The sequence below is a fragment of the Scatophagus argus genome, chromosome 13 (genome assembly GCF_020382885.2).
Source record: "Scatophagus argus isolate fScaArg1 chromosome 13, fScaArg1.pri, whole genome shotgun sequence".
Taxonomy (NCBI): domain Eukaryota; kingdom Metazoa; phylum Chordata; class Actinopteri; family Scatophagidae; genus Scatophagus; species Scatophagus argus.
The window spans coordinates 16252347-16374242 of record NC_058505.1 but is presented as its reverse complement, the minus strand read 5'-3'; the positions used below and the strand labels follow the sequence as shown (position 1 = coordinate 16374242).

General features: G+C 40.5%; 9 protein-coding genes across 19 annotated transcripts; 3 read left to right on the top strand and 6 right to left on the bottom strand.

Moving 5' to 3' along the window:
- Positions 1 to 10247: 10247 nt before the first annotated feature.
- Positions 10248 to 29174, top strand: sgip1b (SH3GL interacting endocytic adaptor 1b). Its single transcript, XM_046409375.1, has 23 exons — positions 10248 to 10596; positions 15394 to 15457; positions 15855 to 15900; positions 16991 to 17047; positions 17386 to 17443; positions 18389 to 18564; positions 18705 to 18716; positions 19260 to 19271; positions 19743 to 19767; positions 20271 to 20334; positions 20489 to 20559; positions 20664 to 20738; positions 20860 to 20928; positions 21020 to 21781; positions 23087 to 23208; positions 23345 to 23495; positions 24018 to 24129; positions 24314 to 24469; positions 24619 to 24751; positions 24850 to 25052; positions 25435 to 25499; positions 25671 to 25835; positions 25957 to 29174. Exons 1-23 carry the CDS (start codon positions 10587 to 10589, stop codon positions 25977 to 25979), a joined length of 2631 nt encoding a protein of 876 aa, XP_046265331.1. The 5' UTR covers positions 10248 to 10586; the 3' UTR covers positions 25980 to 29174.
- Positions 29175 to 29613: 439 nt separating this feature from the next.
- On the top strand, positions 29614 to 32017 carry dynlt5 (dynein light chain Tctex-type family member 5). Of its 5 annotated transcripts, none has more exons than XM_046409648.1 (5): positions 29614 to 29716; positions 30122 to 30272; positions 30566 to 30657; positions 31352 to 31476; positions 31547 to 32017. In XM_046409648.1, exons 2-5 carry the CDS (start codon positions 30160 to 30162, stop codon positions 31775 to 31777), a joined length of 561 nt encoding a protein of 186 aa, XP_046265604.1. In that variant the 5' UTR covers positions 29614 to 29716; positions 30122 to 30159; the 3' UTR covers positions 31778 to 32017. The 5 variants fall into 5 exon arrangements, with proteins under 5 accessions (XP_046265604.1, XP_046265607.1, XP_046265603.1 ...); XM_046409651.1 differs by having other exon boundaries at positions 29625 to 29728; positions 31574 to 32017; XM_046409647.1 differs by having other exon boundaries at positions 29625 to 29728.
- Positions 32018 to 33597: 1580 nt separating this feature from the next.
- On the top strand, positions 33598 to 42077 carry mier1b (mesoderm induction early response 1b, transcriptional regulator). Of its 3 annotated transcripts, none has more exons than XM_046409720.1 (13): positions 33598 to 33712; positions 34510 to 34534; positions 35152 to 35300; positions 35555 to 35740; positions 35843 to 35972; positions 36089 to 36156; positions 36655 to 36727; positions 36844 to 36995; positions 37145 to 37226; positions 37381 to 37475; positions 37916 to 37962; positions 38706 to 38833; positions 40158 to 42077. In XM_046409720.1, the coding sequence occupies exons 1-13, from the start codon at positions 33704 to 33706 to the stop codon at positions 40478 to 40480; spliced, it is 1467 nt and encodes a 488-aa protein (XP_046265676.1). In that variant the 5' UTR covers positions 33598 to 33703; the 3' UTR covers positions 40481 to 42077. The 3 variants fall into 3 exon arrangements, with proteins under 3 accessions (XP_046265676.1, XP_046265675.1, XP_046265677.1); XM_046409719.1 differs by having other exon boundaries at positions 37835 to 37962; XM_046409721.1 differs by lacking the exon at positions 33598 to 33712 and adding an exon at positions 33726 to 33791 and having other exon boundaries at positions 37835 to 37962.
- Positions 42029 to 46056, bottom strand: LOC124070084 (UDP-N-acetylglucosamine/UDP-glucose/GDP-mannose transporter-like). Its single transcript, XM_046409724.1, has 13 exons — positions 45790 to 46056; positions 44604 to 44637; positions 44432 to 44518; positions 44249 to 44316; positions 44078 to 44149; positions 43913 to 43981; positions 43707 to 43809; positions 43517 to 43609; positions 43349 to 43416; positions 43187 to 43265; positions 43012 to 43094; positions 42873 to 42925; positions 42029 to 42725 (listed from the first exon to the last, which is right to left on the bottom strand). Exons 1-13 carry the CDS (start codon positions 46026 to 46028, stop codon positions 42715 to 42717), a joined length of 1059 nt encoding a protein of 352 aa, XP_046265680.1. The 5' UTR covers positions 46029 to 46056; the 3' UTR covers positions 42029 to 42714.
- Positions 46057 to 46703: 647 nt separating this feature from the next.
- Positions 46704 to 53690, bottom strand: serbp1b (SERPINE1 mRNA binding protein 1b). Of its 2 annotated transcripts, none has more exons than XM_046409723.1 (9): positions 52862 to 53690; positions 52020 to 52200; positions 51590 to 51730; positions 51157 to 51228; positions 50780 to 50854; positions 50348 to 50525; positions 49828 to 49893; positions 49335 to 49520; positions 46704 to 48414 (listed from the first exon to the last, which is right to left on the bottom strand). In XM_046409723.1, exons 1-9 carry the CDS (start codon positions 53115 to 53117, stop codon positions 48355 to 48357), a joined length of 1215 nt encoding a protein of 404 aa, XP_046265679.1. In that variant the 5' UTR covers positions 53118 to 53690; the 3' UTR covers positions 46704 to 48354. The 2 variants fall into 2 exon arrangements, with proteins under 2 accessions (XP_046265679.1, XP_046265678.1); XM_046409722.1 differs by having other exon boundaries at positions 49335 to 49523; positions 52862 to 53676.
- Positions 53691 to 54220: 530 nt separating this feature from the next.
- LOC124070086 (3-keto-steroid reductase/17-beta-hydroxysteroid dehydrogenase 7-like) lies at positions 54221 to 59251 on the bottom strand. 3 transcript variants are annotated; one of them, XM_046409725.1, is made up of 11 exons: positions 59076 to 59250; positions 57939 to 58142; positions 57724 to 57816; positions 57502 to 57616; positions 56309 to 56503; positions 55339 to 55443; positions 55207 to 55263; positions 55000 to 55098; positions 54729 to 54857; positions 54554 to 54573; positions 54221 to 54435 (listed from the first exon to the last, which is right to left on the bottom strand). In XM_046409725.1, the coding sequence occupies exons 1-9, from the start codon at positions 59108 to 59110 to the stop codon at positions 54741 to 54743; spliced, it is 1020 nt and encodes a 339-aa protein (XP_046265681.1). In that variant the 5' UTR covers positions 59111 to 59250; the 3' UTR covers positions 54221 to 54435; positions 54554 to 54573; positions 54729 to 54740. The 3 variants fall into 3 exon arrangements, 2 of the variants coding, with proteins under 2 accessions (XP_046265681.1, XP_046265682.1); XM_046409726.1 differs by having other exon boundaries at positions 54221 to 54432; XR_006845138.1 differs by lacking the exons at positions 54221 to 54435; positions 54554 to 54573; positions 54729 to 54857; positions 55000 to 55098 and having other exon boundaries at positions 55222 to 55263; positions 55339 to 55415; positions 59076 to 59251.
- Positions 59252 to 59436: 185 nt separating this feature from the next.
- Positions 59437 to 69504, bottom strand: LOC124070080 (discoidin domain-containing receptor 2-like). 2 transcript variants are annotated; one of them, XM_046409717.1, is made up of 17 exons: positions 69398 to 69504; positions 68458 to 68557; positions 67223 to 67325; positions 66411 to 66648; positions 65064 to 65211; positions 64819 to 64921; positions 64477 to 64660; positions 63746 to 63986; positions 63552 to 63608; positions 62890 to 63026; positions 62149 to 62359; positions 61862 to 62067; positions 61449 to 61576; positions 61129 to 61347; positions 60794 to 61028; positions 60361 to 60510; positions 59437 to 60141 (listed from the first exon to the last, which is right to left on the bottom strand). In XM_046409717.1, exons 2-17 carry the CDS (start codon positions 68540 to 68542, stop codon positions 60007 to 60009), a joined length of 2580 nt encoding a protein of 859 aa, XP_046265673.1. In that variant the 5' UTR covers positions 68543 to 68557; positions 69398 to 69504; the 3' UTR covers positions 59437 to 60006. The 2 variants fall into 2 exon arrangements, with proteins under 2 accessions (XP_046265673.1, XP_046265671.1); XM_046409715.1 differs by having other exon boundaries at positions 61862 to 62359.
- A 2282-nt stretch (positions 69505 to 71786) lies between these two features.
- On the bottom strand, positions 71787 to 88427 carry LOC124070081 (carboxyl-terminal PDZ ligand of neuronal nitric oxide synthase protein-like). The gene is made up of 10 exons (XM_046409718.1): positions 88093 to 88427; positions 87294 to 87365; positions 85353 to 85442; positions 85201 to 85259; positions 85002 to 85110; positions 81537 to 81666; positions 80913 to 81040; positions 77656 to 77817; positions 75367 to 75535; positions 71787 to 74892 (listed from the first exon to the last, which is right to left on the bottom strand). Exons 1-10 carry the CDS (start codon positions 88195 to 88197, stop codon positions 74360 to 74362), a joined length of 1557 nt encoding a protein of 518 aa, XP_046265674.1. The 5' UTR covers positions 88198 to 88427; the 3' UTR covers positions 71787 to 74359.
- Positions 88428 to 98117: 9690 nt separating this feature from the next.
- rgs5b (regulator of G protein signaling 5b) lies at positions 98118 to 99754 on the bottom strand. Its single transcript, XM_046409607.1, has 5 exons — positions 99593 to 99754; positions 99371 to 99460; positions 99207 to 99268; positions 98952 to 99115; positions 98118 to 98823 (listed from the first exon to the last, which is right to left on the bottom strand). Exons 1-5 carry the CDS (start codon positions 99634 to 99636, stop codon positions 98647 to 98649), a joined length of 537 nt encoding a protein of 178 aa, XP_046265563.1. The 5' UTR covers positions 99637 to 99754; the 3' UTR covers positions 98118 to 98646.
- Positions 99755 to 121896: the final 22142 nt, after the last annotated feature.

Below are 121896 nucleotides of genomic sequence, written 5' to 3'. Positions count from 1 at the left end.
AATGCTGAGAACCACTGAAGAAACAGTCAAAATGAAAATCTCTGTTGTTGCACATTGGCACAGTTTAATGAAGAAAGTAATTAGAGGCAGAATTAGGCTTAGAAAGTCCAATTTTCTTACCATTTTTAACAGCCTACTTTGTGTTATGGCCTGTGGTACATATGTGGGACAGCTGTGTTTGTCTGTGTAGACCCAGTGACGATGTTTCCCCTATAGAGTGGATAGTTTGCCTGGAATTTGAACAGAGTTATTAAAAGGGTTACAGAGCGTGTGAGATGCGATGTAGCATGTTGCTTTTTCATAAAGTTCACGGAGTCACAAGAGACAGATTCAACAAGAGAAGGATTTAGGCACAGTGGCAATGCTTTTAGCTAAAGGCTAACACCAGAATTCTAACATGCTCACAATCACAATGCTAATAACAGATACAAAGTAAGTATTATGTTTGCCATGTTAAACATCTCAGTCAAGAATGTTAGCATACTAACATTTGCTAATTAGAACTTAAATCATGCAGCAGAAACTGATGAGAGTGTAACCTATGAAAAATCATTATAATTTATCCATAGGGGGACATCAATGTCTGCATATTTCATAGCAACACATCCAAAAGTTATCAAGCTAAAAGCCAAAAATGTCACCCTGAAGGTTGAGGAAAAGTCCAAGAATCCTGAATGTCTGAGGGATTCTTCCTCTGGGGACTATCAATGTCTGTTTCTAATTTCAGGTCAAACTGAATAATTGTTACCATGAAAACTGCTGAAGGCATTCATGTTCCCTTCAGGATGAGTTATGACAACTTGGTGATCCCTTGGCTTTTCGTATACTGTCATCACGTCAAAAACTAACATTCCCACCAGTCTCAGTTGTACTTGTTTGTGCTTAATGTTAGTCATGTTACCACGTACATAGAAAGCATACACATCCACATCTTAAACATCTGCATTTTATCATTGTCACTGTGAGCATGTTAGCACACGGATCTTGAAATATCTAGAACTCAGCATTCACTCACGGTATTGAGTGCATAAATTGAAATAAAAAATATCTGCTAATAAATGAGCTTATTAGTTTAGTTAATTACATTGTTAAGATTACTCGTTAAGTTAAAAATATCATAATGAAATTTGATGGGATATCAGGCAGCCTGAATGCGCTCATCAAGACTAAAATGAGCTTAGTGAGTGGATTCAATCCTGTTTGATCATCTAACGAGGATAGAACGCCGTGCCTGAAGGTCGGGTGACTCTTAAGCTTGTATGACCACTTTTCTTTGGCAGTAATGCCTGTCAGAGACAGTTAGCTTTTCTCAACCCTGAAAATGTCAGAAGGTAAACAGGCCACTAACATCAGAGATGTAGTAGTGTAATAGCATGTGGGACATGGAGAGAGACGGCCAGATAAACAAACAGACTGGTAGGCAGGCAGGGAGGCAAACACACAGTTGTGACAAAGGAATCTTTATCATCACATGGTCATGAAGTTTATGTCTAACCCTTCTCAGTTTGATTACACTCATCATGCTTGAATTTATGTTAGCCACAGAGATTCTTACTTGGGCTATTTTTGTTAAAGGCCATTGCTTGGGCTTGTCTCTGGCAGTCCAGCTCTCTCCAGCTCTCTTTTGTCCACACACACACACACACACACACACACACACACACACACACACACTCCTCTCCCTTTCTCTGTCCTTCCCTCCACACTGCACTACCCACATTGCGACACTCAGTTTTCCATGGCTTCTCATTCCCGAGTGCTCTGCAAACTAAGTAAATGAACGACACAATCCGGAAATAGTGTTCCAGCCGGAGATGGTGGGAAGGAAAATCCCTTGACTAATGCTGGCAGGAGGGTGGGAGAGAGAGAGAGAGAGAGAGAGAGAGAGAGAGAGGGAAAAAGTACTGGGGCCATTCACACTTGATTCGAAGCTTGCTCCTCTCGCCTAAACTCTAAAGAATCTTGACTCCTTATGTAATTTTACTGTTTGTAAACTGAACCGGTCAGGAGAAACACAGCTCTGTTTGGTTTTCTTCAGGGAGATAGTGCACATGTGCGCTGCCATAACAACATTACGAGAGAGCATGTTGGTAGTTTCATGACGTGGTAGTAGAGGTTAACTTGTCTTTAGCATGAGAGGTCAAAGGTTAGTATTAAAAAGTGCCAGATGTCTCTGAGAAGGCTGGTGTGCAGCAGAGGTGCACAAGGCGCTGGGTAAATGTTGTCAGGACTGGCTCAGAGTTTGGTAGAGAAGGTTAGTGGAGGGGGCAGCAGGTTAAAAGTAGGCTCAACTCTATAACCGGGGGTGTTATCTGGTTATCTCCACAGCTGCCAATCACAATCACACCACAGCGAGACCAATGACAGGGATTAGACAGTGGTTCAGTCACTGAAGTCAGACATGCTCCAGAAATGTTCCAGTTCTCTTGAAAACCTGCAATGGCCTCTCAGTCAGGGTGGTAAAATTTTCCTCCTGCATTTGTCAGAGGATGTGGTTAAATCTCAGCCGACAAGCCTGGGGCTGCATTTGTGAAGCAACAGTGTAACATTGGCCATTATAGATCTGTATAATTAAGCCCTGGTATGATTTTAAAAGAGGTACATGTGCTTTGGTTGAATAAGCAAATAAAGTCTTGTCATGGGTCTTTAATTGTGTTTAACTTGGTTCCTGCTCAGTGCCTTGCTGACATCTTATAAGGGGAGGATAGCCTGCGTGAGTACATCTCACTATAACAGTCTGTAACATGAGATGGGGAACCACACAACCGCTAAATCAGTAAAATGGAAACCCAGAGTGGCTGTAATTTGGGAGAGAGCTGGTTAACCACTCCTCATAATGCGTGGTGTTTCTGTTTAGCCTAAGGCGTTGGAGCTGAGGTCAAATGCAAACAAGGCAGATCCTATGCCTCGGCTTTTACACAATGCAAATGTTTTGCTCCATTTATTTGATCACCTCATTTATCTTACAGGTATTAAACAAGTATGTTCTTGTCTCGCTTAGACAAGGCTCTACAATCGAAAACGTTTAATATTTTCCCTTTTTTTTCCTCCTCCTATTCACCTTCATTAAATATGATGCTGCTATAGCTAAAATAATCATGCAAATTCACATCACACAACACCATAACTCCCACATCTTGTATCCATTTGGCAAAGCTGGTGAAGGTGATCCCTGGAAACACCACAGCTTGAATGAGAAATACTTTTGTTCATCATCCCAATGTATTGGTGAAGGTCCTTTTCTATTCCAGCATGACTGTGTCCCAGTGCACAAAGCAAAGTCTATAAAGACACGTTGGATGAGTTTGGTGTGGAAGAACTTGACTGGCCCACACAGAGTCCTGACCTCAACCCCATCCAACACCTTTGGGATAAACTGGAACAAGATTACGAGCCAGGCCTTTTAGTCCAACATCAGTGTGACTGAATGGGCAGAAATTCCCACAGGAACACTCCAAAATCATGTGAAAAACCTTCCCAGAGGAGTGGAAGCTGTTACAGCTGCAAAGCTGTCTGTGTATTTAGAATGTGGTGTCATTTAAGTCCCTGTTGGTGTTATGGTCAGGTATAGTGTGCATACTTGAGCCTGTACACACACACACTTACACTAACGAACACATATTATTATAGAGTTGAAACAGTACTCTCTCTACTCAAAGAGACCAATCTATCAGTGTTGAGTCAGCTGATATGAGATTAATCAGCGACCGTTTTGTTACTGGAGTAATCGTTTAAATCATTTATTAAGCAAACATGCCAAACACCAGCTGGTTTCAGCTTCTCAAATGTGAGGGCTTCCTGCCTTTCTGTCTTTCATATAATTGTCTGAATGTCTTTTGAACTGCATGTCAGATGAAACCAGCAGATTGAAGATAAAATGTGATGAGTATTTGGCATTTTTACTGATTATGAAATGAATTGTCCAATCAGACATTTAGATATGATGTGGTCATTTCAGCTCAGCACTACAGTCTTTGTTAACATATTTTAGTGTTTGTCAATGTCCCTTTAAAGGATTACATCATTCTCTTTGCTCTTTTTTTCCCTCGCCACATTTCTCAGTGTTCAGCCTTTTCTGCCCAGAGACAATTGGTTAATTCACCAGTGTATAACACTGCCACCTCCTGATCCACTCTACCATCGCTGTCTGTGGAGCTGACACACCTTTCCGTGCCATGTTTAGCCTGTCATGATATTTCACTCGTCACACCTTGCTGATCAGACCACAGTGCTGAGATAAACTGCACTGCACTGACTGCTGTTTTCATTATCACATGACACTCAGGCTAAACTGTCATTAGTGGTAAGAAAACAGATGCAAGTGCTTTATGTTCATTAATCCAGTCTGAGCTGACTGGATGCTTTTAGTGTGTGCTGCTGTGTGTGTTTGTTGACTGTGCTGTTGTGCCATCTAGTGACAAAAAGCAAGAAAGAAGATCTTACTGCAGGCTACAGTCACATTATCCATGGATACTGTGAGATTCTCGGCATAAATATTCACATCTTTGCTCAAGTTAAGTGTAAAACTTTAAAGGAGTATTTTCATGGAATGTCACATGAGCAGTGTGATGTTTCAGTGGGTCTTTGTGTTGTCGACTGGCTCAGCTGACATCCACGAGGCTAAGACTGTAAGAGACGGTCATAACACCACTGTGCAGCTTCCACGAGCACTTAATGTCGCTTTGTTATCTGCTCCATGAAAGAAGAAAAAAAAAAACAGGTGCTGGAGGGGAAGATTCTTTAGCACAGAGAGATTTTGTTCGGCAAAACACAGTTTATCTCTTCTTTTTGCTCACTTTCTGTCTTTCTGTGCTGTGTGTTTGTGTTTAGGCTGTTACAGATTTACTGAAACTTTCACCAAACTGAGTTCAAGCAATTAGACAGCAATGAGAGGACTCACAAGAGAGATTCATGGGAGAAAGCAGACTGCACTGACCCACGAGGTCTCAGAGTTTGTCAGCGATAACATAACATTAATAGTTTTGGAGTGGCAATTAAGAACATCTGTGTGAAGTGAATTTATGGTGATAATCACACTTGACACATCTTGTCTGCTGATATTTTTCCTGCGCGCTGGCACTTGATTTCAGCTTCACCAAGTCAGGAAATAAACTTCTTCTTTGTCGTGTGAGTGACAGAACTGAAAGAGGGCCTCTTACTATGAAATAAAATGCAAAGCAAAGTGACAGGATCTCGCTTCTCCTGATTGCACTTCTCCTTTTGACACGATCTTGTCACTTTCACAGTTAATTCACAAAGCAGCTTCTAATATCACTGAATCCTTGATGAAACACTTTTACTAACACAAACATATCTGATGTCCTTCAGCTGGTCTGATTCAGGAAGCTGTTGGTTGTTTTTGCAGTAGCGGGAAAACACTTTACTGACAATTCTGTGGCTTGAAATCTGACATTGTGCTCGCACTTCCAATGGTAGCAGAGAAGACACACACAAAGTCTGCCATGTTATTCCACATGGAAAAAGAAAGGAAAAAAAAGTAATAGTTCAAAGTGCACTACAGAGATTTTATTTTTTATTGTGTTATGTCAGTATAGCAAGATGGGGTCGTGCTGAAATTCACAAGAACAATGCTGAGGTGTTTTACTTATAACAGCCCTGGAACAACCTGGTGAGTTCTAATGGTCACACTGTATAAATAAGAATAGCAGATATGGAAAATGGATGGATGGATAGGATTAATGTATGCGGTCATAGGAGTAACTGATGACTCATGTAGTAACTATTTTTTAATGTATTTATATTTCTCTTTACAGAAACATCAGGAGGAGTTGGAAATCATCAAAAGTCCCTTCTTGCCTTTGTTAGATGTGAAGCTGTGGAGATTTAGAGCTTAAGAGTAATTAGCTATCATCTGTCAAGGCTGACCAAGCTTCTCCGTCCTCTAGTGGGAGAGCTGCTGGCAGGGCACAGAGTGGATGCAAGGTTACTTCAGCTCACACTGACGAACAGCGCCAAAATGACCTACAGTGCTGCTGTCACTCTGTCAGCCCCTGACCAGTCATGTTGCTTTTACACCAACCCCCAGGATGGACACAAGGACACAAAGAGTCTCTGTCTGTGACATTATGTGAACATAAGTGCGATAATGCTGAAGAAAGATACTACGTGTGTGTATTAAAGGTATTCAATGCTTAGGACAATGTGCACACAGGGATGTTATTCTTGCTGTTCTCTGAGTTTTCTGGATTCAGTGCAATCATGTAATTTGGCCAACTCTTTCTGATTTTCTGAATGATGCAATTTATTCTCACAAGTTTTAACCAGTTGTGAAAGCTGTGCTGAACCCATTAAGATACACTGATGTGGATGTCTGCTAGAATAATGGCTTCAAACCACAGGTTAGTGTATGCCAATATGATGTGAAGTGTGTCAGAGGCAACAAACAAGGAAGATAAAAGGCAGCCACACACTGAATAAACTCTCCACTATATCAATATGATGTCTATACAGTGTGAAGATTATTTTGGGGTAAAGCACTAGGTGTAAAATTCAGAGTTCAGCCTATTATGATGATAATGATGACCAGGACACCTGATACTGTAGAGTGATTCCTGAAAGAATATAGCTCATGTATTCAGCAGGTGGCAGTATTGAGCCACACAGAGCAAAAAGATTTCCAGTAAACTTGTCACTGTGTCTCAGAGAAGACCGTCATGTCATGCACTGTTTTTGTTGTCATGTTTAATTATTAATAAATAATTTAAGTTAGACAAATATAGTGTAGCTTGGATTAAATGTGTAAAATTAAATGCAGCCTAATGCACCTGGGATTATTTATTTATTTTTACCCCTGTGTATCTGGCATACAGCACTGCTAAACACAAGTTTTCAGTATCCGTCTCATCTCATGGCTCTTTGTCCATGTGTTTTGGTCTGTCCAGCTCTCCTTTGCTAATCTCGGTCGCTGTGACCTCTGACCCCTGCCTGGATGTCACCTTATGTAAGAAGCTGGTTAAGGAAAGCACGCGGGGGCAGCTGGTGACCTGTTGTACCATGTTAGGTAAGCTCATTAAGAGTTACTCCAGGATGCCTAAGCTAACAACAAATAAACGCAAGTAGTGGAAAAATAAACCAAAGAAAAGTGATGACATTTGGTAAAGGCTTCCAGTTTTCTAAATATTCTCAATTTCTGGGTGTGGAACAAATTTAACTTGGATATCTCAGTGGTACTAAAACATACATGTACTGTACATTAAACAAACAGTGTAAAGTAGGCTAAAGACTTTGTGCGTCTGCGTCCGAATACACTCAGATGTTGTCACTGAAGTGCAGCAGTCTCATAACATGGGAGAAAAAAAAATTGTGCAAGGTCCAATTTACGTCATTTTTTGTTTGCTTGTTTTTTAAAATTACATGACCTCCTCAGCAAAAACCTCTCTGCACCCAACACACACAGACACATGCACACACACAAACACACACAGTCGTGTTTCCATCACTTTTGGGGACAATACATAGACTTACATTCATTTCCTGAAGTCTTAATCACCACCTAACACTAACACTAACAATAAACATTACTTGTCCAATCCTAACCCTTACCTTAACCTAATGCTAACCTCAGCCTCACCTTAAAGCAAGTCTTCACCCTAATATTTAATGATTTACATTGAAGGGACTTGTGTTTTGTCCCCATAAGTAAGGCAGGTCCTCACAACATGACTGTGTAAACATATTTTTGTCCCCATAACTACACACACACACACGCACAGGCAGACAGGCCACAACACTGTTCTCTAACTGCCTTCCCCCATCTATCCTTTCCCTATCAGTGAGGATGAGTCACTCTGCTCCAGTAGTTGAATACAAAGCTATTAAAGCAGCTGAACATCATACCATTGCTTTCAGTAAAGTGTTACTGTTTTTTAGCAGTGTAACACAGGCATAATAGTATGAGGAATAATTTGTCCTTTGCCACTCTCTCTTTCTTCCAGGCTAAAATTCCAGGCTAAAAACTCCTCCTCCCAGTGTGTTATGATTACAGCTGACAGCGTGTACTCTGCGGTGGTCGACACACTGTTGTCTTCCAGGGTTGTCTTCCAATTTTAACAACAGAAACAATCTTGCAGCTTGCAGTTGTGTGTGGTTCACATGTTCCTCTTTTGTTTCCAACACACAAGAGAAAGTGGTTTTGTCCAACTGCTTCTTGAAAAAACCCAAAAGCCCTATCTGTCTCGTTTTTTGGACAGATCAAAATCCATCCTCCTAAAATTGGACAAATAATCTTATCTTGGCATCCTCTTGTTCTTAGGTCTAACTGTAGCCTTTGCAGCGCAGGCCATATTATTCCAACCCATCAACTCCAGCACAAATGTTTCTCTGGTTCTGCTTTGGACTGGGTTACCTCATATTTATCCAATATAAAACTTCACAGTTCCTCTAGGAATTCCCATCTTCCATTTCCTGTATGCTACACTAAGGCTCAACTTTCAGTCCAGTCCTCTTTTGCATTTATTTTCCATTTAGCCATGAAAATGGCGTGGTGGTACAGTGGTTAGCACTGTTGCCTCACAGCAAGAGGGTTCCAGGTTCAAATCCCAGTCTGGGCCCTTCTGTGTGCTGTTTGCATGTTCTTTCTCTGGGTACTCCGGCTTCCTCCCACAGCACCAAAAACTTGCACATTAGGTTCATTGGCTACTCTGCATTGTGAGTGTGTGGTTGTCTGTCTTTGTGTGTTGGCGATTAACTGGCAACCAGTCCAGGGTGAACCCTGCCTCTTGCCCCCTTGTCAACCCTGATGGAATTTAGTCTATCTTTAAAGCCCTTGAAAACATTATTAAGATAACATTTTAAGAAATCTTAAGGTTTCTCAATAACAGCAAATATTTATGCGGAAATAATCAGACATAAGCAAAAACCATACAGCTGTCACTGCATTTAGATTTAGTTTTTAATATCATCATGATTGGTCCAAGGAAGTACAAGACCTCCCCTTGTTTCAGCTGAGCCCCGTCCACTTCAGACCAATGAGAAAAAACACTAATACTGCAATCTCATATGTGAAATAGCCTAAACTGTAAGAGATTACTAAGATGCAGACAGAAAATGAATTTTCAGGGCCTTTGAAGGCCAACAACACAAATAGTTGATCATAGTTCAGTAACTGCCAGTAACTGTGAAATAGTGGCAGTAATATAAAATGTGTCTAGTGTTTTCCATTAATTACCTAGACTGCAGGGCCTGCCAGTCTGTCCCACCAGAGTTTCATAGTGAAAAGATTTTAACACCTCTCGTAATAGCATTAAAAATGTGCAACATTGTGTTTTGACTGTGGTTTCAGCAAAGCATCTCTGAATTGCAGGACAGTAATCAGATGTACTTCTGTTCTCACTTTTTCAAGTTTGATGTCAGCAACGTTCAAGGAATAATATCCAGAACATTTTGCTGTTTGTAAAAGAAGTTCGTCAGTGCTGGGTCTGTGGCTTTGTATAGCCAGAGCCACTGTTTAACCACCATATAGCCTCTGCATGATCATTAATTACCAGTCAGCAGAGCTGAAGCTCAGTGTTATTTTTTATTATTTACTATATTTTTCATTCCTGTCTCAAAAACACTGACATTATATTTTGGTATCACTTCTCTGACTTCAGGAGACTCTTTTCCTCATTCGCTTCTTACTTCTTCTTCTTCTTACTACTTCTAATTGGCCTGAGCTCTTCTTTTCATGCTGTATTTGTCTGCATGTGTGAGGGTGAATTATGTATTTGACACATCTTTTGGAGTCATGTCTTTTATGTCTTATGATTTATGTCCTCACTGTCCTGTAAATATCAAGTGCCCAATAACGATAAATATAAATTGAATCACCTTTAAATCATGCAAAAATGCCCACTAAAATGGCAATTGTACAGTTATTCCAAAGCAAAACAAAACACAAAAATCCAAAACATCAAAGTATGCAATTAGACACACTCTGATTTCAGTTTGGGGAAATATTTTGCCAATGGTATATTATGTGAGACCTTGTATAATATGTATGCAGTTGGCTGTGGCTGGTCTGCTCAAGGCAAGCCAGGAGGTGCTAAGGCATCAGGGGACAGCAGCCATGTGACCATGGTTTCAGGGATTGGTTTAGTGCAGATGTGACATCAGCAAACCTCCCACTCCCTCCCTCCTCCTCTCTCTCCCAGTCACTCTCTGCCTGTCTCTCTCTCTCTCTGTGTACCGCTCAGCTTTTTTTTCTTCTGTGCCTTCTTTCCTCAGCACCCCCCCTCCTCCTCCTCCTCCTCTCAGAGATGGCGTGTGTCGGTGCTGCTCAGGCGTCCAAGGCCTAACGTGTACACAGAGAAGACCCCCATCCCCCGATTTCCTGCATATTCCTCGGGTGTCTCTTCTCACTGTGTCCTCCACCGCTGCGGCTATCTCCCAGCTCTCCCCCCGGCCCATTTCGCTGTGTGGGTGTCTGGGAGTTGAGTCCTTGGGGGTGGAGGGAATCAACATCGTGCTTCGCTGGGGAGCTGTGCAGAATTAGCTATGCCCTGCCCAGGCATCCTTTGACCTGCTGGATTTCTCCATTTCTGTCCATCTGCGCACCAGGGGACAACATAGGATGAGAATCTGCAGTCATGATGCAAGGTAAATGATCTGTGCACCCCTTCTCCTTCTTTATTTTCCATGTTTTCCCCCTGTGTCCTCCTCCTGTCCTCTTGTGTCCTGCTGGGCCATTAAAGCTATTGAATCTGGTGATGAGCTGAACTGAGCTGAATGCATGACCAGGTTGACAATGTGGCTATTGTGTGTGTGTGTGTGTGTGTGTGTGTGTGTGAGAGAGAGAGAGAGAGAGAGAGAGTTTGTCTCAGATTCACATGTATGTGAGATGAAAGCAAAGGTGTGTGATGTGGATCTGGAAAGGAAGAGCTGATGCACACAGCTGTGTAGTTCCATACCTGCAGAGTCCATCCTGTTGTTTGTGTGTGTTAACACATGTGGCTGTGCATGTCCCTGTTAACACGTATAGCTAGTAGTTAGCTGTACACTCCTCAGTCTGTGTCATAGAAAAGGCGTGTTTGAGGAGAGATCTGAGCAGACCAGAAAGCTAAACTCAAACCTCTGCTGTCAGGGTTAGGGTTAGGTGTTATACCTGCCAATGGGAAGAGTAGTGCTTAAACCATGAAGTGATGTAAAGGATACTGTACCAAAGTTAACAATGGTGGTAAAGTAAATAATAAACCATGATGAAGGAGCTAAATCATGAATCTGACCCTGCATGGCAGATGCTGGGCCTTTCATCCGTTAATGCCAACATAGTAATGAAAGGTGGCTATTATTAGCAAAAGGCCTGCAGTCAGCCTGCCGTGATATTGTACTTAGTTCATGAGCTACACAACACAGATGTCACATGCTTATCATAGCCTTTGTTAGCTACACGTGCATTGCTAATTACACAGTTTAGACTGTGAGGTGCAATCAGTGACACTGAATACATGTTATGTGGACTCAAACATGGCTCTTTTAACAGCCTTCTTGTTGATGCAGCATGTAGCTTTCTCATCTCTACAACAAAATGAATAAATGCAGTATGGATTATAATCTTGGACTACTTTCACTATCTGGCTCAGTGTGAAATGAGCCTTTTAGCATTTGATACAAATATGTCTCTTATATATATATATATATATATATATATATATATGACCTCTTTCTGAAGTTTATACTCGCCTGTCCACTGTGGCCTGACATTGACTCCAAAATCTATAATGGTGGTTTTTGCATGTTTCAGGACAGTGGCTACAAATCATACAATTTCAGTTAGAAAGTGAGAATCTACACATCACAGAAAGAGGTGTAAATACAGTATAATATGAATTTACTTGGGAGCTAAACAATGTTGAAGTTCTTCCACAGTTTCAAACTGTCAAAATAAAAATTGAATAACGGTCAGGACAATAATACAGAAAATAAAATACTGTACTTACAGGTAGCACAGAGGCACCTCATGTCCTGCTGTGCCTTAAAATGTGTAGTTTACGTGTGACTGGATTGCATGCAAAGTCTAATAGCACTGAGCAGATCTGTCCAGGACAACGTTCAGAACAGTTGGTCCGAAGCACCTCTATATCACTGGTAACTGAGGCATGGTGCTGTTAAACAGCCCGCATCGTGGAGATATGCAGAACTGACTGACAAGCAGCATGGAAAACAGAAACTATGTCGATTTGCCTTCTCCCTGGTTTGTTCAGATTTTTATCGGAAGCTCCATCATCAGAGATTTTAGAGTCACCTGCCGAAAAGAGTGACCTTGGTCAGCTGTGTTTTCGGAAAACTAAACCCAAAGGACAAACAGTCAAAACAATGTACTTGAATAGTTTGACAGAAAACTTCTTAAGTCAAGGCTCACACACAACATTGGTTTGTGAGCATTCAGTCACACCTGGTGGCCTTCATCTGCAGATGTAGTGTGCCCTGTGGCAAAGGCCATCTGCTACATTAATGAAGGACACAAGATGTAGCTGAAAGAAATCTAGTCGTTGGGCCTTGAGTTAAGAAGTTTTTCTCGAAGTAGGAAAGCTGAACACTTATTATATATATATATATATATATATATATATATTATATACATATTTGCATTAAAGGTACATGCAAGGCTATTGAGAAACAAACGTGGTTTGGAGTCTGTGTGCAGGCGTAACTTTTTATGAAGTTACTTGGATTTTAAAAGTTGTTTCATTACCAGATCTCATGTGTCAGACATTTGAGACCTACAGAATTATTTGAAAATTCCCTAAAAAAATGTTTGTCCTTGTATTAGTCAAGTTGGATATCATACTCCAGTGAACTGGATTTAGACAAATGTGTGCCTAGAAATTTGGGTTGGTCTAAATTTTTTTTTTTACATTTGTGTCAGGCACTAAAAATCATATTTTGAAAGTTGGATGATGATGCCATAGTAAAGAACAAAGGTGCATCACGTTATGCTACACTGAAAATGGCCAACATTAATGTAAAGTATATGTCATTTGCAGTTAGCAGGGTGAAACATTTGGAATCACCACTATGGTACTAACAAAAGGTTGAACAGAGATGAGTCCAAACATCTTGACTATATTTACAGCTAATATCATTAATTATAATCATCCCTCTCTTTAATGAGTGTCGAAGGGCTCTCCTCAGGCAAACTTTTTAAATGGGTTACAAAAGCAGCAGTCCTCCACTGATGCACAACGTGAGCTAAAAATCTGACCGCACTGCTGGCGCTCCCATTATATTGTTCAGCAGATTCATTTCATATTAATGTCAGAATCAGTTCTTTATTGTCACTCCTTATCTCACAAGGCGCAGGTTAAGACCAAACAGAAGACTGAAGCTCATGAAGAGCCACGATGCAGGGATAATCTGTGCTACTGAGCAGCCCATTTAGCTACAAATACATCACAGGCCCTGACGTGTCCTTCAGTACCCAGAGAGTTTTCTCCAGGGTGAATGGCACTGAGCACCAGTGCAGCGCCTTCACATTTGTGGTATTCACTGGTCTTATTATCAGGATGAACATCACCAAATCAGTGACTCAGTGCTTATTTTGAAGTCAGTGCGATTTTCAGGAGAACGATTTCAAAATGAAATACTGAAAATTTAATCTTGGCATAAAACAAATAAGCCATCAACAATGCAAACATCACTTTAGGACAGACAACATGTTTCTGTTTAAAATACAGCCTTCACATTGTAAAAAGACTTGCTGTACAAGGAACACAAACTTGGCTGAAGACCACAGAATGTTAGTCCACCCAGCTGTCCATCACGTGTGTCCCCGTCGCTCTTGTATGGATGTGAGAAACAAACCTGTCTGTAAACCTGTCAGTTATCTGTTTTGAGGGGGAAAAAAACACAACCAGTGCAGGAAAAAAAAAACCCAGTTCAGTTTGGGTATAAGAGTGTTTGCGCTGTGGTTATCTAGTCAGGCATCAGAATCAGAATTCCTTTATTTATCCCCGAGGGGAAATTCTTTTTTTCCAAAAGTAACAGAAAGTAGAAAGAGTAGCTTAATATAATAAAACAGTATAAATATAAATATTACTATTATATTATTATTATATATATATATAATATATATAATTATATATAAATATTATAAAAACAGTGGAAAACGGTAATGAAAGTCGAGAGCGTCTGTAACAGGCTGCACACGTATCAACACATGTGCACTGAGTCTGTAATTATGAGTCTGTTTTCAATGATCGAAATCAAATACTAATCATATTCTGTTGCTAACTAAGCTAGAGGCAAGGTTGGATGGATGGAAATGTCTGAAAGGTCCAGACTGAAATAAGTGTTCCCAACAGTGTTCGGAAAGATTGCTGTGAACTTGTCTCCATGATTCCCAGAAGATGACTCTACTGACTCAAGGTTTTAATCCAGGAGATATCTCTCAGCTCAGTTATGCTTTTTGTTTAGTGCTAATTAGCAAATGTTAGCTTGCTACCATGCTAAACCAATGGTTCTCACACCTTTTCTGGCTAGCCTTCCTTCAGAAGCTGAAGAAAGTTCACACTCCTGACTCCACATTTTTTAGGACCATCTAGCAAAAATAGAGAAACCAACAAAAACAGATGTGAGTTGAATTTTAGTGAAATAAAGGTCGGCACAAAAGCATCAGCAGGCTTTTCTTCTCACTCTTCTTTTTTTTCCCGAAGTCATATTCATTCAACTTTCAGATATTCTTTCCCAGTGATTATCAGAAGTTTTTATGGCATGTGTTTTTTTTTCATTAAAATCATCAAATTCATTATACCACATAGTTTTTCCGTCGTTTGTCAGTTTGACTTGTGCTGTTATTAGGCGACCCTGCCAACAGAAATGAAAACACAGGTGAAGCAATACACTAAACTTCCACTTAGTTTGCTTATTCAGAAACCTTTAGCCATTGCACACAATGAATTGGATGTCTTTGTTAATTTTCCCAGTCTTCCTAATCTGAGCGCTGCACGATGCCAACCGTCAGTGCTGCAGGGGTTTTGGCATCCAGTTTGGCAGACACGCTGCTGTAGTAGATCTTTCCCCACCCTCTCTTGAATCTCGCTGATGAAATGGATTGATCAGCCGTTGCACATGTTTTCTTTCAGTCTTATAAAGTCAGGGAGGGGACACTTAAGGGGATTGCATCTGTGCTGTTTCATTTTCTGTGGAGGCTTTCTCCAGATGGCAGGATGTTTGTGTCCTGAATCGATACATAATTTGTATCAGCTTATTGGGGTTACTATATTTCCTGTGCGTCCGCAACAACAGGTTCATCCTCAGCCTGTTACTCTTCTGTGTTTGTTGCTTTTAAGTGCATTTTAATGACATGACAGTTCACTTTATATTAGGCTCTGAAACTTGAAATTAATTCTTCATGATGTTGTTCTTGCGCTCACTCACTCCCTCTCTCTGCATTAGGACTGAAAAATCGAACAAGGAAAGTCCTGGGCTTACGAAAGAAAGACAAGGATGCAGAAACAACGTGAGTTAACTCAGGCTCACACATGTTTTACAACCAGCTTGACAGTGTGAATGTATCGGGCTGCACATCAAACCTGAATACACTTATGGCACTGACTGAACTGTGTCTATAGTGCTGAGTCAAAAGCTGTTGCCACTGCATGGTCAGATATTTAATCTTTTTTGACCAATTCTCTGATGAGATAATTCCTGATTTAAGTTATAGTTTTGCTGCTTTTAGATTGTTTTATAGAATTTTGTACTTTCACTATTAGTTTTTTGTAATTTTTGAACTTTCGGAAAATGAAAGAAAAGAGGACTGGACCAAACCTGGACAGTATTGAATAATTTCAGAGGATCTGTTTGAAGATTGTGACTCACATTGTAACTTTTTATGCCTCTCGTCTTACTTCAAACAGGACTTCACCTGACAAAGAAGGAGGTGGAAGCGGAAAGAAAGGAAGCGTATGTTCATTTTAGACTTTCACTTTTAAACTTGTGTGGCTGCTGTGCCTTTAAAGAATAATTTGTGTTTGTCACAACTTGGGTCCTATTTTTTGTAGTTTTGGCAATCATGCCTTCTTTGTTATGATCACTTACTACTTGCCACAGGACCCACTAAGATCTGCAAACATATCGACATCATTACCATCCAAACCAGACAAATTGACAGGTTGTAAAACAGCCAACAGTTTATGTTAGGTAATAAACAAACGTGAGCCCACCTAAATTGTTGATAATTAGAAATGGTAATAATGTCTCACTGCACAGAACTATTCTATATATACAAAAGCCTTGGATCACCTGACCATAACACCAACAGGAACATCACATTCTAAATACACAGACAGCTTTGCAGCTGTAACAGCTTCCACTCCTCTGGGAAGGCTTTTCACAAGATTTTGAAGTGTTTCTGTGGGAATTTTTGCCCATTCATGCGGTAGAGCATTTGTGAGGTCAGATGTTGGACCAAAAGGCCTGGTTCACAATCTCTGTTCCAATTCATCCCAAAGGTGTTGGATGGGGTTGAGGTCAGGACTCTGTGTGGACCAGTCAAGTTCTTCCACACCAAACTCATCCAACATGTCTTTATGGACTTTGCTTTGTGCACTGGGACACAGTCATGCTGGAATAGAAAAGGACCTTCACCAAACTGTTGCCACAAAGTTGGAAGCATAGCATTGTTCACAATGTCTTGGTATGCTGAAGCATTAAGATTTTCCTTCAAGATCTTCCTTCTTGAAAGTCAGGAGCGGAGCCCAGTCCCTGAATATCAGCCCCATAAAGCGGTGTGTCTGGATACTTACTCTGGGCAGTCATCTGACCACTCAACAGTTTTGCCACAGTTCACTTGAGTGAGCAACATTATTTTTACTGACAGGAATAATGATAAAACCTAGAAAATCAAAACCCAAATTGTGGTCAATGGGAAAATTAAGGGAATTCTGACATTTGTCGTTTAGTTATACAAATTAACGATGGCCACTCACATTTTACAACTGACTTTATGATGTTGTTGTTGCATTATTCTGCCTTCTCTCCATTTTGTTGCTAGAAAAAGGCCAATGGAGCACCGAATGGTTTCTATGGGGAGATTGACTGGGACAGATATGTAAGTGGGTGCTTGTTTTATCTGTACTCCTTCTTTTTAATGTGTCTGGCAAAGCATCAGCTTTGCAGCTTTGGAGTGCGATGCTTGTACTGTGCTGTGGCAATCAGTGTCATGTAATGCTAGGTTTAAAATTACTGAGTAAATGCTGTGAATAGTGCTGCATATTCTGTGAGTCAGCAGGAGCTTCAGCCAGGAAGCTGACCGTCTCAGGCAAGCCATCTGTGAAATCTGATCCACAGTTATATGCAGAACTGTTTGCAGGGAAGTTTAGCAGCGCCTCTGTTACAGCATGTGATGGACTGGAAATGGCTGTCACCTTTCTCCTCTCTCTTTTCCAGGCATCTCCTGACGTGGATGAAGAGGGCTTCAGCCTCCGGCCCGGTGACGAGGTGGATGATATCCTCTTGGAGTGAAGAGCAGAAGTAGCAGCAGTGGTAGTCTTGGGTCTTTTCCCCTACAAAACCATTGACCTATTTGGCTGTGTGACTCATTGGATGAGTGCTCCTCATCATTAAATAGGCCAAATCAATAGTCCCTCCCTCTCTTGCCACATCACATGTATACATCCTTGCTGTGACAAAAAAGGAACAGCAGGGATGACTGGAAGAGTCACATTACTTTCAGACTAGCTTTCCAGTTGTCACTGAGCCACCATTCTCATTAAAAACTGACCCCTAGTTCACTTGTATTTTAGGTTCCTGCTCCTGCAGGTGTCAGCAGCTGTATGGTTGAAATAAGTTCATAGAGAGCTGGTACTTTCCCTAATCAGGATGATTTAGTTGAGACAAAGCAGAAGTGTCAGTTACAGCAGGTGTAATATTGTTGGCCTAACTGGGACACAGCAGACAGAGACACATAGTGGAAGTGGAAGAAATACTCAGATCTTAAGTCAGGCATTCAAAATTTCAGCTAAGTACAAAAGTATTAGAATCAAAATATACCAAATTACCAAGAGCAAAAGTATGTGGAGTGGTTCATTTCATAAAGATGTAGATTTTATTATTGATTATAATTATTGTGGCTGGTAAAGCTGGATCTAATCCCAGCTACATTCTGTACTTTATCCACTACTTTTCATATGTTGCGAATCTCCCAGGGGATCATTAAGTTTTATTTTATTCTATCACCAGATTAGTAGCAGAAAAAGATAATACTACCTCAAACCTTGTCTCAGGTACAGTACTGTAGACAATGTGACTTTTCACTGCTGGCTGCAGTGGTGTTCTGTGTGTGCACAGTGTGTATTCGAGACAAAATGTACTTCTATTTAATGCTGTAAATATTCTCCATCTTTCACACTGTGTACTCATTCTCCGTACTTTGTCCTTGACGGACATTCACCAACTTCCAAAGGAAAGCAGTTTTTATCCTCCAGTGACTCCGAGGACGATGAGGAGAGCAAGAAAAAGTTCAAAATTAAGATCAAGCCACTGGTGTCGGACAGCGCCAAGTGTGTCCCTCCATCTATGGACGAGCTAAAAGCCTCAGTGGGAGGCCTGGCGCTTTCTCCATCTTTGGTGAGCACTGCGGATCAGCACTCTTGTACGAATCATACACAGACACATGCTGCTGTTTTTATGTTTTTTTAATTACTGTTGAACTCTCTTTCCATCTTACATCCTTTCTGTGTATGTCTTTGTCGTTTATCGTCTCGTAGAGGAGAAGTCCGGTAAGCCCGTCAGTCATTTTCACATCTGTATCACCTCTGACAGGGATTGCATGGCATGAGTTCACTTAGAAATGTTCATCGCTTCCTGTGATTGTTCACTTATAAATTGTCCTTATGGTTTCACCCGTTTTTGTTTTTGTTTTTTTTTCCCCCTGCATGCAGTTGCTGTCTCACCCTCAGTGTTTGCTGACTTTTTTTGTTCTGTTTAGCTACAGCTTTACTTGAACCTGTCTGGCAAAGCATCTGTGTTACTTAATGCACAGTAAATGTAACACACTCGCAAAGCTGCAAAACTGTACATTTTGGTCGCAGCGGAGTTTACAGTGACCTGTGACATTCAGCGTGCGGCTCTGTTTGTGTTAGTTGTATTCTGGTATTGTCCTCATAATCTGAAAGGTGTTATGGCTCATGTTGCATTATTAAGGCTTTGCGGTGCAAGTAAAGAGGTGCAGTGTGTGCAGTTTTTAGTTTGTGTCCATTTGACTGATTTGTCACTCACTCTCTGACCCAGGTCTGTTCTCTCTTCCTTTTTGCTGGTCTCAGAGACGCAGCCCGGTGAGTTTCTTACACCATCTGCTGGCTGTTTCAAAGCCGGCAGTCTGAAACTCAGCTTTCTAATCTCTGCTGCTTGACCCTATTTTTTTTTAAAAAGTGCAGTGCAGAAAGTTTACTCTGCTGTTTTATTCTCAAAATGAAGAATGACTCAATTGTGATTTAGTATTACGTTTCTAAATGTTAATTTTCTTATGAGAATATGAGGACCAGAGTTTTCATCAGCATTTCATATCAGCTTGTTTGGATGAATATTTTCATGGTGTGGCTGAAGTGAATTTTACTTATATCTGTAATAATTTATTGTATTACATCTTCAATTTTTTTTACATTTATTCGTACTGCTGCGTTACTTGCTTTAAGAATAAACATTTTAAAATTGAATAGAACAATGAAATGTTTTGTTTGTGTTGTTGAAGTTCACAATAGTTTGTCTATAATCTCAATTTAATTTTTTAATTTTGCCTTTTCCAGGGACAGATGAAAAGGAATTTGTCCTGTAAGTGCAAATATTATTATATAATATATATACAAATATTCAGAAATAGTTTTTTCACATCAGTCCTCTTTTCCTGGTCTGAGGCACAGACGTAGTTTGGTTTAAATGCTAACATGCTTGTGGAAAAGCTAACCTGCTGATGCTTAGCATGTATAATGTTTGCATTGTCTATTTTAGTTTAGTGTATTAGCATGCTAAAATTCACCAATTAGCACTAAATTCAAAGTACAACTGGGGCTGATGGGAATGTCATTAGTTTTGCATGTTTTGGTCAAATTTGGTCAAGAATAAAAGTATTGGATTGTTTGATGAAACATAAATGGATCACCAAAGAAAATCACAGGTCACCCTGAGAGGGACCTCAATATGTATATAAAACTTGTGGACATTACTGTCCCAAGAGTCACAGCACTAGGAAGGCTGAAAATCCATGTTTTGTGATGAGAATTTGCTCAAACAGAAGTGTAACAGACAAACAGTTGAGTTTTTGTTGTTTCCCACAGGTGAAGAGATCGCGAGACCCAGACGCTCCACCCCCACACCGAGTCCTGCCCCTGAGACACCAAGGTCTGTCATTCTTTTTCACAGTACTGACCACTGACCTACCTGAATCTCCATCTCTGTGTTACTGGTAGTGCGACAGGTGCGCCTTGAATGACAGGAGAGCTGGAAGTTAAAAAACGGGAAGTTGTTACTGATTGTTGTGTGTCTCCTCTTGCAGTGACAGGCTATCACAGAATGTTCCTACCTTTTTTGGGCTGCCTTCAGAGACCAAATATGCCAGATATGATGGTCCGTCCCACATCAATAGTACATCATATGAATTGATACTAAGCATGCCATGCATGGGGTGCAGTTCACAGAGGTGACAATTATTGTTTCTTTGTCAATCACAGTGGTCCGTACTGACATGTGGGGAGAGTCAAGGCCACGCTCAGAATCACATCTAGGCAGAAATTTCCCAACAGGAGGTGAGCTGCAATGAATCGACCTCACTTTGTCTTTGTTGTAGGAGTAGCATCAGTATATACAATATTTGAAATGCTGTAATCTGTAGTGCTGAACTGGCCTCAGCTGTCATCTTTGTTGCAGCTCCTCCTCCGCTTCCTCCAAAAAATATTCCATCAAGAAGTCATTACGGCTATCCTTTGGACTCTGCGGGTAAATTTAGCAATGAAAGCAACTGTATATCAGTCACACGGTTAAATCCCATGGCAGCCTCCGTCTAAATGCATCCTCAAATTGTTTGCAGTTGATCTACCCAATGGAAGGGCAGCTCGCAGCTCGGCCCCCATCTACCTGAATGTCCTGTCCCCCGCCTCTTACCGAGGCTCCCCCGCCCCTGACCTGGACGACGTGTTCGGACCCATGGACAGCCCCCGTACCAGTGAAGACACCGTGTCTCCCAGATGGGTTACTTTCATTGAGGACAGACCCCCTCCACCTGATGAACCTGCTCCCCCTCCTCCACCGGACTCTCCTCCCCCAGACACGCCCTCATCCACCCCCTCCACCCCCTGCCTCTCTCCAGGACCGCCGCCAAACGAGCCCCCACCTTCTCCTCCACCATTTTCTCCCAGCTCTCCTCCTCCTTTCTCGCCGCCAGACTCACCCCCTTCCATCGTGCTTGGACATCCTCCTCCGGATGAACCAGCACCTCCCCTGCCTCCTGATTTCTCCCCGTGTAATACGCCTCCTCTATGCCTTGACGATGATGCAGTGGATGAGGAGGTGCTTCGGTTTGCAGAATACTCTTCGTCTCCTGCACCCATTAGCCCCGTGCCCCCTCTGCCAGCAGAGCGGAGGTCTCCTCGAGCAGGAGTCATATCTCCCCTGGTCCTGGGGGGCATTGGGGGAAAGAGGACTCCAGAGGGAGCATACCTGAGAGATGATATCCCAGATTTTGTGGGTTCACCTAGAGAGCTGACGCCTAGCTTCAGGGGCACGCCGCCTCCTCTCCCTCCCACCACCTACAGGTCTATTATGTCATCCCCAGGGCCCTACTCTGGCAGCAGTGAGTACTCAGTCTCTTTCACTTCATACAAGGTATGATCAGAGCAGTGCATTTAAACTCTGAAGTGAGAAAGACGCTGTCATCAGTGCCACCAAAAAATGGAACAGAGAGGCCCTCTTGCCTCTTTGTTTAGTGTTGAATGTTATCTAAATTAGCTACAGAGTGCTCTCATTAGGTTTTCAGTATTTTTATTTTTAAAATACTTGTAATACTTGTAAATATTTGTAATGTAAACAGTGGTTGTACATGGCCATGATTTTGTACCTGCCAAAAGTATGGCCCATTTTCACTAAGACAGTTGTCTTAAGACACTGAACAGTAACTAATCTATCCAATATATTTCTTTACAGAGAAGAAGTGGAAATGCTTTAACTGTGTGTCATATTTAACTAAACATGTCTGTATCATCCTAAATGGGTTTTCTACTGGTATCTAGTGATTGTGAGGCCTCTGTATTCATGATCCTCAGCAATATTTCCCTGATGTACCTACTTCTCCCTCCATTAACTTTACAGTAGGGGAAGATTCTTTATCTAATAATACACAAGACATGATGGCTCTAACAGATAAGATGTGAAATATGTTAAAATATCACAGCTCTTCAGGCAGACAAACAGAACTTTGCTGAGCTGATAAAAATCTTTTCTCTGGAAAACTCTGTGAAGGTACACTTTGTAGACAAAGTATAGGAGTACCTGAAATGTTGGTAATCACAAATGGTTATAATTCCTCACTGCACACAACTACACTATATAGACAAAAGTATTGGTGCACCTGACCATTACACCAACAGAGACTTTCTAAATACATGGACAGCTTTGCCACTATAACAGCTTCCACACTACTGGCAAGGCTTTCCATGAGATTTTGTGTTTCTGTGGGAATTTTTGTCCATTCATGCAGTAGAGCATTTGTGAGTTCAGCCACTGATGTTGGACTGGAAGGCATGGCTCACATTCTCTGTTCCAGTTCATCCCAAAGGTGTTTGATGGGGTTGAGGTCAGGACATGTCTTTATGGACTTTGCTTTGTGCACTGGGGCACAGTCATACTGGAATAGAAAAGTTCCTTCTCCAAACTGTTGCCACAAAGTTGGAATCATAGAATTGTCTTGGTATGTTGAAGCATGACTGGAAGTAAGGGGCTGAGCCCAGTCCCTGAACAGCGGCCCCATAAAGCGGTGTGTCTGGATACTTTTGTCTATATAGTGTAAGCGAGTTAGAGTATCGGAGCTGATGTTGAATGAAAGTCCTTCTCACTGTGATCTGAAAACAGTGCTAACCACAGATACTGGTATGTGCCACAGGCCCCTCATCTCCAGCTCGTCCTGCCACGCCTCAGTCTCGAGGCAGTCCAATCCCTCCACCCCCTCCTCCTCGACCATCCTCCCGACCGAAGCTGCCCCCGGGGAAACCAATCACAGACCTGGTACATGTGAAGCGTCCTTTCATGTCTCTGACTGTTCACCATAACTTTATGATTTGATATGTAACTAAAACAGATTACTAATTTTGCATGTTCTTTTGTCATTTTCATTATTGTGTTGATTCCTTTGTGTCTCCAGTCTCGACCCTTCAGTCCGCCGGTTTCAGGCAGCCCCCCACCTTTTGCCCCACTGGCCCGTGCAGAGAGCTCTTCTTCCATCTCCTCCATTACCTTGCAGAGTGCAGCATCTACTCCAACCTTAGGAAAGGACCTTAACATGTCTACTGCAGGTACACTACCAGCAAGTCATCTTGTTCCTCTGATTTCTCTTTAACCTCACATCTCAGTGTCTGTGTTGTTGCTCATCATCGTGTCCTTGCCTCACAGTCTTGTCCGTCTCCATAATTCTCTCGTCCTCATGTCTCTTCTCACTCAGAAGCCTCACAGCCTCTGGTATGGTTTGACCATGGCAGGTTTTATTTAGCTTTTGAAGGTGAGTCAAACCAGAGTGCCACTGTGGTCCCGCTAGTGCATGGACTGAAAGCACCTACCTTCCTTTCACCTGCAGTCTTGTCCAGGCTGAGCCAGAACATCGCTGTCCATCCGATCCCATGTGCTGCTCCCTCTCTTAGAATATCCAGATGGATTTCTATGTTTTAATTTTATCTTTTTTACTTTGGCTTGTTTAGACATCCCTGTCCTCTGTGCAAGGTCATTTGCTGAACATTTGAGCATATAGGTGACAAATCCAAGAGAACAGATAATAGTCTAATAATAGATTTTAAAGGTGGATTTTGGCTTGTTTTTAACAGGATGCTCCAGAGGACCCAGTCCACTAACCATGGGACCCCAGGACACTTTGCCAGTGGCAGCTGCCTTCACAGAAACCATCAATGCCTACTTCAAAGGCGCAGACCCCAGCAAGTAGGCCTACATTTCACTGTTTTGTACAATTCAAAGACCAGCATGCATTTTAATCAACTAATAAAATTAATATATTTCTGGCAGATGTAAACTGAAGTTGTACTTGGGTTTGGACACTAAAGGGACTGTACTTTTGGAGTGTACTTTTTTGTTCAGCAAGATCTCTCCTCCAAATCTGTCCCAGATGTGTTGTGAAGATCACAGGGGAGATGGTGCTGTCCTTCCCTGCAGGGATAACCAGGCATTTTTCCAGCCACCCAACTCAACCCGTCCTTACCTTTAGCATCAGCAACTATAACCGACTGGAGCAGGTCCTCCCCAATCCACAGCTGCTGTGCTGGTAAGAATAATGTTACAAACACACACAGTAGCAGCTCTGCCCTTTACATCCATGACAGAACTATCTAATGTAATGTATCTCGTTTCTGGTTCATGGAGTACCTTCCTGTTGAGATTGTCTGAACTGAATACGTACCTCTCATCCCTCAGTGATCCCACAACAGCCAATGTAGACACAAAGGAGTTCTCTGTGAATATGCCAAATTTGATGAGCCATCTGAAAAAAGTGGCTGAACAGAAGCCTCAGGCAACATACTACAATGTGGACATGATCAAATATCAGGTATCATATATCTGTTTGTCCTTATATTTACTCTGTGTCAATCTAACTAAAGTATGTGTCCATGTAACTCACTGTAATTGTGTTTCTGTGTGACTCAGGTGTCAGCTGCCGGGATCCAGTCCACTCCTCTGAACCTGGCAGTGAGCTGGCGAGGTGATGCCACCAACACAGACCTTAGAATAGACTACAAATACAACACAGAGGCCATGGCTGTTCCTGTGCCACTACACGACATCCACTTCCTGGTGCCTGTAGATGGAGGCACGGCCAAACTCCAGGCTATGATCCCGCCTGCCACCTGGTAAGGACTCTTCGCTTTCAGGGCCAGCTTTCGGGGCTCAGGCAGAGGAGCCAAGCTAGCACCAGTTCCTACCTTTAGATGCTATGTTTTAAGTTTGAAATTAAAGCAAGAATTGCATTATCTCATATTGGTTTACCACTTCTCCATTTGTAGGAGCCAAATATATACAGTGAAAATTGTGTATAGCTGCTGGCTCAGTGCCCAGGCTTTCCCAATAAAAAAATAATAAATAACATACGCATTTTTATATTGTCTTTGGGCTTCAGTGTGAGCATTTGATGGAGTTTTTCTGTAGATATAGACCTAGCCCAAATTTGCTTCATATGGCTTCCTGTCAAACAGTAACATGTCTACTGTAACATAGAATTGTTTTCTCATAAAGGAATCCAGAGCAGCAGACAATACAGTGGAAAATCCCCAGCCTCTCTCATAGATCTGAAAATGGAGGTAAACATTTTACATAATCTAACGAGTCTCATTATATTCTTCTCGTGTCACTGGACCTCACTGACATGTCAGAGTGCCACTTTTTGTCTTGATGTACTGCAATGTACTGCAACTGAAACAAGTATAAAAAAAAAACCCCTTCAAACTATCAACACTGTATCTGTCCCACAGGAGTAGGGGCTCTTCTGGGCCGGTTCCAGATGATAGAAGGTCCCTGTAGACCCTCGCAGCTGGCAGTCCAGTTCACCAGTGAGGGGAGCACCCTGTCAGGCTGCGACATCCAGCTGGTTGGGACTGGCTACCGGCTATCGCTGATCAAGAAGAGATTTGCTGCAGGTCAGTTGAGTATCATAAGTGTTCATTTTTCAAGTTACTCTTTGGTATAGTCACAGCAATGCTCACATGCGCTCAAGGCTGAACGTCTCCGCTCTCTGACTTGTTTCGTTTTGCTTCACAGGGAAATATTTGGCGGATAATTAGTGGACCTGTTTATGAACGGAAACCAAACGAATCAATGGCTTTTTGACTGTGAAGACTATGGACCCATCAAAAGTTCAGTGCATTTGAAACTTTATCTTTAGCAACCATTAGAAATAATGGTCGACATTTGACAGAATAACGGACCATAACACACACACATACACACAGAAGATATTTGACTTCACCACATCATATTGAGTAGACTGACTGCTGCTAAGTTTATGCAAGTAAATACAAATCATTAGTTTTGTGCACTTGAAACACGTATGGGCTTATATGGAGTAAAACATAGGAAAACCCTGATTCTTTGTTCCTGTTAATATAGTTGGGGATTGATACAGTGATCCAGCCTTATTCATTGCCATTTCTTTTGCCTAACTGGTTGTAATTGTAAATGCACTGTTAAAGATAATGTGAATAAGTTATATAACATTAAAACAATCTTAAACAAGGTGGGTAAGAATGGAAAATGCAAAAACGTGTAGCATAGGGTTGCTTTGCGGTTAATTTCCAGTAAGCTATAGGTTATGTGGTAATTTCTGATTTACACTGCCACCTCAAATCAGATGTTTTTTCCCCACCATGTGTGACTTATCTTTATCGCTGTTTTAGCAGAATTTATGTTTCTGTGTAGACAACATTTGAAACATCACAGCCCATTTTATCAGCCTTGTGATTAAAGTTGATTGGTCAGCTTACAGTTCAAAGCGACCCACAGCCCTGGAATAACATCAGCACTCTTAATCTGAAGGTGCTTTTTATATGGAATTGTATTTGTGCCTCAGTCCCTTGACATGATGGGGAGTAAAAATTTTTGGTTGCAAGCACAAAAATTATTTTTAGTAGGTGAGTTATCATCATGCAAATAATGCTCTAATTTGAGCTGAAAGAAATCTATTTTAATCTCACTAAATGTGTTGGTTTGCAATTGTCTTTCATTTACTCGTTTTCCTTATCTCAAATTTAAATACAAGTTTTTAATTTAAGTGTAAAGTGGAATATGTCAATGAATAATCAATGTTTTTATATTAACAGTGGATCACATCATCCATTTTGCTGATATAAATCCAGAGTTTTCTCTTAGGAGTTGGTAGAGTCTTATGTTGTATTCACAACTGGTTTCTGAGGTGTCCAAGAGGCCAAACAAATTGCAGACATAAGTTCAGTTTCTTTAAAGCTAAAATTGGTCTCCCTGCATCTTAACATTAGAACAATAGCTGTTTGTTTTTGACCTGTTTCCCAGCATTAAGTTTCAGCTTTGGCTCTTTTAAGGGAAAAAGGTTTTGGCACCCCTGCTTTAAAGGGACCACATAATGCCTTGGCTTATCTGACAGTTATCAAGTGAGCCACCAAGCTTAGTTTGCTACTGCATTACTGGCAAACGCTCTACCAAGATGGCTACTGCAAAGTAATCAGGTACAGATTCACTTTCAAACAGAATTTCATATTTCATGTTTTCATGTTTCAGGTTTCATGATAATTGTATAATGTATTTATACTGTACAGATCACCTTGTACCCACTTGCCATTGTAGTACCTCATACCAGTTACCAGAGAGGGTTATTGTGTTCATATGGATAATGATATGTAATTATAATAAATAATTAGATTGTTTTTTAAGTGCTAATAATTTCTCTACAAAATCTAATTTATGTGCTTGCAAAAAACCCAAAACAAAACAAAAAAAAAATAAAAAAATAAAATGTTCTGTGCTCCAAATGTCCCATCCTGCAATCAGGACTGAAGCACATATATGTAATGCTATATTTTGTACACATGCAGCCTTTACTTTGATGGCACGTTAACATTGACGGGTCACGTGTACAGAGAGTTGAAACTGTCAGAAAATCAGTTACAGCAGAAAAAAAGTTGTTTGTGGTGGTGTGTGCATGGTCAACTTTTGTGACGACGAGGTGAAGGTGATACTTGTATGACTAACAAAAGCTGCCACTTCAGTTAGTCTGTTCTGTTACAGAAGTTATGTTTGAAAAGGCCTTAAGATGTAAGACGCATACAGAGGCGGATGTGAGTGCCATACAGTGGGGAAAAGGAACTTAATGTTTCAGGAGACATGTAGAGGGGACCTGGGTGCAGGAGATGCATTTAACGCTGCTTAAAAACTTGGCCAATTCCTTTGACCACGCTCTTTGATAGAGGTCTTCGGACATCACAGAGTAATGAAGAGAAATGTTTATCAGGAAGACAGCACTAATCCCTGTGTCCTGTTTTATTTTCTTCATTTTCCACCATGTTGAATAAATGTTTTAGCATTTTCTAATAGCAATATTTAAAAAAAACTTAAGTGTAAAAAGTGTACATAAAAAGCTATGTTTTAAATATTTCTCTGGGCATATGGACGTGTGTGTCTGTGATTGTCTCTCGGGTTATTGATGTCAGCACTCATAATGCATTAGGTTCTGTGTAAGGACACCACCACTCTTCGTCTATTGTTTTACATGTGGGTTTCTTGTGAAAAAAAAAAAGTTTACTGTTGATGAATAACTCCAAACGGTGCCGCATGAAATCTGCATTTGTCCATCACCAGTCTAATCAATGCAATACCACTTTATCCATTTTAATAAGGTCATGATCGTGTGTTGTTGTATAATTGTACTATGACAGGAAACTTTCTGCCTTCACTTACACCTCCAATCTCTGTTTTGCTGTCGTTGCACCTTCAGAACCCCATTGTCTATTAATGCGGCATGTATTCGTATTTCATGCATCTGATAGGTGTTTGACATTCTCCTGTGTTTGACTTGCACACAAAACATTAACTTAACTTACATTAATAAAAATATCCATGGCTTCATGTCACATTTTATAGGTTGTTTTATTGTGTTGACTCACAGATTGAGCTTGGGTGTAATATAAATTTGAGTTTTTAGAAAAAGAAAAAAGAAAGTGTTTTTTTTTTCAGTTAGTTAAGAACAACAGTTCAGAGTTTCTGCTGATAATGCTTGTGTTTTTCTTTGCCTTATTTTTGATCCCCCAGTATTGGGTGAGTTTCTCCAAGTTCTTTTTTTGTTTTTTTTTTATAACTTTTTGGCTGTACTCCTTACACTCCATTAGACACAGAATATGCAAATATTTCATGTAAATTTCCCATCCAAAGATTTTCAAAGTAAATATATGAACAAATAAATATAATGTAACATCTGTTTTACATGGTAATAAAGAAGAGGAACTATGAAACATGTATCTCCCTCTCATTTGTTCAAAGATGCAAAGGTATGCTTTGCAGATACTAGTCAGATTTTAAAATGACACATGTTCCTGTCAAGGTAATGAATAACACCGTGATGTGCACTGTTTAAGAATAGTCATTACTGATAATAAAACCATTAACATAAGCAGAAAGCAAAAATAACCCAGTTACGGGCGACGAATAAGTGCAATGAGTGCAAATAACCCCCACAAAATACCCAAAGGTCCAGTCCAAGATCAAACACAGAAAACTCCTGTCCAAACAGTCCAAAAAACAAACCAGGATCTTGCACAATTTCACAATCTCAATTTTGACAGAAGACATAAACCTTCAACCTCCAGCCTTCCGATTTGCTTGGACAGCACCGTCTCTGTTCTGTTACGCAGGTTATGTAGCGCGTCTTCGACTGTGCTCAGCAGGAAGCTCTCGTGCATGGAAACGCCTCCCACTGACGGCTCATAGTTGCCATGACAACAGCAAACTCTACTGGGTTGCCTCGAATTGCGCGGTCCAAGAGGTTCTGAAAACGGTAAAAATTACGGTAACTTGACCCCAGTAATGTTTCTTTGTGATCCATTTGACACGACATAATCTGGCACATAACAAAATGATCCAAGATCAGCCAAAAATAATCGGGGATTTACAAATGAGCCAGCTTCAAACTGCTGACTTTGCTATGTGTTAACCAACCTAGAGAAGCTAGCTTTACAGTGTTTATTTAACAATAGTTTTGACTTTGCCCTCTCCGTGTTGATGTATTTTCATTTCAAAACTTTCCTTGTGAGTTCGACAATAGGCTATGTTTTCTGTTACACAATTTCCTCAATTATTGAAGTAACCCACTGTACTACCACTATAGTACTACCGTGCTATACTAACTGTATATGTTTAACTAACACTAGATACTGAGGTAATTAAGATAACTTCAATTTAGGATAGAATCCTGACAAGTTAAAGGTTGGGGAAGCTGTCATGTGTGACCTGCCCAAAGACAAATCTCAGAGAAGAGACAAGAGGACAGTCAAGACGTCCTCAGAGGGAAGCCATGGACTCAGGGGTGAAGAAACTACTGGCAGGACTAAGGAGTGAGTAGACTATCCAAACCTTGTATTTTTATTGAGAATCTCCTCACTGTGGGACTAATAAAGGCCCATCTTTATCATCTTTATTAACCATACCTGGGTGTTTTAAGCTTTTTGAATATCAGCTATAATATTATAACTGATATTCAAAAAGCATTCCCAGTACAGTATGATTGGTTGAGAAATTTTAGTTAGCTCATCTTAAATTATTTCTTGTGTTGCAATTAGTCAACCACAGTATGCACATATCATGGGCCTTTAACTGGCAGCTTCTTCAATCTGAACATGTCTTTCAGCTCTTTAAGCACTGCGTCCTGCTTAGATGAACTAGGGCACCAGGATGACAACGCTCGGATGGCCATAACAATGGAGAACACCTACCAGCTGGGTGAGATAATATTTACCTGTATGGCAAACATGCTCCAACACTGCACTGACTACAGGTGCACTTTAACAGCCTGGGGGTTGGAGAAGCGGCTTGTGATCGGAAGGTTGCTGGTTCAATTCCCCCACCGGACGGGCAGGAAAAATTTGAGTGTGGTGGAGTGATAATGTCCCCACCCCCATTAGCCGGCCGATGTGCCCTTGAGCAAGGCATTTAACCCCCAATATATGCTCCCCGGGCGCTTTATGCTGCCCACTGCTCCTGTGTGTTTCACTGCATGTTGCACGTGTGTGTGTTTCAATCAGTGATGGGTTAAATGCAGAGAAGTAATTTCCCAGCTGGGATTAATAAAGTAAATTAAATAAATAATAAAATAAAAAATAAACAGTTAAGTATGACAAGAATTTTGGTTCTTAAAGATGATTTGTTTAATTTCAGTACTTCAACCTCACAATTCAATTTTCAGGAGCAGGTTTAGCCTTAGAAATGATGTTGAATGAGATCAGGAACCTATCAAAACAGTGATAAATTTTAGTGATAAAATTTTAACTGATTTTAGCCCATCATAGCTTTTGATTGATATGCTTTGCTTTCCATGTTTAAATCCATACACCACAATATTTTTTAATTGAACCAATTGCAAAACAAGTAAAACTTATTTACCATAGTTTTGTTGTCTTTGTGTTTTGGACCACAGGACCTTACAGACGTTTCCCAGTTCCTGCTGTCACAGATATACTGAGGGATGTACTTACCAGTTACCTCCAAGAGGAGAAATATGAAGTAGAATGGTCTCAAAAAATGACAAAAACTATATGTGAGGTAAAAAAGAAAAATCTTAAAAGCCTACTTGTGCAGCACCTTCCGAATACCTTTTAATTTCTATTTTCAGTTTAATTCTTTTGATTTTCCCTCCCAGGTGATAAAAGCCCGTGTGAAGGACCTCATGATTCCACGATATAAGATTGTAGTCCTGGTCCACATTGGTCAGCTCACTGGGCAGGGCATGCAAATCAGCAGCCGCTGTCTGTGGGATGCATCTAATGACACCTTCGCCTCTTACTCCTTCAAGAACAGCTCTCTGTTTGGTGTGGCAACTGTATATGCTGTTTACTTTGAGTGAATCACATAGGCATTTGAATGGACTCTGGTAAGAACACAAGACTCATTTTAGTCATGCATTTCTCACAGGAACAGATAGACAGAGTTCTTTATGTTGTACATTTTCTAATGTATAAATTGATGAAACGTTTGTAGCCAAAGTTCATGGTGGTTTTTATTTTTGCTAGCATGTAAAATGAAATTACATTATCTTAATAAAGTTGTGAAGTCATTAAACTGAATAAATGACAAATTGATGATGACCACTTTGGGATGTTCCCTTCTAGCAGAGCATGGAGAGGTCGCTCCTTCGACAGCCTAGTTCACAGCACATTGATATTAGTGCCTGGTTTTGGTCTCGCCAGTGTCGGTGCATCGCTGGCACAATCGTCTCACCTGCCAAGAGATATCAGCCTTTGTTAACCAGAAGTAAAAGCTATTACTTCTGTAACTTGCTTCAGAGTTGTGAAATTATTCCAAAAGACGAATTCACATGGTTCTGTACTTACCATCTTGCAAAGTCACCTCTTCTCCCACCAGTCTCCTCCACCTGGATCCTCCACAGGCGTACACCACTGCCCGCAGAAGTGCCCGGCCACACAGCTTCAGTGTGTTAGAGTTATCCTGTGTCTGAACCTGAGCTACACACAACATGCACAACAGCATGGCAAGCAGGAGTAGGGATCTCATGTTGTTTACTCTAATGGAAACATCTGCCCGGGTCAGCCTTTTTATTTCGAGTCTCCAGTGATGTCACATACGTTCCACAGTCTTCCCCAGATGATTCTTGTGTAAATGGTGTATGTTATCTTTGGTAATCATCATGTGCTTTTAACAACGGATGTCAATCTGGCCTTTCGGATATGTGTGGGAATCTAGGCCATTGTTATGATCGTTGTCTCAACTACATTTTCGTAAATGTTAATGAGAAAGAATTGTCCGTTTATGTCCCAACAGCTGGGTTTTTATTGCTATGGATTTAGTAAAGTGTTGCCTAATGGATCGCTTGAGATACCTGTCCTACAACAAACTGAGGAGATGGCTCTCTACATAGCAACATAGTGGAGTGTGTGCCCACTATCAGGAACATAAATCTGTGAAATGGTACACTTGTTGTCAATTTGAACTGTGTCACGGAATAGCACAATCAAAAAGGTAATTCCTATTATAGATGTATTGTTTGCCAAGAAGAGTGAATGGTGCTATACAAAGCTCAATCAGATGATGGTTAACATATAAGAGGTATTTTGAAGTCAAGACTGTCAGATCTTTTGGGATATTACATAATACTTTAAACAGTTGATAGATTGTAAAATGAGATTGTATTGTGAGCTGGTGGACAAAAACATTTGTTACTTCTTACTTTACAATCCAATCTGATTTGATTGTACAATAAATACAATATGGGATTCCAAGAAAACTTTGGAAAAACCAAGTTTTCTTGGAATCCCATATTGTTAAGAACTTAACATCTTTCATTAGACTTTTTGAAAGAGATCTTATCAGAATTTGCAGGATGAGCTTCTCTAGCTTGATGGATCAGTATATTACAAATGCTGCTGATGGTGAGGGGAAAATAATACTGAAAGGATGAAACAGCTTATGCCTCTTTTTTGTTTGATGCAAGTCTTTTCATAGACTTATCAATGTCTAGGGAGCGTGATCAACAAAGGTTATATTTCGATTTGCATTGCATTTAGACATCTTGAAACAAAAACATCAACATTTCACATATATCTGTTTCTTACCGTTTTTTGTCTGATTTTAGAGCATGTCCATACATTTTACGTATTTGATTTAAATGTTGCAGAATATTATAACTACTCGCTATACACTGAAAGTATTCTGTTATGTATGCCTCAGCAATGGGCTTGATACTGCAGGTGGGCGGGGCTCTACATCCGGGTACTACGACTGACCCCTGACGTGACCCTGCAGGATTGCAAACATGGCGGAGGTAGGAAAGTGAAATAAATATTAGGAAAAATTATTTTATACCGCAGGATAGTTGGTTCAGTCGAACATGTACATTATTTGTACGTTGTAGTTTTCATACACGAAATTAAGAATCCCCTGTTTGCGTTGCTAGATACTAGCCAATTCTAGACACAAGTATGTTTGGTAAACTTCGGATTTAGCTAATGTTAGCTGCGCTAGCCCTGACGGAGGGTAGCTGCGGCGTTAGCGATGTTACTTGGCGGTTTTGTTTAAGAATACTTAACTCTACGTGACGTTTTTAATTAGATATGTAGCGTAAGTTTTGTCGTTAGATTGTTTAGTGTGTTGTTTGTAGCATTATTTGCCGGTGGTTGATACCAAGTTTAACTTGGACGCTTTAGCTAAATATATAAAGGGGTTTTAGCTCCTGATTTGTAGTGTAACGCTAGTAGTAAGTTGGGCAGTTGAGTACATCAACCCAGTAAGCACTTGCCTGTTGTAGCAAACTGCAGTTGAATGTTGGCGGTAAACACCATTGCACTTAATGGTATCCTCGACTTGAGCTGCAGCCTAAATTTTCCCACAGGAAGTGGTGACACTTTTCTTTGTTTCTTTTTTGTTTAAGTGCAGTCAGCCTTTAGGGCACAGGGTCGGGCGCGCTTTTTCTAGACTTTTAAAAATGTTTGCCTGTCAGAGCAACTTAAATATGTTTAAATGTATGCAGACCGGACCGTTTCTGATTTTACAGATTATGAGATCTTTGCATCTGAAGCTATTCTTATAACTGTATTTATATCCCTCTTTTCCATTTTCCAGCCCTCCCTCGGAAATTCGAGCCCAGGTACAAAACTCTGTTCCTTTTTGTTGTTTGGGTCTTTGGCTTGTATTTGAATTCTGTCGCCCAAACCTATGTGTAACATACAAGTTATAAAAATTACAAATGCGAAAAAAGGGAAGCACCTCCACCTAAATCCAAAGCGATTGATTGTTGTTATGTTATAAACAGCGACTTTAATAACAGTAAAAGTAAATCTAAAACAAATCTTAGACATTTTCTGACGAGTTGATGATTTTTTTTTAACACAAGTTTGTTAGCAGTGGTAACTACAAGTGACGCCTGTCTGAATATATATGTTCAGTTTATTTATTTAGGTTAGGGTTTGGCGATAAGCTTACAATATATTAGACAATATAAAGCTGTCTACTTTTTTCCATAGTTTCTTCCCTGGGATGAGTCCCTTTAATATATTTGGATGTGTTGGGTATTTGTGGGAAACTCTGTAAATCAATGATACTCATTGATTACTTTATTTTAATGTTAAACGTAAAGGCTATCTGTAATTTCTGCATATTTCCTTTATTGGATCTGTTCAGAATTAAATTAAGTCAACGTTTCATTCACTCATCTTTTCAATCTAAATTTTTAATATTGTTTTAATTTTTGTGGTTACGTTTTAGGAGGTTCAGCAGGTTCCGATGATCATGATTTTGACCCATCAGCAGACATGCTTGTCCATGACTTTGATGATGAACGCACCCTGGAGGAAGAGGAAATGTTGGAGGCAGCAGATGAGACCAATGCCAACGAGATAGAAGATCTTGCACGGGTGAGTTTCGAGCTTTGAGCTTATATTTGGTATTGTCATACCTATCTGGGCTGACACATGTTAATCTTTGCCATATTGCTCAGCATTTAAATAGTCTTATCAATTAATTTGGGAACAATGGCAGATCCTAATGCTGAGATTTAAATTGTGTCCTTCAGTTTTAGACCAAAATGATTTCTTTAGGCATCAAATTGTTAAGTGTAAGTTTAGTTAATTTTGCAATTTTGAAAAGGATGCTGCTTTTCTCTCAACAGGAAGGAGAGATGCCCATTCACGAGCTGCTAAATCTCTATGGTTATGGGGGTGGTTCGCCAGCAGATGAGGATGAAGAGGAAGAGGAAGAACCAGAAGAAGAAGAGGATGATGATGAAGAGGATGAGGAAGAGGACCTAGACAATGATGAAAGCAGCAGAAGCACTGGCGAGTTGAAGAGAAATGAGGTATGTTGGTGTTTCTGTAAAACAGTTTTGTTGTTTTTTTTTGTTTCTGTGTAACTTGCTGCATGGTTTACGAGCTTTTTGTGTATGCATGTATGTTTTAAGGGTGAGTGTGTTAAGAACTCATCAGGACAGGGAGATGAGGCTCAGGCAGCCTCTGAGGGTCGCACTCGCTCAGTCCGATCCCTTGGCACAGCAGAACTTATTCGCCCACAGAAACTCAAGTACTTTGAAAGTATGTGGAATTTTACTTCATTTTCTTTTTTTGGCTTTATTCTTGTTGCAGCTAAGATTTATGTGTTGATGTCTTTAGAAGCATTTTGCAAATTGTCTTCACTCACTGTGTCCCAGGTAATAATGATGCAGAGGAGGAGTCAGATGAAGATGAAGACTATGTTCCATCTGAGGACTGGAAAAAGGTATCTAAAAACTTCATCCTTCAGAGTGTCAGATACTTTTACTGTCAGATTAGGGCTGGATTTGTACCACACTGATTAAAAAAACAAAGTCAGAACAGATCAGCATCATATGTCTTAAACGCTTAACTGCTTGATCAAGTGAACTTACATCAACACTACCTCCTATTATGCCAGGATTTGCTGAAAATATAAAACTATCAAGGTTGTCATAGCTGTCACTATGATGGACTGTTAAAGATACACTGTGGCCATTGCAGAAATACTATACTGAACTTTTCAGAGTTATCTTCTCTTAGGGGGACAGTCAGAAATATTTTCAGTGGTAGAATATAGTCACAAAATTCCAAATGTGCTGAAAATTGTGTAAAGAAAAGAGTTGAAATTGGACCCCGTGTTTTGTATGGTACAAGCAGGTTCCATATTTCATTAGTAATAAATGTATGTAGTAATTACTAGCCAGTCTACTCTCAATCTACACTGTGTGTTTATTCCCACCAGGAAATCATGGTGGGTTCCATGTATCAGGCAGAAACCCCTGTTGGCCTGTGTAAATATAAAGACAATGAAAAGGGTAAGCTGTCTGTTTGTTGTCTCTCTGTCAACATTATTTACCATCATAGCAACCATCATATGTATGATGGTACAGTAGACACAGCTGACGTCACATTTTGTGCTTTTGTCCTGTAGTTTATGAAAATGATGACCAGTTGTTGTGGAACCCTGAGTGTCTTCCTGAAGGCAAAGTGGTCGAATTCTTGACTGAGGCATCAAGGCGAACAGGAGAGGAGAAAGGAGTGGATGCAATCCCAGAGGGATCCCATATCAAAGACAATGAACAGGTGACAGCAATATATTTATATAATATATATTTTTTATTGTGATCAAGTCCAGTGAAAAATGTCTTATACTTGAAATCAAAGGAGTTGTGATCATGCTGTACTGCATGTTTATACCGTTTATGTAGGAAATAACGTTTGTTTCCCTGTAGGCATTGTATGAGCTGGTGAAATGCGACTTTGACACAGAGGAAGCTTTAAGAAGACTTAGGTTTAATGTAAAAGCTGCCAGAGGTAAGTAGACCTCAGGTCCTTCACATATTTAACTTCACTTTTGTCTAAGGCAACATGTTTGTTCTGATGTGTTGTTCTGCACTTGGATCACTTGACTTTTATTTATGAGAAGGTCTTGCAGATGCAAGATTAACACTTCTTCTCCCTGTGACAGAGGAGCTATCTGTCTGGACTGAAGAGGAATGTAGAAATTTCGAACAAGGACTAAAAGCTTATGGAAAAGACTTTCATTTAATACAGGCCAACAAGGTAAGAGAAATGAACTATTTCTGATTAATATGTCATGACTATGTATTGTTTAAAACATTAAAATCATTTTGATAATTGTGGCATTCATTCATGTTAAATGTCAAGTTTATGTTGATGTCTTTGCTATGTGGATGTTGGATGCTCAGGGCTGGAATCAGCTACATTTCAGCCCTGTTGCATTTTGAGACAAATCAAATTTTTTTAGTTTTTACAGTGTTGAAGTGTTTGTAGATGATGTGACCTTTGTCAAGGTCCCAACCAATAATTTGATTTGTCTCTTATTTGATGTTGAACTGAATCAGTTTCCTCAGACAATGGTAATAATGGCTATTTCATGTCTGCTGAATTAAATCTTTCAGGTGAGAACTAGGTCTGTAGGAGAATGTGTGGCCTTTTATTACATGTGGAAGAAGTCTGAGCGTTATGATTTCTTTGCACAGCAAACCAGACTTGGGAAAAGGAAATACAATCTTCATCCTGGTGTCACGTAAGTTTTTAATATATACATACAGTCATGATGTTATTGTACACATTGTAAATTATTATTAATAAAAGAAACTGCATTCCTGTTGCAGGTTATTTGGTTATTTTTATTTTGTTTCTAACAATCCAAAAGAGGTTTCATGATTGAACAGCCACTATACAAGCATCAAACTTACTGATGCACATGGATTCTCAATTTGTTTTTATATAATCTATAGATAAAGTACAACATGTATGCACTGCAAGGCTCCAACCGTAAAGAAAGGACTTTATGACAGTCCAGCAAATGGAATGGAATAGCAGTGAAGCCAGTATTAGGCATTAGATTGTCTTTTATATTAGGCACAGGTATTAAGACTGACCAAAATAAAGGCAGTAAGACTGACCTGATCTGTAGGCATGGATTTTCATGGTATGTTAGTATACAAGCCTACTTAAACCTGTTTTATGGAAGTGATTAAAAAAAAAAAGAGAAAGTTTTCAGCAGTCAGCAGGACAGGTGTTGACACCTCGACAACCACAGGCAACCTCATGGTTGCATGACAAATTGTTAGGACTGAGTACATGTATTGAAACAGGAAACTTGTATAGAACACAATGATTCAGTGTATAGTATGACAGACTAACTAGGGTCCACCTGCAGTCACTGTCAGCTGAGAAAGAAATGACAGCATATTCACTTGGCAGGTATTTTTAAACCTTTTAAACTGTTCTGTGTAACGGCTTGTGCTTCTGTGTGCTCATCAGAGACTACATGGACAGATTACTGGATGAGACAGAGAGTGCGACATCCAGCAGGGCAGCATCACCTCCCCCCACCACTTCCAGCAGCAGTGCCAGCCACTCAGAGAGGGAAGACAGCAGCAGTCAAAACGGTGAGCTGATGAATGCAGAGTGCTTATATGAGCGCACACACAAACGGTTATTAAAAGGTCTTTCCTAAAATGTCTTCAGATGACCGTTTCTTTTCACCTGGTGACCGATCAGTCCAGCCATGCAATCTTATCTCCTTGCTGGGTTAGTTGTTTTGAACTTTTCTTAGCCTTATGTTTCATATTGACATAGCAAACATCATTGTCTGGATCAGTCAGAATTTATAGCATGGAAAAAGTATGTCTTTGTCCCCAGAGCACTGGAACAAAAAAAAAAAAACCCCTTTAGATACAGCTATCAGTTTGAGTTTGTTTTTTTATTTGCAGGTTTTCAGATATCTGCCTCCACATCATTACAGAGGGAATTAATTTTATTTGTGGTGTTCTTAGCTTGTTCTTATTGACAAACTAGACGAGTGCAGATATCCATTGGGCGCTCACATCTGGATAGGAACATTTCCAAAACACCCGTGAAGTATAAAATTCCAACAAAAGACGCTAACATGGCCACCATGCTGTCCCTAATGTAGAGCTATTCAATTAAAACTCTGAGAGATCCAGTTAGAGAAAATTTGCTCAAGCAAAGGTTTGGGTCATCATAATCTCTAACTTATTTTATGATTTTGTGCCATATATATTGAAGTAGCCTAGTAGTTGTATCAGTGTGAACAATTGACTATAAAATCAAGCACAGAAAGTACAACTCAGTAATATTTCAACATTATTTATTGTCAGCTGTCACATTAAACTGGAGAGATCTAATAATAACTACATGTTATTTTCTCATTTGCAGTAAAATAAGGGCTGCATTTACAAATAAAATGTAAAATAAAATGCTTAATAATCGCCATGGTATCAGAACATATGAGACTTACTAGTTTTGAACTACCTGTATGAAGAATGAACAAGTCTATCCATTATTGACTCAAAGCTCTGTTTGCACGGTCTACTTTTCTCTTTTTATAAAACTGTGTCTCACTTATTGACTACTTACTGGAATTCAAACATTTTATTGGCGGAGTAGCATCGTATGAGATGGTTTAAAGTTCATGTGATTGGTCTGTGAGTTTCCTGGGCTGCTTAAACCAGTGCCGTTAAGGCGAGAAATGCTCCACTGAAATTTAATTCTCATCCATTTAGTGATTATAGTTCTGGGTCCGGACAGGATGATGTCTGGATTTGGACTGTGGTCTGCTTATTAGTGACCTCAATGGAAATACTGAAACTGAAGTAGATATTATTCTGAATCACTGCAAGCACAAGAGGTCCTTTTAATTCTCGTGTTTTTATGGTCTCAAACAGCTCACTTTTCACTGCTCTTTGACAGGTATTGTAAGCCACAGTTCAAGCCACCCAGTGGATGGTGCACAGTTGCACCAAGCTAATCAAGTCAAACCTGAATCAGTTCAATCCAATGGTCCCTCCCATCCAGTAGTGGAAGCTGCTGCTCCTCCTCCCATTCCAGACAACAACTCCAACGGCTGCAGTCAACCCAGTGCGCCTAACCATGACCGAAATGGTTCTCTGGACCCTCCGTTGGACCATAGAGACACAGCCACAGTACATGAAAGACCAGCCAAGAGATGCAGGATGGAGGCAGAACCGTTGGGCCAAAGTGAGATGGAACCATCCAGGACTCAGGAGAACTGAAGGATCCTCAGCTGGGTTACTCTGACTAATAGATGCTCAATTGGGGTGAAATATTGCCACAGCTTTACCCTCTTAATGGCAGAGGTAAGATGAGCCCCTGTTGGCCTGTGAGTGCAGTAACTCCTGAGAGCACAGACTCATTCTTAAATGAGGTCAAAGGTCACTGAAAATCACACCTTGAAGAACACAGCCAACCAAACTGCAGCCGGTCCTCCAGGAGTGGCCCCTGCCTCTCCCCGTCCTTCAACCTGTCCATGAACTGACTGCCTGCAAAGCTCATCCCAAAGTACCACATCTCCATCATGTCCTACTAAACATCTTCTACCCATCGTCTTCGTTCCCTCTTTGGAGACTGACTGACAAAATTTTTGCCAAGTATTTGCTCTTTCTATTTGTACTCAAAGAAAATAAATCACCCGTGATATTTTTTTACACAAGAGATATTTATATTTTTTAACAAAAGAAAACTATGATGGGTAATTGCTGTTCAAGCTATTTGAACATTTGGTGAAACAGGGGACATGTTTTAAATGATTATGTGCTTAAGTTGTCAAAAATAGAAGCAAAATAGGCTAACGCAAGATGAGTGAGGCTGGTGCTGTCACTGGCCCCCTGTAGTTGCACTTTGATTGTATGTTTCTCATCTTTATTGACAAGGAGTGGTGCTGAAACCCAGCAAATTTCCATTTTAACTCCTTCACTTCTGAACCTATTCTGGCCTCTATCATGGCTGTTTGATTATGATGAATAAACCAATGGGTTAGTCCCCCTGCAGGTTTGTTTGTGCAAAGCAGCTGACATCAGTGATGTCCTGTATTATAACTCATCATGTAGAAGATCGCTGTATTTTTGGATTTTCATGGTCAGTGCTTTGCTCAACGCTTTGTTTTTACTAGACAGAATGTCCGTGATTTTTAATGTAAAGTTTGTATAGATTTCTTACCTTGAGCAGTTGGTACATTTTTATAACTGTCTGTTCATCTCTGTATTTTCTGGTCTTCCTTGTAGGCTTTACTTTATGTTGAGAAATCTTTTGCCTGTGTTGCTCTGACATGGATGTAATAAACAAGTAGCCATTCCTTCTGATTCCCACTTCCCATTCCTGTGTGACCCTCAATCTGAAATGTTTGTTCCTGAGAGCCTCACTTTTTTGTGTGTTAAAAAAAAAAAGCCCCACATTGTGGCTCAGTCAGTGTGCTGCTTGACTTTGGTTTAAAACCTCTGTTGAATCAAACTGAATGGTTCAAACCAATATTTATTGTCTTTCCTCAGTAAGTGGCTTCACAGCAGTGGATTTCCAGCCGTTAAACAGACCAGTTTGACATCTGGAAAACCTTCATTTGTTTTGGTACAGTAGCTGTTCAGATTAAAGCTTAAGTGTTTTACTTTGTACTCCAGCTTTGAACTTACATTCACAAATTTAAGATAAGTTTGTCTCAAATAATGTTGATCCATGTTGTCTTTTCTTTCCTTTTGTTGACAATGATGTCTTGTTTTTTTTTTCTCTGTAAATGACTACATGATAAAAAAATATTCCAAGACTGGCGATGAATGGAATAACATTGGTTATATTTAATAAATGTATAAATTAGTCTGACTTTTTGTACTGTAAGTTTTTAAACTGTGACTTAAATACTGCAAAAAAACAACAAACAACACAATTATTGATTTAAAGATCAAGTTTTTTTTTTTTTTCTCTTTAAATAGATTACACCCAAGTTAATGTACTAAAAGGCTATAATGATCACTCATCTCTATACTGACTTTCACGCAACCTCTTCCTAATGTGACTACACATTACACAAGTGTTTTTTAAGTGGAAGATGGCCAAGCCTCATTTCAGCTGATTTTTTTTTTAAGTATTTTGTCTGTGTTCAAAAAGATTCAGTTAAAAGCCAGTACGGAGAAAAGGGAATGATTACAGCGACCAGGATCAATATGGTATGTGAATACTGTATTAAAATGGAATTGAACCAAAAAAAAAAAAAAATCCAGATCATTCATTCAATGCTTATGATTATGCATTTAATCAATGAAATATAATTATAAAACTTAAGGCACTTTGTCTGAATTCTAGATATAAAAGCTGATCATAGTGTCTCAGAAAACAGCTTTCCATAATTAAAAACACTTTAACAGGATGAGTTAAAAAGCTGTGTTTCCACATATATTACATGGACAGCATGAAAGGTGGATGCAAGTAGCTCTTGATTGTTGGGTCAGGACTCTGTGGTTTACGCCTTTTCTGTTAAATTTGATGCAAAACATTTCAGTAAACTAAAGCACGTTGAATTTGTGAATTCATTACAGCTTGTTCCATACCCATACAAAACAATAACTGATGTAACTGTTTTAGGGAGGTTTTGATTCACATTATATGAACAATTCTTACTTGTTTGCTCCTGTGTGAAGGTGATGTAGGAGTACACCAGGCTCCCAGCAATGCTGTGGGAAACAAACATGACAACATCTGCTCCCACACAGAGGATACAGGCTCCACTGCATCACAATTTAAACACTGTGTGTCTTACCTGATGTTTAGACCGAGGAAGTTAGTCCAGGTGAATATGTAGTCTCCACCAAACACCATCCCAATGTAGGTCACAAGGATATTCTGCAGGAATTGTAGACAAAGTCGCTACACACACCTGCATTCATGAATCCTAACCAACCCACAGAGATGAGAACCACTGTGAAATTACATACCTTAATACAGCCCACAATGGAGGTGGTGAGTGCTGAGTTGTACTGCGTGCACAGCATGATGGAGTACATTAAAATGAAGCTGTACAACACAGTGAAGGAGAATCAGACAACAGCAGCGATGGCGGAAATTATCTGTTAACAAATGATGGATCTAAAGTTTACCCCATGACACAGGAGAGCACAAACTGCACAACAAACAGCTGATCAGACCATCCATTAAACGCCAACGCCTGCACTCAAACACACACACAGCGGAGATTCTCAGCACTAACTCTAGTGTCAGACACTAAATTATAAATATTAGTGTGTGTGTTAAAGAAAAAAGCTCACCATCTGCAAGTCCCCTGAGTAGTACGCATATGCCATAGTGGGGAAAAGCATGATTAAAGCGTTGTAGTACAGGAGTCCATACTTGCCCAGTTCCTATGGGAACAGCGTTGCACAGTGTGATCCTTTAGGAAACGATGCAGCAAAGACGCAGCCCACACACTGAGGTAATGCAATTAGCAGCTCTGCTCACCTTGGAATCAAGTTTCTGCTTCACATACGCCCCGCTGGCTGCAGTCAGAACATTGTTCACCATTATGAATATGTATCCCTCAAGGTCAAACGCCAGGTCAGCACTGTGAAACAGAAAACATGTCAGAAGACAAGAGTGAGATGCATGCTCCCACGTGCTGCCTGTGAATTGGATTGTGTCAGCGTATGGGCAGGTGGACATCTCACCTGGCAGCAATAAAAGCACCAAAGATCATAGTAAACACTGTGATTTTAACCGACGTTGAAAAAGTCTTTCTACGAGGAAAGAAAATGAGTTGCGGTCATTAAACGTGCTTACAGTTGGAAGAACATACTCATTAAGGTGCTGAAGAAACACGAAGCTTAACTTACTTCAGCAACAGTCCTTCAAACACCATGGTAAGCAAAATACTGAACCTCCTTAAAACTGTAAACATGGGCAAACTGAGAGAAAGGAAAACATGGTATATTTTGTTATTTCATGAGGAAATGATGTTTCATACCATAAGATAATACACCAAATGATAAATAACATGCGCCTACTTGAGCCGCTGTGTCCCAAACAGCCCTGATATTTGATTCCCGACATACAGCAGAGGCAGTGGAAACATCTAGAAAGACACGCAGAAACACATGACATGAAAAAGCAGTTCTGATCTTTAATACAAGGCTCTTCTGATTATCATGTATTTCAGCCCAGGTGAGAAGACTACATCACAGTCTCACCTTGCGTGGTATACTCAAGTCCATATCTGGAAAAGAGATCACACCCAACACCTTCCCGATCCTCAGGACTACAATTGTAGCCAGCATCTGCAGAGTTATGGAAGCACGGACATTCAGTACATTTAGGCAATGTTTACAACAGGAAGTATCTGTGACTCAAGACAAAACTTACTTGGCCGATTCCAACACATGTTGATGAAGGAAATCTGTAAAACGTGCAATGGTACTAGTGAGGAAACGACTCAGTAATGCAAGTACTCAACAACATTAGCTGTAGTTCAGGCTGCAAATGAATCACATGATGAGTTCACTTTCTGCAATCACACACATGGTACACAAGGTAATATGTTTAGCCTAAATCTCACTATTTTTAGGCAGAAAAAAGGTAAAGAAGATTTAGCATATTTTAAACCAAAACGTAAAGAAGAAAGAGTGATTAAGCGCCTTTGAATACAATTATTAAATTACTTTATTTATGTACAAGTTTGACTGATGCTACTTCAACTCAGCTACATGTCAGGAGCAAATATTGCGTCCCTTTATATTTACGACTGTAAGCAGTGCTTGATGTTTGGCTATCTGGTGCTACATAAATAAGTAGGATTAGCTCCACACCGACTACCTGCAACATTAAAACCCCACACTGTAGTTCAGTAATCATCATTTTTATGACTTGTATCACTAACAAGGATGCTGCAGCTACATGCTAACTAGCTTGACTTGGACAATTTAAGATGAAACTGTGTCACCTTAAACCACTGTTACACCACTGTATGGCTACTGAAGCCATAAGAGATAACTCTTAAACGGTAAAACTAAACAGTAAGCCAAGAAACGTTAGTGAAATGTTAGTTGTACAACAATATCTGCCAACATTAGCAACTGGTCGTGCATGTACGACTGGAGCGGCAGAAGCCAGGAGTATACTGAACGGAGAAAAGGTGGGTTGTATTGCTTATGAACTCAACTTTTCATTTATAAGAGCAAGAATTTGTCGATTCATTCGCTGTCGTTTCATTAACTCGCATTAAGCACATTTTGCTAAAAAAAAAAAAAAAATCTCACGTAGCCTGCTTTTAACTTCACGAAATTTCCTGTGCAAGACCTTTTACCGTGTTACATTGATAATTTTACTTTGTTATGAGTATTTATAATTCTTCCAGCACTGAAGACATAAAATGCATTGTTTTATTTTTCTCGTTATACTCAAAAAAGATCGAAGCAGAGCAATTTCCTCTCTTCGCATGAATATTATCGGTCCCATTAAAGTTTCCAGCTCCTAACCATGCTGTCATTGCTGATATTTAGGTGGTCAAATGAAGCTTCCTGTAAGTGTTGCTTGAACTTTGACCGTTTACCTGTAGCTGGTGAGGACGCTTTTGTTGACAACAACGATGAGAAATGAACTGACTCCATAAAATCCAGCAGCCAGTAGTTTCAGAAATACCGAGTTGCTGTCACTGGAGCTGGCTGTTTGGGTTTTGGAGGATGCTCCTTCAGGTGACAACTTTCTGTGGCCGAGCTCACGTCGACGTTTATGAAGCTCTGCCATCGCGAACGTCAATTCAAACGGAAGCGCACGACTCGCTCCGCACATGCGTGAAACCTAAGTGATACTCCTGTTGGCGATAACGGAAATTGGGAGAAGTGGAATATCTTGTTTCAACTGAGCTACATTATTCTAACTTTTTGGGAATATTAAGCACTTTGTTCGGTTCATTTTACTCCAAACCTCTTCGTAACTCGAAAGCCGGGTCAAAGACAAAGCAGAGTACGGTGAATGTAACCACATAAACTGAGACAACGACAAATGGAGTACCACTCTTTGAGTTATTTTACCATGTTTGCTGTTATGTCGCGCATTATTAACCCAAAGTTCATCTTTCAACTGACGACTTTTAAGCCAAATATTTAGTCACAGTGTACAATACACGAATGACTGGTTGAAGACTTAAAGTTGCCAATTTATCAGATGCAGCTCGCTAAAATTTGAGTCAAACACACCTTTATTAACTTAATTCTGTTCAGCTTTTTTGGTGAGATATCCACTCAACTTTATGGTCATAATAAACTGCTGATTAAATGTAAATCGTATCCTTATGATATGGACCTTTTACGTCACTCCCAAGTTTATGTGCAACTAACTTGAAATAGTGTAGTGCAGGACAGGACACCTGTGCTACATTTTGTTTAAAGCATAATGAAGCACGTTTGCTTACACCTTTAAAAATCACAGTAAAGATTTTCAACAATCCAACAACGACTGGCAGGATACATGTAACACCTCTAAAGCAATTTATTAGAACAGGGATGTTTGCAGAGGAAGTTTCACCGTCATGTGGCTCAAACAGTCCTACAAGAAAACTGCTCCAGCCGTCTGTATCAGTGCATCACCAGCATATCTTTGCAGAGCACAGCATGTAAAGCTTTAAATTCACTCCGTCATGTTCATAAACCCACCCACCCCGGCCCACCCCACATGAAATATACCCGCTTCATAAAAAGAAAATGCTCACTGGAAACGCTGACACAGGTGGCTAAAAGCACCATTAGCTTACATTACATTCTGTAGCTCATGAATGTTCCACAATGACAGCTGACATTTCTTTCAGACAAATTATGCATTGGTGCTGCTGCACTGCTAAAAATAAAAACTTAAAAAAAAAACAAAAAACAAACAAACAAACAGCAAATATGGTTTACAGAAGGGAAAACACAATCTTGAGGGGACTGGTGCTGATAAAACCAAGTGCTTTGAGATCTGAAAGACATTACAGATACTGTAAGAGCGAGATATGTCCACGGTCATGTATCACTCGTCTAGGGCTCAACAATCACTTCTCAAAACACACAAGAACTTGCGGTGTGTTTGACAATTCCAAGTTCATAGTAGAGGAATACTTAAAGTCTAAGTAACTAGCTGTCAAATTCACACATTCAAACGCACACTTTGTTGCACACACTCCACACGCACACACATAAGTCCTTTGAGGAAAGAAAAAAACAAAACAAAACAAAAAAAAAACAAAAAAAGCTTAGTGGTCCTGAAGTAAAAAGTAGTACAGTCTGCTGCATGACCTACAAGGACCAGCCTAAAGATATACATTGGGCCCTGGGACACCCTGAAAACACAGGTAGCACATCTGTATCAGGGAATACAAAGCATTACTAACCACTGGTCCACCAAAAAAGGCAAGCTATCAAAAAATAAAAGGAAAAGAGGCATTTACTTTCACTGCACAACGAGCAGAAAAATACTAAGCTTTACTAGGAAGTCACTGCCTGGTTACCCACCCTGAATTTGTGCCTCGCGGAGGGATGGGTAGTCAGGATCAGAGTAATTACACTTTAAAAGCATGTTGAGATACCTAGTACAACTTTTCTATGTAGTGTAATGCTACCACATCAGTGTGTATTACTGGGAAGAAAAACTCCAGTAGAAAGTCTTTTCTAAGATGACCCCATAATACTGAGCTGAAGTCATGAGGGGGGCAACAAAAAAAAAAAAAAAGCTCAAAAGCTTCAGGGGAGGAGATACACACACTTCAACCTAACTGCAGAAATGCATAAATTCAAGCAGCACAAAATATCAATGAAGTATGCATAATCTCTGAAAAAAAAGAAAAAAGTATGAAAACATCCCTGCTTTCATGTTCCTAAATACAAAACTTCAGTGTAACAAGAGGTCCTTTTTCCGCCTTTTTTTTTTCTTTTGCTCTCCTTTAAAACAGGTAAAATCAGGTAAAATTTTAGTCCTCTGGTGGTGTGAGTGGGATGGGATGACAGTCTTTTTTTGTCATTTAAAATCTTTTTTTTTTTTCTCTCTGTTTTCTTATATACTTGAAGATGTGGTAAGCATGCAAGCCTCGTAGAGGAGGGGCCCGGAAGGGCTGATGGGTGGACAGGTGGTAGAAAAGGAATCTTTAGGCCAGGGCTGGGAAGGCCTCAGGGTCATCCACGTTGGGGACTGACGCTCCACTAGCCTGCAGGAACAAACACACAGAAACCACGGCATTTTAAAAGCTGCTATTGTCTATATTTTGGTTTTTTTACAGTAACAATGGTTCACATTATTATTTGTTTACGAAAAGTGTCAGTCATAGTGATGAACCCACAGACGAGCACCAGTTCCCCTCTGCCATGCACAGACTGTCTTACTGTCTTCCAGCACATTGTTTGGATTTTCCAGCCTGTGACTTTTATGTTTTGGTTCCCTTTCAACGCTCTCTTAGTGTCACTTTCAGCAAGGGAAAAAAAAATAAAAATAAAATCTCAAAACTCCACCATCTGGCAAGTCCGTTTTTAAAATTCTTGATACGGTTCCATGAGGAAATGCTTCAAATACTCAGATTACTTAAATATTCTTTTAATATTAACTGATAAAATCCTTTCTGGAATGTTAAAATGTGTTCCCACAAAGTTCCTTTTCCATTTCATGTTGTCAACACATAAAAAAGGAACAATACAGGAACATTTCCTAAATAAAATACAGTCCAAAGGTGATACAACTTTCACTTAAAATCAGTAAATGTCTGACTGAAGTAGGAGAAGTAGTAGAAACTATAAGTTGATTATTTGACAAGACAATTAGTCTGCAACAATTTGGACAGTTGAATAGTTATTCAAGTCATTGTTAGTGGCAGCCCTAGACTAAAAAATAAAAAAGGAGTGAGAATTACATGCCAGTTTTGATACCTGATGGTAAAATACTCTTATTACTTCTTATGAACTCCAAATAAGTGAGTGTGTGAGTTTTGCGTCATGGAGCCTGTGTAACTGGTCTGTTATTTCAGGGCTATGGTGCCCCATGCAGGTTTTCCATGTCAGTGGTTTTCCAGCCTGTTCAGTCAGTGAGCGACACTAAACCTTTGTTGCTGGCAGTAACAACAACTTTCATTGTTACCTTTTCGGAGCGTCCTCCCCCGCGTGCCGTCCTGCTGCCTCCCCCACCGCGGCCTCCCCTGCCTCCGCGAGCTCCCCCACGCCCGCGGCCAGGGCGGCCCAGGTCTCCAAAATTGATCTCCAGCTGGGATGTGATGTCGTTGGCTGGTTTGCGGAAGTGGTGGTCACTGGACTCATCAGGGTTGGCCTGCTGATATGAACAGATAATGAGCATATATTAGCATATTAGTATACAGTGTCCTCTACTGAGAGGCTTGTATTCAGATCCACTAAGAGTGAGTGAACATGTGTGTTCTTTGTCTTTCTCTCAGTGTTGCTTAACGCTGTGTTTAGATACTTTTTTCTTCGTGAGCCATCCAGAACAAATTAATTTTTCAATATTTGATGGCGTATTATACCAGTCTCCCTTTTCTAAACAGGTGGTTTCTACAGATTAATACAGAGTGTCTTCATGGACTGTGTGTGTGAAAGGGGAGTGTGAGTATTGCAGGTACCTTGTGGTACAGAGTGTGTGTGTCTGTTTCTGTCTCTGTGGCATCAATCAAAGCACCAACGGGCCTCTGAAATGTAAAGACAGCAGAAGGTCGATCATTAAAATAAAGTCAGATAAGATGATGATAATAATAAAAACTTTATCAGTAAAATTATTTGAGAAAATTAACATTATTAATAAAATCTATGGATAAAAATCACAGTTTGATGCAGCTTCAATCAAACCTTTATCAGTGTTTATGGTTATTATGTCGCTTAGTCTACATTCCTGTTATTTGCTGAATACTACACTACTACTTTTGAAAATGGTAAAAATCCACATCAAAGGATAAGTTCAAATCCTGTTGATGATTTCAGTCAATTTTTTTTAAAATATTATAAAAATAGAAAGTATTGCACCTTTAAAAGAGAAAAAGACATTTCAAGTCACAGTGAATGATGTTCGCTGGAACTGAAACATGAGTGTGCACAGAGGGAAGGGAGGGAAGAGGTTTCTGCTCCATCATAAAGCACTATACTCACATCTTCACTCTTAGACTTGTGCAGCACGTATCCTTTCTTCCATTGGCTGTCTGCTCCTTCGTTGGGCTTACGGATGTTGAACTCTACCTTGGTGCGCTCCTTATCCTGCATGGCCTTCCACTCATCCAGGGTCATCTCTTTGGGGCCTTCGTTTTTGACCTCTTCAACCTCATTCTCCCTGGAAAGCCAGCACACAACAATGTAGGACTTAAACCTCAAAAGAGCCAATCCTCTTAGTACCTATAGGCACATGCTCCCTAATCTTGAAGCCAAAAGGTCAGTGACTGTTTATCTCATTTGTACTGAAGCTTTGTGACAGAAATACTATTTGTGACAAAGAGCAGTGTGATGACGCAGAACTCAAATGCTATAGTTGCTGAACATCCAAACGTCACCTGAAATGTTAACATCTGAATGGAGATGAATACTCACTTGTTCTCAGAACCGGCAGGTGCATTCTCCTCTCCCTCTGGGGCTGTTTCAGGAGCAGCGGTCTGTTCAGCCTCACTGGGAACAAAGACACACAGCCATTGTGTCATTACTGATATACCGCCTCCAGCTCATATCATTATCTCTTAGTGGTACCTTTCCAAGCTAGCTCACAAGTACACTCTATACTGTGTGTTGCATCCACATCTGCCTTTATTTCTTTGTGAGTGCATGTACAAGACACTATTCTGTAAGACTGCTCCATTAGAACTGATGGACTTGTTTATTTGAACACAAAAAAATAAGCACACACAGTAAATTAAAGGTGTGTATCATTATCCTGCAGACAGTAACGCACAGATAAACTCTCAGAAACTCACCTCACTTCATCCTTCACATTGCCCCAGTTGTTTGAGCCACTGCCGCTGCGCTTCTCCTCACTTTTCTGATTGCTGAATCAAACAGAAAGGAAAACATGCACACACACTGATGTTTGAGGTCTAAAAATAGTTACAGTGCACAATGAACAATAAATCTGAAACTGAAAACAACCCTTATCCTGAGTGTCTAGTCAGAAGTACTCTAATGTACATAATCTGGGAGGAAAAGGGTGCTGCTGATACGAAGTAAAAACATATGCTATTTAATGTATATACCTGCTAACAGACCAACAGACTGATCCCGGCTGCCTTTTCCTCTTAAAGAGCTGAAGAAGAAACCTCTCTTGATAGTAAATAACAAGGATGGTATGCTTTGACACAAAGTCATTTGTGTTTCTGGATTCACTGGTCTACAAGTCAAGAACTGACTTACGATTTGTCACTGCCGCTGTGTCTGTCAAACTCTCGCTTTCCACGAGAGTCAAAGCCGTCTCCCCGGCCCATGCCCCGTCCTCTTCCACCACGTCCACCCCGGCCACCACCACGCCCTCTTGGGGGCCTGTCTCCAGAAGGCCTGATGGGAAACAAACAGACAAGATTTTTTTTTTTTTTTTAAATTGTACAAAATCACGTGACATGACACATACATTTAACTACTCTTAACGGCTGTGGCAGCTCTGCTGCCCAACAAAAACAAAAAAACCCCAAGAGAATAACATCTCTGTGCTGTGATATTGAAGTTAAACAGTCTGAAGAGATTATATCAAATGCTCACTCCACAATGATGGTGTAATCACACCAGACAGCCTTGAGCTCATCAGCCTGTTTAAATATGCTCTTCATCCTTCATCACAGCTACTCACTTGTCTGCAGAGAACTCTGCACCTCCCTCTGGCTTGTCCTCAGCAGGCTTCTCAAAGCGGCGCTCGCGGGGAGGTCTCCGGTCTGGCCTCTTGTCTCCAGGTCGCCCTTCGCCCTGGCCGCCCTGATGCTGGGAACCAGGCTGGCCCTGCTGGTCTGGTCTTCGGCCCACCCGCCTGATACCTGTCAATTACAGGAACACAAAGGGAGTCAAAACCTTCTGAGGACAATAACTTCAATTAGCATATTTTCAAGACGTAGTCTTTTAGACCATGTATGTGGTGCAGGAACAAGCTGTCACAAAACTAAGATCCCCATTTACCGTCTGTGCAACTGTTATCACTACAGGCTAAAAGAAAGACGTTGTTTTCGTTAACTTGGTGCTACTGTTTGTAAACTCTTTTTTTGTTTTTTTTGAAAGTTTCCACTCAGGGGAGAAACTCAAGAGTTTTCTCAGTACGCAGGTGAATATGCTGCGCATTTGCTTTGCAAAGCCTGCAGCCGCTTATGGAGCTGCGTAGACGGTGCACGAAGCATCCTCCACCAGACAGTAACCTAACACTACACCTTCCTCTCGGAAGCTGCAGGAAGCATCCGTCCGACAGCAGCTCACCACTGTGTACGGTGCCTTGCAGGTGGACCCAGCCGAGCTTTGCACTGACCCTGTGCAGACATCTCTTGTTGCTCCGCTAACCTCAGTCTGAGAGGTTGACCTCACGCTGTGCTTCGCTCTGACCAGCGGAAGCTAGCGATAGCTAACAGGAGCTGCACATGACAGTGGATGCGAAAAAGACGAAAATAAACATGCACTGCACGCAGCAGGGAAAGCGGGTGAAAATGTCACCTTCTTTCTTCAGAGGGACTGGAGCCTGGGACTCCTCCTTCTTGTCCAGCAGCGGGTTCTTCCTGTCCTTCTGTGACTCCTTCTTCGGCTGCTTGGCGGCTTGAGCCGCGGTCTTGGTGGACCCAGCAGCGGCCCCCTCCTTCTTCTTGTTTTCAGCAGCTTTCAGGATCTCGAACGGGTCGGACTCATCGTCCAATAACTGGTCGAACCGATTGGTTACGACGCAGCCGAAACCTTCTTGCAGGTGTCCGGGCATGATGGCGCCCCTTCAGCGGGATTCACCTCCGATTCTACGAGGCTTGATGCGAACAATTCGCTGGATGCTGCCACAAGATGGCTGGGAGAGCTGCTCCTTCTCTTCCGGTGCGAGCATCATCCGGGACATCGTGCAGCGCTCACCAATCTGAACACACGGTGGCTGCAATGTTTTTATTTACGTTATGTAACGTTATGTTTCCATATTTTCCAAGAGTAATCCGGGTTTTGATGTCCGAGAGCATTCAACAGTCTGACTTAAGCCTGGGGAGTTAAGTGGCTGCGGAAAACCTTCTAAAACTAAATTAATTATACCAAACTGTAGGACAAATGTGCATGCATGTGTTATTGAATAATCTTCAGTTTGCCTAAAGGTGTAAACATATGGACACCTTTCCAGAATCAGACACCAATACCCGTATGTGTTTACAGAGTCAGAATAAGCTCTATGTTGGATACTACAGTTAGGTTTATTGTTAAAAAGTCCGTAGCCAGACCAGCTGTGACTCTGCTGATGCTACAGACGCACGTTATCATAAGATTAAATGGGATTTGTAGATTTATAAAAAGCAGCAGTGGTGTGTTTAAGGCCTGCTGGGACATGCTGAGTAACAGCTGGTGGTATCATATCTGCCCTCTGTCACACTGGTGAAAGATAAATTCACTTGTTCATTTAACTTTAGGCATGTATTTCAAGTCACTGGTGTCAAGAGTGAATGGTTTAGTTGCTGGAATTTTTCTGAAATGCTTATCAAAGGGATTGGCAGCAGTAGGGATAATTTAGACAAACTGTCATTGTAATTCCACTGATGGGGTCAACGATTTGTTCTTTAAACATAAAAGAGTTTGTAGTAATTAAGGAAAAACAGAGAGAAGCTTTAGTTTTATAATCAACATTTCATCCTCCCCTAAAGTAAATTAACTCATCAGTGCAAGCTGCCAGTAATCAGAACATGAGAACTTGAGGGTAAATGTCTTTTCTGATAAGTAAATTATTTTAGCATCATATTGTCTTTTTACTGTTACAGAAACAAATACAGGACTTAAAAAAATATGCAAAAATGTGTCAAACTGCTGAACTTGAAAAGAGACATAAGACTTGAGGTGGATTAAAAAGGTTTATATTTATTATTCAAACATCAGTTAAAAGTCTGCATAAACTGATTGCATTACAAAAAACACAGGCCTCTACGGTAAGAGAGACCTAAGAGCTGTTTGGTTTATTTACACAAGCCAGGGCAGTCAGCAAACTGTGCATCACGACGTATGATCTGTGCTAGAAGCAGCCACTGATGACAGCTTGTAAGGTAAGAAGCCTGCTGTAGAAGAAACATGATAACAGCTATCAGATGAACACACACAAGCAGGCAGCGGCTCCTGTATTACAGCAACGGGCAGGGAACAGCACTTGAGACTCCTGCTGGTTACTGAACTCACCTGATTATGGTTTACAAAAACTGAAAGATAAGAAAAAGCAGAATCAGTATTAAAACATCAAAAAGGCACTAAATCATACAAGTAGCTTAGTGGATGTCAATGGTAGAATTGAAGAGCACTGTTGTTTTTTGTCTCAAATTGTACGAGGTTCATTTTCTGGGAGCAAAAGACTCACTTCTGCTCTCTCTCATGGTGCTTTAGCTTCTCTGTCAGCATGCCTCTCACTCAGTTTCTTTCTGACAACTTTTTCAAGTTCAAGAAGCTGTGAATACAGCACTTCAGACATTTCCTCATCAATGTCCATCTGAAACATGAGCAAAAACACACAGAAAATCTCAATGAATTACATGTGAATAAAGCATCTTAAGCCGCATCACTAATCCCAGCTTCTCTTACGGATATTTTCATTTTTACAACAGTAAGCCAAATGGTCTCTGCTTAGTCACCTGTCGAGGTTGAGTGTAGTTCGTTCCAAATCCCGATGTTAAACTGTGATATTTTGCTCTTGGATCGAGACACTCTGGCTTTTGGATAAACAGCCAGTGCTGTGAAAAGCCAGAGCAGGACTTCATGATTGCAGTGCATTCATTGTAGAGACGTGAATCCATAAAGTATTTTCACAAAGGCGAAGACAGAAGAGGTCGACAACATACCAGTGCCTCTGCTCCGTTGTACGGTGTAAGTGTGAATGTGTTGGTGAAGAATCTAATCTGTTCAGCACAAACAGAAAGTCACAATAACACTAGGCGGTCCATATGCAACACCAGCAAACAAGGTTCACTTACCAGCCACATGATGGGCATGATGAGAGTCCAGAAGCAGGAGGGGAGGATGCCATAGGTCAGATTAGTCATCACCAGTCCTGGACAGATTACAGAGGAGAAGAGCCCCTGTCACACAGAGGGGATATGTGAGGCATTTTCCAGCTTAGCCTTGGCAAAGAAAAAAGCAGGCATACAAATGGAAAGTAGAGAAGCTGCTAATGCTGCAGGAGTGGTATGAATTTATACTGATTTTTTTTTCTTAGCCTTTTTGTTATGCTGTCAAAACTGGTCAACAGTGAGATTTATCTCAACTAAAGCCCAAATGATTTTTTGCTGCCAATGCAGATGCCACACTAGGGAGTAAATTCATTGTTAATTGTTATATCTGCAGATTTTACGAATGTGACTAGACAGTTGTGTAGCTGTCACAAACCATGTGTGTATTCAAATTTCTGCTAATATTCATTCACAATCAGCATGCATAATCAGCTTTGTGAATGTGTAATAAATACATCTGTATTCAAATTTGCAATTCACGTGCTTACAGATTTGTCTGTGTTGAGATTTATAAATCAACACAGCAGGTTTTATAGTGTTAAATCAACTCTGGGAGAGTCAGTTCTGATACTGTGCTGGTGTTTATTTTGGCCCAGTCTTTGCAAAGTTAATTTAACACTTTCTAAAGCATCACCAATACAACTCAGATCCAGTATTAAAGTAACTCTATCCAGAGTAAGAAATGAACTCTGTAAAACTAGAGATAGAAATCCATGACGATGCATTAGGAGACTTCCAAACGCCACCCAAAGACACCAACTCTAAGCAGTTGAGTTAAATCAACTCAAATCAACAGTGTAATTTCAACCCTATACTTTAACACTTTGTCTGAGGAGGTTACATTTTTCCACCACCTGCAGCAAGGAGGCAGTGACCTCAGCCAAGCAACAGCCAATACTGTACTGGTAATCTGCAGACTGTGTGACAGACAAACCTGGCTGTTCTTGTGTCTGTTGAGTGCCAGGCTGAGCATGTCTGACGCGTACTTGGATGAGCTGTAGGGCTCTGTCCCATTTCTGTGCTGCATGTCCTCCATGCTGAAGGCAGAGCGGCGGGCGTTACTCGAGGAGGTCCACACTATCCTGGACGTGTGACCTGCCTCACACAGCAGAGGTTCCAGCTCCCTGATCTAGACCACAGAGACAAGGACATCAGGTCCATGTGACAACTATACAGAGAGAATGGTCAAACACATGGGTGAGGATGACAGGGATTGCACTGCAATGTCACAGGTGTGACACACATTTCATAACCTGCATTGATCATAATGTTTTAGAATAAATAATGATTTGAAGTTATTTCTTTGTTTGAAGAGCTTGACTGATCGGTAACTGCTGAACTGTCCTGTCAGGATTTTTGGCTCTTTTGGCTCACACTCAGCTTGCTTGCTTGTGGTGGTGAATTAAGTTTCTTGTACTGCCTTCTTTTGTTGTTATTTTGAACGATACGATATGACACACTACTTAGAGTGATTGCAATACGAACCTTGGAATAAAAATCTGTCAACCTGTTTTTGGGCCATATCATTTCTCCCAAGGTAGCTATTCCTTTAATATCTCTGGCTATATTAGGATTTATGTACAATATTGGATTTACATGACTTTTGTATTAGTTTTGTTTGTCATGCAATCTATTCGCTACCTTAGCTATAAACAAAATCTGTATTTGCTTATTACATTGGTATTTCATTTCGAATTGCTCAACTGCTTTTTTTCCATAAAATAATCACAATATTTCTCTCTCTACAGAATAACATTAAATACACCTAAGAGTATATCCATATTGTGCATCCCAGGCAGTTTTATTTGTTGCAAATCTGTCTGTATGCAATATGCATATGCTACAACACAGTGCCCTTGAGCAAGGCACTTCAACCCTAATTGCTCCCTGGGCACCTGACATGGCAGCCCACTGCTCCTGTGTGTTTCACTGCATGTTGCATGTGTGTGTGTGTTTCAATCAGTGACGGGTTAAATGCAGAGAGAGAATTTCGGTGTATGCAAAAAAAACAAAAACAACAAAAAAAACCCACTGACAAAATAAAGTTTGAACTGATGACTATGTATACGGTGTCATATTAATACGTTATCTTATACATTTCATGTATGCGTGCAGAGTGTGGCGTACCAGGAGAAAATGACCAAAGAGGTTGGTGGTGAAAACTTCCTGCAGACCATCTGAGTTAAGGAGGTCCTGCTGAGTTAAGAGGCCCTCTGCTGTCGCAAACATGTGGATGACCTTCCTGCAGTGAGAGGGGACACTGTTACTGGCATGCAGCCATCAAGCTTGAAGCTGATATGAAATCAATCAAAATCAAAGCACAGGAAGTCAGGAACTCTGGAATTTTACCTGGAGAACAGACCCTTGAAAAATGCTTTGATATTCACTTGCGGGTTGGGCATAATTCCTGCATTTAGATACAGAAAATCAATTCTTCTGTACCTATGGAAAAACACAAATTTGCACAAAGACTCATCAATGTCAATTTTCTACTCATGGTTAATAGCTGAGAGAAGAAGGAACAGTAAAGCAGTGTGTGAGCGGCGTCATGATGGTTTCGGTACCTGGACTTGATCTGCTGAGCAGCAGTGAGCACTGACTGCACAGAGCCCACATCGAGGTGCAGTAAATCTACTTGGGCGTCGGTGTGAGAGGTCAGCAGAGCAGAGCGAGCGGCCTCGGCCCGCTGCATGTTTCTGCAGGCCAGACACAGCCGGAGCTGGCTGTCCTCAGTCAGCAGCCTTTCACACAGGGCTAGGCCAATGCCACTGCAGAGAGTGACAGATGGCAGACAAACACAAGAGCATCAACAAATTTCCCTAAGAAACTGTGTGATTACAGAGTAAATCAGCTGGTAAACTGAGAGAACTGTTTGCACTGCATTTGCTAAGTTACATCATCTTGACTGAACTATTCAAGACCAACTTTCTGCAAGTCATTTAAAGGACGCTTTTTTTGCGAATATGATAATAAATGCAATAAAGGGAAAAAATGAGGCTTTATATACCTCCTGCAAAATAATTCTTTTCAATACAAGACCTCTGTTCAAGTGCAATGACATAAAGGAACTTATAACAGCTGAGGCCAGCAGGGCAGTAGCCTAGCTTAGCATAAAGAATGACAGCAGGTGGAAATAACTAGCCTAACAAAATTATTACGTTTATTTAATCCATACACAAACAGAAATGTAAAACACAATTTGTGGTTTTAGGGGTAGCTGCATGCTGTTTGACAGTGAAATTTCAAATGTCACACGTGTGACATTTTCATAACTTATTTTTTGGCATTTTTGTACAGTAAACTCTCCTTACTTTTATAAATGGATGTACTGATATAGCAGTGAGAAGCTAATATCGGCTGAATTTATCAGTCGGGCTAAAATGTATTTATTTATTTTGCTTCTATAACGTGTTGTTACTTAAACCTTCACCGCATATTTTCTGATTGTAAATGATCTTGACACATACAAAAAGACAACGGATTAAAGACAGTCCTGCTGGTAGATTTCGTTACGGTCAGTTTGTCACAGAAGCAGCTAATCTCTAAGCAGAAGGGACAGTGAAGCTGTGTTTTCCGCCGCCACGTTAACACAAACTGACGCTTTTTCAGGGTTTATCAGCTTGTACGAAATGTCACTTGAAATGTCACACCGCGAAAAGTCAAGTCTACTCGTCGTTAAAACGCAGTTCAAATGGACCCACCTGTTCGCCCCGGTTACAACGACAACTTTCTCCATGTCTGACCGGAGTAAACACTCGGCTGCGGGTGAAAAGAGGACGAGAACAACGTCTCAAACCTGGTATAAGTTCATCTTTAACCGGGATGTTCGGCCCATCGTCCGATTCCGGGGTAAAGACACCAGCCTATATGCAAGAGCAGATGCGTGGAGTGATTGGATGTCAGCATGGAGCTAGCCAATCAGCTTCTACTACGGCAAGCGGAGAGACCAAAAACAGTAAAAAAAAAAAACGAAAAGAAAGAAAGAAAAAAGCGCAAGGATCGAAAGTGTCTCTGCGTGTCTAAATCCACTCAATGAGGAAAACGACAGGGGTAGTGTGACAAACAGCTGTGAATATTCAGTTTTCTTTATTTACAGAGATCTTTGGTTTGACAGCTATAAAACAGGAAACCATTCAACAATATACAGTCAACTTTGTTTCTGCAAGAAACACAAGCACCTTTATAAAACATGTCAGCAAACTGCTGCAGGGTAAAATACCAGTCATCCAGAAAGAAAGTCATTTGCTCATCTTACAATTTAAAAGCAAAAATATAAAATATTATAAAACACAACTATAGCGACACTAATAGATGTGGAACAGAAATAGATATATGTGTGGTAAAGAAATAAAAACAATATTCACAATTGTATTTAAAAATCTAGTATTACCATGAAATACTCTATCAATATATGCACTATAGGAAATAAAAAGAAATTAATAAATAGACAGAGGTATGAATAGTGCTACCTTGCATGATATCTACAATATAATGCTCCATATCTTATTTACAGCATCACTGTGGCAAGCAACTGATGAGATGTTCATAACTCCAAATTAACCCCAAATAAACTGAGATTTAAGGGAGGAATTGTGACAGTGCATGGCAGAGGGAAATGATCTGTTCCATCTGCTACACCAGGCTCTCCATCAGCTGAGTGTGTATCTCCTGAAAGCTTGGCCTCTGCTTGGCATTTCTCCTCCAGCAGCTCAGCATGAGATCATTGTAGACTCTATCGGGACAACAGGGAGGCTTTGGCAGGTACACCTGGAGGCATGAGAACAAAATGTCAATGTAGGATTCATTCTTAAAGGGCAAGGAGAAGTATTTTTCATATGAAGACATCACAACAAATTTGGCACTGTGAGATGCAAGATGCAGGGAAAATATGGGATACTTTGTATGATTACCACAAACAAGCTGTGACTGACCAACAAAATGTTACTGCTGAGGATTCAGTAGCTTAAACCTGTGCGTTATGCTCACCTGCTTGCCCTGGTCCCTGAAGAACTCCCCTGTGTTCTCAATGACCTGCTCGTCAGAGAGCTGAGAGTATGGCTGCTCCTCGCACAGAGTCAGAATCTCCCACAGAGTCACACCAAACGCCCACACATCACTGGCCATGGTGAACTTACCCTGAGAGAACAGATGACTTCAGTCCAAACGTGATGTAATTCACCTAAAGTGGACGATGGCTTGTACACATGTATTTGCTATATCAATATTTTTATCAGTTTTGACGGAACTTTTTTAATTTACAAAGCATCTGAATTATGAATAAAAAGAGTCAAAAGAGAGACACATATAACCTATGATTAACTGCATAATGCTGTTCCTTAAAATGAACATGAGTGCAACCCTTTTTTGGACAAGCGGGGCACTTGTGTTTCCATGGCCAGCCATCCCACACAGCACTCACCAGCAGGATGCTCTCCCAGGACATCCAGCGAATGGGCAGGACAGCCCGGCCCTGGATCCTGTAGTAGTCTCCTCTGTACAGGTTCCGACTCATACCGAAATCAGCAATCTTTATGGTGTAGTTTTTACCCACCAGGCAGTTGCGGGTTGCCAGATCCCGGTGGACAAAGTTGAGAGAGGACAAGTACTTCATACCAGATGCAATCTGCACAGCCATGCCAATTAGATTATTGTAGCTAAAGAGCAGAGGAGATAACGAAGAAGGAGAAAAATTACAGTGAAATGCACTTTTATTGCAGATATTCGCTACAGTTTAATGTGAAGACATGAGCCTACCGAACCATGCTCTTTCCTTCTTTTCCCTCTTGTTCTATCTTGTCTTCATCAGCAGCCTCTTTTAGTCTGAGATTGTGGAGGAATTGGTTCAGGTCTCCATTTTCCATGTACTCAGTGATCATGCACAGCGGATCTGTGTCCACACATACCGCCAGCAGACGGACAATGTTGGGGTCCCTTAGACGAGACATGATCCGGATCTCTTTCAGGAAGTCATTCCTGCGGCACAGTGGGCAACAAATGATTCTAATTTAGCACTTGATTGATGACTGAATAAAGAATACCAACTAGAGGGGAGCTGGTGTACCAGTGACTTTTACCTTGCATTCTTGTTGGCATCTTCCCTTAGCGTCTTCACAGCAACCATCAGAGGTGACTCATTGTTTACCTCTATAGACAAATCCTCATCCAAAAAGTCCTGCATGCCCTCTGCCTCACACAAGTGCACCTGTTTTAAAAAAGTCACTCCATCATCCACTTGGCACCACTTGAAACCTTCTGTTTAGTTTAATACCACTAAGTGTTGCCTATTTGTCAGCATGTACTGGATAGTCGCAGCGTTTCACACTCATGCTTTTACCTCACAGCAATATCTATCGTTCAGTTTTCAAAATGAGAACTATGAAGATGCATCACCATAACACATGCAAGGAGAGGACGGCCCGATTAACCTAATATGTTAAAAATACCAAATCAATGCCAACAAACATTAGAACGACAAAACTGAATGTACTTCTCCAAACTGGCCCTCTCCCAGCTTCTCCTTAAAGGTGAGCTTGTGCCTGGGAAACTCTCTCATGGAGGAATCGGTGCCAGCAAACAGATTCATGTTGACAGCCGTGAAGGAGTAGGTGCTGCTGTCTGAGGACTCCTGGAGGCTGATGATGTCTGCCTCTGCATAGTGGGGCGCACCGTCTGAGCCACTGGTGCTCGGCCCTGCTGTCGAAACACACAAATACACACACTTCAGCACCTGCAAGCAACATCCACAGCACTTATTACGCTGCGCGTTCGCCTTACCGAGGAGCTCGGTGGACTGAGCAAACTCGGGTAGTTTCCTGATAAGGCGTGAAGGCTCTTGGTAGTCGGCACAGAGGGGGAAGATTCTTTCATAGGTGGAATTGGAGGTGGAGCCATCCTCGCTGGTCAGAGAGGAGTGGTGGGAAGAGAAGGCCTGGGCCTGAACGGCAAGACGAGCCGTAAGCTCATCGTCCAGCAAGCGACGAGATGCCTACGAAAGTGAGTGTGTGGGAGTTTAATTCCTATCCCTCAAGTTTCTCAGTGTTTTATGCATAAATCCAAAATGTTGTTTCATGTCCAATAAAATGAAAAGATGTTTTCTTTACTCCCTCTTGGGCGTTATATCTTCCCTGCTGTTCAAACAAATCTCAGACCATTGTCTGATTTGTTTTGGCTCATGTTTAATCTCTGCATTCTACATATTTTTTTCCCATTAAGAACAGTAATGAAATGTTCAAAAATGTGTATCACATGTGTCTTGCATGAGCTGCAGTCCGTTTCTTTTCCCTTTAATATGTTAAATTTTCAGAAATCATAGTGTGTTAAGAACCTCTTTGTTTTATTTGTACGATGTTATTATCATTTTGTTTTATTTGTCCTACAACTTTACACAGCTGGATAGGATTTGCACACTAGCTGTATAGTTACGCATGTTATCTTTTAAATCATTATCAGCAATTATTGCCAATACAGTATGTAAGATCAGCACAAATGAATTGAATAAAAGAATTCCCTTCTCACCTTCTCAAGCATTTTCTGCCAGACCTGCCTCCAGAGGATGATGACAATGATAGCCAATAGGATGGCAATAATAGCCACCAAGCAGCCAATCAGGATCCTGGTATTGCTGTCGTCCACTTTATGAGTAGGGTCGTCCCCTAAGCAACCAGATGAGAGTTGGGAGTTGGATTTGCTTTAATCTATTACAGTTCAGTTTCTTATTGCATTATAAATCTTGCATTATCCAATACATGTTTCATTATACAGTAAAAACCCTGACATTTATTCTAATAGTTAGGGATGGTTAGTTTCTGATGCTGTCAGCAGGGGGCACTGTTTAACCAGAAAACTTTTTAGTTGAACAACCAGCAATTACTTGCACTTTTGGAACAAGATAAATCATCATAGTAAGTTGTATGACATCAATTCAAATTTAATTCATCAAAATCATGAATGAACGATCTTATGAATATATGAAAGGTTTTTAATGTGTTAACTGAAAGTTACACTCAGTCCATGTTTAGTTTACCACCACATCACTTCCCAGCAGCCCTATGTCAAACTAGCATGCACTCCCTCCGACCACCATTTTTATTCGCTGCCTGACTGTCACTTAAGTAAAATTACAACACCTCTACACCTCTTAAGAAAAAAAAAGACATGTTGAGTGTTGAGCTACTGACCTGGCAGTGGGTCTGTGGGTTTGCCAGTAGTGAGAGATGTATTATACACAGCCGAACCTGTGAGAGAAAGACAAGGGAATGCATTTACACTGCGTGGGAGACAGAAGCCCTTTCTAATGAGACACATTATCAAATCAAATTTTCTAACGAGCCACCGACTAGAAGATGAGACCCGCCCCTGATTCCAGTTTTACCTGACTGGAAGGCCACCTCACTGAACAGCATCCAAACGTCGCTGAAGTGGAAACGGCATTTGATGGTGCTGGCTGTGTGGTCCCCAAGGGGCACGGTGATGAAGCGAGCACTTTGACTCACGTGGTCAACGGTGGGCCTGAAGGTCACCGGGTTGGCCTCCCAGTCTGATCCTGACCGGAAGTAACAGCTGGCCTGTCTGAACATCCTCACCCCCCTGCTGAACATGTTATTACAGTGAACCTGTGAAGGTGGAGGCGAGATGTGTAATTAAAAGCAAGCATGGTACTAATAATCTGTAAATTGCAAATTATCCTGTTACGTGGTATATATATTTATTTATGTTCCAGTGACAGTTATGACTAAACTGCAAAACAGTCTGAATCGAAAGAGGAGATGATGCAGGCGCAGATGTAGCGATGATTAATCTGTCTTGCTGCGTTGTGGCTGAAAACCATTATCTCCCATCTCTGGCCACAGCACTTACCCATGACAAATCGGCTAATTATCCAGAAAAAAGTCATTTTCACACCGTGAGACTATTTTGCATAATTTTATAACATTTATTCCCCAATAAAATCTGCAGCTATAGAAGATGGTGCTCACCCAGCATGGTGCAGCACAGTTCACTTCAGCATAGTGCTGGCTCAGCAATTTTACACATATTCCACTTTTACACTGTTAAGCCATTCAGTGAACTACCCACAAGTTCTCCCCTGCACCAGCTCCCTACCTTCATGGAGGTGAAGTTTCGGACATGGTCAAAGTCAAAGATCATCTCCACGTAACCTTTGGGGAAGCTCTTGTTGTTCCAGCCCACGTAGTCGTAGCCTGGCCATGTGCTGTATATGTGGCTGTGCAGAAAATCATCCAGACCCCAGTTGCCATCTGTCAGCTGGCCGAGGCCTTTTGTCAGTCTAGAAAGCACAACCATTTAAAATTTTGTCCATCGAGGAGTTACAGAAAAAAATTACTGCACTCACAGGAAGCAAACAACATGATGACTGTGATTGAAATGAGCTATAATTGTGGCCTACGTCTTTCTTTCCAGAAGTAGTGGTAGAAAAAAAAAAACCTTTCAGCTGAAGCTCCATCATACACAGAGTCATTAAAGTAGACATCCAGACCTCTGTAGATCATTTGGTGCCCATCTGGAATGCTATAAGACATCAGGCCATCTACAGGGGACAGGTCAAAGGACAAGGATTCCACTCCATGCTCATAGGATGTTAAGTTTCAAAAAAGGAATACACACTTTGGTAGTTATTTAAATGGATGAGCCAGTTGACGCTATAGTGCACTCTGAAAGTAGCGACTAACCCAGCCATTGGCAGCCGTAGAGCTCCACTCTCATACACACGATCATGGAGTGGTCTGTCACAGGCATAAAGCGCACAAAACGAGCTATGATGGGAGGCTCCAGATCCTTCAGCACCACATCATATGCATTCCTGTTCCCCTCAATGACCTGGAAGAGGAGACACAGATGACATGCATAACAGTTATTGAGTGAAACAAATCAGACCACTTAAATATAATGGATGATGTGTTGAGGCGTCAAAGAAAAAGTCTGCTGCAGGGAAGTGGGGATGGTGAATGACTGAAGTGTTATGTGCAGCTCTCTAGTAACATAAAAAAGGAATTTCAAATTAATTGTGAAACCTTGTTGAATCAAGCAGGTACGCTTTCTCTCATGCCAGCATTGCTGCTTGTGCTGCTGTTTCTTAACTGACCACATTTCCTGTGAACTCTGCTCCTATCTGCTGCAATGAAAATGTTATATTTTGGTTGAACTTCTTGCCATCTCTCACCAGTTGTGGAGGATAAACTGTATTCAGGTCGAAAGTAAAAGCAGCAAAACTATGATTTAAAAAACACTCCTTATTAGTAAAAGTCCTGCACATAAAATGTTATTTGAATAAAAGAAGTTACGAAAAGTAAATGTACTCATATTTCATAACAATTGCCCCAGTGAGTGTTATACTGCTGACTATATTCATTTGTATTGTTTTTGTATTCGAAGCATTATTTTAATGGTCAACCTGGGACTATTTTTTATATACTGTTGGTTACTTTAAACTATTTGCATCACATCATACAAGTTCATTATAAGTTTTATATAAAAATTGTCTGTAAACTAACTAGTGAAAAGAAGTTATTAAATGAATGCAGTGGAGTAAATAGTATTAGAAGTATAAAGTAGCAGAAAATGTAACAACTTAAAAGTTCATGTATCTCAAGTGTAAATTCATGTATAATACTAGAATAAAAGTACTTAGTTACATTTCACTGATACCTTTCACTTTGTTACAATTACTGTGACACAATCTGTGAATATCTGTCATAACAATGGAAGCTAAAATGCAATGACTGGCACTTACAGATACTTTGTTTGTTTACTTTTCGTTTCGTTTACTTGCTGTTTACTTTTGTTTAGACATGTGATGAGAAATTGATCATTGATCCCTTGATCTAAGTCAGATACACGGATTCAAAGTAGCTACCTGTTGTAAACTGTAATACACAATACTGTGGCAGTTTTTGCTCCAGTCCTACACTTGCACGTGATCCAGTTAAAATGTCATAATCATGTGTCGACAAACTGAGTCACGCACGCTAATGTCTGAAATGAGACAGACACACACAGTATTATCTAGACATGCTCACCTGCCTTCCCTTCCTATCGTGCCAGCTGACCCAGTTGCTGCCGTCGCGGCTGTATTTGATCCTGTATCGCTGAGCAAACTCATTACCCATGCCGTCCGCGTGGCGACCTTGGGTGCCCACCAGTGTGATGAAATACAGTGAGCGCAGGTCCACCTGGAGATAATCTTTGAGGCTGTCTGGCTGTGACATGATGTCAGGGCACCAGGCCCCATCACCGTCTCCGTTGTCTAAGTCAAGCCTGAAGAGGAGGAGGATATAAGAGCGAAGGGTTCAGGTAGAGAGGATGAGAGGAGCATGACAATGACGAAGAGAGAAGAAGAAAAGGCATAGAAAGAGAGGAAAGAAACGCAGAAAGACATGAACAGAGAAAATTGAAATGAATGACTGTATCTAATATAACCTTTCCTCTAATGGTGAATTTATATGTACATTAGAAGACCTTCCTCCTTTTGTAAAGTAGCCCCATAATTATTTAACATGCAGCCAGTTATGCTATGCTTTAAATTAAACAGCTACTAAATGGATCCTGAGCTAAGACTGTTTTGTCTGTGCTACAGCAGGTCTGAGGCAGATTTTGAAACCAAAGCAGTGATGAGTTTGAACTAAACAGAAGGAGAATTTGGTTTGAAAAGAGAGAGCGAGCTTTGCAGATTATCAGTAACGCAAGAGACTGCAATATATTTCTTATGTTGGAGGTAAAGTTTAGTGAACACCCTGCATGTTATCTTAATGATATGAGAGGTTTTAAGTACGTTGACCAAAGCAAGTAAAATGAAACAGATATAAGAAAAGAAATATATCATCCAACATGCCTGCCAAATCTCGCAGCAGTTGACTCAGACCACTGACTGGAGGCAGAGATGTCCTCGTCCTGAATCTGCCCGCCGCTCATACCGAGAGGATATCGACACATTTCTACAAACACAGGAAGCGTCACTGATACACATGCTGCTCACATTTTCAATATGTTTTAACATGTTTGCACGAATGAGACCTTTATGCTTTCACGTTCCTTACGAGCTCTCATCCTTTTTCATGTATTAGCAGGATGTGAGGGATGGAGCGTGAAGTGGTCAGTTCTCATCCCTTCCCCCAGTCCCTTTCCTGCAGCCCTGCAAGGCCTCCTGAGCCAAACAGAGGCATCACTGTGTAGGTGCCAATCTAAGCAAAATGAGATGGGAGTGGCCTCGGAGGTGGTTTTTAATCATTTCTATACACGTGAGAAACATTTCTGACGTTTAAAGCATCTGCTTGGCACTAACTGCTGTGTTTATGTGTTAATATAACCCACTGACCATACCGTATATCTGCTCACTGTGTCTGTCAGTGGTTTATTCTTACAATGTCTACCTGGTAATTACGGCACGTCTGTATTTTATTCACCTACATCTGACATGCGCTTGGAGAGAGCAGCAGAACAAACAAGTCTTTTACTGTGAAAATATTCAAAGGGAAAGTCAAATGAGTGCATGTGTGTGTGTTTGTAGTGTGTGTGTGTGTGTGTGTGTGTGTAGGTGAGGGTGTTACCTACAACTACGCCTACATATTTTCTTTTTTTTTCTTCCACGAATGCCCCCTGCTTGTGAAAGGTCTGCCTGTTCTGAGGATATTTGCTGTCTGACCATTAGGTAAACCACATATACACTCTCTCTCTCTCTCTCGCTCTCTCTCTCTCCCTGTGTCTCACACACACACACACACACACACACACACACACACACAGCCCACCCACCTAAATTTGCTTTCCTTCTCCATCTTGTCAACATGCTTGTCTCTCAGGAATAAGAAGACTTTATTTTAAGCTTATACATGACATATCCACATCGACTGGCTCACACTCCACACTAAACTCGCATTAACTTGCATACAACTAAACTCGTTATATCACTGACTGTCTGACTGGCACATGGATTCAGCAGGGTGAACCTCCTGAGACGAGATTCCTGCAGCAACCGCTATATCAAAAAGTGTCCCTCAGCAAGATATTTAACCCTTGCCTGCTGTGAGAATGAAGGACATGGATGTTACAGATAAATATCTGCTGTACCTGGGGTGACTTGAGATTGCACGGTGGCAGCCAGAAGGATAAAGAAGACATGGTGTGAGATTTGCTGAACCTTCATGACCTTCATCCCGTCCCTGCACGCCTGAAAGTTTCAAGGTTTAGGATCAGTAGATGCAATTAGTATTACCATCATATACGTCACATATCCCGACAGTAAATTCTGTGCTTTGTATAAAAGCTTTTGCACGATTGAAAGACTTTATTGTCACACACACAAACAATACGCGTACTGAAAAGCACGGTGGCATACTCTTAAGCATGTGCTGTGTGTGAGAACTTTAACTTCAGTATATTTAAGGTAAACACAGCAGAACATAAATGAATGAAGAGGAGTAAAAATGAAATTGAAAACAAGAAATATAAAGGGTAAAAATCTGAAATGAAAATGATTTCAGGATGTTATATAGAGCTGAACATTCATAAAACCCCACACTGTCTGACTCACACAGGATCTTCTCTCTACCACAGCAGTTAGTGCACTTTATTTACCTTGCAGAAGCCACGTGAAGCACTCAGTAACTTACAGCTCACACAAGCAAACTCCGACTGCTGTTCAGAAACTACACTACAGTACTTCATGTGGAGAGCTGTTGGTGTTGTTCTGTGTCACTGTGATCATGAATTTGTATATTTTTCTTTGTATTTCTGTGTGTGTGTACATGCATCAAACTTTCTGGTGGAATAACTTATTAAAAACAACAACAATACAAATAAAATGCAAATTAAGCTCTAACATCACATTCTTCTTCACCTTAATATAAACACATAAATCTTTTTTCTTGCGCTTAAGCTTATTCTAAATCTGTATTATGTATTTTCCAGCATGAGGTCACTGTTTTTACTGAGCTGAACTGAGCCAAACTTCCACAAAGTTAATGTGGTGTTCATAGCTACATATGAGAAAAATATGGATTTGACTTACTTTTGAAAATTCTTCTCTCGCTATTACGAGACCATCTGTTTCAGGGAATATTCCACATCTACTCGCTGACCTCTTCCTCCTGCAGCTTCCTCACAAGGACTTTCTGGGAATGGAAGAGAGAGAGAGAGAGAGAGAGAGAGAGAGAGAGAGAGAGAGAGAGAGAGAGAGAGAGGGAGGAAATGGAGGCTGATGTAACAGTCTTTCTGGCTGGAGGAAAGAAACAGAAAATAACACACTTAGGGATTTTTTTCGAGGTGAGGCCAAAATCCCAGAATTCCACCTGATCCACAAATGGTTTCAATTATGGCCCACAGAGGCAGCTGAGAGCAGCAGAATTTGGCAGCTTCCTCCAAGAGCTACTGACAAAAACAGACTGGAGTCGATTTTCCTGCAGAGGAGAACCTGCTAATTACTGAAGGAGACATGATGTTAAAAAAAAAAAAAAAAAAAAAAACAGCGCAAGATACAAACAAGATGAGTCACAGCTGGGACGGACACAGCAGCTACAGCAGAAAGGCAGCAGAAGCTTGTTTTGAGGATCAGAAATGAATATGTAAATCATTTAATCACAGCACAACATACTGTACATACTGTAAATTATCCTAACTAATATGAAACTTTTTTCATATAACTCTTACAATTCTCTTCTATACAATTAGTTTTACAAGAACTTTTTAAGAATGTTTTAAGTAATCTGAAAAAGGTTTCTCTCTACTCACAGTTATTTGGAAGAGCTGATGCACTAACTCAACTAATGATGAGAAATTTCCTTCAGATGTTATCTGTGAAAACAAAGGCTTATGTGAACGTCACGGTGACAGGTAATAAGCCGGAAAGTAAAGGCTTCACACATTGTTTTTCTTTTTTAACACACTATTTAAACACTATTTAGAGCCACAAAGCTTCAAAGGTTTTTCAGCACATCTGATCTGTGACTTCTAACTGCTAATCATTAAAGAAAACGGTTGCTGTTATCATAACGTAACTATATTAAAACTTATACAATAGATCTTAATCATTGACAATTAGGGACTCTCATGGAGTGAGATGAGAACAGCCATATCTGATATCTGTGATTGAGTCGTATCAATCTTTTCATCTAACTCTTGGCAACAAGGTTAACAAGTGTTTGATTCCCTAAATGTGAAACAATTTCTAAGAAATTACTAAGAAATCATGCCATGATAACATATGAGTGTGTCTCCTTATTAAAGCTGGCCTTGATGGAGTTGCAGAGTATCACATATTATTCAAGAAATGGGTCAGAAAGAAACCAAAAGATTCTTGAGTACTTGGAAATTCTGCTGCCTGCCACCGATTCTTGGGAATGTATGATACACAGACACAGAAACCGGTGATTTCCAGAGTTACTCACATCTGTAGCAGAGAACGAATATCATCCAGACAGATCAGTCTGAATTGGGTAATGGGACTGGTACCGTATGTCTTAAAAAGCTTAAGTGTCTACAGCCATGCATTCAGTTAGCAGGAGTAACCCTAACCCTATCATTAACTAACTTCATTTTGTAACATATCGATCCTTTTCCTCCGTAGAGAGCTTCTTTTCATATGGGCATTTATCTTTCATTCCTGATGACTGATGATGGATGATTAACGGATTGCAAATGAGTGGAGACAGTAGCAGATAATGACCAGCTAGTTTACTGTCTTCTAAAAATGGAGGCCGTTAATGCACCACAATCCCCATTTCTTGATGTGGTGGACTGACTGACATTGCCATTGCTAGCCCAGCTACAAACACTGCACTGCAAGTACCAGTGAGTTTTTTTGAATAGATTTTACCTGCAGAATACAAGAGAGGGAGACAGAATGACACTATAAGCATTTTTCATAATCAAGCAAATGATAGTAGAGGCCAGGTCCTGGAGGCCACCCACTATCTGTGTCAGCAGCTGCTGCTCCAGTGGAGCTGCAGGGTGTAGTGGCTGGATGTGGGTGGGTAATGGCTGATATTCGTCATATTTTCCAGTTTATCTGCAGCGTTACACCAAGCTGCTGCTGTCTGCACATACAGTGGGCTTAATGGGAGAGAACCCTATTTAATGACCACAGCTAGTGTATCTCTAACAATAATAGAGCCATCATCATCACAAATGACCTTTTGCATGCCCACATTCTATTTTCTCAGCCAATTATAAATACTAATGAGAAAAACATTCTTGAAAAGGTCAGCCCAGAAACTGGTGCTGCTCATTATTATGTTAAAGGCAGATTTTGATTTTAAATAACCCATGGATTCATTTCAGCAATTAGTAACTCAAAATTTGAGAAAAGACATGGAATACCATGAGGAGAAGCATCGATTTAAGTGCACTTTAATTTTTAGTACACTTCATATGGACAGACATAACTTTGGAGAGAAATGATGGAGACTGACTGAGAAATATGGATATATGGATACCGCAGACAAGATTGTGAGTGCAAGAGAGCAGGGAATAGGTGACAAGCTTCAGGGAAAAGGTGAGCGAAGGAGAGGAAGAGGGAGAAATGCTGGGGAGAGATGAATTGATTTTGGAAAGAGCTCAAAGACACATCGGACAATTCACGATTCACGAGCTGGCTCACAGACAGAAAGGAGGGGCTGCTGCGACAGCTGGGCAGAAGAATATGAATTGAGTCCAGAAGTCTCGCATGCTTTCATCTTCTAAGTTCATGCTTTCAGGACTTTCCAAAGATATTCCTCTGAAGGATGAAGCAACAGTGATGCAGCAGTTTATGTTTCTGCAGCACGGCATTAACTTATATACTTAATATTTAGAGTGCTCTGTGTGGTGGCTACGTTCCATAACAGTCAAGTCTGTAGCAGCACCTGCATCACCTAATCAGAAAATGTTCTCCAGTAACATAAAACAGTACGAAGACTAGAATGAATAAAACCATGCTGTGTATTTTATGCAATGTATTTAAGTTAAACTATAAACAATATAATGAAAAGAGAAAAAGAAATCATACAATGACAGAGACATGCTCATTTTTAAACCCATGTGTAATTACAGAAAAAGTGTCATGATAAGCACAATTTGGTTTTAATTTTCACATTTCATAAAATGTGTTACCATATCCAGACAGGCTTTGCAAAGGGCTCTTTTCTTCATAGATCTTCATTAGAAAACAGCGAAAACGACCATGATCATGCTGGATGTGTCATAAATCCATAAACACAGACACAACCACAGTTCAGCAAGCACAGTGAGAGTGGCAAAGTCACAGAACCAAACATATGTAAGGTACAACAGTCGTCAAACTGATATGCACACAGTATTTAACACACAGACAGAGCCTGAAACACTGGAGTGTACTACCTCATAGTCCAAGGTTTAAATAAAGCTGCACCGTGCCCATTTCATATCTCTAAGTAGAAGAAGTGGTAGGTTTTTGGCCTTGGAGCCACAGTGGAACTGAGAAACAAAGAAACACTTAAGGTACACCTTAGTTTCCACAATTACATGGTGTATGCGGTGTGGAACTCAACCACTTTTAATCTCAAAACAGGTTTAATTGCAGTGACATTTGATGATTTGCTCTCAGGTTAAAATTTCAATTTGTCTGATACTTCTTATTTTATGAGCAAATGCCTGCAACACTAATGACACTGACATCAGCCTCAGCTGTGGTTTTTGTTTAGTGCTAATTAGCAAATATTAGCATGTTAGCAGGCTAAGAAATTGGTAATCATTATACACGCATGTTAGCATGCTGATGCATTTAGCTCAGCCTCACTGAGCCTCTGGCATGGCTGTGGTCTTGTCTTCTTTAAATTTATTTGATAAAGACATTATCGATCGGATAAAAACACACGTCTTTATGGGGAATGGTGTAACTTAACATTATCTTATTATTTGATGTGGATATTCCTCATTGAATATCCTTACAGTCATAGACCTCTGATGAATGAAAGTAACAACAACCAATATTATTTAAATGTTTACCATGAAGAATTTGCCATTTTGTCGACTTAACTTGACTGAGAGAGCCGAAGTGGTCAGGTGAGCTGGAGAGTGAATGAAGAGAGCGAGAACAAAGCAGTGAATCAGAGAGAGAAAATATTTCACGATTCACAGGTCACGGCCTCCACACAACAGTGCAGGAAAGTGTTTCACGGCCAGATTTTGTGTGAGTTCAACGCATGCTTCGTCTGCTGTTTGCCTCTCTACTCAGGCCCACCCTTGGTCAGACAGACACACAGAGCTACAGCTCAGGACAGAGACAGAGCTGAGGAGACAGACCTGAGACCGCGATGTAACTTGCATTATGCATTGTATACCTTTAATCCTGTGAGTTCCACCACTCACACAAGTGAGACATTACCTCAGTGCACTGCAGCGTTATTAGTTTGAACTGTTGTTTTTAATTTTTGCTTTCAATTCAATTTCATTTCAGCTAATTTGCAGTGGGTTTGCTTGTTTGCATGTACAGTTTTTTGTTTACTTTGTTCAAAAATGTTTAGTTTTAGCTCAGTTTATGTTGGAAGTTCAGAATAGATATTATAATACAGACACAACACTTTGCAAAGGCAATTGGCACACAGTCATGTAGACACCCTAGTCTCAATGTCTCCTTAAGCTTCTTGTGTTGACAAAGTTGACCTGTATATTTTTATTTTATTTTAGCTGTGTAAGTAAATAATATTATTTCAGTTAGTTTTAATTCCCTTTCTGAAGTTTAGTTTTTATTTTTATTTCAGTTAACTTTTTTGTAGTTGTTTTTCTTTCTTTTTTTTTAACTTTGGTGCACAGGAAACAGCAAATCAAAAATTCAGCATAATCCAAAGCTTTACTTAGAACAGAGGTGAGTGAGTGCTCTCATGAGTTCCAGACACAAATAATTTCAATTCACTGCTGTCACAATACATAATTTCTGTGTATTAAAGTCCTTCAGATTCTGAATTTCACATTTATCTACAGTAGTACAGTAGTGCCCTGTGCACCTTTAAGAGCAGCTCTACACAGCCATCTCATCCCCTAAGCAGTCCGGCAGATTCTCTGCATTCAGCACATTTAAGAGTCGAGCAGCACCGTCAGCCCCCACTCCCTCCCCCTGCCCCCAGCTGTCTCGGTCGTCGCTCTCATCAGTGTTCGATTCGTACTCAGATCCGATCCCTGACTCTCTAAACCGGAGGAGCTCCAAGGCTCCCAGGACCTGCTCCCCCAGCAGCGAGTTATCATCCGGAGCTCCATCACTGGTAGTCTCCCCTGTGTCCTGGCCCTGCTCCTGGCTGTCCGGCCCCCTGGAGGAGAAGCGAAAGCACTCGAGTCGGACCCCACTGCTACCGAGGCCCAGAGGGCTGGTGCCAGTGCCCATGGTGCCTGGAGAGCAGGGTCCGGGGAGGGCGGAGACCCAGGCACTGTCAGTAATCTGGAGCCGAGACTGAGCCGCTAACGCACCCATAGATGAGGAGGAGGTGAGAGGCTCATAGGATGTGCTGGGGGGCTTAGCGCGAAAAGTGATCTCGAGAAGACTGTCCTGGGAGCCCACTAAGGACAGAGACAAAATACCAAAAGAACGAAGTGTAAGATGAAAGAAAGAGCAGAGAGAATTGGTAGTTATCTCACATAAAGAGAGATATGAGACATGAGAAGAGAGCTTTGAGCAAAGCAGGTGAGATTTTATATAGTTGGATGAATTCTGTACTGACAGGATTTGATAATTCATGACCATCCAGCAGCATATTGCTACTAGCTAAATGCAGGGAGGGGAGAGCACAGAGCAGAACTGAGTCCTTTGAGAGGGCTGCCAAGGAATAATTAATTGCATGCCAGAACTGGATGAGAAAATTAGCTATAACGACAGGAAGGAGGCAAGCAAAGAAAGTGATGAAAGAAAAAAAGATGAAGGGAAAAAAGATTTTATGACAGAAATTAGCAGAGGAGAAAAGATGGGAATAGAGGAAAATCTGAGGCTCCCAAAGAATAAAATAAATACTATGAATGAAAAAGATAACCACTCACTGGTTGTTAACTGGCCAGCAGCTTTGAGCTCCAGTTCCTGGATCTGTTTGACCAGCAGGGAAATATGTTGCAGCAGGTCGGTGTTCTGCTGCAGCAGCTTCTGCACTCTAGCCTGGGCATCGGTCCGTGCACTCACCTCCACCGACAGCTGCTCCTGAAGCACATGGACCTGAACAAACCAACACAGATACTACTGTGACACTCCTACTAGATTAAGATTACACAAACACACACACACACACACACTTGTCTGCAGGTGACAAAAGCTAAAACAGGTGTGAGCAAATCCAAAATGCAAAAACACGCCTGGAGTTTCACTTCCCTTTTCCAGTTCTCCTTTATTCAGTTTCATCGGACACAGTAATCTATTAAAACCTATTCTGTCATCAAGAGGAAATCTGCTAAACCTAATTAAAGTCTGCTGTGTTTAACTTCAAACGTTTCACCCTTCAGACAGTGATAATACATCATTATGAATCAATGTCTAGCAATGAGATTGGACTGCTAGAAACTCTAAAACTCCAAAAAAGTCTGCTACAAATCTTCAAAAGCCTTGAAACCACGGCTCAGGAATATTTAATCTGAAGTAAAACTTTTCAAAGGTTTATGTAAAGGTTTAGAGGAATCAAAGAGGTGAGATTTTAATAACCCAAAATATCTTTCCACATCCTATTTAACACACCACTTAATTAATCATAGAGCTGATCACAGTGCATCATTCTAATTATCATTCTCCAGCTTTTATGAAAAAATGTGATTCCTGGGGTTTTTAACTCCTTTGCCTGAACTTGAAGTTAGAATTGTTCCTTTAGTTGTCAGGCAACAAACATACCTTTAAAATTCAGTTAACTTTATGAGTAACACAGCACAGCTCTGTATGGCAATGTGTGGTGGGTGGTCGTTGGTCACAAATTTGATGAGCTGACAAATATCATGGAGCCGATAGCCGCTTGTTTGACAGCTCAGGATTGGCTGAATATCTCTAGAAGACCTTATGTTTTCATTAATAAACCATATGATCACATCAGTACTGAGGAGCTTCAGTGAGCATCTCTTCACAAACAAGCCTTGAAGACGTGGTTGCTCACACTACATCCCTCAGTGGCGTTTTCTGATTTTTCTACACATGAGACCAACTTTTCATCATGACTCTGAGCTGTCAGCCTGCTAGAAGTAAAGACTCAGCAACCACTGAATGGATTGGTGTGAAATTTTGGGCAGAAATTTGTGGCTTCCCAAATATGAATCCCTCTGATTATGGAGATCTAACACTATCAACGCTATCTAATGCTATCAACAAATCAATATATAATTTTATGAAATGGCGTCAGACCCTCCCATTAGCCTTCGCCATTCTCTGTGGTTTGTGCGAATGAGCAAATATTAGTGTGCTAACATGCTAAACTAAGATAGTGAACATGGTAAGCATTATAGATGCTTTATCAGATCAGATCAGAATCAGAATTCCTTTATTTATCCCTGGAGGGAAATTCTTGTTTTTACAGACATTGCACATGCAGTATTCCCGACCAAGAAAGGAGAAAAGTGCGAAGTATAAAAACTAGGATAAACAATAAAGATAGGATAAACAAAAACTAAAATCTCAAAGTATAAGCATGTTAGCATTGTCACCGCGAGCCTGTTAACATGTGACTTTAGCATTTCACTCAAAGCACCACAATGTGGATGGATATTTTAAATACAGCTGCACAGGGCCATTAACACAGCTGTAGACTGTCAGACAGCTTCCACTGTTTGCAAGGTAAATACTATGGCAACTCTCATGAATGTGTATAACTTAACTTCTGTCTGAGTTTTTACCATAGGAGCTGATTTTACTTGTATCTGAGTACAGCTCTGCACCAGCATAGAAGAACAATGAAGAAGAATACTCTATGAGCAACATAATCTTCAAAATCTGAAATGTTTATGATACTAGCCAGCATGTTAACCAGTCAGCTAGTATAGGACCCAGCAATCCAACGACCCTGATGGGGTCGTTAAGCTACAACTCACTCTGTTTAGCTGTGTGATGAGACTTAGGTGGATATCAGCAGCCTGTGGCGTACAGGCTGACAACACCTCTCGTCCCGGCGGTCTATATAGTTCTATGTAGATACATCTGTGGTCTATTTAAGATGTGTTATCTGTGTTGCAGTCTCTGAGAAAAGGTTTTGCTCTTGAATTAATTTGATAAACTGTAGACACTGTATGGATGAATGCTGCTATTAGACATTACACCAGCAACAAGAAGCATAGAAAGAAAGAAAACGTGTCTGCTGTCAGTACCTGTGCTGAAGCTGCCAGTGCCTGTTGTTCCTGTTGCTGCAGTTGTTTCTTGAGTAGCTGAATCTGGTGCTCTTCAGAGCAGGGAGCCTCTGCTGCCAACTGACCCGATACAGATGCTCCAAGGACGGGGGAGCTCAGCAGGAGAGATGGGCCATCGGACACCTGCAGCAGAGATGACAGTAAAATGAGTTCTGCTATTTACGATTACAATATTTGTACATTTGCCCGACACAGAATCCAGGGGAGACAGTAAGGATACTCTAACTAACTCTCTAACAACAGCATCGAAAAGGTAAAATACTGCGAAAGGGGAATTTTCATTCCATTAAATGCTACCACAAAGTTGGTTTGCTTAGAATACTGAGTGTTCACAGTTACTATGTACACATTGAAACACAAGAATCACCCAAAGAAATTTGAATTAATGCAAGAAATACAAGACAAAAAAGTACCCTAACTTGATTGCGATGCAGTGGAAAACCCCTGCAGCAATGGGATCTCAAAAAATAATAATAAATAAAAATACAAGAATCTTGCATTTTACCACTTCAAATTAACAAAATACAATACACCACAGCAAGAATGTGCATTGCTGTGGATGTGCTGAAGTATATTAAAGTATAGGGTAGCATAACCAATAATCCTAAATAACAGTGAAGAGTAAAGGATCATATCATAAGTTGATAATACTACATCAGGCTAAGTTCATACTCATAATACTAAGTTTATGATTTGATTTCGAACATTTTGCAAAAATACCTTTAAACAACGCAAAACTGTACGTAGTGCAGGTGGACAGAGTGTAGTAAGCTTTTAGGCAGAGAGAGGGAGACAGATCAATGCCACATCAATGCTACATCTACCATGCCAAGTTGTGTTGATATAAAAACGAAACAGGGAGTGCTACTTCACACCAATAGATCAATAAATAAAACGGACCTCTTTTGAAGCAACTGTTGATGGAAGATGTTGTATTGCTGCCTGCTTCTTTGATAGTTTTCCACTTGAACTGTGAGATGAGTGCAGAAAGCGGCTATTTTTACAAACATGCAACCACTTGATCCACTTTTAGTATAAAAATATTGATGAGAGCTTTAATTCAGTTCTAAGGATGAAAGTTTCAAAACTGGGATTTGTTATCTAAAGCGGTGGGCATTTGGACTGAGGATCTATAACACAAGCATGCTAAATCGATCACACTGTCTCCTTTACTGTAGTTATGTCATAGATACAAACCACAGTGTAGCATCATTTAATTCTGAGGATGGTGTTTTAAAGGGAATCCAGTCAGTGGAATCTATAACTAGATCTGCAGACTGACCGGACGGGTGGCTTTTACATGGTTCGACCATACAGGAATTATGACTCACACAATTATGTTAGAGTGCTGCTGTGGGAAGAGCAGCCACAAAGGACATGACTTATCTGTTGTATCTGAGATGGGGGATCAATATGGTGAACTCTCTTGTCATTAATCCTGAACTATGAAGGACAGTTCACCTTCAGATAACACAGGAGAGGAAGAAACTGCAGGTGAGATCTGCAAATATCAAATACTGCAGTTGTAACGTGGCAGAATTACACTGAACATGTAAAGAATAATAAATAATAGATGTAACATCGGTTCGTTTCTGACCAATCAATTCCTCACCACAGCACTAGTTTTCTCTTTTGGCTAATAAAGCTGACAGAGCCAAAGAGACTTTGGGGTTGTGTAATGAGCTGACAAATATCATGGAGCCGATAGCCGCTTGTTTGACAGCTCAGGATTGGCTGAATATCTCTAGAAGACCTTATGTTTTCATTAATAAACCATATGATCACATCAGTACTGAGGAGCTTCAGTGAGCATCTCTTCACAAACAAGCCTTGAAGACGTGGTTGCTCACACTACATCCCTCAGTGGCGTTTTCTGATTTTTCTACACATGAGACCAACTTTTCATCATGACTCTGAGCTGTCAGCCTGCTAGAATTATTTATTAACAGGATGTTTTAGATCCATTTATTTGTAAAATATTGGAAAATAAAAATAAAACGTGCTCTCCCAAAATACATCCTGTTTATCCTTTTTTATCCTTGATTTAATAACTTGTTTGTGTCATGTCTGGGTGGAAGAGGGAGCTTGAATTAAGCAGTTCAGCAGGACTTACGGGTATTAAAAGTTTTATTTAGAAGAGCTGAAACAATTAGTCAGATAAACATTTCCCAGCACACCAAGACATTGTGAACAATGCTATGCTTCCAACTTTGTGGCAACAGTTTGGTGAAGGTCCTTTTCTATTCCAGCATGACTGTGTCCCAGTGCACAAAGCAAAGTCCATAAAGACATGTTGGATGAGTTTGGAGTGGAAGAACTTGACTGGCCCACACAGAGTCCTGACCTCAACCCCATCCAACACCTTTGGGATGAACTGGAACAGAGATTGTGATCTAGACCTTTGAGCCTGACCTCATACATGCTCTACTGCATGAATAGACAAAAATTCCCACAGAAACACTCAGCAAATTTGTCTATACATTTAGAATGCAATGTCATTAAAGTTCCTGTTGGTGTAATGGTCAGGTGGCCCAACACTTTTGTCTATATAGTGCATATGCCCAACCTTTTGCAACTACGGCACTAGATTTACCAATGAGATTCTTCTCAATGTCCACAGGGTGGACTCATCCATCCATGAACATGCAAACTCCACACAGAAGGGCCCAGACTGGGATTCGAACCTGGAACCCTCGTGCTATGAGGGGACAGTGCTAACCACTGCAGGGTGGACTCAGAGCTCGCTAAATCTGCTTTCTCCTTTCATGCACCTCTGGCATATAATGAGCTGCAAAATACCTCAGAAAAACTAAGAAGTAGTTGCCTATTTGGATACCTTTATAAGTCTTTAAGTAATGCCCCTGAAGGAATTTTGTTGCAGCTTTATATAATCTTTTACTCGAAGAGGAATATGTTCTGGATATCACTGGTAGTTTTTTTTTTTTTTACTATTTCCCTTAACTGTTTTGAGGTCCCGAGAAAAGCCAGAAATCCATAGGCAGTTGTCTCTCAGATGTGAATGTTTGCTGATGCTGTTTGCTTAGTCTTCTGCGAAAGTAAATACAAGATTTCAGGCTTGTGATGTGAAAAGAGTTGCTTAGAGTTTAGGGAAAAAATTAATTGATCGGCATGCTTTACAAAACTAGCCTGCGATTCAAATCGAATGAGAAACTTTGGGGCTTTAAGCACTGCTGAAATGACCTACTTTCATACTCTACCTTGCCGTCATTACTGAAGGCCTCTTCCTTTTTGCTCTTATCCAGGTCTGAAGAGGAGACGCACTCAATGCTCTCCTCTGTAGTGGCTTCAAGGTCGGTCTCCTCTGACAATGCGAGCCTCTTCTTTGCTGCAGAGGGACCAGACAAATATAAGCGGGGACTTTCAGGGCAGTTTTTTCTTTGAGGTATATAGTTTGCTACATATCTAGAGGACGTGACAGCAGCATTAGGCAAAGAGCTGGAAGAAGCCCTCACAAACTCTGTGATCAATGGTCACAACTCACCAAAGCAAATCTCCAGCTGCAATGGCAAGCTGTTAAAAACACATTGGTGGTGGATAATGACATCTTTTCTCAGAGAGGTGTGCTAAGTAGCCATTTTTTGTTCCTGCAGGCGCTCAGGGTTTTTGTTTGTGTGAGAGAGAAAGCAAAAGGGAGAGAAAAAAGAGAAAGTCTGGCAAGTGTGTGTGTGTGTGTGTGTGTGTGTGTGTGTGTGTGTGTAGAAGAAAGGAGATTGAGTTTGTGTGTGTGACAGAAGGAGAATGAGAAGGAGAGAGATGAATATGGGAGGGGGAGTGGACTGGATAATTGTGTGTGTGTGTGTGTGTGTGTGTGTGTGAGTCACCTGGCACTGCCTCTGAATCTTCACCCTTCCCCTCCTCATCCTCCTGGTCATCACTTTTCTGCTGCAGGGTCAGCTGGTGACACACATCAAAAGCCTGACCCACCGTCCGCACAATCCTCATGGCCTGAGACTGTAAAGGAGGACACAGAAGAAATGTGTGTGTATGTGTGTGTGTGTTGCTTGTTTTGAGTGCAGGGTAGGTGAGATGCAGCAGCGAGAGCACAGTAAGGGAGGAAAAACGAAGAGGCACAGCATGGGAGAAAATGAGGCGCCAAAGGAGTTTCACAGGAAGAAAAGTGGATAGCTGAATGAGTGTGTGTGCATGTAAAGAGGAAAAAGATGAAAAATCGCCACAATAAGAGCAGAAAAATTGGGGAAAGGTGGTTCAGAATGGGAGGTGAAAAATGAAGACGGAAGGGAAGCAGGAGGGGACCAAACTAAAGTCAGAAGGTGTTATGAGCACAGAGCTCCAGCTGCTTGTCCTTGTCTGTCTGCTCTGCATACCTTCTGCTGTCATAGTGATGGATTGGTCTGTTTCAGAGGCAAGTAACATTGAAAGCAGAAGGAGCAAATATAAACTTTGTAGTTACTGCAGGCGACTCAGCAGGTGTGTCTGCATCACCACGTCATGAGAAACAGTTTAATTTGCAATAATTCACAAAGTCCTCTTGAAGGATTTTGATACCTCATGCCTCAAGAATGAAAGATATGACATGTTTCTATGAGTCACTAGTCAAAAAGCCTGTGATTACTAAAGAATTTTGTTTGCCTTACCTTATTATGCATATAACTGAATAAACAGAAAATCATCAACTCTTTAGATGATTGGACAATTCTCATTTTTTCAAACATAAGTACACCATCTATCAATCAATCCATCTATCTATCTATCTATGTATTCGCAGCTTCTTTTTATCTTATCTTGTGACAGTAAGCTGAATGTCTTTGAGTTTTTGCCTTTTGTTCAGACAAAATCATTGATATGAAGATGTCAGCTTGAGGGAATTTGGCCAAATAATTGGCTGAGGAAACATTAAGCAGACCAATCAATGATGAAATTAATTATTAGTTGCATTCCTATTGATACGTTTTAATAGTTTTATGGTGAATAAAATCTTTTTAAGAATTCACACATAAGGTTTGTATTTGTTAATACACAAATTAAACATACCTTTATGCTGACTTAAATATGGTTTCAGTGATTCTTAAGCTGAACAATCAGGGAAGAAAATTCAGCGTGGCCTTTGAGACATCATCACTTCTCTCATCGATTTCAAGGTGTCTTTTCTCCATAAAGCCCTAATACACAGTCCAGTCGCAGCACCCTAAATCCACTGGAACTTAACTTTATCAGTTCAATTCAGTTTATTTATATGGTGTCAAATCACACCAACAGTGGTCTCATGACTCTTTCCAGTTAAAGCTGGTCTAGACTCTAGACCAAACTCTTTAATCAGATCAGAGACCCAACAATATCCCCATGAGCAAGCACTTGGTGACAGTGGCAAGGACAAACTTCCTTTCAGAAGACAGAAACCTTGGAGCAGACCCCGGCTCAATGTGGGCGGCCATCTTGAACGCTTGGGCCAAGGCAGGTGGCTTTATCCATTTTATCCATCATGTCCTTCCTCCGTCTGACTAAAGGTGAGCTTTTGTGTTTTTTCTACATTCAATAGTGGCAGAAGGAGCCTTGAAATGAAAGCGGAGGATAATCCTTCCTTAGTGAATTCAGTCAATATGTGAGCATAATTCAAGCTTGAAAGTAGTTCAATCAAGTGAAACAGCAAAAGAAAATAAAGTTATGAAGTTGACTCTTTCGCTCCCATCAGTACAAAATGTAATATTGTTTCAAAAGCTAAACTACAAGTCCTCCCAAGGCCAAACACAAAAGGCTCTGTTGATGCACTGAGCTGACATCTAAACCCTGCTGGGCCGCCACACGCCGTGATGAAAATAAATCAAATCTCCTCTTATCAGCTGGTCCATCTCCTCCTACTCAGCACACATGCTTGATCTGCAATGCTCCGATAAGGCTCTGCAGCCCCAGGGAAGTAGTGCGGCTGTGTCCCTGACAATGTGGTGGGTGTTCGTTCAGCACTGGTGAGAATGTCTTTAAGTGCTGAGTGAAAAAGCCCCTCTTCTTTTCTCTTCCCACCAGGATGATTAGTATTCAGCTTCACTAAGTCACTGTATGTCTGGTATCCATGGTGAAGGGATGGGAGTCAACCTCCCTGATGCTCTGTCATCGTCACGGAGGAAAAAAAATGCCTCTACTTGATATGCAGATATGTGCAGATTGGAAAGGAACATGCTTTTAATTGTCATAAGCTTTTTTCCACAAAACACACGAGACCTCTGACTCTTCAACTGATCGGCCATTTGCAATGAGCTTAACACAGTCAGTAGAAGCTATGTACAGAGCACGGAAGGAAAGCAAAATGCCATGACTGACTGGGGTGCTGGGGGGTCAGAGCTGTTTGCAGCTCACTTGAAGAATAAAGCTGGAGATATTCTGTACTTTTGTTTATGTAAACAAAATCCATGATCATACCAAAATCAACAATGTGTTTGTCTCTTAATACTGCCCAAGCCTGTCCTGCTGCTCTTAGCCCCAAGCACATTCATTCCCACTGAAGACATACATTTTTAAAGGAATGGTTTGGTGCTGTGGGTAGCATCCATATGATTTCTTACCAAGAGTTACAGGCGGAGCAGACGGTTAGCTGCGCCAAGCACAAAGGATTAAAATAAGGGGAATCACCTGGCCTGTCCAAAAGGTGACCAAATGCTCCTGTAGGCATGTCTGCAGCTCAATAATTAATACATCACATCTCTGCATCTTGTTTATATTTAATCCATATCAAAACTAAGTGCAAAATAACAGTGATGACAAGATTTTAGGAGGTTAGAAATGGGAAGATGTGTTTTTACCCACTGTATTTATATATGGATTAAACAAATAAGATATAACGTGTAAATTAGTTAGCTTTACACAGCATTTCTGAAATCGACATGGTCTTCTGAGAACAGGTCTGAAATGTACATTTTCCCTCTGAGTAATTTCCTAAAACAGCAGGGCTCTCTGGTTTTTAATAAAACAGAAGCCAGCGTCTTCACTGGGGATTATTTTCAGCAGTGGATTTGGTGCTTTAGTGAGTGGTGTGTCTCGGTGTTGGAATTGACTGAAAATACACTACAGAGCCCATGTTTATTAAAAAAAAAAGACCCTGCACACAATGTGGCTTACTGATGTGTTCTCAATAGTGTTTGGGCTCTACGACACAGAGAAATAATAATAATAATAATAATGATATATCAGACTTACTGCTAATGCTACTAACAAATACTTAGGGCAGCAACATCAATTCATTCTTGGTTTTGGCCAACAGTCAACAGTAAGAAAAATACCTAGTAACATCAGACTTCTCTTTAAAACATTTTCAGTGTGACAGGAAATAAACCTACTTTCCTCTTTGACTTGAACACATTGCAGCGGAACACGTTGCTTTGACCATCTCTTGCTATGTAACTAAAGATCTTCAAGTCCTGGGCATCATGTGAGACATAGAAGATCCTGTTAAATGGAAGACAGTACATGATGTGTTACAGAGTTGGTCACAAGCTGCCTAATGATGTGGCTTTATTTGCCATCCAGAGGGCCTACCTGTAGATGGGATCCTGGGTCACCAAGATGGTATTGTCATCCCAGGACCACCCTTTTCTCTGTTACAGCACAAAAACAGAGGGGTTGACTGCGACAAAGGTGTTGTGGGAATGTCAAAAGATATAATTCTGAAAACATTTTACAGAACTGACCTTCTTTTTGCGCAAAATCACTTTGATACAATCTGTAGATACGACAATGTTGACCTTCTTTTTCTTTATATTCTTCAGTTTGAATTCATACTGTGAAAGAAAAAATACACTGAAATGAACATACAAGGTTAGCCAAAAAGGTTAATTAAATCCAAACTCATCATTATGTTACGCACTGCGACTAGAATTATATATCACATGGGCCTGCAGAGATGGAGCTCTTTACACAAGACTAATGAAATATTGGGAAGAGAGAGGGGATCGTGTGCACATGAAGATATTTTTGAAAATCTTCTTCAAAGAGGGAATCTGAGTTTGGGTAAACTGTGAGAAACTGTCAGGTTCTGTTGCTGGGAGCTGTTGAAACTTTCAAAGGCACACGTCCCAGAGAGAGGGAGACGTGTGTGGGACACTTTGATCCCTCTCTATGATTAATGCTGGAGACTGTAGCCTCTGCTTCCACTGCAGGCTCAGACTCCAAATATCAGGGCCCAAAGATCTGAGAACAACCAGAATTTATGTGAAATAACACGCCTCGCTTCGAAAACCCACAGTCCAGTGACAGATGATTAATTGATCAAATGAAGTTCTTTGAAATCTTCAGCGAGCGAACTGTCACCCAACTCAGCATGACAGACTTGACATATTCTCTTCATCTTGTCTTTGGCTTGTGTAAAAATAACAACCCAGCAATGGCTTTTATTTCTGTTGGGATTGGAGCTGTCTTCTCACTCTTACAATGACATTTCTGAACAAAAGAAAACTCGCAGCAAGGAGAAAGAGGGATATTTGTCACCAGCATGTCATCACTGATGATTTTAGTCCAAATGAATCCATAGCACTTTGTCTATAAACCTGTGACTGGTGAAACACACCTCACCAGAATGGGCCCTCACTTCCTGTCCTGTGCTCTAACAGGTCTTATTGTTGTGTGGGAGTTTTGCTTCCCTCCACGTGCCGTAAAAGCTCAGGCCAACACCCAAAATGTACATGTATGACTTTTTTTTATTAGAATATTTCTTTCTCTCTTAATGCATTTATTTTGATCTATTTTTATTATCACTTCAGTTTACTATCTTTGCTTTGGAGGCTTGCAGAAAAGCATTTTGCAAACTTTTAGCAGCCGCATAAAAAAATGTATTCAAATTTTGTTGTTTGAGGACAAATGAAAAAGCTACAATAAACTGCAAGGTCTTCAACAGCCTTTGGATTACCTTGGGCATTGTGTGGGTCTATTATTTCTCTTCTGAGCTGCTGTATAGTGTTTTTCATTCACTCCAAGTGAGCCACTGTTATAATGTATCACAAGAAAAACTGTAAGTTGGAGAATGTTTAAGAAGAGATTCCTGCAAGATATGTCACTGTGAGAATTCAAACATACAGAATCACAATCAAATGGCCATTATACTGCACTGCACATGAGGGATTAAGTCCTTCCTGGGTGTCACTGGGGATGTGGCTGACCTCCGAGTGACACAATAACTTGGTTGTTAGATTAGATCTAACAGCTGACAAGCAGCTAAATCCTCTCGTCCCTGTGTGTCTCCGTAACACTGCAGCGATGTGTAATGTGACAGGGAATCACAGAGTTTCCTGTGGCCTTGTCTGGTCTGAAGGGAGAGCTGTTGGTTTTTCTAATGGCATCACATATTAACCTGCACGCTGGGTCTTTCCTCAGCTGTGATTTATATCACTCCTGACAGCCCACTGAATCTGCCTGAGCAGGTAGTTTTACGTGGACTAGCGATGTACGGGAAAGGGGAGGCTGGGGGGAGTAAGGATCACTGTGCACAAGGTGAGACATGCAACACATGAGAGAGGGAGACAGACACACAGAGAGGACTAATGTCCATACACCACTGTAACAGCTGGCTCACTGTTAATGTGCTTAGACTGACTGTCACAGAGGTCAAGTCCAGAGGTCTCAGTTTAGGGTCTTACTCTGATTCTCCTCATTGCAGCGACAATCTCCATCCGGCTCCCGGGGCGACCCACCTCCAAACTACCAATGTACTGCCAAACGAAAGAGAAAGCTTTCAGGACCGACAGTTCGTGGGAATAAATGCAGCTGATTACTCGGGCTGGCAGATTGTTTATATTCACTGTACCTTTGACAGCTATTTTGAAACGTTTTTTGGAAACATTCCCCATAGCTCTCCAGAGCCATGATTACTAGTGGATTAGACAATCTGACTCCATCTTCTCTCAAAAATACCACATTTATTATAGTAAATTAAATATTTGGGGATTTTCGGCTGTAGGCAAAACTAGATATTAATGACATTAGAGAGGGAAGGGCATTCTTTCTGTTGTTTTATTTATAAAACAACATTTTAACTATTTGATAAAATGACTGGCAGATGAATAAGTCAATAAAAACACTGATTATGTTGGGAGCCAAAAGCCAAACTTACAGGATTGCTCTGCACTCATCACATATTTGTCAAAACACTATTTACGGAAATAAATTCAGTCAGCATCCATCAAGTTATCAGTTTAAGCAACACCTCTCTGTCCAAATAATGTCGAACACGATTAAATCACAAACATTTCAAAGTCATGCAAAGTAGACAGAAAAACGAGCAATATATAAACACCATCAACGTGACATAAAGCGGTGGGAGAGAACATTGTGCTTGTAGCAGCGTGAACGCAGCTCTCATTTCAGTGACTGACACATAACGATCTCTGGTCAACAATTCCGTGCAGCCAGAACGTGTCTGTTGCAGAGGGTCCTTACCTTTGCCTCGAAGCAGACCCCATGCCTGAACACCTCGTCGTTGTGCATGGGGATCCTCAAATCGTGCGCGTCATCTACTAAATTGTACTTGGTTACCCCTGGCATCGCCCTAACTATAGCCGACTCGCCCCGGTTTCTTGTTTTACGACAGCGCTAGAGTAGGCTACCTGCAGATATGCGCATCCTCTCCGGTGCAGATCTCCCAGCACTGACACCGGAGACACGCGTCACTCCGGAGGTCATCCGGGTTGAAGCGCTCCGGTCGAGAAGGATTGGTTGGTTGATGGGTTCAATTAGCCCGCTGATCGGTGATCTGTTGAGCGCTTACTGACCCCCCCCCCCCCCGCGCCACCCCTCGCTCCGGTTTGAGGCACGACGGAGAAACAGCACGCACCGCCGGGGTTCCAGTGACGCACGGATCTCAGCACATTGTTTCTCCACGAAAAACCGCGGCATCGATCCAGGCACTAACTGATCAGAGTGGGCGGTCGATATTCAGAAGCAGTAGGCGCTCATTAGCCCTTAAATTGGGTGTAAAATCTAACAGATGAAGATTAAGCTTTTACGGATCAGTATCTCCAGCTGGGGGTTCGTTGTATGACATCTAGTGGCATCACGGGGAATAAGCAATTCCCCAAATCACTGGCACCCTGTGGAGTGCAGGTGCCTCCAGGGGTCCTCGGGGGGTTCTTGGTTTCCTCCTGTAATATGAACAGACAGCAGACAAAACAATGAAAGAAAGCAGCATGGATGCTCCTGTAACGAGCTGACACTGTAACATATGCTCTGAATCTGGCGAAGCAGCACCATGTAAAGGCACACTCTGAGCTGTTAGTGGATTCTTCTCAAAGTGCTGGCACACTGGCAGTTGTGACCTTTATTCTCCGGGTTGCAGGAGAACCATTGTAAGGGCTGAGATGATCAAAAAGCAGAGCTGGGGTGACATAGTAGCCTAACTTCTATTGGGACTGATGATAGGTCAGACAGATCAGGTAATTTTGGGACATAGTTCAGGATATAACAGTTGCTCTGCAGATTTAGAAGAAAATACAGGTTTAGTTCTTAACTGTTTATGCCTGGCTTTTGTCACAGGAAATGCAATCCTTTCACCTTTGGATTTCTATATTTGCAAAACTTACAAATTAGACTAACATCACACAAGTTTTAATTATTTTTGTGTTTGCCCTGGAGATTTGAATTTAAACCAGCAGTGACTTTTTGGTCACATGGGGGCAGCAGAAACAAGTTCTAAAAACAACACTATTGTCGTATTTTAAAGTGGCTGTCTGATATTTCTATACAAAATATATCACATGTACGTATGTGTGTATGACAACGATGCGATGTTGTGAAAGCAGTGGTGTTAAACCTACAGAGAAGTATCCCCTGGATATGTAGCTAAACTCAGCAGATTTCTAACTGTTTCTGGACACAAAGCTCCGATAAACCCACTGAACATTAATTGCTCTGGACCAAACAGCAGACAGACACAGTCAGTGATTGGCTGATGAACATAGTGGAGCTTTTAGCTGCTTAAGTGCCAGATGCTTCTCTCAGGAGACCAGAAACAGAGCTAAAAGAGAGTGAATATCTGACTAAGATTCTTCAGAAACACAACCCCACAAACCCCACATGAATGCTAATGTTGCTCTGGAAGTGCTGGATGTTAATATATGCAAATGTTTGCGAACATGGTTGCCATATCAAATTAAGATGAGATGCATCAACATTAGCATCCACTTGCAGGCTTTCTTGTCTCTAACTGATCAGTGTAGGTCCAAAATTCACTGTCCTTTTAGCTGTTAGACTGTCCACCAACTTAAAATGTTCAGCTCTTTAGCTGTTGAATGATTCACCAGCTAGTTCAACTTTGTCCGTGTGCAGTTTGGTGCTGAGCAGGAAGAGTAGGCCTACTGTTATTTTTTTTAGTTTTTGGTGAAAACTGCTTCTTGCTAGAAAGGAGGGTGATGAGAGTGGTTATGGTAAATCTGAGAGAGATGAAATGAACTGCACAGTTTGGTAGTAATTATCTGAGGGTTTGTCAGTAAATTGATTCAGTGTTGGTATGAAAATTATGTTTAATTTTTGCTTAACTTTTCTCACCCAGTGGCGCACATTGTTAAAACATTGACCCGTCTTCCCCTGATCTGAAGTGAAACCATCATTGCTTTGCTCTCTAATGTCAGGATAGCAACATCAAACCCCAGTCGTGCTCTTTCTCCAGCAGGGGGCAACAGAGCTCTTCATATTTCCAAGATGTAAAGCTTGTAACAGCAGAACACCAAGAAGAGACAAGCATCTATTTTTCATTTTCCACATCCACCATCCACTATGGAGAGACTCCATTAAGATCCAAATGAACAAAGTGCTCCGTCAGTTCAGAAAATCACTTCCCTCACTTTTTATTTTTTGGCATAGACAACGTTTCCTGAGGACAGTGCGTACCCTGATATCACACTTGAACAGAACAGAAATACTGTAACAGGTGCATTATGAGGTCTTCCTCTGTAAATCATCTCTTTCAAGTAGTTGGCGCCTCCAGTTCCAGCAGCCTGAATGACTGTTTTACGCACATGCTACCGTGTCCAAGGTGTCACAATGGAGGCTGACACGACTATCATGTGTGGGTTCATTTGTGATGCTGGCTTTCTGCAGATGAGAGTTAAAGCTTCCTGTAGCCAAGTGTTTTCCCCCCTCTGAGATGAGTAGGATGGGATACATGTGCGTCAGATGCTGCAGTCATTTTAACACTCAGCATCAGGTAAATCATTAATCTGTTGTTTAATTGGTTGTGTCTTCAGACCTTAAGGTCTCTCACAGCTTCCCACTTGCCACGTGAGGGAAGAGCTGTATGGTTCTTATGTCTGATGCTGTGTGTGACTGTAGTTATGTTATTCACACACAGTGGGTATACTAATGCTATAACATGACCAATTTTGGCTGACAAGCTTTCAGTTTCTTTCAGAAATGTGTCCCTTGTCACAGAAGAATTCATTTGCTAACAGATAAACACCATTCACAAATGTGTGCGCTAAAGCCCAGGTCAATTCATCCAATAGTTGTTGAGATATTTTAGTGGGGGACCAACCAATGACCAACCAAGCAATAATGACATGCTGCCAGTGTTGCTAAAAACAGCAGCATCAACAGCGAAGTGAAAAGAACTACAAAAAAGTGAAAAACAGTGCTGCAGAAGGGCTCCTGAATCAGTGCCACTGCGTCGATTGTCATATCTTCTTTTCCCCTCTGTAGTGCAACACAAGACAGAGCATGAATTTTGTTTGTTCAATCAATCAGATTGCAAATAAGAATCAGGTGTTGTTTTGATGTTCACAAACTGGCACGTAACCAAACGCAGACTGACACGAGATCAGCTGCTTTTAGGCGTTCATTGCTCTTCATAGGTGAATAAACACATGGCCTGCTGTGTTTGTCAGGGTGGCTGAGTACAAAGCTGAGCTTCCCACAAACCCAAATAGACTACCTTGTCAAAGTGGAAGGCACACAGTTATTGCCACACACACTCTCCATTATTTTTCACTTAGTCTTGCAGCAGTGGTAGACCTACGTCACACTGTTTCCCGTGTGTTTTTTGTGCTCCCCATAGAAGACAGACTTGAATGACTGTTATGTGCATCACTTAACCTTGTAACTGCCAGTTGAGTTTATAAAGATGCCCTTGAGCAAGGCACTTAACCCCCAATATGCTCCCCGGGCACTTGATGCTGCCCACTGCTCCTGTGTGTGTTTCACTGCATGTAACTTGCCGGGTGTTGCATGTGTGTGTTCAACTAAGGATGGGTCAAATGCAGAAGACTAATTCAGTGTGTGTATGTAAAAATATATATACTGTCAATAAAGCTGATTCTTCCTCTTCTTCTTCTTCTTCTATAAAGATGGTGTGTTATAAGATAAACGCACTGCTTACGTTACAAAATCTGCATTGGTTCATCGTTACCCTTCTCACAATTCATCACCGGTTAACTTTTACCTCAACAGCGTCCTGAATTGTATGATGTGTGTGTGTTTGCTGGAGTGGGAGAGAAAGCAGCTCTTGTACACACACACACACAAAAAAAGAAGCCAGTGTCTTGCAAGTCTGGTGACTGGGAGTGGGTGGCAAGTGATAAGAGAGACGTTTTCCATTCTACACTGACAACTGTCACTTCCATCTGTTGGTCATGACATTTGTAAGGCTTCCCGCCATGTCCTGAATAGGGACAAAGATAGTTTAACACACATAAAGTGCCTGAACGTGCTTACACTGAATAAAACTGCGTGTGCTCAAATATCATCATGACACAGAAGTGACTGCATGGAGACATTAAAGTAACAGTTGACATTTTGGGAAATGCACTGATTTCCTCTCTTGCAGGTAGACAAGAGGATCAATACCACTCTCAGGTCTGTCCCCTCTTCCCATTTCTCAGTTTGTATATTGATTTCGATCATCGATTCCTATTCTTGCCTCCTCTCCTCACAAGTAGAGGAGTCAAGGAAAAGAAACTAGGAGAGAGGAATCAAGGCAACACGTATTTACAAAATGGGACAATGTTGCACTGGAGCCGTCATTTTAGAGCAATTAAATGTAACGAGTGGCACAGTTGTATCGGTTTAGTAGTTATGATCTCTGTCAGATGAGCATAACTGTGCTCATGACATTTATCTATAATTCACTTCACAACGAGGCATAATGTGACATTAATCTAATCAAGGTGAAATGTCATTAAGGAATGCAGTTAGAAGGAAGAAAGTTTGATTGTGCATTTGACCATCTTAAATAACTAATGCAACTTATCAGTATGAAAGGAACATTTGTTGAGTTCCGCTCCAGCCATGGCATATTAGAGCTGCGCGTTATATCTTTTTTACAGGTCACGGGTGTCGAGAAGACCTCTGCGCCTGTGCATCCTCACTCATAGCTCCTTTTGCAGGCCTCCACTCTCCTCTCTTCACAGGATGCATTTTAGGAACTAAATCATCCTTCAAACTGATGTGCTGAGATCGGCTTCTGGGTCACAGGCAGGAGGATAAATGAGAGAAGAGACAAGGAGGTACAAAATAGAGAACTGAAAAGAGCCCTGAGTGGTAAATATGGAGCCACAGTTAGGAGCCGGTTAGGGTAGATGAGTACAAATATTTCAGACAGGGAGAAATAATCAGCCTGACTCCATCTAAAGTCTGACAACAGCACCTGTAAAGCTCACTTAGATGTGGTTTTCTTTGGAGTTAAATGCTGGCTTATTTCTTGTTAGGCACTTCCTGGAGTGTCTTCATTAGCTAGGCTAACTGTTTCCTAGCCTCACATTTACTACAAATCTGCATCTCTAACTCTTGACTCTAATAAACTCTTGACTTGACTCCTTTCATGAGCATGTTGTCCTCAGTTTGACCGTTTGCACATATTTACTTTGTGGCTGCTCTCAACTCTTCTCACTTAAGGACAGTAGGTTGGTGATCCTTGATCCTAAGGGTATTAGATTAATGGCATGTGATTAATGTCTTTCGCTAAAGCTTTTAAGGGTTCTTGAATTCCACAATACGGTCTCGCATCAAAGCCTATCAGGAGATTACATTCCATTAATGTTAAATTAATGAAGACACAGTAAACAGAGTAGATAAACACATATTGGGAAGTGCTCTTTTAGCATTAAACTGTCATCTGTAATCACATGCATGTTAAAATGTAAGTTAATCCAGGTCAGAATAATGTGGATAGGAGGGTCAAGTCAAATGCTTGTAGTCTTGTGTCTTGGAATTTGTTGTAAGTAGAGAAACAGATAATTTACAGGGACAGAGACGTTAAGTCATGAGAATGTTTCTTGAAGTCTCCATTAGCAGAAATTCATGTGATAAACACCACATTCTTATGTCACTCCCTGTCCTATGGGACACACACTCAGAAAAATACTCTTAAACTGACACTTTGTACAACTTTTATGTGTTTTCTTTGATTTTTTCTTCCTGTTTCATTTTGTCTGTCTTTAACCGCCTTTACAACTTTTAGAAGAAGCAGTCTTTCTGATTATGTATCCAGCCTACACAGGGTGGAGGGAAACACCATGGACAGGCCTTAACAGACAACCAAATCACATCACACACCTACTTTCATACCTTTGGGCAATTTAGAGTCTCCATTGTGTCTGATTTGCACATCTTCAAATTGCAGGGGAGTCCCTGCACCAATATAGGAACACCTCTGAGGAAAGCCAAACTTTATCTCCTCTTTATCCTCCTCTGTGTCATTCTTCCCGGAAATATAAACTAATAGCAAACATATGTGGCTTTACCTCCCTGAAGTGAGTCACAATTATTGGAAATATATGACTTGACTCCCTGCTGTCTTCATATGTCATTATGTAATGAAATAATGTAGACCAGATGCTTACATAACATATCCAGTGAGTGATATGCTCATCTCTCCCACCAGTGTTGTGATATCACCTTTCATCAGACTGTTAAGTGTTTATGATGCCTGACAAGAGGCTATTTTCAACAAATGGACTAAAAGAAGAATTATTTTTGGTAGTGGCCTATTTTTTCCATTTTGCAAGCCAAATTAAATTGAAAATGAGTTGAAGCTCTCGTGGTATAATTGAGTGTTTTAGAGTGAACGTTACGATGGGAGCACTCAGCTGTGCAGGGTTGGTTACCATGACTGCAGCTCTTTGTTTTTAACACCACTCTCCCAAGTTTAAGCGCTTATTAATCACCACTCGCACAGCAAATACGTTTTTAAATGAGGGTGCTGACTCATTTCTGCCAGTGAAGTAGATGTCCAGATGAGCCAGATCCACGACTAAACAAAGCTCCACCTCTTCTGTGCCACATTGTGGTTCCACCTTACTGACATTCAAATCACTCCACTTAAACTGATCCCAACTGAACACTCAAGTAAAAAAAAAAAAGCCTGGGTTTAGCCTCTCCCATGCCAGCTCATCCAGGTGTGGGATGCATCTGTTTTTTACAGTATGGACTGTAAAACTTTATGATCCTGAATGTAAAGAAAACAAAAATGCTGAAATGTAACTTGATCATTTTGTTTTTCCTTCTGTGTAAACACATTAGGGTTATTTCCGGCGAGCCAATTACCTTTTCTAAACCTGAAAATGGAGATTATACCTATGTGTACAAATACAAACACAGAAAGAGAAAATAACTAATAAAGTCAATTATAACCCCTTGCTGGACTCAATTCAGGAATTTACATTTATGGAAATGAAAGTAAAGATTTATATTTTTAGTCTTGGAAATGAAGCCTTAAACCCTGAAGTATTTACGTGGACTGGTATGGTATTAATTCTTACTGATACATTTTAATTAATAATTTTAATAACACTGTGTTACTAGAAAGAGACTGTCCTCTTGCTGCTTAAGATTTTACCAGCTGTTTCCTCTGTTACTTTAAGTGGTTGTCAAAAGCCTCCTGCAGACTGTCTGTTTTGTTTGGAAACAGGTCTCTTGTTCTGGGAACTGCAGCAGTTAAAATAGGCTAATAAACTTGAGCTCCAATCATGCGGATTTCTACAATGTTAATTTTACCTTTAAATGCTACTTACTGTAAGTCAGCAGTGGAAAACACAGAAGACAACTAGTGTTGTCAAAGTTAGTGATTAATGGAAAGCAGAAGTCCTCAGGCCTTCCACTCTGTTATGCACACATTCATTTTATCAGTTTATTATAATGCAGCTAGCGGATAAACCCACTCTAAATTCCCTTCATTTGTTTCCCAGGGTTAAAAGTGGAGAATGTTGCAATCATGTGAAACGGTAAAAATGGTAAAGAATAAAGCAGTTTTATTCTGTGGCTCAGATATTATAAATATCACATCACTGGAAACTATTAACTATTTAACCATTTAGAGGAATGTAGAGGCCAACTAATTTTCTAGAATGTAGAAAATCTCTTTGTATTGCATGCTGTCCTCTGCTAGCAGTACATTAATGTGTGTGTGAATGTTGGCTCGTGTTGTAAAGCACTTTGAGTGGCTGGTTGGAGGGGTGTGGGGTGTGTGTGTGTGTGTGTGTGTGCGTGTGTGTGTGTGTGTGGTGGCCTTTCTCCTCCTGTGAATCCACCAATGTTCATTTTATATCTTGATGATATTTTTGGCACCAGTTCCATTTTCAATAAATCTATTCCTTATGTCTGTCAGCGTTTGGACCACCAAAACCTCAAATTCTTTATTTGCCAGTCTTTTGATAAACAACTAAAACAAGGAGGAAATGGATCATGCTCTGTGGAAAAAGAAAAGATGAACAACAGCAGGAAATGATCTAAACCTTTCTCTGATGACATTAAATTCAGTGTGATTCATCTGTAATTTTCTTATTTCAAAATACTTTTTTCCATCTGTGTACAGTCACATGAACCACATAAAAATGCACAGTCTGACGTCACAATAGATTCATTGTATTTGATTAGAGCAGAAACTCTACAGTAAGATGTTGTTACTTTAACTTTTAACAAAGTGTGTATTTCATTAGGCTGACCCAAGTTGTCATTGTTGTACTACTACTGCTTCCCAGACATCACAATACATCATTTATCTCAGTCCTGATAGCATTTGTCTCTGTTTCTATGTGATTATTTATGCTTTCATATATTTTAAAAATTCTAGTCCAAAATTCTGGACTACACCCTCCCGATAACATATTATCATACGTTACACAAAAACAAAAAGTTTAAACAAGTTCTGTCCACCCACATGCAGCCACGCCTGTTCAGGTCTCTGCATGCTTCATTCTTTTTCCACAAAAAATTCTGATGCTTGATAGGTTGAATTAGACGTGAATCATAAATGTCTGCCCAAACAGAATGCTGTACATAACGTGAAGATAATACTTGCATAGGTTGTGTGTAGCATCTGCTGTAGCAAAGAGCAAGTGACAATTAAAAGTCAGGTCCATTTGTTAGACTTTAAGTTTGCTGAGCCAATGCTGCATATCTGCATTCAGAAGAGGCCTCATTACACATCACTTCTGGGTAAAAATGACAGTGAGAAAGAAGGATGGAGTAATGAGATAGCCTCTGTCATTTTCCATGAGAGTGTGAGCAGCGCTAATGACTTTGACCTTGCCTCTTTAACAGCTGAGTGTTTGAACAAGAGTCGGCTGTTGCAGTAAGAGGGAGCAGGAGTGGGAGGACGGCAGGGAGGTAGCAGTAATGAAGACTGGAGAAAAGGGGCTAATTTACAAAAGAAGGGGAGGTAGCAGTGACTCACTGGCTGTGAGCTGCTGCTCGTAAACAAACCTGCCTGTGGAGGTGCTCAGTAGGTGGCTGCTGTCTCCATGGTGACCTCCCATCACACTCAGATACTACCTGGAAAAATCTTGTTTTTTTGGACACTCAAACAATATTTCACAGCTACAGGAATGACGTGGTCAATACCACCCTCATGTCTGAATTCTAATTATGTAGCTGCAAACAGTATTTTGTTAGCTTAGCTTAGCATAAAGACTAGAAACAGTCTAGAAAATATCGTGTTTCCTTTGGACAGAGGTAGGTTTTCTGCTGTTGCTTGTCTTTAGGCTAAGCTAAGCTAACTGGCTGCAGACTTTAGTTTCATTTACTGAGTGACTCCTGAGCTACACCTACTTTCAAAGTGAGTTTTGTTATTTTGTGTACTTTTATATGCTGCCTATTGAGCCCTGTCTGCCCTGTGTCTCCTGTTCGTTACTGTGCATTTGTGACCAAACTAGCATCCCCTATGATGATTCTCAAAGTTGTCTAAATTCAAGTCGCACCGTAAGCGAACGCAAGCCAAGGAGGCCTCACCCTTTAACCTGCCCCAAAAATTCTTGCGTTAAAAAAAGCACACACGTAGACACACGTGCTTCAAATCTTCCATTCACCATAACGCCAGAGAAAAGGAGTCATCCAGTCACTTACTTGTGAAGTGGAACCACTGAGGTTAGCGACTAAAGCAGTGCACATGACTAAGTCTTCTTCTTCCTTCCTCCTGCATTTTTCTTGACCTCAGTACCCACAGCCACCTCCTCTACAAGTGAAGTTTCCATGGAACCCAGTTACCCTTTGAAATTGGCAGTTTTTATTCAGTGCACTTATTTTTACAAACAGTACTTCAGATAAAAAAACATACAAAAATACACACCAGATTCACTAACCAGTTGCACAGCATACATTTACATAATAAAAATGAAATTAGAATAGCTTTAAATAAGTAATAAATAAATAAATAAATACTAGTGCTACAGAATCTCTCCCAGGGACAGTTTTGTTGCGTGACAACAATAACTGAGGCAGCTGCTCATGCATCCCTGTATGTACAGTACAGGTACAGTACAGTACAGTACATCGCCTACAGTTCAGTGTGTGTCAGTCTCTTCTCATAGCTTCATAACTGCTTTCAGCTGAGACTCTGATCTGTGTACAACCTCTGGTCTCCAAAATAACTCCACAATCTGGCACCAAGCTCCTTGTGCTGAGGTATTTGTTCCGGGTGAAGCTTTCCAGTCACCCTCAGTAAGCTTATGTCCCTTTTGAGAAGTGATATATCACGTCTGATGCTCACAGGACAGTTTGCAATGAAGTTTGTTAGCCTGTCCTGGACTTCCTGTTGACCTCCAGGTAAAGCGAGGATTTGAGGAATCGTGGGTAGCAGTCTTTCTCCATCAGAGTGTAGATTTTGGCTTGGGCCAGTTCAAAACTGGACTGTCTGGGATGCTCCATGTTCTCCTTTGTGATGGCTTTGGTCACATGGTCAAGATTTACCTGTTGGGGAACAGAAGAGTGGGAGAGAGGATTATTAGCACATTATGGACACATAACAGAAGTCAGCAGAGTGGTAGAGCATCCGAAATTGTCTCTGACAGTTGTTTGTAATATTTAATAATATTTACCTCTCGTGGTGCATCAGAGCCAATGAACTCATCGTAAATCTTCTTAGCTTTGGTGGCCAGTTTTGAAGGTTTAGTGGCTTTGTAGTCCTCACAAGCCAAGTAGAACGCTATGTTCTCCTCACTGAACTCTGAGACCAGGAATGCTCTGAACAGGCACAGACCATCTGGAGATAGGTGAGAGAGTAGAGAGTTAACACCTGGTGGTCATCTAAACTGATCAAAACATTTGCATAAAGTGTGATCTGGAGGACTTACTTTGACTGGACAGCAGTTTGTCAAATGACTCCTTCCATTTCAAAGGCTCGTCAACATTTAACCTGCAGAAAAAACAGAAAAACATTATGAGAAAGTGTTCCAAAAATAACCATGGTCCACCTTAATTTGACAGACGTGCTTAAAAAAGACACTTTATGTCTTACCTCAGTTTATCACTTTTCTTTGAGTGGCCCGAGATGCTGTGGTCTGACTTTTGTAACAAACCTCCAAACAAAGCTTTAAGCTCTTTTGCCCTGCAAAGGTAAAGAAACAGAAAATGTTTACAAATAGAACTTAAAAGGCAACTGAGTCCACCTGTCATATTTTCAGTGTATAAGAATAATTAGAGAAAAAGATAAACATTAGAAAAGCTGTATTGATCTCACCTCTCCAGGCAGGTGATAGGCAGTGAGTCGAGTCCTCTGCACATGATGAGACGTTTTCCTGTCCGCTGTTGAAAATTTCCAGAGGTTTTGACAGTTGTTTGTAAAGTCTGTAGTGTGTTACAGAGCTTTCTTGCTTGCTGTAAGTGAGTCTCACTTTGTCTGCCGTCTGCTGTCTGCCTTCTGTGTGGGAGAGGGACTTTTTATAGGGTAGTCCTCTCTGTGACATCACGGCTCTCAGCCAATGAAAGAAACTGTGTCAGAGGGTGAGGAGACACTGATTTATCGCCGGACTACTTCCTCACTGTTGAACAACATGTATAATGGTTAAAGTGACTAAATTATTTCACAAATGTCTTTGTGCTCAGTCAGGGTGTGTGAATTTGTGTGTGTGTGTGTGTTATATTTCAATACTTGTCCTTGTGAGAACCAGATGTTCTCACAGGGACAGAAAATCCCCTGAAGTGAGTGAAACATTTGGATAGTTTTTCCCTTCAATCGCAGCTACGTTTGGTCTCAGGACTCGGGACAACAAAGCCTCATATCTAAATGACTAAGTGGTTTAATTCCAAAGAGAGCCAAATGAGCAGATCTGGACTGTTAGGTTTTTTACTGAACTAAACACAATGTAAAAATTCTTTTTAGATACAATACTAAAAAGAAGGGGAATTTCTAGACCTATGAACAAAGACTTCTTCTTTTTTTATGAAAAATGTAATAGCAGCAAATTTGGATATAAATGGCTTTGGTAGTATATAAAGTATTATCAACAAAATGTGTTTAAAGTGTCATTAAATTAAACTACTCATAATAGAGAATAGCCTCTATCAGAGTCTTATTTCTTACTGTTAGTGATGTTAGTGATGATTAAAACAACATTTTAATGCCGTAGACACTGACATATAATTGAAATTGAATTGATATATAAAGATGAACCACACGTTTCCAATCCCCCCAACTGTACAAAATGCCATTTGCAGCCAGAGTCTGTGCAGTATCAGCTGCTAGAGCCAATCATGACTTTTCACCCCCTTTTTATAACATCAAATAACTAATTAAAACCAAACCTCATACTTGCACACACTTGCACATGCATAATTATGCTGCTATGTGCTAAAACCAGCTTCTTTATTTATTTAGTTTTATATTCTTTTTATATTATTTTTTTTAAATTTAGCTTATATTTCTATTTTATTCAACTTTTTATCTCGTAGTTTTATATTCTTCTATTCTACTTATTGCTCCCGGGACCTGAGTCCTAGTTTCGTACCATAAACATGTGAATGTGAGCTGGTATGACAATAAAGTTCCTTGAATCCTTGAATTTATCAGAAACAAACAAGCATCCTCTCTTTCCTCTTATCTCTTTTTAAGCATGTACAGTTTTGGTCATTTGCTAACATGGAGAGGGGAGAGTTTATGACTTGTACCGGAGCCAGCCACCAGGGGGCGATCAAAATGTTCTCATGCTGTCCATCTCTCTATATAGTCAATGGTTGTAAGCGGCGAAGATGAAGCTATTTTCAACTACTGCTTCTACACTTTTCTTAGGTTGTTTAAGCCAATCATATGTTTGTATCTTAAATGTTAATCTGCAAAGTACCTATTGCTGTCAAACACATGTAACAAAGCAGAGATCTCCATATTTAGCACTAAAGGTGCTAAAGGGAGTATTGGTGTCTGCGGGTCGAAGGGGTCGGACATAATCTTTCCCTCTATTCTCAGGATCCTCAAGGCTGTATGACGTACAGCGTGTACTTATTTTAACTCAAACCATGATGTTTTCCTAAGACTATAGTGCCCAAGTCAAACTGCGACCGTTTCATAACCTTAACCACATAATGACCAAGGTCGGACACGCCCGTGCTCATGGTAACTGTATATTTTGTTTTGGTGGTTGTTCCCAGTTGACCTATCCAGGTGTTTGGGCATGAAGACGCAATTCGATAGAGCATGTTACCTTCTTGGATGTTGAACTCTTAATGCATCATAACCAAATATTTTTTGCTTCTGAATTGTGACTTTAATTGGTGCTTATTCTATCATGCTTACTTAAACATTCTTAAAAGTTAAGATTTAAAAGTTTTCAGAATCTTTGCTTCGAGAGAAAAAAGTAGAAAACCAAACATCATAAAACAATTACAAACACAGAATTAAAGATAAAGTGGGAAGCAGCAGGAAATGGTCACAGTGACAGAAAACACCAAAAATGTTACTATTTTAACAGCTTACACAATATGATAACTTTTTCTTGCCAAACAATAAAAGGCTTGTTAAATATTTTGTGGCCATATTAGCCTATTTTCAGGCTAATTGTTTATATCCTTATTTTTCTTCAATGTTTTCCTCAGTGGAGAGAATGGAGGAGTAAATTATGGTCTATCAGTGAAGGTTCTCTTAGTAACAGAAAGTGTGTTTATATGTGTCATCAGGAATCTGTCTGGACCGCCATTCTTGTCTGTCCTTTTCTGTCAAGACATGACCAAGCAAAGTTAATTTTACCTACATTAAGCCTCGGGGCCGAGAAAACTATTGTTTAGTTAATTAAAAAAACAACAACGCTATATTTAGGCTGGACAGACAGCCAGCTAACAGTAAACTCTGCTAATGGGTTATTCCTCATTGATTTCACAGGAAAACAACTCAGGAAAGGGAAAATCAGGCATCCGGATAAAAAGGTAGAGAGCTCATTCAAAGTGTCTGAGTTAGCTTCCTCTGTCAGCAACCCAGAACAATACTCTGCCTTTAGCTGACTGCTTTGTTCAACACACAGCCCTGAGCGTCAACGAAAGGTCACCTCAGCCTGAAATAATGAGCTGCTCACCCACCTCTTCTGCTGAAACACAGCCGTATAGGCCTAACAGCGAACTTCCTATAAGGAAAATGATCAGAAATGGGAACTGTGGCTGTGCGGCTTTCAAGCTTTCTATGATAAAGGAGAACCGGTAAACCACCTTTGTTGAAATTGTAGGGAAGTTACATTAATTTGGCTTCAAGGGAAAGTTCTTCTCACACTATGCTGATTTGAGCCAATATAAGGAGAAAATTCAACTTAATTACTCGACTGCTGAACAAGCACACAAAGTTCAAGTGTTTCACAAGTTCCAGCTGTACAAAACTCTAAGCACAAAAAGGCACAAATAGCACACATCTCTTATACAATCACAGGAACTGGGATACATCACACGGCAAGTTTACCATCAAATCAAAACACTGCCTCTGAGTTTTAATCCTTCATTTTTTGCATTTCGAAGGAAATGATTCTCATCAAATAATACTGGGTAATAATTAATTCTTATGGAGAGTGTGCGTTGAGTGTGCATTTCCTCAATATAAACCAAACAACAACAAGAAAAATTAATTAGCAGTTAATCTGAATTTATGTCCCTTGTGAATGACTTTCACTTTATTTCTGGGATATGCTGTAGTACTGTAAATATAAGTAAAATAATCTACAGTCTACCCTCCTACATGATGTTTTGTGGCTGTATATCACTGCCTCAGATATTTTAATCCCCTGCAGGTTTGATTATCTACAGTAAATTAAATGCTTGATGGTGCCTCATATGAAACAGGGACATTTTGCATATTGAATAATCTGTGCATAGTGTGTTGCATCTTCTTGCTTTGGCTGGAGTGAAGTTAAAGGCACAGACTTACTGAATGATCTGCTGAGACGTTGCAGTCCTCTTCAAATGTAAAGAAAATTAAGGATTGACTTTCAGGACAAAAAATATGGCGAGAAATTGTTTTGGTTTTATCTGAACTTTGGTAATCAGAAATGAATTTTCAAGCTGAGTAAAACATTGATGGTGTGGCTGTAGGTTGAATTATATTTTCCTTTCCTCCTGAAAGGGACATTTTAACCATTTCTTTGGTTCTTATTATTTGTTTTCTTTTGTGTATGCTTATTTTATATTGCCTCACGTCCAAACAATGCTGTATTATGCTTGGAATAAGAAGTATTTTTGGTCATATATAAAGAAAATGCGAAAAAGAAGAGAGAGTCACCTAAGCATAGAACAATTTCTTTTTCATACACCCAAGTGAAAGCTGAGGACCTAACCTTGTCCCTGAAAAACAACATTCAGCCTCTTTGCTTCATCAGATGCACAGTGCAGTATCATTCAGCAGCATGAGCAGGGTGAAGTTCAGAGCCTGATGAGCTGACAGTCTAATTTCACTCTCGGGTCAGTGTTTTTCAGGACATTACGGCTTGAAAATGTCCCAGTCCCAAGGAGTTTTGCTCCTTAAAAATACTTGACATGTTGTAAACATGTTTTCATTGGCTGTGCCTCATCGTGACTTTTATACAGGAGAAAAAAACATGTTTTTCGCAACCGAAACATGTTAGTCTCATATTGCAGTCATGATGTTCTCCCATTTACGGATGCAGAGTTTGATAATTGCAGATAGTGGGTAACAATGTGAGATTTGTCACTTAGGCCCTTTTCACAATGTGTGGAAATTTACATTTAATTTACAATCCAACATAAATGCTATGTTTTCATAGTTCATAATTGTTACTTTAGTGTCCACATCTCGTTCATCTGTGAATGTTTGATGCTGACACAGTTTCTTTCAAAGCCTCACCCACCCACTATAACCCTGAAGATTACAGTCGCCATGAGCTCTGGAGTTTCTGCCTTTATATACAGACAAAAGTCCTGTCCGTGTATGATTGTTTCTCCCTAACACAAGAAAAGATGTAACTGATGTTATATCACCAGAGATCCTGCGTTATCTAACAACAGAATAGGACCCTCATGAGTATGCCCGCCTTATCGTGTCCACTGACACAGATACACCGACATTACGGTCAACAGCTTTTCACTCTGTCCGCTTTGTATGTGCCATTGTTGTCATCATTGATTCATTTTCAATGTGGGTTATTCAACCAAGGCAAGAAGGATCCAAGGCTACTGCAATAACACACACACACCTTACATGGCACAAAGAAGTCCTCCCGTAACCCATATTGTGACAAAGCTGTTCACATTAGGTTCATTTTGGTCATAAGCTGTCCAAAAACTGGGCCATTTGAACAACCTGCAGCTGACATTTAATTTACTGGCCCACCATTCATCTCCTGCACTGAGCACAAATAGCCCAGAAATGTACTGTCTCAAAATTGTGTCTTTGTTTAGAGGCAGACTAAAATATTAACATACCTTTTTCAAATTGCACAAATTTTTTAGTTCAATTTCAGTTGCATACATTTTTAAACAAGCCAAATTAATTATAACTCTAAAGTCGTGAGAGTTAGTAGAGGGGGGGAGGAGCATGTTACAGTGTTACAGCAACTGCAGTCAAGTCAAGATTTCAATATTTATCATTCAGTTTAACTGTCATTATGCAACACAAAGTTGTATAAAAAAAATATAGTATTAAATTGGTATTAGTGATTATATTATTGCCAAACCTTATTTCCCTGACAGCCCCACACATTTCTGCTGCCCAGCAATGGAGTGAAGCGGGCTGAGGACTATGTTTACTGGACTTGTGCAGGAAAACATCAGCTGAGAGCTTTCAGGGAGGACAAATTTAGCTATCTATCATCATGAAATTTCTGATACGTATCTGCTTCATTCAGCTTAAATATGCCAAATCTGTCTCAAATCGGTCATTTTAAGAACTAGAAAACATAATTAAATCAGGGTGATCATTGCTCACTGCATTAATTATCTTTACTTGAAGGACCTTCAGTAAACTTAACTTACTCTGATTAATGTCACATGATTAAAAAAAAATGCAACTGTGTTGTACAGATGATCTTTCTGCACTGGGGACTGACACCACTTCCTGCCCCACTCTTGCTGTGATGATATTCATCCAGCCAGAGTCTGATTTCTGGAAGGATATTTCGAATGCGGGAAGTACACAGCAGCATGGAATTCCCAGATAGTCTCTCCATTTCCCAGCCAATGTGACCCTCGCCTCTAACTGGAAGCCTTCCAGAAACAACTGTTTGCTCCTTTGCAGACATTTCCCCTCTTCCTCCCTCCTCTTCCATGGAATCTCACATGTTTAGTTCAGATTTTTTAAAGCCTGTAGGTAGCCACATTCAAAGCATTAATAGAGAATAGCATAAACATTGGGCCTTTAATGGATCATCTCAAGCATTAGACAGCAGCTTTTTAGTGTTGTTCTGTATTCAGGCCACAGGCACAGTTCGAGTGGCACCATCTGCCAGCAGAGAGAGAAGCCACGATCTGCATATTCACTCAGCTTCCTATCTAACAGAGCAGGTGGAGGCTTACCTAATGCATTCAAACTCAGCATCCTGTCCAATGGCCACCAGTGGTGCACATGATCCTATCTATGTATTAGCAAATGTCAACTGGCCACTGAACATCTGGGGATGCAGCAAACATGGTAACTTAATGTTAATTAACCTCAGCTTCAGTGGAATATCAATGACTGCACATGAAAAAAAAAAAGATACAACATATCCAAAGCTTCTGGATACACCCATATGTCTCTGTACCTGCCAGCTACTACAGCCGAATGTATTTTTAATTCTGACACATTGGCGTTTATAAATACATGTATGAGATGTTTTTCACCCATCTGGTATCAAGCAGCACAACTTTGCTTCTGTCATCCGGATAAAAAATCACACAGATTCAAACTGTATCTTCCTCTGTGATTAACTACTCACACTCTGAGCACATTTGATAAAACATTGCTTCTTAGAAAAATTACAGAGGCTGGTCAGAAAATTTTCTTTTTTCATTTTTCTAAAGAAAACACTGCAGGAGGCTAATGGGTCTGCACCCGCTAACACCAAAACAAATATGCCCATAGCAAGGGTAGCAATGCACCAGCAGGATGCTGCTAGACAATCGGATAATTGGGTACATTGCCAGAAATTCAATAACAGGCAAGGAAGAATCGCTTTTATAGGAAATAATCAGACATACTACACACCACTAATGTGTCTGCCTTGGGAGACAACAGGGTGAGTGGGAACAGAAGGTTAATGAGGTGCTAGTAAACAAGACAGAAATGTCACATCAGTGCAATGAGGGCACTGCTGTCTTTTCCATATATATTATACCATTTATTAAATTCAGTCACACAAGCCTATAGGTTTGGCAACATTTCATCTGTTCATCTGTTCTGTTTACTTTGGACTTCAATAGGAAAAGAGTGCACAAGTCACTGAAATATATTATATTACAACAACAACATAATCAATAACATCAACATGTCAGTTTTCAACCAGGAGCTTGTGGGTTTTTCCATTTTCCATTAAAACAAAGTAAGTAAATGTTTGTCTGCTTTTAAGCAGCGAGGCATTTTGGAAGTGAGGTGAAAAATAATCTTGGATAGACCTGTTGAAAGTATCTGGGCAAGCACATCTGTTGAGAGACCTGCCTGCTTGGCAACACTAGAGTGGGGCAATCTTTGCTGAGCTCTTCTCAGAAATGAACTGTGAATGTAGATCATCAGAACAAGACTGAGAGCCCACAGATATGCTAGCTTATCAAATGGTTCACAGTGTTAACGAATGCACATGATTCACTTTGATTCTCGTTTCAGAAGGGAATTTACCTGTAGCCTGTCAGATATTTCCTTCCATTTCAGGCATGTGTGTGATTTACTGTGATCACACGTTATGTCTATGTAGTCTTATCATGAATTAGATCACATGGAGAGAACAAACATCAAACAGCTGCCTGGAGGTTAACCTCAACATGGCGTCTGATGGCTGCCCTCCACGGGTAAATGAAGCTTTTGCATGATTAAATATGTTTAAATATGGCTAACTTTTTAGTTATCACTGCTGTTAAAGGGACAGTTATGCCCATAAACTAAAATTAATATTTTTCCTCTTACAGTACCTATTGTGCTATTTATCCATCGAATTTTGGAGTTGCTAGGGTTTGGAGATATCATCCGTAGATTTATCTGCCTTCTTTCAAATAATGTAGAAATAGATGATAACTTGGTTTATGGGACTCAAAGTGCCAAAAATATCCATTTCAAAAACTCAACAGCAATGTGCCTTTCAAGAAATCAACATAATCCACAAAACATAATACATGTATTTTACGTGAAATATGCATTTTTGAGTTTGGTTTTAACTATCCCCTTAAATACAGTGCAATATCACTTATCAATCATCACAACATTCTTGCAATTACAGTGATAACATGCTGATGTTTGGCTGGTGTCATGGTGTCATGAAAAGTCAGGGAATTTCCAAAGTTATAAATAATGAATGTCCGTACCAACTTTCATGGGAAGACATCCAATATTTTTTAAAACCTTTTTATTTAAAACCACAAAATCAACCTCATGAGGGTTCATGTCATCATGTCATTAGAGCTCATCAGTTGGGGACCACAAATGAAAATTTCATAACAGTCCATCCAATAGTTGTTATTTTAGTCTGAATCAAAGTGATGAGCCAGCTGACACCTTCCTGTGCTGCGGGTTTCATCCTTTTATGCCTGCAGTATTTTCAGCACATTACATCAGGTTGTAGCTCCATGGCCAGTGGCTGTGCTATAGAGAGAGGTGAGATTAATCAACTTTGTTTGTCCCTTTCAAATAGTTTAGAAAGCATTTAAGAGTTAAAGAAGCTGCATCAACATTAAATTTGCTGGTAAATCTGCATGCACATTCTCTTTAGAATGACAGCACACCTTGTAGAAAGAGGAGACCCCATGTTTAAGGTTTTAATCTTGAAAGATGTTAAACAATTATCTGTGTGTTTGTGGTAAGCATTGCTCAATTTTTAATTCCTTGTAATTAAAGGGCTTCTGCCCATAATCTTGGTGAGATCAATATTTTTGAGCTTTGCCCCACAAGTGATCCCTTCATAAATCTCACAGGAAATAGCTCATTTCTCATGTGGGATTGGCTGTTTGTCAGCTTGTGCACATTGGAGCCTCAGTCGGACTTGCTTCGATCTTGCTTCAGGCCTGCAGGGAGTCCAGGAGAAGTTCAGAGAGAGTTTATATGCAGGATCCTTCACAAAGCTGAGCTGTGAGCATCACTGGCAGCAGAGACAAGAGCTCAAAGGGCACAAGCAGTGTATTAGATCTTTCTCATTGCTATGCAACACAGTACTGGACAACAACGAGCTGATGGAAATGTTGTGCCTGTCACCCATCAGACAGCTGAGAGCCCGGTGTGTCTTCTTGTGTGTCAGATTGTGATGCTTTGTGTTTTCAACCCTCAGGGCCAACGTGGGCCTGGAAGATACTGCATCATATAGCATGTAACATAAACATCTGAATTCTAGTCATCAACAGCAAAATGGAGAGCAGATGATTTACTCCATTCAAAGATCAGAACAGTTGGTTTCACTGGAGTGACAAGAAGAGTCATAGTCCATCGAAGAAAATAATGTTATCTCAAGTCTAACAAGAACTACAAGTAGCTCGTAAAGCTCTGTTATTCAAGGGATAAAATAAGCTGTTAAGTAAAGGTGTTTCAGTTGCAGTTGTTGACCCGTTGCTGTTGGACACCAATAGTGACTCACTGATGACTTTCCCAGGCCATGATGTCAAAAAGTCAGTGCCTTGTGGCCTACAAAGAGAGGTTTGGAGGACATGAAACGCTCACCAACTTGATTTTCCCTGCATCGAAAGTCTCCACCCGTGCACATTTTCTCCTGCTCCGTCTTGGATATGTAAAAGCAGTACTGATATTATAGTGCAACTTCTGTCCACTTGACCTTTCTGTCACATCTCCACTGATCTTTACTGAGAGAATGTAGGGCACAGGAACAGAGGAGGCTTTTTGCCAAGGGCTTGTGTATGATGAGACAGTTAGAACAATTGATAAAGGTCATGGATTACCTAATGCTCCTTTAATTATCATAGGTTCTCAATTAGTCATATGATTGTAATTAAAATGACAAATGCACCTGATTCTCTTTCGCTGTTTTGGATTGCTTCTAAAATCCTCCCACTCCTTTTGGAGGGTTTAGTCATAAGTAATCCTTTCATGGCTGTGCGCGCAGAACAGCCCTTCCAAATCTTTGAAACGAGACAAAGCATTGCACATTAAGAGTGGAGGTGGTGGAAAAGGTAGCTTGCTAAGTGAGCATAATGAGAGTTTCACAGTATGCCATCTTTGATTGGAGGTGTAGGAAGCCACAGCACAAATTATACAACGATCAGTTTAAAAGCTTTAAAACCTGCTCAAGGCTGTTGAATGCCAGTGTGAAACGTCCACCCACATAGCAACGAGTGCTGTGCTCCCTTGTAGAGACTCAGACACTGCTGACTGTCTGAAGCTGCAGCGAATCACAGGTAAACTCTCTGCTTTTTTTTAAAAAAAAAATCACATGTCAGTGATCAAAACTTACTAAAATAATGAAAAAAACAAAATGGAGTCCAGATTTTAAAAAAAATGTCTTAAGAGACATGAAAGATGCATAGGCCTGTTTATATGTTAATGACATGGTGGTATAATCATTGTGATTTGGCAGTAGGAAAATGACATGTAGCCTATAACTGGTTTTCATAAATACTCAGATTTTTTTAAATGTATTTTATGTTTAGGAGACTTAAACACAAATGGAGTTATGTAAATAAAAATCTACAAATGTCTAATGACTTGTTTTAAAGGTGAACACTGAACATTAAGCAGTTGACGGTGTTTACCAGGGGCACTGCCACTTCTGCCACACATCTGTGTCCAGACCAAAGTGAAAACAAATATTCTTTGGCCTTGTGTTAGAACTCGAGCCAGTGGTGCTCTGCAGAAAACCACAAGATAATAATAATAATAATAATAAAATAATAAAAAATATAATAAAATAATAATAATAAATTAATAAGCTAATAATAATAATAAAATAATTATTTCACTTCAGTGGAGACAGAGAGGTTCACAATATGCAAACTGTATGGTCAATTAAACTAATTTTTGTTTTATTGCAAGGTCTCAGGAAATAAAAAAATAGACTAATAAAGGGTTAATATGGTTCTGAATTTGACCTTAAATTTCTAACAACACTAGTGACAGGATATGAAAACAGAGATATATTTGTTTTTTGTACACTGTGGCTTTCGGAGTTGTTATAAATTTTGTATGAAATGTATCACAGCTTTTAGAGACTGACCGTGTTGCTGTTTTTGTGCTTGTCATCATTTAACTGAGTCATTGTGACGCTGATTATCAACAAACTTCCCATGTTGCCACATTGAAGGCTCGGTGGCTCTCCTGATATCCCACTGAAAGCCACCAAGTCATGTGTGGGAATTTTGTGCTCCCCACGGGACGGATACCATGCATCACTTGATGAGACGCAACATTTGTCACATGGGTGGTTTTATTTCCTATCTATCTTTTCTAAAGAAAAAGCAGTGTGGAAATCACATCTGGCTTTTATCAGCAGTGAACCCTGAACTCTTATTTCCCCTCTGAGGCAAGAGCATTCTTAGCTACATGCCTTCTGAAACCACTCTGGGCTCATTTTCATCACCAAAATACATTTTTTTATGACTGGCTATATGAGCCATAAACATCCTGGAAATAAACTCAAAGCCAAAGATGCACCTGACGTAGCAATTAAAAAAGGTGAAGATGCAACAAAAAACGACCGTCCTTTCACTTCTGATAAGATAAGGCAGGTTTGCCCAATTTCACCAAATGCCATCTTGGTACAAAGACACCTCCATCCTCAGCAAATGACGCATTAAAGCATTCACGCCAATCATAAACTGGTTGTCCTTTTGCTACCCTTTGCTCCAAAGCATCAGAACCTGGCTGAGTTGACACGAGATCGCTTTGTGCGGTTGATTTGACAGTGTCTTAGATGATTTCTAGGCTCTGGAGTCAGTAAATGTCAAACACGTGCCCTACCTTTTCGCACCTCACTTCCTTTGCTAACAACGTTATGTTTGACCCAAGGGAATAATCTGATGCAGTCTGTCTTATAGCGAGGGGGAATCATTGGATGTCACATCGGGAATGTTCCTTATTGTGAGAGATACACTCACAGCAGTCTAATGAAAATCCCTCTGTGGTCTCACTGCTCACCCTTGTGTTCACGCTGGAGACCACTGACCAGTCAGCATGTGATCTGTCTATCTAGCTCTGTGACTGTCTGTCTGTCTGTATCTCTGTGCATAAGTGATATAAGTAAATAATAAGACACATTAATCAATTCAAGTGCAAATATTAGTCTTACACAGCTTTTGTGACTATTACATATTACTTCAGGTGACATAACATTTTGTACACTCACGTGTCTCAGAAAATGTACACTCACTCCTAAATCCATACGGCACTTGTCTAGGACAATGGCCTCACACCCCTCCTGAAGGGTCGTGAAGTGATCAGTAGGATGGGACAAGCAAAACAGAATTTCTTTTGCATAAGATTATGCACATTTTCCTAGATTTTTCTCTAATAATCCTGCTTCATAAACACCGCTTTGTTTTATGAAAGAGGACAGAAGCCAAAACATGTTTTAAAACACCTGATCTGGGGTCTGTTCTCAGCCAACCGGAAAGACTGGTCTCTCCTAATGTTTTCAGTTTTTTTTTTTTTTTTAAAAAGTGGCATTTCACTTTATTCTTGAGTTTGGCTATCAGAATAAAAGAAAAGTAAAATGTCACATTTAGCAGTTTAATAAATACGTCTGTGCAACAAGAGACCGGGTTTAGGTCAAGGTCTGGGCCTTGCAGAGTCTGCATGTTCTCCCTGTGCCTGCAGCGGTTTTCTCTGTTAACTGACTGGCAGCCAGTCCAGTGTGTATCCCACCTCTCGCCTGTTGTCAGCTGTCCAGTCCCCTCCAGCCCCCAGGGACATACAAAATGCACTGATGGATGGATGGCTCTGCGGCAATTGTGTGCTTCAGTGCTTGTCCAGCAGATGGCAGCAGAGTCACATCTCCGCTGAGTCACCTGTTACCCTATTCTGACAATCCTGCAGCAGTTCTTAGTAAAGCACCACTCCTCACCTTCAATTTACTGTAGATAACAACAGTCTGCAGACTCCATTCAGTCTGTCGAGGTTTGGAAAGTAATGGAAATGTACTGCTGAAGGAAATAAACAAAGTTCTAATCTTTGTGGAGCCTATTGTTTGTCACTGATATATGAAGACTTTAAGGCAGATTGCTTTTAATTCTAACAGAGGACTGCTTTGAACTACACATAGTTAAGATACATTAGGCACCAAGCACAACTGCAGCTTTGTGTCATATATAATAGAACTATGTTAGTATGTATGCCTACAAGCAAATTTATGCATTATTTTAGTACACAGACAAATTTCTGCAGATATGAGAGATGAATAGAAACAGGCAAGAGGAGGCTGTTGTTTTGCTGATCAATTTTCTTACCCTGCAGAAACCCCTGGATGCTTTGTATTGTGTTTGTCTTGCATCCCCCCCCCCCCAAAGGGCCACATTATCTTGCATATTTCCATAGCACACAATAGAAAAAGATGTGCAAAGTGCTTTCATGTCTTATCCGCTGGGTGCAGATGCGCATGTGAAAGCATATTTTATCATGTATGCCAGTGTTTAGCTTTAAATAAATCCAGTCATCTAAACTGAGTCTCTGCCGTTTCTCTCCTCTCAGAATGCACTTGAACAGAAAGTCAAGGTGGATACCAAAGTACATCACCATGAGCAATTTTCTTGTGTGAATACATTTTAGTTGGGTTCGTTTACATTAATACATCTTTACTATAAGGTAGCCTCCCTCTAGCCCTATTTTGTCTAGTGGGATCAGTGGGTGTGATTGAAATATAATGTGAATGGATGATGGTCATAAGAGCACCTGTCTGAAGAAGATAGCTTAAATCAGTATTCTCTCTAGCAATGAGAAGTGGAAATAGGGGCTGCGGTTACGGCAATAGTGATGTCTCTCCCCTGGTCTGTGAAATGGCTCAATCTTCCTGGCTGCCACACAGTTTGATTGTTATAAATCTTTAGGAATCACATTATCTTGGCACACTCATTACCAATGACTGTGATTCTGAATCAGTGAAGGCAGATTGTATTTCCAAAACCTCTAAGGTGATGCTTAACAGTTTCTACTGCAAAAGGGTTACCTTTTTGCTGTGTTTTCTGCACACAGTCTGGGATGAGGCTTTTGTTTGCAAGATTAACATACTACAACCTAACATGGAATGACAATGCTCACGTTAAGCAGGTATTTTAGTCATAAATCAAAGTATTGGACACAGTATTGGACATTGCAGCTGTTTGGCCTCTGATTTTTAAATATGCTCACAATACTCCATGTATTGAATGTTAACTAATTCAAACTACCATTCAAGGCAGAAGTCCAAGTAATTTTCTGGAAATGTTAAAAGAGAATTGCAGTTAGGCTCTGCACTGAGAAAAAAAAACTATTCAGTTTTGAGAAAATACATCAGAGCACTTAAGCTGAAAGGGTAATTTCATAAATGTAGACGAAGGCCATTGAAGTGATTTGTCTACCTTCCAAAGAGATTTTGATAAAATGATTATAGATCACAATGTTTCATAAAAGCTGTATCAGTTTGTTAAGAAATCCAGCGACAAAAGACTTTTATCTTTCATTGCTCACATAAAAGTGATGCAAGCCGGAAGCAGCAATGTGGGAGAGGGTATAATATTCAGAACCACACTATTGTTCTGGGAGCTTTGTATGTTTGCAGCATACATAATAAACCATTTTAATTAGACACATTGAATATTTTAAGAAACATGGGAACTGCTTTCAGTATTAAAGCAATACCTACAGTCTCAGGCTGTCAGTCAGGAGTGCTGATAGAAATTTCAGGCTGCAGTAAAACATGTGACATGAGGACCACTGTAGACGACACAATTTTATCTTTATGATGTATTTAAAATGTTTCTGAGCTCCGTACAGACAGAAGGCTGTTAAATTATTTGTCTCCATCCACCCATCTTGCAGCGTCCGTGCCTGGAGTTCTTAGAGTTTGATCATTATAAAATATTTCATCATTGTTGAGGGTCATTAAGCATCTGCCATAGCAGTAATAAAACTTACATATAGTTCACCCCCTTAAGTAATTCACAGTCTTACCACTCACTTACCAAAATTAGCATATGGTGGTTCTACTGGAGGCCCAACTCAAATGTGAACCAGTTAATTGCCATGCAGCTTAAAATGTCAGTTTCTGAGACTGGAGTGAGATGAAAACTCTGGAGAGTTTTAATGACCACATTGGTGATCTAAATACATGTTAAAATGTTCCTTCAACTCATTGGGGCATCTCAGCCTGCTAAGGACAGGCTGCTGAGGACGAACAAGGGTAGCAGGAATGAAGCAAAGCTTAAAGCTAATCGTAATCCCCCAACGCTCTACATGTTAGCTCTCACTTTGCCCAAGAGAGCTCTTATAGCTTATCAAGACAGAAATGAAGACTTAGCCTGCGCTGATCATGTTTAATTAAGAATCACTAGTGAATGCCTTCTATGGGTGTAATGTCACGCTAATAGAGGATAACATGTTTTAAGAGACTGGGGTCATGTTGGAAATACCTCTTACAACCATGACACATAGATAAGAGCCATTTCCTGATAGGGTGTGCAAGGGTTATATGAAGGTTAATCATAAAAAAAAGTAATTCATTGCCTTCAATTAAAATAATATGCATTAGTGTGCATTCATTTCAGTCTCCTGTAACTATTGGTAGTTCATCCAGAACCTGTGAGGGATGTGCTCTTCCTTAATGACTGAATTGACTTAACTTTTCGGTAATTTTCTACATTTACAACAGCAATTTACGGTCCAGACATTTACCCGATTGGAATTCAGTAGCAATAGTCTTGCAGGTATATGGTCATAAGCCAAAGAATTAGACAAAGTCACATCCAGGAAATCTACAGCACACCAAGACGCCCATTCATTCTGTTTGAGCTCCTAGGGATGTGTTGGTTGGCGTGTTTAAAACTTGCTCAGGGAACTAACTTCATGATGACTACCAAAACACATGAATGGAATAAAAATATTTAATTGTACCGCTCATCTGGTCTTTTACTTCATGCTGGTGCAAGTTTTAATACAGCATTATTCCTGTGGACTTTCTGGTGGCATGAAGGAGGAAAAGTCAGTGGGATTCGTCCTCTGGGTACCACAAATGTCTGTACAAAACACCCTGGCAATCCACCCAATAGCTGTTGAGATATTTCAGTGTGGACCAAGAACTAACTGACTATACTATCCCATCCCAGGGGGACACATTGGCTAACATGGCCAAAAACTACACTGGTGCGGTTACTACCAACACCTAGTGTGGGGGAAGCATCTTTAAACACAGAGAACCACAAATCTAAACTGGACTATCACCACTTTCACATTACGCCATCTTATTTGGATATATTTTCAGCTCTTAATGGGACCTCTTAATGGGAAAATAAATGCAATACAGAACAATCCATTCAAATAAATGTATGAAACATTAATCAAAACAATAAGATTTTGAGGTTAAGTAGTGTGCTAAGACAAAAAATTTGTTCTTTCGTTTTGCTTTAAAAGAGAAGTGGTTAAATTCTGATAGAGCCTGTTTGTAGGAATGTTTTCCAATGAAACTTTCTTTTGTTGAATGTAATTTGCTTCTTTTTGGTTTTTTGCACATTTTGGGCTTCGAAAAGAAATATTCCACCACTTGAGCTATTTTGTAAGCCTCAATTGCTGCCCAAATTTCTATTTCCAATGATAAATGAAAAGGTCATTTGATCTGATTATCAGACTACTATCCCTTAGTGAGGGGTAAGACTTTGATTGGACAAGTGCAAATGTGCCAGAATACATTATCATTGCATACAAGTGAATTACAGAGTTTCTGAAAATGAATAAATTGCAACCAAAAAACTAAATACAGACCAACCAATGAGATGTGTCATTTTGTAGGCAGTAAATGTTAACCTGTTTTATCCTTCCCATACAATTTTACAAATGTGTAAGCTGTTTTACAGTCAGTTCTCAACATTCATATAGTCTATCAGACCTCAAAACATATTATTTCTTTGACTTTCATTCATCCCATTCAATAATTCAAGTGGGATACACAGGCCACAGAATTTAGGATGTCATCCACAAATCACTCACTCATCTTCGGGAGGATTTATAAGGACGGTGTCTCTAGTCAGACCTGTCGTTGTCACCCTGCCCGTCTTCAATGCTTTACGATCCGTGAAATAGACCCTAGAGATGTTGGTGTTTTGAGAGCTGGCGCTTCCTTCTTTCCTCCTCTCCTCTCCTCTTCCTTTCCTGCTGCACATTGAATGGGCCACATGAGGATGATGGCCAGTGACAGTTGGAGAAGAGACGAGGTTATCAGCTCTGTCAGACAGTCAGTCAGGATGAATAACAGTGTAACAACGTCAGGTTAGGCCATCAGGTAGACTCTCATCTCTGAGCCTTGTTCCCTGTAATTTGTTTACGCTACCTGTCATACTGTTGCCATTGCAACAGTATGTGCTACACACAGAGAATGAAGTAAATACTTCATCTATTATTTTCAAAGGTATTCCATCGATTGGGCTGTTTCATCACCCTTTCAGACTCGCATTGTGACATCTTCCTTTGTAAGTCTTTTCTCTGCATAAGACTAAATATTGTACATTCAACACAATTACATTGCACAAGATGCAATCCAGGCATTCAACTCATTTTGATGGTTTTTAGAACTCAGACTTATTCATACAGTATAGACTTTCAATACAAAAGCCCATCTGAAAGAATTCTGCAGAGACAAGCCAACCTATTTCTGATGAAGCGGCAGTCGGAAAATATAATGATGGAATTCAGTGAAAAGAAAAACAAAATAAAACACAAGGACACAAAACAAAGCACAAACAAAAATAAAATGACATGCAGTCTCACTCAATCTAACCTTGCCTCTTAAGAACATTGGGGATGGCAAGAAAGCAAAACACACAATAAAATGTTTGACAAACCCTGTTTCCTGTATCCAGCAGGTGTAAAATAAGCAAAAATACAAGCGTTCCAAAAGATTTGACCTTCAGTTTGTTCAATTTGTGAGTGTGAGAATGCATTTTGAAAGGCATTCATTTGTCTGTTAAATCCCTGAATGTTGACAATAAGATTTCCCACAAGGAAATCAGTTAGTACAAGGCGGCTTGATACAACAACCTCTGTAAAATTCAGGCGATTTGTCTCTATTTCCCCATCAAAGTCCTCTGAGCATCATTGTGATCCTATTAGTGGACGTCTCTGGGTGAAGATGACTCCACTGAGGCATGGAGCCGTGGATCTGACAGCTGAGCAGGGGGTTTGAATAGCGATGGCTGAGGACAGCAAGGTGGAAAGGAAGTATAACGGAGGAGAGGAGAGTGTAAAAGACACCTGAATTGAGAGTAATGAATCCAGAGAGGCACACAGACGTCTCTTTCATCTTCAAGCAGACTTGAACCACTCTTTCATCACTATCATCTGAAAAATGTGCATGCTCATAGCACAGACACATTTACCTGCAGGGAGGAAAGACACATTTTACTTTCAAAGAAGATACTCTCCCACTTTCCCTCTTGTTATTGCTTTTCAGGTCCTGCAGTGTTTGGAAGCAGAGTGAAGAGTCATTAAAGACACAACATACACCCACTGAGAGGAACACAGGCAGGTGACAATTATTTACCCTGAAATTAGCCTTGTTATTGTGTCTGATGAATGTATGTGGAAATTAAGAGTGAAAGCTTTGAATGGCAGGCTTACAATGCAGCATAACAAGAGCATGGGAGTGTTTGAAGAGTTGCTCATCAGGGTGACAGAAAGCACTATGAGGAGCTACAGTTTCTTGAGCGTTTTAAAGGCTGAAGTAATTGAAGGGAGGGGAATTTCATTCCTATGATTTCTTTTGGTCTGTCTGTTGGCAGAGTTCAAGTCAAGTAACATCAAGTAAGTTGTATGTGTGTGTGCATTAGTGCTGTTGTTCCAGGGATAGAGACGTCAGCCTAAGAGTAAGTTTGTTCCATACTGAAATATCTCAACAACAATTCGATCATAAAAATAAAAATAAATTCCATTCCAAGGATGATTATAATGACTTTGGATATCTCTTGTCATTTAGTGAAAAAATGATCCCTATCAAATGAATATCTGAACATCTTCTATGTCGGCAGAACGATGTTTTGACTCTGACATCCAGAAACTGAACGAAACCAAATATTCTCTTTAACAACAAAATAGGAGCCAATGGTATGAAATTGTAAACACTTCCTGTCTCCTAAGTGGACCTGGTTGCCTCTCTTCTCATACCCACTGAGCATTTTTAACAGTAACTAACACATTATTGAGGGCTATTGCTTGCCCAGATCCCAATCTCATCAAGAATCTATGGGATGCACTGAAATAGGCCAAATCCACCCTCTCACCTAGAGATCCCAACCTCAATGCACAGGATCCAAAGGATTCAACATTATGGTGCCACAAAATACCCTGGTCCTGTGTCCCATCCCCTGTCAGGTGGGGGCCTTCAGTGGTTTTAATGTTGTGACTGATGGGTGTACTTTTTACAGATCTTCTGATAAAATAAGATAGATAAGATAAGATGGTCCTTTATTTGTCCTGCACTGGGGAAATTAACATTGTCACAGCAGCACAAGGACAGCAAAAATAAAGGTGCAGGTAGGTCGAGTAAAAAAGATATACAAAGTAAGTGTGGTGCTGAGACTGTCTGAGACAAGTCTTGAACAGTTCATTTTTCTTTTATTTGAAAAATGTCATTTTAGTGTCAGAATGTCACATATGTGGCTATGGGTAAAAAGCATTGGTCTTCATCTGTGCTCACGTTCACTTCTCCTATTGGAGTGTGTAGACTCAGGACCTTTCCTCAGTATCTGTCCTGTTTATGAACAGTCTCTGGCATAACTTAGCATGTAAACTAAGGGGGACTTTGTCTCAGGGCCCTATTAAATGATCTATAGTGCAAGGCCAAAAGTGCATGGTTCAAGTGCACTTTGGACATGTCCAACTATAACTTTGTTGGTATCGGGTGTATAATGAGGGTACAAAGTAAGGCACAAAGGGGTTGTATTTAATCCCTCAATTAATGAACCAGTCAGAGTCTAGTGTCAGCTAATGAATGTTTTAAATAAACATTATTAGCATTTAGTTCAAGCAATAAGCACATCCCCACAGTCACTAGCATGGCTGCAGAGGACTGTAGAGTCTTGTTTCTGTACCTTATAACTGAGCTAAAAAAAAGACAGGATGTTAAAATAAAATAGAGGTCTATCCTCTCAACTCTCTGCCCTTTCATAGGTGATCTGAACCTGGTTTGTCACTCGGTGTGTATTTATGTGTGTGTGTGTGTGAATCAGTGTGTGCTGTTGAACTAAAGCTCAGTGGCCTTACTCGGTGCACACACAGAAGACGTGATGCGGCGGGACCATCTGACTGGATTTACTGTGACCCAGTTAGGCTGAATGCTTGCCTATACACACAACCTGACTTTGCTTTACTAAATTCCTTCCTAATTGAAGAGACATTTTAGTGAGGGAAGAAACCGCAACTTTCAAAGGGCATTTAGGCAGGTAGGTAGAGTATTTTCGCTTGAGGTGAGCTTAGTCACTGGTCTAGCCATCAGCAATGTGATCGTTACCCTCTGCTCCAATAAGCCTCAGACTGGGATTACTACAACAGTCACAATGGCAGATATATAAATCTAATCTAAGCAATTGACAGTCTACTACTTGATCTGTTTATTCATTCTGCTGAATGTTTGCAGAGATGAATAGCTTGTGATTTTGAGACATAATTACCACATCCAGCTGAGGTTTTTGGAGTTGTCTTTTGATATGCCAGTTTCTTCTCAATAATTGGCTACTGCATTCCCGGCTGTGAGATTGCTGTTTGTCCAGTTATGGCAGCTTCTGCTTTCTTACAGTCCCCACAGGCTGAAAGTGCTGATTCCAAGTGCTTTTGTAAGAGAACTTACTCCCCCTTAATCGCAAAACGGTCTCCAGATGACTTTTTTTGTGCGAGTCAGCCCCAGCTTGATTAATGTGATGTGGGAATGCTGAAAGTGCTGCCAGGCTCAGAGGTGTCACACAAACACTGCTGAATAAATGAACAGAACTAATTGTTTGTTTATGATTTGAAATATTAATAACATTGAATATACGAGGCTGTCAGCTGAAATTACCATTTGGGACAAATATGCTCTGTGGCTGGTGTAGCTATATAAGTTAACAGTAGGAGTGTTGACCGCCCTGGCATTAGGACACAACTCATCTCATAAATGTTGAGGCTACATTAGTTAGACTTTGATGTAATCATATTATTCCCTTAAGAGAGAAAAACTGTGTCTATTTATAATTAAAGTAGCTTACATAATGTTTTTGGGAAGTTTTGGGGGGTAAACATTTGAAGGGGAAACTGTTGGAGATGGCAGCAAAGATAGTGGCTTCTGTTAAGGAGATGATGAAATCTTCTCCACAAGCTTACTGCACATTGCATGCCTGCTTCACTTTACTATGCGTCACTCACAGAGAAAAACAAAGAGAAACGAAATCAGAGTTAGACTTACACAGCAATAGGGACCTTGGCTGCACGAGAAAGTGGCCCTGACAATTATCATTAAGTATGATTGCACCTCAAGGATCCTCAAGTTCCAAGCTGACAAGTATTCCCGGGCCACTGATTAATGTACTATTATACAGTATGTTCTGCTCTAAAGCCACTTAGAGAAAGCATCAGGTTTTCCACAGGCAGTGCGATAATGAGTACAGAAACCACACAGTACTTGTACAAGCCCTGGAAATCCAAATGTAGTGGTTTTGTTCAGTAGTTGCAGTTTGGAGCTCTGGTGGGCTTCATCAGGATTTCTGTTCTCTGCCTCTGCAAGGCTGTGAGTTTAAAGAGGATGATGCTGAATCTGGAGACTAAATCTCATCTCCCTGGTGGTGCAGACCCCAGGCAAAGTTTTGTTTACACTGTGCTTTATCAGTGATCTGGCAAGCATTGTAAATCCTCTGCATCTCCTCTTTCATCTCCGCACAGCACCTTGATCCTCACTGCGTCATTAACGCTGCGGCAATAATGAGGGACTGGGGTGAAAAATTGCAACCTTCTGGTTGCATTGCTTTTGTACGGTGTGTGTGTGTGTGTGTGCGTGGAGGGGGAGGGCGCACTGGCACTACTCATTACATAAAGATTTTATGTAAATCCAAAAGCTCCTGTTGTTGTTAATCTTGGTGCAGAAGCAATCCTCGACATTTTATTGTGCAGAAATAAGATGATAATGTTGATCACGGCTGAGCAAATAGCCAGGTCTGAAGCATCTAATTATTAACTTCATTTTGTTAACTTTTTCAGCTTCCCATTTTGTAAGATTGTAATTTAGTTGTTTTACT

Coding starts and splice junctions, on each gene's coding strand:
- sgip1b (XM_046409375.1), top strand. Junction 24,470..24,618: donor AATCCACAGCTGCTGTGCTG/GTAAGAATAATG, acceptor CTCATCCCTCAG/TGATCCCACAACAGCCAATG. Junction 25,836..25,956: donor CAAGAAGAGATTTGCTGCAG/GTCAGTTGAGTA, acceptor TTTGCTTCACAG/GGAAATATTTGGCGGATAAT.
- dynlt5 (XM_046409648.1), top strand. CDS start 30,160: ATGTGTGACCTGCCCAAAGACAAATCTCAGAGAAGAGACAAGAGGACA. Junction 30,273..30,565: donor ACTACTGGCAGGACTAAGGA/GTGAGTAGACTA, acceptor CATGTCTTTCAG/CTCTTTAAGCACTGCGTCCT. Junction 30,658..31,351: donor GGAGAACACCTACCAGCTGG/GTGAGATAATAT, acceptor TTTGGACCACAG/GACCTTACAGACGTTTCCCA.
- mier1b (XM_046409719.1), top strand. Junction 35,973..36,088: donor GAAACTCAAGTACTTTGAAA/GTATGTGGAATT, acceptor ACTGTGTCCCAG/GTAATAATGATGCAGAGGAG. Junction 38,834..40,157: donor AGACAGCAGCAGTCAAAACG/GTGAGCTGATGA, acceptor GCTCTTTGACAG/GTATTGTAAGCCACAGTTCA.
- LOC124070084 (XM_046409724.1), bottom strand. CDS start 46,028: ATGTGCGGAGCGAGTCGTGCGCTTCCGTTTGAATTGACGTTCGCGATG. Junction 44,150..44,248: donor TTTGGGACACAGCGGCTCAA/GTAGGCGCATGT, acceptor CCTTTCTCTCAG/TTTGCCCATGTTTACAGTTT. Junction 43,610..43,706: donor AGCAGAAACTTGATTCCAAG/GTGAGCAGAGCT, acceptor CTGTTCCCATAG/GAACTGGGCAAGTATGGACT.
- serbp1b (XM_046409722.1), bottom strand. CDS start 53,117: ATGCCCGGACACCTGCAAGAAGGTTTCGGCTGCGTCGTAACCAATCGG. Junction 51,731..52,019: donor GCAGAGTTCTCTGCAGACAA/GTGAGTAGCTGT, acceptor GTTTCCCATCAG/GCCTTCTGGAGACAGGCCCC. Junction 48,415..49,334: donor GGGGAGGACGCTCCGAAAAG/GTAACAATGAAA, acceptor TTGTTCCTGCAG/GCTAGTGGAGCGTCAGTCCC.
- LOC124070086 (XM_046409725.1), bottom strand. CDS start 59,110: ATGGAGAAAGTTGTCGTTGTAACCGGGGCGAACAG. Junction 57,817..57,938: donor GCTCAGCAGATCAAGTCCAG/GTACCGAAACCA, acceptor GTTTTTCCATAG/GTACAGAAGAATTGATTTTC. Junction 57,617..57,723: donor TTCAAGGGTCTGTTCTCCAG/GTAAAATTCCAG, acceptor CTCTCACTGCAG/GAAGGTCATCCACATGTTTG.
- LOC124070080 (XM_046409715.1), bottom strand. CDS start 68,542: ATGAAGGTCATGAAGGTTCAGCAAATCTCACACCATGTCTTCTTTATC. Junction 67,326..68,457: donor GCAATCTCAAGTCACCCCAG/GTACAGCAGATA, acceptor CTGTGTTTGTAG/AAATGTGTCGATATCCTCTC. Junction 66,649..67,222: donor ACTGCTGCGAGATTTGGCAG/GCATGTTGGATG, acceptor CCTCCTCTTCAG/GCTTGACTTAGACAACGGAG.
- LOC124070081 (XM_046409718.1), bottom strand. CDS start 88,197: ATGCCAGGGGTAACCAAGTACAATTTAGTAGATGACGCGCACGATTTG. Junction 87,366..88,092: donor GGGTCTGCTTCGAGGCAAAG/GTAAGGACCCTC, acceptor TTCGTTTGGCAG/TACATTGGTAGTTTGGAGGT. Junction 77,818..80,912: donor CCTTCAGTAATGACGGCAAG/GTAGAGTATGAA, acceptor TCTCTGCTGCAG/GTGTCCGATGGCCCATCTCT.
- rgs5b (XM_046409607.1), bottom strand. CDS start 99,636: ATGTGCAGAGGACTCGACTCACTGCCTATCACCTGCCTGGAGAG. Junction 99,461..99,592: donor CCTATCACCTGCCTGGAGAG/GTGAGATCAATA, acceptor TTACCTTTGCAG/GGCAAAAGAGCTTAAAGCTT. Junction 99,116..99,206: donor CAAACTGCTGTCCAGTCAAA/GTAAGTCCTCCA, acceptor ACCTATCTCCAG/ATGGTCTGTGCCTGTTCAGA.